At 41.4% G+C, this 144,179-nt stretch overlaps 3 protein-coding genes across 7 annotated transcripts; 2 read left to right on the top strand and 1 right to left on the bottom strand.

Moving 5' to 3' along the window:
• The first annotated feature begins 58,139 nt into the window (after positions 1–58,139).
• On the top strand, positions 58,140–67,825 carry Alkal2 (ALK and LTK ligand 2). Of its 2 annotated transcripts, XM_048439860.2 has the most exons (5): positions 58,140–58,985; positions 60,921–60,974; positions 61,056–61,136; positions 64,011–64,076; positions 67,246–67,825. In XM_048439860.2, exons 1-4 carry the CDS (start codon positions 58,733–58,735, stop codon positions 64,073–64,075), a joined length of 453 nt encoding a protein of 150 aa, XP_048295817.1. In that variant the 5' UTR covers positions 58,140–58,732; the 3' UTR covers position 64,076; positions 67,246–67,825. The 2 variants fall into 2 exon arrangements, with proteins under 2 accessions (XP_048295817.1, XP_048295818.1); XM_048439861.2 differs by lacking the exon at positions 61,056–61,136.
• Positions 67,826–68,837: 1,012 nt separating this feature from the next.
• On the bottom strand, positions 68,838–81,897 carry Acp1 (acid phosphatase 1). 2 transcript variants are annotated; one of them, XM_048439859.3, is made up of 6 exons: positions 81,744–81,897; positions 76,867–76,940; positions 76,668–76,781; positions 71,267–71,328; positions 69,958–70,063; positions 68,838–69,822 (listed from the first exon to the last, which is right to left on the bottom strand). In XM_048439859.3, the coding sequence occupies exons 1-6, from the start codon at positions 81,784–81,786 to the stop codon at positions 69,745–69,747; spliced, it is 477 nt and encodes a 158-aa protein (XP_048295816.2). In that variant the 5' UTR covers positions 81,787–81,897; the 3' UTR covers positions 68,838–69,744. The 2 variants fall into 2 exon arrangements, with proteins under 2 accessions (XP_048295816.2, XP_048295815.2); XM_048439858.3 differs by lacking the exon at positions 76,668–76,781 and adding an exon at positions 76,516–76,629.
• A 190-nt stretch (positions 81,898–82,087) lies between these two features.
• Sh3yl1 (SH3 and SYLF domain containing 1) lies at positions 82,088–120,337 on the top strand. 3 transcript variants are annotated; one of them, XM_048439851.2, is made up of 10 exons: positions 82,088–82,160; positions 91,903–92,013; positions 93,070–93,183; positions 95,153–95,217; positions 103,814–103,926; positions 104,972–105,100; positions 106,740–106,902; positions 107,558–107,633; positions 119,053–119,109; positions 119,987–120,337. In XM_048439851.2, the coding sequence occupies exons 1-10, from the start codon at positions 82,103–82,105 to the stop codon at positions 120,175–120,177; spliced, it is 1,077 nt and encodes a 358-aa protein (XP_048295808.1). In that variant the 5' UTR covers positions 82,088–82,102; the 3' UTR covers positions 120,178–120,337. The 3 variants fall into 3 exon arrangements, with proteins under 3 accessions (XP_048295808.1, XP_048295811.1, XP_048295810.1); XM_048439854.3 differs by lacking the exon at positions 82,088–82,160 and adding an exon at positions 82,241–82,503; XM_048439853.1 differs by lacking the exon at positions 82,088–82,160 and adding an exon at positions 86,911–86,959.
• The last annotated feature ends 23,842 nt before the right edge of the window (positions 120,338–144,179 follow it).

Genomic DNA, 144,179 nt, shown 5'->3' with positions numbered 1-144,179 from the left:
CTCTTGGACTGGCCTCTGAAAGCATGACCAAGTACTTAATTGGTGGATCTCTCTATTTGCTTCCATCAGTTGTTGGATGCAGGTTCTTTTCTGCATCATCAATTAACATAGTCATCAGTCTGATTACAGGTCAAGGTCAGTTCAGGCACCTTCTCCACTATTGCTTAGGTTTTCTGCTGGGGTCATTCTCGTGGATTCCTGGAAATTTCCTTCGTGCCAGGTTTCACAGTTAGCCCCATAATGTCTCTCTCAATCAAAATATCTCTTTCCTTGTTCTCCCTCTCTGTCCTTCCCTCATCAGGAACATCCCATCCTTTCCTATACTTCTCCTCCCTCCCATTTTCCCCTCCTCCTCTTCTCCCCTCTCTTTCCCCCGATGCTCCTAACTTTCTCAGGAGATCTTGTCTATTTTCCCTTCCCTGGGGGATCCCTCTATGTCTCTCTTAGGGTTCTTCTTGTTTCCCAGCTTTTCTGGAATGGAGTACTACAGGCTGGTTATCCATTGCTTTTCATCTAATATCCACTTATGAGTGAGTACACACCATGTTTGTCTTTCTATGTCTGGGTTACCTCACTCAGGAAAGTTTTGTTTAGTGCCATCCATTTGCATGCAAATTTCAAGATGTCATTGTTTTTCACTGCTGAGTAATACTCCATTGTGTAAATGTAACCCATTTTCTTTATCCATTCTTCAGTTGAGTGGCTTCTATGTTGCTTCCAGGTTCTAGCTATCACGGATAATGCTGGTAAGAATATAGTTGTGCAAATGTCCTTGTGGTATGGGTCTGCATCCTTAGCCCCTCAAGGCACAAGAGTGGCTAGGGCCCTCCCCTGAGGCCCTCCAACCAACAGACTTTGCCAACAGAACACTCTAATAGCCATAATGGCCCATCCCAGACCTTCAAGTTGCCGTCAGTTAAACACTGCTCTACAGAATAATGAGGTTGGTAGATGGTTTAGTAAATGATGGCACTTTGTTGTCAAACCTGACAGCTTGAGTTCCATTCTCGGGATCCAGTGATGAATGGAGAAAACTGACTCTCACGAGTTGTTACATGCATGCTGTGGCATGCACATTTCCATACACACAAAAACAAGCACAGGCAATAATCCAGTGCATGGAATCATCAATAAAAAGACTATTTAGTAGTAGATTTATTGAAGAAGATAAAAGATGCATATACTCAAAACTACAAAGCACTGAGGAAAGAAACTAGGGATCACGCAAAAGAGTGGAAGTCCTCATGAACTGGAAGAATTCACACTGTTAAAATTCCCAGAACATTCTAAATATTCTACAGATTAAGAAGATTTCTATCAAAATTCTAGTGTATTGTTTCCAAATGCTGAAGAAGAATTCTTAAGATTTATAGAGAGATATAAATGGCTACAAATAGTCATAAAAACGTTATGAAACAAAATATAGAGCTAGAGACAACACATTGCATGATCTCAAATTCTATTAAAATGTTATACTAATCAAAACATTGCAAAGGCCTAAAATCATATATAGACTAACAGCACAGAATAGAAAGCCCAAACATAAATATAAAATAAACCATTGACAATCAAATAACTTTTACAAGACCACCAAAGCCACATAGTGAGTAAATCTTTTCAATAAACCATGTTGGGGAAAGTGGGTATTCACATGCAAAATAATGTAATTGGATTTTCTCACACATTGTACCGCCCAACAAAAGAAAGAAGGAAAAGAAAAGAAAACACAAATAACTGGTAGCCAAACAGAAATGTTTGAATCTCACACATACATGACAAAGTCCTTCCCTTCAACAGTCAGCAATGGGAATCTTTCAGCTCTGGTATAGCTTTAAGGAATATCACAATACAGTCGTTCATCAACGAACATGGTTTTATTGATTAACGTGAGGCACTGCCAAACAGCTTGGAAGTCCTGCACACGCCTTACTTTTCTAGTTTAAGTCTATAAGAGATCAGTGGCCTGAATCCTATCTTTTCTCCAGAAACTAAATGTGTGAAGGAAAGAAGTCCTGCAAATTAGATCCCTGGAAACTTCAGTAAGGTTCCAAGAGCAGGTAGGATTTGAAATCAAGGCAAAGATGGTAGGAGCTCTGTCCCTTCACCTCTGAAGTCCTCTTTCCATTGTTCCTATAATACAAGTTAGATCCCTAAGGACCTTGATCTGGAACCAAGAGCAGTGGGCTGCTGCTCAAGAAGAAAGGAGCCCAGATGAGCCATGTGCTCCCACAGTCCCCTTCTGTGCCTTGTGGGCTGAAGGTGACCCAGCTGTTACTCTTCCATCCTCCTAAAAACCCCTTTTCCTTGGAGGCATTACAGTAGCTTATTACTTTTGCAATTTACAGACTCGAAACATGCTGGAACAAATCAAATTCAAACACATTTGGGTATAATATGTACATTTTCAAAAAAAAAATCACCCTCAAATCGCCAGAACCTGTGGAGTGTCCTCAAATAGATGTGTTTATTCCTGTGCCTGAGGCATGATTTTTCTTTCTCCATCTCCTGAGCTTAAGTGATAGGCAACACCATGTTGGTTTATGTAGTGTAGTGAATGGATTCCAAGGCTTTGTACCGGACAGTACTCTGCCTGCAGAGATACATCCCCAGCCCATTATAGTTTTTTTTTTCTCAGACATGCACAGCTTTATCTTTAACACCAGAGACCTGTGTTTTGACATTTCTGGCTCAGGATATGAAGAAAGTGTTAGCATCCTAACCACCTGCATGGAAATGACCCAGCCATGGACACAAAAGCACAAGTAAGTTTCAGGGAATCACAAGAGTGCTGTCCTGGTGTACCCCTTGCCCTACCCGGTATGAAGATGAGAGAGGGTTAGATCATTGCTAATCTTATTTCAAAGCCATCCCTGAGTCCAGCACAAGGCCTATAAATCATCTCTAGACCTATGAGATCTTTATAAAGCTGGGCAGAGGATGAGACATCAACAGAGAGCTTGCTCACTAGAGTTGTAACCATCCCCCGCTCTCTGGACCTTTCTATTTGTGGCGTGTCTGTATGATTAACTAACTAAGATTGTAATCTCATTGATCAGGACTCAAATGATGTTTTCTGTAATGTCTAATGTATTGATGGAGCTAACAAATGTCCAATAGCCATTTATATCAGAGTCATGTTCTGAGAACTTGTGCTTGTCTACTGATTAGGGATGCTTTGGCAGTAAGCCAACAGCTACCTGTGGCCTGAGAGAATGTGACCCTCTTTAGGGTAGAGTCACTATCCAGTATGGCAGAGGCACAGTCGTCTCTGGGCTTTGAGCTCTCCGGTCCTTAAAATCCACAATGTGAAAAACACATTGAAATTGAAAGTGCTTAACTTTAAAACCTAGGTTTTCACCCCAAGCCCACCATTTCAGATCCTTGCGTGACTTTGTATTGTGATGTTGGTCCATCTTCCAGATACTATTGTAGCCCAGAAAATCTCCACAGTCACCTCCTGATTTCTATTTCTAGTCAGATATGTATCCCCAACAGTCTGCGGCCCGAGGTCTTCATATGCTTCTATATCACCTTGAAAGCAAGTATGCTTCTGACTTAGGCTGTGAGATTATTGCTAACATACCTATGTTTCCAATTTCATCAATAATTTAGGGAGCTCCTAACTTTAAACAAAGGTATATGACCTCTTTTTGAAAGACTGAGTACTCTGGCCTATCTACTTTTAAAAAACAAACTATCAGCCCTCAGTGTGGGTTGCAGGTAAGGTGGTGGTACAAGATGGCAGAAAGAAATGGCTAGCACTCAGCCATTGTAGAAGCTGAGTTTTTGTCTGCCTCAAGAAAGAAAAATGAAACAAAGTGTATTATTAGGTTAGGCAGATAGGGAATTCATTTGCCAGTCCGCCTTCATGACTAATCCCAAGATTCTAGAACGCCAGCCTCTAAGGTTAATATCTGCTGTCACTCTCATATTACAGGTGTCATTCCCTACACATCAAAGGCAAATTATCATTTAGAAGGCGGGGGTGGTATGTCCTGGAAGACATCAGAACTTGATGTGAAGAATTATATTTCAGCACACACTTCAGCTTCAGATTGCAGGCACCAACTCTCCCAGGAGCTCAGTAAATTTCATTAAATAACTACATCTGCTAAAAGCAAAACAGAAATGTGAGTTATAGACGTACAGGCTAATTTATCAAGATGGAGACCATTACAAAATACTTCAAAGTTTAAAGCAAAACAAGAAAACCTTCTATATTTCCACTCCACTCAGCAAATGGATGCATCTGTCCTTGCCTGTGTTCATCACTGCAAGCTAAACAAGGTCTACATGTGAGATTATCACAAGGATTCTATTTCGACCTAAACTCCACATCCAATAGAGAAGAAATACTTGAATTATCTCTACCTCCCACTCCTGTAACTTATCAATGTTTCCTTTCGTAGTCAAAAATCTTGTATTAAAGCAGTCTATGTATGCCAGATCACAAATTTTCAAAAACAGTAGGGAAACAAACAAAGGACAGGAGAGATGCCTCAGCAGTTAAGAGTGCTGGATTTGTGTAAGAGGATCAGTTCGGGTCCAAGAACCTATGTTGGGCAGCTCACAACCACCTATCACTCTAGCTCCAGGGCTTCTAAGATCTCTTCTGGTTCCCATGTACACATATATACATGTGCCATTACAAACCACACAAACACGTTTTAAAATAATAGGCAGCAAATGTAGAGGAAAGTTACAAATTCCTCATGGTACATTATATTGCAACTTTAAAAAATCATTTTATTTGAGGGAAAACTGCTGGTATTTGTCCCCCTTCATTCCTTTGTGATAAATAATCATTACATAAATCTACAATGTTCATGACTTTTAGTTGCGCATCACACTGTCAGTAAGTTCACTCACTGTGCTGTGCACCATCACTACCGCTCATCCAACTCCAGAACTTTCCAAACCAAAGCACAGTTTTCCTTAAACACCAACCTCATCCCTCCCTTCTGTTCTATGCTCTGTCTCCACTAATCCGAATACTCTAAGTAGCTCATGCGGACTCTTGCCAGGTTCTATCTGAGTTATTATGCTATGTCTTTGAGGATGATGCGTGGTGAATCCTGTGTCATTTCATCTCTATTTAAATGCAAAGCATTAAATTGTGTATGGACAGTGTATTACACTTATCCATTCATCTCTGAAGGATATTATGGTTTCTCTACGTTTGTACAGCTGTAAACAATGAAGCTATAAACGTGGATATAGGTGGACATGTTCAAGTCTGCCTCTATTCCTTTTGTTGTGTGTTTAGAAATATAATCATTGTATTATATAGTGACTGTTTAATTTGCTGAGCGACCTTGCATTTGTTTTGCATTGAAGGTGTAGAATATTACATTTACAACCACTTGGAGACAGGTTCCAATTTCTTCACTTTGATTTAATACTTGTTATTTCTTCCTTGGTTTAACAATAGCATCCTATAGACAGTGTGTGGTGTCTCTCATGTGACTTTGAAATTTCTGCATAATCAGTGATAATAAGCATCTTATCATGTCCATCTTATGTCCTGTGGGAAAATGACTACTCAAGGTCTTTGCAGATTGTCAACTAGACTGTTTGCTTTTTAATTGTTGAAATACATGAATTCCTTATATATTTATAATTGTTTATCAGACACATGACTTATAAGTATTCAATGACCATGATCTGGAAAACAATTTTGGGAGTCTATCCCTAAATGAATAAGTAATAAAAATGAAGCTGGAAAGGGAAACTGAATCAACCCAAAATCTGCTACACAGAAAAGGGAAAAAGAAAACCTACTAAACGGAAGAAAGTATTTTAAGTCCATTCATCTGATAAGTCTTGATATGTAAAATATATGAGGAACTCAACACTTCTAAGCAATTAACTGAGTACAAAACTAGGTGAAGGATCTGAGTAAGAACTTCTCAAACTGAGGTACACAGGTTTCTAGACAGTGTGCAGAAATATACTCCATACCTCCAGCCTGGAAAATGCAAATTAAAGCTACACTGAGATATAAAATCAGACCCACAGAAAGTCATTATATATAAAAGTTAAGAGAAAACCGGCACTGGTAAATAAGTGGATAAAAGGAACCATGAGCTTCACTGGTATAGAGGTCATTTAATACAACCATTATGAAAAACTGAAACCAGTTATTACCATCATACTAGCCATCTCTAGTTGGTATTCACCTAAAAGAAATTAATATACCAAGGACTTATCTTGTGTTCATTGCAGACAGTAGCCAGAGTGTGGGCCCAATGCAAACGTCCATTGGCTGATGATTAAAAAATGCTATTCATGGTAGAATGTACTACCATGAATTACTAAAGAAGGAAGGGATACCTATCATTTTCATCAACATAGATGAGCCTGGAAGCCTTGTTATGTGAAAGGTAAGCACTGTACTCCTCATATATGAAATATTAACCTTAAACCCCAGAAGCAGAGAACAGAACAATGGTTGCCATTATCAGGAGCCAAGTTCAAGGGAGAGATGTTTTCAGAAGAACAAAATTCCAGTTAGAGACGATGAACAAACTCAGATCTATCATTTGACACATACAGTACCTATGCTAATAGCGTGTGCACATATGTAAAACTTGCCAAAGTTGAAGAGATTTTGTGTTTTCATCTCATGTTTATGATGAGTATGTTTAGCAATATGTGTGTGGACAAGCTTTATTTAGCATTCCAGAATACAAACATGAGTTCAAGTATCACATAAAGGCAATTTTATACCTTAATTAAGAAGTTAATGTTAAAAATTTCAGCCAAATACAAAATAATTTTGTGAAAAATGATCCTATAATGTGGAAACAGTAAAAATGGGCTTGTGCGGCTTTTGGCACCTGTGATTCTTTGACCAGAACTTCTAAGGTAGTGTATTTAACATTGTTATGATGTGTATAGTCCATTTTAAGTCAATAGGAGGCTAGCATTGCACTGAAATTAACAGGGCGTTGTGGATGAACCACACATCTCTCTAGCATGAGCTTAGTCCTGACATGGTATTTTGAATTAAAAACTAACATTAAGTTACCCATCTACAACCTCTCTTGTCTACTACATTTTAATATATTTGATAACTGGAATGGTCCAGGGATGAGTACTGGCCAGCTGAGCCAGCACCAGACCTCCCTTCCATCCTCTTCCCTCCGTTCACCCTCTGTCTTCCAACAGAATTTATATAGGGTATATTCATTATCAAAGAAAATGTATTATATTCTTGATTAGTCAGTCAACTTGTCTCCCTCAGCTGGACTCAGCTTAATATTTCCTCGTTAGAGATGCATGCTGGAGACGGGATACTCAGTTTAAAAAAAATAAGCTCCCATTTTCAAAAATATATCTTTATAAAAGAATTTAATTCTGTCTTAAAAGACACATGGGTAATGTGGGATTTTTATGACTTTGGTAAATCGCACCTGACAAAATAATGAGGCTATTAAATCTGTGTCCTCCGAGAGCATGCATGGCGGTGTGGAAGCATGGGAGAACAAGTTTAGCCAAGTTTAACACGCAGCCTCCACAAGCATTTGATCTGACCTCTGACTTCTGAGGTTTAGATTCGTTCACTCTTGTGGATTCTTTGTTCTAAGAACAACTTGCCAAAATTGAGGGATATCTCTTAGGCATTGAGTGGCTCTTGAAGGTCAAGTGTACATGACTCAAAATTTGCATCAGCCAGACTATCTCGGTGACTGAAGGGAATGTCCTAGGCGAAATGTGTTGTTGCTATGTCTGGTCCCTTCCTGCAAAAGGCACAGAATTATTGACAGGAAACTTGTTTGTGGGGGTCTTTTCTCAGCACCCTGGTGGTGTTTAAATGACCACACGACTCTCCTAGACCAAACCAGCTGTATCTCAGTTGCCAATACAAGTAATGCAGCCAGAAGTAGAAAACTACTATCAATTTCTTATGATCGTTAGCTGAAATTTTCCAAGTATGCCTGTTAGATTCCCAATATGTTAACTCTTTGGAAGTTCGGGTATGGAGGCCACGGGAACATTTTGACAGGCAAAGCATTTCTAACATATCTAGGTAGTTACACAACTTTTAGTTCTTTGCCCAGTCCAGCAAGTCAAAATTGTAGTAGTTCAGTATGTGGCCCAAAGTATGTGTATTAAAGTCGACTGTCCAGATGAGAGTGAGATACAAAAGCACAGCTTAAATCTACATAGTCTTTTTTTAAATTATTTATTTATTTATTTATAAGAATTTCCACTTCCTCCCCTCCTCCCAATACCCTCCCGCTCCCCCCACTCCCTCTCCTCCTCCCTCACCAGTCCCAAGAGCAGTCAGGGTTTCCTGCCCTGTGGGAAGTCCAAGTTCCTCTCCCCTCCCTCCAGGTCCAGGAAGGTGAGCATCCAAACAGACCAGGATCCCAAAAAGCCAGTCCATGCAGACAAAACAAGACCCAGTGCCATTGTCAATGGCTTCTCAGTCAGCCCCCATGTCAGTCACATTCAGAGAATCCGGTTTGATCACATGCTCGTTCAATCCCAGTCCAGCTGGCCTTGGTGAGCTCTCATTCGATCAGTCCCCTTGTATCAGTGGGTGAACGCACCTTTCGCAGTCCTGACTTCTTTTTTCATGTTCTCCCTCCTTCTGCTCTTCATTTGGACCTTGGGGGCTCAGTCCAGTGCTCCAATGTGGGTCTCCGTCTCTATCTCCATCCATCGTCGGATGAAGGTTCCCTCTGGTTCTGCCTTCTTTGCTCACGTTCTCCCTCCCTCTGCTTCTCATTTGGACCTAGGGAGTTAAGTCCAGTGTTCCAATATGTGTCTCTGCCTCTATCTCCATCCTTCGCCATATGAAGATTCTGTGGTGACATGCAAAATATTCATCAGTATGGTTATGGGAGAAGGCCAGTTTAGGCACCCTCTCCTCTGCTGCCCAGGGAACAATCTGGGGACCTCTCTTTGGGCCTGGGAACCCCTCCAGAATCAAGTCTCTTGCAAACCCTAAAATGGCTCCCTTAGTTGAGATATAAACTTCCCTGCTCCCATAACCATTCTTCCTCCCTCCCCCCTACCATTCCTCCAAGCCATCCCCAATCCTCCCCCTCTCCCCTCTCCCTAACCATCTCCCCTTATTTCCACCCCCCCAACCCCCCCATGCACCCAAGTTTGCCTGACAATCTTGACTACTTCTAATATAGTCTTTTAAAAATATTTTTTAAATCATAATATAATTACATCATTTTCTCCCTTCCTTTTCCTTTTTTCAAAATTTCCCAAATACCCTCCTTGCTCTCTTTAAAATGTATGGGATAATTTTTCTTAAATACATAGTACAACCTGTTTAATCTACATATATTATTTGTGTATATGCTTTCAGGGCTGACAATTTGGTACTGGATACACAACTGGTGTGATATTTCCATGGGAGTACTATTTTCTCTGGGTCTCACCATTCCTGGGTTTCCTATAGTTCTTTATATAGGGTTAAGTTCTAGTGAACTTTCCCCTTCCATGTTAGCATGTTTATTGGTGCCGTCCTTGTTCAGTTTATATTTAGGCAGCCATGTTGGTCAGACTTTACGGGTGTAGCTTCCAGAATTTTTAGGAGACACAATCTCACAGCAAAATCCTTGTTCCTCTGACATTTGCAATCTTTCTGGTCCCTCTTCCACAATGATCCCTTAGCCTTTGATGCGGGAATTGTACTGTAGATATATCCACTGGGACTGGGCTTCACGGTGCTTTATTTTGATTGATTGAATGATTGACTGATTGTGTGTGCGTGTGCGTGTGCGTGTGCGTGTGTGTGTGTGTGTGTGTGTAATGGTCTTCATCTTTTGCAAAATGGAATTTCCTTGAAGGATGCTAAGAAGACTAGATTTAATGGTCCCAGAAGGAACCAATGCAAACTTCCAAGGGAGGGAAGCCAAGAACTGTCCTGCCCAACTATGATACCTATAACCCACAACAATGACTAGCATGACATGATAACTCCAAGGATGCAGTAGTGGCACCCAAACCTTGGTGATAGATAACCAACAATTCTCTAATCGGACTTACAACCCACTCAGCAAGAGGGAAATCAGGCCTGGTACTGGATACCTAGCCAACTAGTAAAGTTGTAAATCTCAGAGGAAATTCTACAACTGCCGGTTTACTAAAACAGCATATTCACAACTACATTCTAAATATTCGTCCTTACACTCAAAGATACATAGTTTTTCATTCCACAACATACATAGGAAATGTGGGGTAAAAAGGAAAGAGCAGAAGAAGCAACATAGTAAGATGGAAGTAACACAGAGAAGGAAGGAAATTAACCCTTGGTTAACTCTGTCTTAGCTTGCTTTCGATTGCTGAGATAAAATATTGTGACCAAAAGCAACTTGGTAAAGAAAGGATTTATTTAACCTATTGCTTCATAAAGGGAAGTCAGGGCTGGAACTCAAGAGAGGAACCAGGCTCAGGAACTGAAGCAGGAGCTATGGAGAAACACTACTTACTGACTTTCTCAGCCTTTCTTACACAAGTGTCACCTGCCCATGGGTGCACCATTCAGTTAGCCAAGCCCTCCTACATCAGTCATTAATCAAGAAAACGCCCTACAGACTTTTCTACAGGTCATTTTATGGAAGCAGGATTTTCAATTGAGGTTCTACTTTCCAGGTGACTCTCCCTTGTATCACATGGACTAAAACTAACCAAGAAGGGCTACAAAGCCCTGCAGTAGCTTATGAGTTGGAGGCCCACAAAGTAAGGGACATTCAAACATTAAGAAGTTACTTTTTGGTAAGTGTCAGACACTTAAAGAAATAACTGAAATTCAGTGAGATAATGAAGGAAAGTACCTTTACATGACCTTAAATAACTGTATTTAATCAAGATAATTAGTTACTGATTATATATATATATATACAAAAATTACATAGTACCATAAATCAACTTTTATAGATCATTACTTGAAGTAAAAGGAAATTTAAAATTCTCTTAGATTTTTATCTTTTATTGAAAAACATAACATTTAAAAATACATGGGGAAAAGACTTAGTATGGGGAAACTAGGGGGCTTAATCCAAAGTAGGGGTTGTGAAAAGCAATGTGAAATATTATCTCACAGCCCAACATAGAAAAATAAGTGGAGAGATAATATAACACATTTTAAAAAGAAATAAAGGAGGAGGGGTGATATTGAAGGTAAAATGATTAAGCAAGGATGAGGAAGAGAAGACCAGAGAGGTCAAGTTAACCAAAACTAAGGACAGAACCACCAATCTTAAGAAACTCCACTAGTTAGTAAGCTAATTTCAAAATACAACTTAAAAACAAAACACTTTGAACAAAATTACTCTGCATGGATGAACAATGTCACTCCCTGAAGATATGGGTTATTAAAAGAAAATCACAATGTAAGGCATAGCGTATCTCTCTATGAGTTACTGGTTAAGGAGACCCCTAAGGGCTCCAAAACAACACAGGCTGTTACCACTACCCTTGGTTACCCTTGATTACCCTTGGTTACTTAGTTAGGGTCTCTATTGCTGTGACAAAACACTTTGACCAAAAAGCAAGTTGGGGAGGAAAGGGTTTATTTAGCTTACACTTAAGCATTGCTGTTCATCACTGAAGGAACTCAAACATGGCAGGATCTTGGAGGCAGGAGTGATGCAAAGGCCGTGGAAGGGAGCTGCTTTCCGGCTTGATTCCCATGGCTTGCTCAGCCCACCTTCTTCTAGAATTCAGGACCAGCATCCAGAGATGCACTACCCACCATGGACTGGGCCCTCCCCAACTGATCACTAGATGAGAAAGTGCCTTACAGCTGGATGTCATGGAGGCTTTTCCTTAACTAAGGCTCCTTCCTCTGAGGACTCTAACTTGTATCAAGTTGACACACAAAACCAGCCACAGTACAGCTGCCCACTGTGATTACATGGTAAGACCCTATTGTCACACCGTTTACTCTGCCTACAGGACAAAGAAAAAAAACTGATCTCAAATAAAACGTAGCCTCTCTCCTGGCTAGATTTCACAGTGCCCAAAGATACTCTGTAGTCTGCTGAGGAAGAAGAGACATCAGTGGTCAAAATTTCCTAACACTAGACCCTGAATGCTAAAATACCAACCTTTCAGACTAGGCATATCTGCTGGTCTAATGTTGGTACAACTGTTATTGGGTAACTAGTCATAGACTGATTGGATTTGACAGCTCTGCTCCCCATGAGGGAATTTCATATCTGGTATTACAGTCTTTGTCAAAAACTCATGGCTGCAGAGGTCACAGGTCCTTATATAGACTCTGCTTATTATTTTATTAAATGGTCATGCTATAATTACTTTCTAAATATTTATGTTTATACCACAGACCTGCTCTCTAACTTTGTCAGAGAAGGTTTTATTTCAGTGGACAGCAGTCAGTGGAGACTTGCTAACTGATCAAAGTGCTGAGAATTAGAGACTTGAAACTCCACCTGAAACCGGATATCTACATTAATTCCACAACCACTGAGGCTCAGAGAACATTGCCGAAGAGGAGGCAGAAAGAACGTAAGAGCTGAAGGTTGGGAAGGAGTGCTGTGAAATACTGTCTTCTGAATGTAAATGGGTATCAAAATTATGATCTCATTTCAGCTGTGGTTACCTGCTAGCAGAAATTACAACCTAGATGGAGTAGGTCATCTCCAGGCCCTCCCCCCAAAACTGAAGAGCTATTAACAATAGAGTTGCTGGGAAGGGAGAATCGTTCTTTGTTGAAGATATCGCTACTGGTAGATTTCCCATTCTCCAGTGGATAACTCAACCATATATGGACAGCACAAATTGGATTTAGTGGTTTTTAGGGGAAACATGACAACTAGCAGCAAAGGAAAAATTATCTTAATTCTATGACTATTATTAATATGCTCGGTGCATATCAAACCAAGCATAATAAAGTACCATGAAGTAAATATTTAACTAGGAAAAAAAAAACATTTCAAAGCTAAGGTTAATTACAAGTCACTATCAGGAAATAATGACAAAGTAATACTGAGCTCACAGTGAGATTTCCTAACCCTGTATTTATGTGATACAGGGCAAGCACACGGCTGTTTTAAGTTTTAAGGACCCATCAACATGTGCTCATTTTATCATCACAGAATTTCTTGCTAACTGTGAGTGTGGTAAGAAATCTGTATGGAGTTGAAACCTCCCATGAGCAGAAATCTATTTGCTAATGTATGTTTTCCTTGCCATGACTAATTTCCACGCCTGTGAAATGCTCCACTAGCAAACATGGAGTTGATAGCCATCCAAGTCACTCTGGCTTGGCGCCTAGACCCAACCCCTCACCAAAGGAAATTCAGTCTCAGAAGCACAACAACCACCCCACAGTTAAAAATTAACATTTCCGTTCAGCACACCGAACCAAACAGCACATTAAGAGGATTATACACCATAAATAATTAGACACAGCAGAAGATGAGTTGCCCCCAATAATATTGTTGTGGCTTCAAATAAGAAAAACAATTACTGTAATACACACACAGATGAAGCACAGCCCATAAGAGATCATCTCAACAGATATGTAAATAACACTTGACAGCATTCAACATCCATTTATGATGAAGACACTAAACAAACTAGGAATGGAAGGGAGATTCTGTAATATATTACAGGGTAATTAAAACTGCACAGCAGACATCAAACTTAATTGGGAAGCACAAATCTTTTTTCCAACAAAAGACAAGGTGGAAAAAAGTACACTTTCATTCTGCACTGTGCTGGACATCCTAGCAAGAGAAATTAGACAAGAAACAAACACAAGAGGCACCAATCTCTAAATTGGATATGAAGATGAACAGAAAGCTCTGTTTGCAGATCATATAATTCTTTGCACAGACAATTCTGTAGAATGCACACATGTAAACAACTACTAGAAATCATAAATTATGCAAAAGTTATGTTTTCATACCCCTACCATAAAAAACCTGTAAAAATGAAGTAATCCTATGTACAACATCATATATAAAGATAAAGGACTGATAAATTTAACTGAGAACTCAAACCAGTCCAAACAGGACAGATCTGGCCACCACCAGAGCCCAGGTAATGCACCTGCCTTACATGCTGCCAGAGGGAGATTTACATGCTCAGATTGCATGAGACAAAATACAACGAGAAATTGTCTAATTTTAGATTAAAGTTCAATATGTAAATTAGAAGACTTAGAATTACGTCCAGGTGGAACTTCCTGCAGAATGTATCCTTTCAGTGTGTGCCAGTGCAGCAGCCATCACATACTACGTGGTGATCCTTCTGGCAGGACCAGCAAGGCACATGTGCCCTTTGTTCTGAGTGAGCGCACATGGAAGCCTGCTGGCCTGGAGTGCAAAGCTCTGGCACTCGTCAGAGCCAGATGAGGGACACAGATTGTGTATCCCAAGCAACTACATTTTAAAACGTGTACAAAGTTATTTTTAACCTTTTACAGTCCTTTTTGGTTTTCAATGTTCAGAAGCAATATTAAACCTTTGCTATGCAGACTAAGACAGGAACTGCAAACTCTGAATAATAAAACAATGTAGCACCATATTAGAGGAAACAAGAAGACAAGACCTCACAGGAATCACGGGATCGATTACCTGAACAAGAAAAATAGCATCCTAACTCAGAGAAAGAACATGTCTGAAGCAGGGGAGGAACACACTTGAGTTGGAAGAGGATCATACCTTAGTTGAGCACAGTGAGTTAAGAGAGACATATTCCTGGATCATAAGAGGAACACACTGTTGACCAAGTTTTCTGTCCCACCAGGTCCCACAGCCATTTAGTCCCAAATAAACACACAGAGAGCTACATTAATTATAATTGGTCTATTAGCTCAGGCTTCTTGTTAACTCTTATAACTTATATTAGCCCATAATTCTCATCTGTGTTAGCCACGTGGCTTGGTACCTGTTATCAGCAAGGCATTCTCATCTTGCTTCCTCTGCGTCTGGGTGACTACTGCAGACTGAATCTCTTCTCCTCCAAGAATTCTCCTGTTCTAGTCACCCCACCTATACTTCCTGCCTGGCTACTGGCCAGTCAGTGTTTTATTAAAATGCAATTGAGTGACTAATGCAGACTGAATCTTTTCTCTTCCCAGAATTCTCCTGTTCTCGTCATCCCACCTATACTTTCTGCCTGGCTACTGGCCAATCAGTGTTTTATTAAAATGCAATTGACAGGGTGCAGACCATTGTCCCACAGCAGCACACCAGTCAGGGTGTGTTATCCAGGTCTTACCTTGGTGAACGGAGGAGCATATTGAGTCAGAGGAGGCTCATCTTTGAAACAGGGGGCTCACTTGAGTCTGGAGGGACCACAGGAGCAAACAGACTACTCCTTAGAGAATACCATGGACAGATACTTGCCCGTGCTTGGACCTGGTTCCCTAGAGCCATCTGTCACCTGGCTATGACTTCAAATTGTTTTGTGTTCCCTAGCAGGTCTAGGGACAGGACACACTTTGATCTCACCCCAGCGGTGGCATCAGTGTGAAACTCTGCAAGCCTTTCTGGAATAGATTCTGTTGGCTCCCATAGCACCTTTTCTTCTCTTCCCTATAGCATTCAGGAGCATTCTCAGAGGAGATTCGTCCTGAACAAAGTAGATGATGGGGAAAAGATACAAGAAAGCCATGAGGCATCTTTTACTCACGTTCTTTACACACCTGGCTGTGCCCCCTTCCTATGTAATGTTCCCTAGTGCCAAACTACAGTCTCCCTTGATTCTATATTATACTGTCTTCCCTCTGAAGGAAAACTCTCTTCTGGAGCCCCCAACCACGTCCTCCTGAAAGCACTTCCATCTTCCATTGCCTCTTTAGAGACAGCTAAAACAAAATTACTATGGCCTGCACATATGGTAGAGAAGTAGAAAACTTTCCTATGAATGCAGCCCATGAATGCAAAGGCAGAGGGATACTAAGAGTGTCTGACTTGGACAATGACAGCCGACATTATAGAGCCTGCCTTACCTTACTGCAATGGTTTAGAAATTCATATTTGATGGGGTCAGCTGAGGATTTCTTTAACTTAACAAATATCGACCAAACCAGGAATACTGTATTCAAATCTTCTGGAGAAAGCAACAAATACTTTTGTTGCATGAAGGGAATAAGGGAAGTTAGTTTTTGTATCTAATTATGGAATAGATGTTTTTACTTATTTTATGTTGTTGTTTTTGAGATTTTTCTTAAATTAAGGTGAAATTTTCAAGCACTCAAGTGTGCTGACCTTGAAGACATGTTCTGATGTTTTGGTAAAGATAGTCATGAACACATCATACCAGTCTTACTCATTTCCTGAAGCAGCTGTAACAAATTACTTCAGAGTTCACGGCTTACACAGCACAATTACTTTACAGCTATAGCTGCTTGCTGTCCACAGTGGACACACTGGCAAAGTCATGCTAAGGCAAGGCCTTACTCTCTCTAGACGCCCCTGGCCTTGTTACCTCTCTCAGTTTCAGCAGCAGCATCCTGGCTGTGCTAGGCTCTTTGATTAACATCAACCTTTCTTCCCTGCTTTGTGGTTTTGTCTTTCCCTCCTCTCTCTTCACTCCTCCTCTCATCTGGACACTTGTGCCTGCACTTTGAACTCACCCGGATCTTCCGGCACCGACCAGGAACTTCGGTCTCCTCCCCGAATCACAACATAGAGTCCTTCCGGTGCGAGGTCATGGATCTGGGGACTGCAGCAGTGAGGGTGTCTCCACTTGGGTCCAGAGCACTCTTTGCCCTTTATTCAGACACACCTACTACTCTTTTCTCCCTGAACACAGCTGGCCAGTTCTTCAGCTTCACGGAAAGAGGAAAGGCAGCACGTGATCTTTCATGCCTGAGTTCTTTCAACAGATGTTCCTCAGAGTTTTCGATGCCACACGCATGCCAGCAGTCAGAGCCTGTTGCACCATAAACACCCTGCCAATGGGTGTCTCGATTTAGAGCTTGGCAATTATGAGAGAAGTTACTAAAAATGTTTTTAAGTCTTTTAGTAGACAGATGTGTTTATACCACTTGGGTAAACATCAGTGTAGCATCATAATCATATAGCAGGTGTAATTTTACCTTGCTATAAACTGTCAAACAGTTTCTAAAGTCATTAAACCTGTCTTATAATGGGTGAAAGTTCAAGGCTTCTACAACCACCTCAGTATTTGGTGTGATTTTTTTTATTTCAACAAATACTACCATTCTGTGAAGTTAAACCACACTACCCTAAAATCTAATGTTTCTAAGCACCCTTTCACACCTTTGTGGAACACACAGTGTTCATTCAGGGCATGTTTGTATAAACTACTCAATGAGTTATTTATGTAATTTGTATGCAAACCCTTTGTCTGATAAAAGTATTATTAATGTTTTCTACCAGTCTCTAACTAGATTTATGTTTTCTAAATAATGTGCCAAGGTTTAATTTACTAATCTGTTCTTCATAAGGTCGATACCTGGCTTTTCCAAGGAGGCTGGAATATATGCTAGGATTTTCTTCTACAAGTTTGTGGGAATTTACATATGAAGATTAGTTTGCTCCTGTGTACAGGGAGAGGTAGGGGAGACATTGAGTTTTTTCTGTTTATTTTGATAATCTAGCATCAACTAAACATACATTTCTCTCTCCATTTAGTTTCTTTAGATTTTTTTTAATCATAATTCAAGTTACCATAACTAGTTATCCATTCTGAGGCAACAAGAGAATCTTATGTAACACATGCTTCTGTTACTCCAACCTTGGGGTAAGTCATCAAATTAGGCAGGGTGGTCTCTGACTTCATTAATTGTTATAAAGATGTTTTAGTTATTCTGATTTCTTTATATTTCCACCTAAGTTTTATAACTGGCTTAAAAAATTTTATTTTTCAGAGGAAGCTCATTGAGATTTGGGTTGGGGTTATTTTGATGCTAAAACACCAACTTTTGGATACTTGACAATTTTAATTCTTGATAACTTGACCCTCTGTGATTTAAAAAGTAGCACATCTTTCCATTGAGTCAATTCTTCTTTGATTTTACTTACATATTTGAACAATTTTGTGTAAGATGCTCTTGAACATTTTATATTAATTTTTGATTTATTATAATAGAGTTCTTTTCACTTGTTTGATCAACTATGGAGAGTATAATTAACTTTCTGTTTTTTAGCTTATGACCTTGTTACATTCATTTATTATTTTTTGTGTTTATTTTGTCAATTCCTTACCTTTTGCTGTATGGACAATTATAAAATGAGAACAATGACACGTGTTTCTTCTTTTCCTATATATATGCATTTATTACATCAAGTTTTATTACACTGACCAGGAGACCCAGTAGTCACAAATGCCCTGAAGTCACAAAGAGCACATTGTCCTGTTCCTGGTGCCAGATGAAAAGCTCATTAACTCACTATGAACGGAGGTGAAGGTTTCTCACCAGGCACTGCTCAAATCAGGAAGTCCTTCGATATTCTTTCCTTGAACTTGCTGAAGGAATATAAACCACAAGTGAGCTTTACATTTGTTCGGATTTACTGAAACGTTCATGTAACTTTTCTTTTTGAGTCTGCTAGCATGCTGCTTACAGTCTTGTTTTTCATGTTGGACAATCTTGCATTCTTGGAACTTTTCACCCTTGACAATGTCCACTCTCTTTCATTTAGTCTGTTTAGACTTTTGAGACTAACAAGCAATTCTGGCCTACATTTTTTTGAAGGAATGGTTTTGTGTTGCTCTGGTACTAGAGCTGTGTGGACACATAACATCTGGGAAAGTATTTTTTGTTCTGTATATTCAGAAAGAACTTAAGTAAACTTCTGTTGTTCTTATAGTTTTACTATCTTTGCAGCAAGGCACTTTGATAATCTTAAATTATTTTTAGCAGAAAAGTTCAAAATTTTTATCTCCTACTTGATATCATAGCTTTCACATTGCTATGAAAAAATAGCTGACAAAATCACATTAAAAGAGGATTTATTTTGGTTCACAGACCTTGGCTTTGCTGATTCTGCTTGTAGTCAAGTGGACCCACTACTTTAGAAATGAGGTGATACTGCACGTTACAGTGCCTGGCGTGTGAGGCCAAAGAAGGTGTGTAGAGAGGAGGGCGATAGGAGGACAAGCTTTTGCATGTAGAGCAGATGAGCATGTGGAAGAGGAGGGTAGATGTGTGCAAGTTTATCAATGCATAGTAGAGGAAATAAGCTATAGCATGATGCTACACATTTCCCCCAGTTACTCTCCTCTGGAAACGCACCCCCAACACACATACACACACACACACACACACACACACACATACACACACACATACACACTTATGTTTCACTGTGCTTGGATGCATTTCTTAGTCCAGTTAAGTTGACAGTTGTGGTTAGCAATATGTGATTATTCAGTTTCTTTTCTATGAACTCTGGTAAGTTTATCTATCAAGTAATTTCTCCTTTTGCTCTAGCTACCAAATTTACTGGAATAACTTTGTTTACAATGTTCCCTAATGGTCTTTCCCTTCATTTTAAATTTTTTCTTAAGAATTTATAAATTTTATTATTTTCCAAAGAATGTCCTTTTTAATTAGCTTTTCTGCTTGTCATTCTCTTACTTAGTTCTTTGTTATTCTTTATAGTTTATTAAGTTGGGTTTAGTTGAATCTTTTTTTTCTAGATTGTTAGATAGACATATAGAACAATTTTAACTTCCCATCCATTTTTTACTATCAACTTTAAAAGTGGTGTGTTTCTACCTAAACACTAATATTGATATATTTTGAGAGGAATATAAAAAATATTTTAAAATTTTCTAATTTCCTATTTTGACATTTACTCCTTGAATTATTTACAAGTATGCTGCTCAGGTCCAAATATGTGGGAGTTTTATAGGTTTTTTTCTTCTATTACATATTGAAAGCTGTTCTTGGAGGCTGCTTGTTTGTTTCTTGGCTACCAAGACCTGAAATAATTACTGCTTGGTCTGCTAGCTTATGCATATTTCTAGTTAGCTATTACATCTTAAATTAACCCATTTCTATTCATCTGTGTATCACCACATTGTTGTGGCCTACCAGTAAGTTTCTGTCCCATGTCTGGCATCTGTCTCCTGTGGCAGCTAAACGGCTTCTCCTTGACTCCACCTACTCTCTCTCCCTCTCTCTGCTTGGAATTCCCACCTTGCCCTATTCTGATCTGCAATAGACCCAAAGCAAATTCTTTATAAACCAATGGTATTCATAGCATACAGAGGGGAATCCCATTTTATCTTCCCTTTTCTGTCTAAATAAAAAGAAAGGTTTTAACTTCAACATAGTAAAATTACATATAACAAAACAGGAATCAAGTAAGAATTACAGTTACAATATTTGCATCTACTTTGTCTTTTATCATAATTAAGGAAAACTATAGTTATAACTATCTATTCTTCAACTCCATCAAAGACTCCAGAAGGATATAATATTATCTAAGTAAACAGGAAGTGCATTGTAAGCAACTTCCAAGACTCTAGAATCAACAGAAACATCTTGCTGCCTGGAGAGTCACCCAAAGTTATTCTGTATCATTGGAACATCCATCTTCAGTCTATAGGTGCATAGTATCAGGCAAGCTTTTCCATGAAGCAGAAAATTGGGAAGACTGTTTTACCTCTACCAGCAGCTTGTCAGTCAGTTTCTTCTGTGTCCTTCAGAATGTCTGGCACACTCTTTCATGAAGCAGGAACCCTGAAGGACTGTCTCACCTTCTTTAGGCAACTTTGGCAGTTATTTTTCTATGGGTGCTGCATGTCCAGTTTATATGGCATACCATCAAGCAGTCCAGGCAAGAGCAGTTTCTTGCCCAAATGACCAATAAACTCCATAAACAGTCTCTTTGGTGCTTATAATTCTCTTGAAGTAGATTCCTGTTGCCAGGAGCAGATATGTCTCATTGTCGTGAAAAGTCCTTGTAACATGAGGGGGCCTGCTTGTTGGAGTTTATGTCCTGCCCAGTTCCCCACAGCTGGCAAGCCCCCAAGAAAATCACACAGAGAAAGCCATAAGTTATAAAACTGATTGGCCCATTAGCTTGGGCTTTTTGTTAACTCTTATAACTTATATCAACCCATTATTCTTGTGTATGTTAGCCACATCAGGAAGACCTCTCTTAAAGGAGCCATGGCACTCCTACTTGCTACCAGCAAACAGAGACCATCCAGAAAAAAAAATTCTGGATACCAAGAAGTTGTGCTTGACTCTGTTGTTTTGTGTATAGAATTCCTTTCCAGTCTCTCTCAGGTTTTATGTGGATGTAGTCAGTCCCACATTGGTGCACCAATCTGTTGTTGAAGGCTGCTTGTTTGTTTCCCAGCCACCCAGACCCGAAATAATCACACAAAAACTGTATTAATTAAAATGTTGTTTGGCGTATTAGTTTATGCATATTTCTAGCTAGCTCTAACATCTTAAATTAACCCATTTCTATTAATTAACTCTGCATTGCCATGCAGTTGTGGCCTACCAGTAAGGTTCCATCCAGCTTCTGGTGTCTGTTTCCTGTGGCGGCCACATGGTTCCTCCTTGACTCTGCCTACTCTCTCCTCCTCTTTTTTGCTTGGAATTCCCACCTTGCTCTGCTTTGAGCTGCAATAGACCCAAACCAGATTCTTTATAAACCAATGGCATTCACAGAATACACAGGGAAATCCCACATCAGAGAACAGAATGTTAAAAATACCCACAGTAAATATTAGACTTATCTGTTTTCCCCTAAGTTTTCTCTCTTTTTTTTGAGTCTCTACATAAGATTCATTATTATCGGTGATTACATCATCTTCCTAAGATCTAACTATTTTGTTATTTTAAGATTCCCCTCTTTAATCTTCCATGAGGGTTTCTGTCCCTAAATCTACAGTGTCTAGTCAACTGGGATGTATCATTTATATTTATTTCTATGTATATTGTTTCTTTTTTACTCTTTTTGTCTTGGGGTTTTTTTTCTGGGGGGGGGGGGATTGTTTGTTTGGTTTTCGAGACAGTGTTTCTCTGTAGCTTTGGAGCATGTCCTGAAACTAGCACTTCTAGACTAGGCTGACCTTGAACTCACAGAGATTCATCTGCCTCTACCTCCCGAGTGCTGGAATTAAAGGTGTGCACTACCACCGCCCAGCCTTTCAATTTTGTTTCTTTTTTTAGTTCAAGTCACTTAAGGAGACTAGCTAAATCTCACCATTTTACTTGCTCTGATTATCTCTGCTTTGGGGTAAAAATAACTGGCCCATCTCTGCATATTTATATGCAATGCATCATTGCTGTGGTCGCATTTGAAACCTGGAGTCCTAAGGTTGCATTGCTTGTTCAGCTTGGTAAGTGGAACTAATGAAGCTTCATTGGAGTTTGTTGGTTCTTGGCTACCACTTGATTCATAAGGCTAGCATAGATTTCTCTTAACTAGATGCAGCCTTCAACAGCCCTTCATTGGTCCATAAATAAACAAGAGACCAGGTAACCTAGCCCAGACTAGATGTTCCACCTACCCGAACTACAAATTTATGAGTTAAGTAAAATGTTACAGCTTGAATGTGTAATATCCACACTGGATGGTGTGTCGGAACACTTAGTCTGCAGTTAATAGTGCTGCCTTTGGATACTTTAGAATCCCTCAAATTTGGAGCCTGTATGACAGCCATAGGGGTGGAGTTTGAGAATCACAAACTCCTTTTACCCTTCTGGATGTCTGCATCCTGGTGCAAAGAGATGTGAGCACACCTTGCCACAGGCTTTCACTGTCATGTGTTCTCTGCTCCATTTCTCTAAACCATGAGATGAAAGTAAACCTTTGCTCCTGTAAGATTTCTTATAAGGCATTCTGTCACAGTGAGGCAAAGAAAAGTAATCAATGTGCTTGCATGTTTGAAACTAATTGATTCGCTGTATTGTTGGCTGCTGCTAAATTAATTGATTATACCAATATGCCTTCCTCCAATTGTCTCACTTCTAATTTAGTCCAAATGTTTCTTTGACTAAAACTTTCCCCCACGTTATGTATTTACTGATAATCTGCTAAGTCTGACTCTCACTAAATCTTGAAAGTTAAATATGATTTAGATGATTTTGTCTGAGATTGCTGATTTCTCAGGTATCTGCCAGTCTTCAAGAGATGATCTGCCTTCTCAGATCATCCCTCATTGTCCCTTGAGAGTTCTGTTTTCCCTTTGATTATATCTATGTATTTGTTTTAGTATACTATTTTATTATTTGATCATTTCAAATAAATGTATTCATCTCCCACTTCCTTCCCTAATTTCTTCAAGATATGCTTTCTATCTCCTCACCATCTTTTGTTTTGTATCCTCTATTTTTCTTATAAACCACCAAGTACACTTTGTAATGTCCATATACTCATGGTTGTGGGGCCACCCACTGGAGCACTGTAGTCCACCTTCCATGGACTAAACCCTTAAAGAAAATTATCTCTCAGTTTTCCCCCAGCAACCATCAATGGTAGCTCCTCAGTTATGGGTGGGATCATGGGAGCCACTCCTTTTCCAGACTAGAAAGTTTACTGGCTTGATCTTGTGAAAACAATCAAAACTACTGAGATCATGAGTTAATGGTCCTGTCATGATTAGAAGGTACTTTTGTTTGGGTCCTCCCTAACTTTGAACTCTATGGTCTTTCCACCCCCTCTTCCATAATGGTACCCAAGCCTTAATATAGATGTTCCCTTTGTGGATTAGGACTCCACAGCCCCTTAGTTTTTGTACTTAAACTGGTTGTGAATTTGAGTTAACTGCCATCCACTGTACATAGAAACCTTTCTAATGAGATCTGAGAGCTGTACTAATCTACAGATAAGGGAATATTTGGCAAAATGGTGGTAAGAGGTTTACCCCAAGGCCTACCAACTCCTCAGCCATAAATTCTTGATGAAATTTATCATACCAGGCATGTTATTTTTCATGTGGACGAGGTCTTACCACTTGTTGAAAACAGTTGGTCACCTCTTAACATTTGTTTCACTGCTGTTACCATGAGCACATCTTTATGTGTGTATGTGCAAAGTGGGGTTCTTTTATTTTTTTACTGAAGATAGTTTTTTTTTCATAAAATATACACTGATTATGGTTTCCCCTCCTTCAATGCCTCCCATATCCTCCCCACTTTCCTCCCCACCCACCAAATTGACACCTTTCTTTCTCATTGTTATTAGAAAACCAGAGAGCATCTAAAAATACAATAGACAATAAGATAAAATAAAAACAACAAAATCAGAATAGGACAAAACAAACAAACAAAAAAGGAAGTCAAAAGAAAAAGCCCACAAGAAACTCATATAGATGCAGAGAGATGCATGCATTCACACATATAAAAAAATCCCATAAAAAAAACAAAACAAGAAAATCTGGCATAGAAGCCAAAGACTTGTCCTTACCTCATGTGGGTCATAGCTAAATGAGCTCCCTTAACAGCTCATTTACAAATATAAAGTGCCTTCCAATCCTATGAAAGCCCGTGGGGAAGAAGCTTCCTGTTCGGAATTAACTTGAGGGTTCCATGTCCTGTGATGGAAATATGTAATGTTCACAGCAATAGTGTCTTATCAAGTTCTAGTGGACACCCAAGAACAATGGCACTGGTCTATAACTTTTGAGCTTTTCTGAGACAACCCCAATAACAACCCCATGGAAGGAAAATCACCCCTGATACTGGCATTTTTACTTGGTAACTTAAGGATTCTAGGAGGAACATTGTTCCCTGTATAGGACAAATACAATTAAATTCTTCACATATACATATATATTTTTTCATTTGCCCTACCCTCTACTTATCAGCTTTTGACTATTCCCCTTCTTTCAGATACAGAGAGTTTTCCAATATTCTGATAGTCCCTTTGCAAAACAACCAAGATTCTCACCCATGTCTGCCATGTCTGTTATCAAATAAATGTATAAATAGGGTCTAGAATATTACTGTAAAAACTTAATGACACTAAAATAAAAATCCACAGGAATCGATGTGTATTTACAGTTTTCTTCAGGTTGCTCTTAGCAGAGACAGAAAATATCCCAGAAAAAGAATGGGAAGCATTTACAAGTGTTGATTATTAAACTACAAATATCCAAATGTAACAACTTTATGTGCTTTCTCATAAGTACATGTCATCAATATGTTTCACTGATAAAACAAAAACAAAAACTCAAGTTCTCTTTTGTCCCATGCATTTGTGGTCATTGGCAGAGCTCTGTCAGGACTGGACAGAAGGACTGTCCAGGGTGACCACATGTTATTAACACTGGACAGAACTGCTGAATCCTTTTTGTCTATGGAACCAAAGAAGGGCTGCATAAAAGCAATTTTCAGTGTGAGTAGACAGGAAAGGAAATGTGCATTTCCATAAATGTGCACTGGGTTTTTTTTAACCCTAATCATTTTTCTTTTTTTTTTTAAATTGACTTTTATTGAGCTCTACATTTTTCTCTGTTCCCATCCCTGCTTTCCACCTCCTTTTTAATCCCCTCCCAAGGTCCTCATGCTCCCAATTTACACAGGAGATCTTGTCTTTTTCTGCTATCCATGTAGATTAGATCTATGTATGTCTCTCTTAGGGTTCTAAACTCAAGGTTCCTAAGAAGAATCTCTGAAATTTAGAGTATTCTGCACTACACTGGGCTAAGCTTCATCTGTTTTCATTGCCCTCACATTCTCAAAGCACAATGTTTTATTTATGGGAGCTCTATATAAAACTTGCAAAATTAAATAAAAACAAACAGATTCGGTTTGCTTATGAGTCAGGAGAGCTCAGAGATCACAAGTTCTACAAGAGTTCCTGAGCCTTACCTTTAGAAGCAACAGCAGGGAGACATGGCAAGGGCATCACTCTTCTTTCAAGTCACATAAATTTCTACCGGACTTGACAGACAGTTTCAGGTTTAGCAGAAGGCATGTCAGGGAGCTTCAGAATAAGATTTCTGGCATCTAGATTTCGAATCTACCAATCATGTAAGTTTACAAATCCTGGATGTAGGGAAAGAGAGGGTATGTTAGTTCAGGATGCAGTAAGGTCTTGCTCACCAACTTGCTTTTACAAAGAGCTGAGTTTTTATCCAGTCTTGCTCATTGTTGCCACCATAGAAACTTCAGAACTTTCACAAGGTAAACAACCAGAGACAGAGTGAGTTCCCTCTTTATCTTTGTGGATTCACAAGCATCCAAAATGGTGCTGGGGGATGATCTTAGATGCTTCTGGAAGCTCTGGAGTACTGATGCAAGGTTTGACGGGATTCACGGTCCTCTTAGACACTTGGAGCTAGTTTGCACTCATTTTAGAAGCTTGTATGAGGCAACAAGTGCCAAGATGCAAAACCCCTATAAAGCATAAAAATCACACTGGCCAGTATATGTCATTGAGGAAAACCAATGTCAGCTTAAGTCAAAAGGGATTGTAGCAGCAAGCTCCTCCAAGGTGTGTTGATTCTTTTTCCTGAACACCCTGATCTCCCGCCACTTCTTCTTAAAATATGGGGTCTTTCTGTGGGCAAATGTGAACTCTAGGAAATTTGGAGGAGAAAGAGAAATACATTCCCTTCCACACGTATTTCCATAGTCCTGGGAGCAAGCAGTTCACATAGCACTGCCAATTCTAGAGCTACCAAGGCGACACACAACCATTTTACTGTAATGCCGGCATCCAGAAACCAGAGGCCCATGCTCACCCAGCCCTTTCCCCACAGGAACTCCAAAAACCAATCACTAGAGACTTGAAAGACTCCTTCATTCTCTGAAGTTCTGTTGCTCAAAATTCATTCTGGGTTAACAATAATTCTTGTTCATGTCAAATCTGATCCCGAACGTAAAGCAACGTAGGACCGTTTGGGAAGTAAAACCTAAGCATTGCTGTTGTCCCTCAGTTATTATCCATGAAGCACTGAGGACTAATTGGTAAAGAAGAACCTGAGGATTCTGATTGAAGGGCATAGAAGTTCATTTTGAAGGGTTGTTGCTATAAGCTAAAAAAGAAAATTAAACTCCAAGCTAGCCAGCCATGAAGCATAAAGAAGTGGGCATTCAGAATCCAAAGTGGTAAGCTCTGAAAGTCAGGGCATTTTGATCTGCCAAGTTAATAACATTTGAATACTTAATATACTTTCAGTTTTCCCTTATAACAGGTTTTGATCTGAGTGAGGGATATCACGCTCTGAGCTGAGTTGAAAGAAGACTCGGCTCCTGGTTAAAACATGTCATTACTAAGGAACTTCATTCCCTGTTGCCCAGTATGCTAGACAGATGGAGGAGGAATGCAAAGCATGCCCAGGTCTCACAGGCTACTAACTCAGGGCGTGGATCATAGAGCTCAAGTCTCATTTGTGCCATATCCTTCCACTTTATCCACTGTTCACAGAAGGGCAGTCGGGCCTTCTATTAGGATGTAAGAATATTCCTCTATGCTCGTCCAAAGCCTTAGAGATGAGTGTCATGAGAAGAACTTGGCCCAGCAGCTGAGTTTCTTTGTGACTGACTGTAAGTAGGCTAGTAGGATCGGACCGGCCTCCACGTCACATGCACCAAAATAAAAAGCTACAGAGCAAATGGCTTGCTGCTCTGCTGATAGATATTAAGCGGAGATTCTCAATGGCCTTGTGTCGAGCTCCCTTGTGCCCATCCTCAAGTCCAATCTCACCTCCAAGCCCAAGGAAATGTCAGGTACCACACATAGAATGGAGTCAGAGAGACACCATACAGCCCCACTGGAGACAGACGCCTGAACATTAGCCGGTAAGCCACAGACACCTGGTGATACACAGATTAATAGAAATGAGTTAAATTAAAATGTAAGAGTTAGCCAATAAGAAGCTAGAGCTAATGGGTCAAGTATTGATTTTATTGATACAGTTTCTATGTTATTATTTCGGGTCAGGGCTAAGCGGCAGAGAACCAGCAAGCAGCTGCCCTCCTTGTAACAGAATGGAATTCCTGAAATTCTGTATTGTTAAGTTTGAAACCCACAGCACAAATTAATAGAAATAGGTTAGCCAAAGACAAAGAGCAAGCCAATAAGAAGCCAGAGTTAATAAGCCAAGCAGTGATTTAATTATTACAGTTTCTGTGTGGTTATTTCCAGTCAGGGTGGCCTGGAAACAATGGAGTAGCCTCCGCCTACAGTGCCTACTTAACATAGCAAAGCAAACCTGGCCTCCAGGTTCTCTCAGCAGCCCTAAGTCCCTACTATAATAGGGTATGGCGGGCATACCCCACCCTCTAGCCTGAACTCTCCATCCCAGGGCCTGAGCTGCCCTTCCCTATATAATCCAAACATTTTAGATCCCCATCCCTTTGTACCTGGCTACTGAACCTTGTTCCCCTCTCCTCTCTTCTATGTCTTCTCTTCTTCTATCCCCTCCCCCTCTTCCCACATGACCCAGCTCAGTCTGGTCATATCCACTTTGGACTCTCCATCCTCTGGCTGTTCTCTCTCTCTCTCTCTCTCTCTCTCTCTCTCTCTCTCTCTCTCTCTCACACACACACACACACACACACACACACACATGTAGAGGACCGCAACCACATTCGCCATTCCAAGATGGCGCTGACATCCGGTTCCACCACCCGGTGAACAGGATAACGCGCATGTGTTGGTAAATTTCCAACGCTGTAGTCCCTGCCTCTCCCGAGGCGTCATCTGGGATGATGGGCAGCTGACCAATCTGAGAGTGACACGTCTGAGGCGGGGACTGTTTCCTATATAAGGGCTGGGTTCGCCTCGCTCTGGGTCTCCGCCTCGCTCTGGGTCTCCGCCACGTTGGCTTATGCTCTCGCTCTCAAGATGCATTAAAAAGCTGTTCTGCAGAAGGATCCTACGTGCCCTGCGTCGTTCTTGCTGGCGAGACAGTAGCGCGGGACATCTGGTGCCGAATCCCTCGGGACGCTGAGGGACCCTGACAACTGCTCGCACCGCCGGAGACCCCTTGGACACAAGGAGGATTCAGAACTGCAGGTCTGTATACTCAGAGAGATATGGCTTTTCCTGGATTTTTCGGTTTTGAGCTTGACTTGTTTCCGCATTGGGAAGGTTTCGTAGGGGCCTTGCTACCTCTTTTAGTAGTCCTCTTATTTTTCACCAAAGATTGCTTAAAAGATGAATCCTGCCAGGCGGTTGCTGCAACTGAGGAAGTCCAGGATAGCATTTCAGAAACTGAGTACAGTGAGAGGTTAGGTGCGCACACAGTCTCAAATAAGGAAAAAAGACCCCCCAGTGGTTTTAAGAAAATAAGAATGGGGGAGAAGACTGATTTACAAGGTTGAAAGATTTCTGGAACCAACAATAAGAAAAAAGGAAAGGACAGTAGTTTATATCCTCTGCAGGAGCTTGAAGCTCTGCAAATTGAAAGTGACCATGAAAGTGAGCATGAAAGTTCTGGCTCAGGAGAAGAGGTAGAAGAACTAGATATAGAGGAGGAGGCAGAATTAACCAGCGGTAGGGCCATGAGGTCATCCCAAAGGGCCCATCCGCCTCCTTACAAGCTGCGCCCTCGCCCGACTGCCCCTTCGGCGCCTCCTTATGAGGAACACCTTGGGCCAAAGACTTTTTCATTTATCCCTGACAAGGTCAAGAGAAAGCTGCACCTGGCCTTCCCCGTTTACGAAGGGGAAAATGGACGGGTGTATGCGCCTGTGGAGTACAACCAAATAAAAGAATTATTTTATTCTTTTATTTTAAGAGTCAGTTAGAAAATATGGAGTGACCGCTAATTTCACATTAGCCCAATTGGACAGATTAGCCTTGAGTGCCATGACTCCGGCAGACTGGGAGACAGTTGCAAAAGCGTCGCTTGTCAGCATGGGTCAATATTTGGAGTGGAAAGCTCTGTGGCATGAGGCGGTCCAGGAACAGGCCAGAGCTAACGCTCAAGCCTTAACTCCAGAACAACAACAATGGACTTTTGACCTCCTGACCGGGCAAGGGCGCTTCACCGCTGCCCAGACAGACTACCCTTATGACGCCTACCGCCAGATAGCCAATACAGCTATAAGAGCATGGAAAGCTTTGTCTAAAAAGGGAGAAGGAAGCACCCCGCTCACCAAGATTATACAAGGGACTCAGGAGCCTTTTTCAGATTTCGTGGCAAGAATGACTGAGGCAGCAGGATGCATTTTTGGCGATACTGATATGGCCACGCCACTCATTGAGCAGCTCATTTTTGAGCAAGCCACGCAGGAGTGCCATGCCGCCATAGCCCCTAGGAAAAATAAAGGGTTACAGGACTGGCTCAGGGTCTGTAGAGAACTAGGAGGACCCCTGACAAATGCGGGTTTGGCTGCAGCCATCATGCAGTCACAAAAATGCCCTTTTAAAGGGCCAGACAAAAGAGTTTGCTTTAAATGTGGGAAGCCAGGACATTTACAAAAGGATTGTAGGTCATCAGAAAAGGAGAGAGCGCCTCCTACCCTCTGCTCACGCTGTGGCAAAGGTTATCATAGGGCTGAGCTCTGCCGCTCCGTTAGGGATGTCCATGGCAAGATCCTCCCACCATTAGGAAACCCGCAGACTGATCCAAAAAACGGGGTGATGGACCCTCGGTCCCAGGGCCCTCAGAAATATGGGAACAAGTTCATCAGGGCAACGACCAAGGAACCCTCGGAGGCAGAACAAGAATGGACTTGTGTGCCTCCACCGACTTCCTGTTGATGCCCCAAATGGGGGTGCAGCCTGTCCCTGTGCAGCTGCCTGAGCCTCTACCCACTGGAAGCGTGGGCCTGCTTTTAGGGCGTGGCTCGCTTACCCTGCAGGGACTGATTGTCCACCCAGGTCTTGTTGATAGTCAGCACACTGCTGAGATACAAGCCCTGTGCTCTTGTCCTAGTGGAGTTTTTTCCATCAGTAAAGGAGACAGGATAGCTCAGTTACTGTTTCTTCCGGCAGACACCCACCAGAGGCCGGGGAGTAAATTAATGGGGTCAACAGGACAGGATTCGGCCTACCTGGTTGTTAGCCTTCAAGATCGACCCAAACTGCCCCTTTGGGTGAATGGTAAATGCTTCGAAGGCATTTTGGACACTGGCGCAGACAAAAGTATTATCTCATCGCGCTGGTGGCCACAGTCCTGGCCTGTTACTGAGTCGTCTCATGCCCTACAGGGCTTGGGCTATAGTGCAAACCCCACCATTAGCTCCACCAGATTAACCTGGGAAACAGACGAAGGGCAGTCAGGATATTTTACACCATATGTCCTTTCCCTACCAGTCAACTTATAGGGAGGAGATGTAATGCAGGGTATGGGATTGACCTTATCTAATGCATATTCATCTCAGGCCCAAGATATAATGTTAAGAATGGGCCATAGGCCAGGAAAGGGCTTGGGCTGCTCCGAGCAAGGAATACGGGAGTCAGTAAATCCTAAACCTAATATCAATAAACAGGGCCTGGGTTTTTCCTAGGCGCCACTGGGGCAGCACGGCCCATACCATGGAAAACAGAGACCCCAGTATGGGTTCCTCAGTGGCCACTTACCTCTGAAAAACTGGAAGCAGTGAATCAGCTAGTTAATGAGCAATTCGTTTTGGGGCACATAGAACCATCCACCTCTCCGTGGAATACACCCATTTTTGTCATTAAAAAAAATCAGGAAGATGGCACTTGTTGCATGACTTGAGAGCCATTAATGAACAAATGCATCTTTTTGGGCCTGTGCAGCGAGGACTCCCAGTGCCTTCAGCTTTACCCAAAAATTGGAGTCTGGTAATAATAGAAGGATTGTTTTTTTTCTAACCCAATGTCACAATTGTTGCCAGTTTCTCCCTGTCAGACACACTGGCGTAAACCCCAGAGGGATTGCGCCTTTGCAAATATGGCAGATGGATGTGACTCATATCACTGCCTTTGGAAAACTTCAGTATGTGCATGTGTCAATTGACACATGCTCTGGCGTTATTCATGCCACACCACTTACAGGAGAAAAAAACCTCTATGTCATTCAACATTGTCTTGAGGCATGGAGTACTTGGGGCAAGCCCACATCTTTAAAGACGGATAATGGGCCTGCCTATACTTCTCAAAAGTTTAAACAATTTTGTGCACAGATGCAAGTCACACACATTACAGGCCTGCCTTATAACCCCCAAGGGCAAGGTATTGTAGAGCGAGCACATCGCACACTCAAATCTTATCTACTTAAACAAAAAGGGGGAATATTGAAGGAATTACCCCCGACACCAAGAGTAGCCATTGCCATGGCTCTGTTCACTATAAATTTTTTAAATCTGGATGATAATGGCCAGAATGCTGCAACACGACATAGTTCGGATCCGCAGCGGCCCAAGGATTTGGTTATATGGAAAGATGTGTTTTCTAATGAATGGAAAGGCCCGGATCCCATCCTGTTGAGATCCAGGGGAGCTGTTTGTGTGTTCCCGCAGGACCAGGAAAATCCATTCTGGGTGCCAGAAAGACTGACCCGAACAGTGAGGGGTGACCCACAACACGCGGACTCGCCTGAAGATTTGGCTTCTGTTCCTCCTACCATTTTGCGGATGGATGACAACGGTTACAAAGGAGCAGGTTATGAAGGAGCAGCGATGGGGGATACTCTCAGCCTTCCTGAAACCAACACCAGTCAGCCATAGAGTGGCAGTGTTTCCTCGTTTTTTTTATTTTACAGCCAATAAGACTCTGGGGCTCCCCTACCTTCTATTTATAAGCTTAGCCGAAGGATTCCAGTCCTGGGTTGTGTCCTTCATCTCCTACTTTAAGATTGGGTGGGGGTGGGAATGTTTGGAACAGCCCTATGCTGTGGATCAGTGTTTCTCCTCTGGATGGTCTGCTGACTCAAATCCCAAAGTCATAGGGACAAAGTGTGGTTATTGCACAAGCGCTGGCTGCCCTGGAACAGGGGGCCTCTACTGATGTGGTTATCTATGCTGAAGCAGTAAGGTTTATGCCAACCAGCTCCTGCACCCCTAGGACACCTCTGTCCATTGCACAGGGTGGAGTGCTTGGCTTAGCTAGCCCTGAAGGTTGTCGAGCTAAAGAGCATCACACAGAGAATGGCCCTCTCTGAGAGATATGTCGCCCTGCATAAGGGTTTCCTGCCGTATATTCCCTTTCCCAGAAAAATGGCAGAGGACAGGCCGGATAAGTTCCAGGTGTCATGAACCTAGGGGCAGATTCCGTGCAAGCCCATTATAATGTTTCCACTTTGGGAAGTGCGACCTCTATCTTTGCCTTCTGAGGGAATTGCCTTTCTGCAATGAAGTAAAAAAAAAAGGGGGGGGAGATGTAGAGGACCGCAACCACATTCGCCATTCCAAGATGGCGCTGACATCCGGTTCCACTGCCCGGTGAACAGGATAACGCGCATGTGTTGGTAAATTTCCAACGCTGTAATCCCTGCCTCTCCCGAGGCGTCATCTGGGATGATGGGCAGCTGACCAATCTGAGAGTGACACGTCCGAGGCGGGGACTGTTTCCTATATAAGGGCTGGGTTCGCCTCGCTCTGGGTCTCCGCCATGTTGGCTTATGCTCTCGCTCTCAAGATGCATTAAAAAGCTGTTCTGCAGAAGGATCCTACGTGCCCTGCGTCGTTCTTGCTGACGAGACAGTAGCACGGGACACACACACACACACATTTTATATATATATATATATATATATATATATATATATATATATATATATATATCATTCTCCACTACCATACCTAAGAGCAGGTATGTAGATGTCCTTTTCTTTCTATTTTTCACTCATGTGTAAAAATATTGAATGTATCACTTGGATGAGGCTTTTATTTTATTTTAACCTTGCTTAAATAATGTATCCAAATATAAGAAAATATTCTGCCAGAAGCATGCATCCATAACCAATGCTCTAGTCTAAAGTTACGCTTGCAGGCTCTCAGGTGACACAGAACCTATGGTTTTCCCAGGTGTGCAGAATGGAGGAAGCACCGAGTAGATGTGTAAGAAATGAAGGGAATCCTAAGTAAATGTATGTTATTGGCGTGAACATAGTTGTGTCAAGGACCCCAATATCTCAGACCAATGGTGCCTTAGGTCAGGATTAAAGAAATTGCAAAACCTCCCTCTGGTCTGTGTCTGAATGCTGACAAAGGGTACAGAAAACACAAAGCTTCCTCTTCCTCCTGGCTGTCTACAGCCTGAGCCTCTTCCCAGCAGAGACCTCCTATCAAGACCAGCGTTCTCCAACTGCTGTGCTGAGATTCTAGGTTACTGCATAGTTGTTGGTGCCCTCCGTCAGAGCTAAGGAAATTGTGGTGGTTTGAATAAGAATGGACCCCATTGGCTCGTATATTAATATTGGTCATCAGAAAGAGGCGCTACTTAAAGAGATTTAGGAGGTGTGGTCTTGGAGTAGGTTTAGCCTCAATGGGGAAAGTGTCTCACCAGCAATAGACTTGGTGATTTCAAAATCCTAAGCAGCCCCAGTGTCTCACTTTTCTCACTGCCAGCAGCTCGAGATGAAGAGCATTTGTTTGCTTCTGCAGCTCCACGTCTGTCTGTGTGCTGCCATGCTCTCAGTCCTGATGATAATAGACTAACCTCTGAAAGTATAGGCAAGCTACAGTTAAACGCTTTCTTTTATAAAAGTTACCATGGTAATAGTGTCTCTTCACAGCAATAGGACATGTGACTAAGACAGTATCTCACCTGATGCCAGCTTTTCTGTACATGTCTATCCTTTCTTTATTCTCTCCCCTCTAGAGGCACGCTTCCAGGACCAAGCCACACGCAAGGTGTGGCACCAAGGTTGTCAGCTTCCACACAGAGCCTCAGTAGTAAACTGTGGAACACAATAGGCTCTTCAGTCCTGTGATAAGCACCAGAGACACAAGAACACAGGAACCAGAGCCACCATCAATCAGGGGCCCAGAACTCAGCAGCTGTGTCAGACATTAGCCTTGCTGTTGGGAATGGAGAATAACTCTTATCTCTGCTGCGAGACAAGTGTTAATCTACTGACACTTGCATCATAAGAATGAGAGGTTTTGATATTCCCATAGTCTCCTTTTGTATGTTCGTCAAACCCATGTTTGGACAAAAACTCTATTAGTAACATGCAGGACCTCCAACGTGCCTGGTTTTAAAGGCGGAGATGAAAGCAAAGCTATGGAAACTTTTATAATTTAATAAACTTTGAAAAAAAATAAAAAAATAACAGAATTCACAAAAAAATGTAGAGCTCAATAAAAATCAATAAAAAATTTAAAAGAAATACACACTTTGAGAAAAAAAAAGAAAGCAAAGCTATCATTTCGTTTTCTGTTTTGACTTGACCTGTCTTTGGCCTTCCAACACTGACAGATTTCCCAGCACCTCTCCTCTGAGAAGAGTATATCCAGGTAACCAACACTAGGACTTTGTGCCTTTAATGAGCAGATAGCATTCACGATCATGGAAACACTGAACTAAGTTTGCCTGCAACCAAAACATAAACTCCAGTATGGACCATGCCTCATAAAAGCGTCACTAATGTAAGAACATTCGAAGACAGCTGTGCAGCTGGGTGATGCACTCAGGTTAGGAAAAAGACCTCGAGAAAGCAAAGAGACCAGGAACCGAGAAAATGAATTTCTGTTACAATTTCACTTCATGTGGTTCTAAGTGGGAAATGAGAGAACAACTCAAGTTTATGGAAATGAATTGATATTCATATTATCCCGGGGCTGGAAAATCCATTTTTCTTCTTGTCAAAAAATAACAAACTTTTTAGAATGTCCATGACAGAGTTTAAAAAGCATGGGTTTAAAAGGCATGAAACTGGATGGCAATCAAGACTTAACCTTACCAGTGCTTTACCAAAACTGTTGTGTTTGAAAACTGAGAGCTCCAAGGGAGGAGAGGCCAAGTCGTTCTTCAAAGCTTCAGACCACAATCAAAACAGCACAGACAAGTTCATCCTCTGGATGCCTCCAGGGCTTCATCTAGTTCCCTTTCTAGCAGGCGATTCCTTGAAATCCAGATTGAACCCTCCCAAGATGACATCATGGTGAAGTCATCTAGGCCTCAGAAATGGGTTCCTTTTATTCACCAACTTAAAGAATAAAAAGGTAGGGAAAACAAGGTTTCAGTGCTCAGCCAAGTTTTTTAGAAAGCAGAAACACACACACAGAGTCATACAGTAGAGCACACAGACACATACACAGGCACACAGCAGAGCGCGCACACACGCACACACACACAGCAGAGCGCACACACACACACACACACATAGACACACAGCAGAGCGGGCGCGCACACGCGCACGCGCGCTCACACACACACACACAGCAGAGCACACAGACACAGATTCCCCACAAGAGAGGAGAGTGCTTGGGCAACCCAAACTGTCCCGGTGCAGAGGGAGGGGGGGCTCAAACTTGGATGTATAGGGAGGTAACAGTGGGGAGAGTAAGTATGGGAGGAGTTTGGGTACTAGCAGATAATATAATCAAACTACATTGTAAGAAATATTGAATTTAATAAGCAGCTATTGTTTAATTGTTTTAAAGCAAAGAAGGTACAAGTCTATGAATATAAAACTCAAAATTCTCTGATTTACATTGGTTAGAAATTCATACAAGTAATAATATATTAGTAATTGTATGTATTAAAATTTCATATATATTTTTCTTTCTGAGATGTATATATACAAACATACATACATATATGCACAAAAATACATACATACACACACATATACATACATATACACACACACACACACACACACACACACACACAGCTCTCCCATTGCCTTAACCTCTTCTAAGTCAACACGTGCTTGCTGACTTGACTCCAGCAAAATGTCCAAGGTGCCATGCCCCACCTTGCCCAATTCAAGGAGGAACAACCCTTTCTAAAAGTCTCGTTTACTCCTCAGCTCTGCTTCTTCATGTGCATGAGAACTTCAAAGCAAAGTAGGTGTGACTGCCTGGCCTACCTTTGATTAATAGCTCAGTCCCATGCTTGACACCCTTGGGAAACAACTTTGTCAGAGTGTTTGAAGTGTCAAGTCCAATCTAAAGTGAAATCTCACATCTTAACAGGCCTCTCATAATTAGCATGAACAGTATCAGTTGTGCTGGCCAGGAGAGTAAGGGACCGGATTGTGCCAGGTCCCTTGCACCACACAGTGTTGTCTGGGAGGGCCTGGCTGGCCCCCTTCCAGTCTTCCTGCTGGCTGACGGTGCTGTTTACATCTGGGTACTTTTCTTGTCACTTGCTAAGCCACCAGGGGAGAATGAAAAATTCTAGTGCTGTTGGTGCATGAGATATTTGGCCAGGGTCCAGAGAAGTGGCCAGTGGGCTGCTGTGCCACATGATTATGGAATTCTGCCTTTATTTGGGAACCAGAAATGGCACAAGCAAGAAGAGTACAAGATACAAGCACCTCTGATGAGGATTTGTTTGCTTTGTCCTATGTTTGGTGCCAATGAGCAAAAACCGAGTGAGCCTTCAGCTTCCTTGTCCATGCACACATTCAACAGATGTCTTGCATTATAGACATTATGCTGTATGGCACGAAGCTCATCTAATCAGTGTTCATTAAACATGTACATATAAGGGAGCCAGATCCTGGCCAGCCTGTCCTTTCTCTCTGGCCACAGACACTTGACAATTCACACTGAAGCATGGGGAGTGCATATGTACCATGATATTGCACTGAGACTGTGGAGTTCACTTTACAAAGACAAGAAATTATTTTTTAACTTATTTTTTGCTTCTTGAAACAGGACCCCCTTTCCAACACACACACCAGATTATGAAAGTATCTGGTTGCTTCTCTCCTCCGAAAACAATATAAAAAAATTGGGTTTCTTAGCCTTCCCCTCTCCCATTATCACAACCACAACCATGACTTGGATTTCAAATTGATACATTACTAAATGTGAGAGTTTATCTCTATAAGGCAAAGCTGAGAAGTTGTGAGGCAATAGGAAGCATGAATCCTAACGGGTAACAAGCCAAGAACAATTTTCTTCAACAAAGATAGGAAAAGTCTTCTGCCAAAACGACAGCTACATCTCCTGAAATGCATAAGGACTTAGGTGCTAATCATTGTCTCTGACTCAATAACTCTTCCACAGGCAATCTTTCTATTAAACAGACAACATGATGGAGACACTACAAACAGGCCCCTGGGCGCTGGCACAAAGACATAAGGAGGGTTATCATAGAAACAACCTCCAATACCTAGCGTCAGGGCCTACTTAGTTAAATGTCTTCAGCTTTCCTGATGTTGCACCCTTTCTGCAGAAGTGAGATGCCAAGCCAGGACAGGCGAACTTCCACAACCAAAAAGTACACTCTGGAACCCTATTGGCACAGTTACACACACTCTCCAGAGCCCCTGATACAAGAGAGCTGATAGCAAGAGATGGTTTTTATTATATCATAATAAATACATCAATTAAATCAAAACATCAGTGTCTCCTCTCATATGTATTGACAGGTCTGTCTGTACAACAAAGTTATTTAGCTGACAATGAGAAACAGCATTTGCTTAGGTGGATGATGATTCATGATAAATGGCAGAGAATATGCACGAAGCGAGTGTAGCCAAAGGGACCCTTCAGTTTCTTACTGAGGCCAGAAGCTAGGGGTCAAGCTCCTGTCATGGGATAGCCATTACTCAAAGCACAGGGGAAACTATAGTGTTGCAGCTAGCCTATAGAGCATGGCAAACTCTTTAAACCCTATTTCTCCATTCTGCCCAGAGCTCCAGGTCCTACTCCCTTCTTTCCTGATGTGGCTCAGGTGAGCTAATTTATTTTTTATCATTCTGGGATTTAAACGAAATTTTCTCCCTGTCTTTCCAGCTCAACTGGCCCATGACTGGTGGTGCAGGCACAGCCATTAGTTTTGCAGTGCATTCAATATGTAATTTTCCTTTGATGCTCTCAGACCAAAGTGGGTGGTTAAAGCAACCAACTCCTTCCACAGCCCCCATTTCTATCCTATTAATATCCCTTCACCAGTGAGTCAAAAATAACATTACAAGCAGATTCCATAATTTAGATTTTAAACATTAGAAAGTATTCATGCGAGAAACATTTCTGATCCTCCACTGCAAATGTAAACTCTGGGCATGTAGGCTAGTCTTTGGCTGTCATTTGCTGGTGGTGTCAATCAAAGAAGATCTTCCTCCTAGAATCATTTCAATCCGTTAGGCCTTCAAAATAATCTCTTGGATAACCTTGTAGCCCTGTTCGGAAAGCGTTCTATGGAGCCAGTCTTCCATATCACCTAGGTTAGAAGCTTTGATTTGAAGATAATTAAAACTTACTAATTGAAAATATTCCCTACTGACTTGCCTAAAAATTTCACACTCAATTAATTAAACAAAATGAGACCAGTTGAAGAGAGGGAGGAGCAGGAATATGAGCAAAGGGGTCAAGACCATGATGGGGATACTCACAGAAACAGCTGACCTGAGCTAGTGGGAGCTCACTGACTCTAGACTGATAGTGGGGGAACTCATAGAACCAATCCAGGTCCTCTAAATGTGGGTGACAGTTGTGTGACTTGGGCAGTCTTTGGGGACACTGGTAGTGGGACTAGGATTTATCCCTGGTGCTTGAGCTGACTTCTTTGGAGCCCTTTCTTTTTGGAGGGATACTTTGCTCAGCCTAAATACAGAGGGGACGGCCTTGGTCCTGCCTCAAAGTGATGTGTCTGACTTTTCTGATTCTTCATGGGAAGCCTTACCCTCTCTGAGGTGTGGACGGGGATGGGGTAAGGGGAAGGTGGGAGGAGCGGGAGGAAGGGAGGGAGTGGGAACTGGGATAGGCATGTAAAATGAGAAAAGATCATTTTAAAAAATATATTTAAAAATGGTATTGATTCAAACATTCGAAATACTTATTGAATGTCACTATATTTTAATCATCCAGCTAAATGAGGCAGTCTGTCCAAAACAAATCAGACCTATTCTTGTCATTCTGCAAGTCTATAATCTATAAAGAAAACTAACTGAGATTTCGGACTGTGAACTTCTTCCATGCCATTCACAGTCACAGAACCCTGTGATCACACCCACCCACAGGGCTACACATTTACTTGCAGCTTTGAGGACCCGTCATACCCTGGGAGGATCTACACGACGTGTGTGGTGGATCAGCACCCAGGCTCTTCTCAGGCTGTATGAGGCCTTTGTTGTCTTTCCTGATGCTAACCAGATAACTGCGTTATCTAGCCACATTCTGTCCCCCACAGGTCACACTGTATTGCAGAAAAACACAATAAGACTCATGACACAAGGCATTAGATGCCTATACTTTTATAGGTGAAAAAGAAATATACATATATATATATATATATATGTTAAACTTTTCGTCTTTCTCTACTTTTCACTCTAAAAGCATCCTTTTTCATAGAGCCTGTGGGGAAAAAGATGAACTAAATATTAAATGAGAAAACTTAGGATCGAATGCAAAAACAAAGCAACTTCTCATAAATGACACAGGTATCCAGTCCAGAGGAACCCACCCAAGCACTAGATGGAGTCCACTCCACTACAAGTACCAAGATCACAAGAGGCCTGGCTGCTGCAGCAGGTGACTTCCTGGGTACCTGGGCTGCAAAACCTCAATGTGTTTTCAGTTTGAGAGAAAAACCCAGTAGCAGCAGAGGCAGTAGGAGGTTTCTAGGAAGAACCAGATGTAACCTTAAGTACCACCAAGCGGAGGAGGAACCAATAAAGTTAGAGATCCACTGTGCATTTCTTGACATCCCCTGCTGCCTCTGTTAATGCTGGAGGATGGGCCTATTGTGGACCAGCACCCAGGTTCTGGTCAAAGCTGAACCCAGACTCAAACCTACAGAGAAGAGTGTAGAAGTGGGCAATCCCTCAAAGACCCTCTCTACATGGACAGAAATGCGTTGTTTTATTTGACTTTTTATTATTTCTGTTTCCTTTGGTCTCTCCCATAATCAGAACAATTGTTCATTTGTGCTATAATCAAGGCTGCCTTGCTGATAGCAACTTCCCCAGAGTTGACAGATTATGCAAAACCCAACTAGCTGACATGAAGACTCCACCAGGTAAACATAAACTGGAATCCATATTGTTCTCCACAATTCCTATTGCTTTTTCATCTGAATACAACTGCAAATCTTCACCAGCAGAAAGCTTGTATTCTGTTGTCCCCCGGAGCGTCATGTAGCCCTATGTAGAATCCAGATGAGAACTAAGACACACTCATCACCAGGCAGCATAAAACCAGGCCATGAAATAAGACTCTCTTGTGTAAACGCCTTGTCTACGATAGTCTACCTTACACAGCGGTGAGCATAGCTTAAGCGTGTGTTCGCATATATCTCCCATTCTATGTTCCTCCAAAAACTCATTTCGCTTCTTTTTGATCAATTCCTTTTGGTCTTCTGAATTCTTATAATGTCATGCAATCCTAATTCTTTGTGGTCTTGGGATTTACAAACTGAGCCTGCCCTGACTGTCCTCCATCCCATACAGCTTTCTGTCCAGTATTTTGTAGCTGATCTGTATTAAAATGGAGCTATCTAAGGTGAAACTAGACCAACCTGTGCGCTGTTAGGGCTCTGTGAGTTCAGTAAAGTGAGTCACGCTGGAAGATGGGAGAACTAGTTTTAGATACATCATCAAATGTATTCATGACACTGCTTTTTTAATGTTTATTTTATTTTTTAAAAAAGAAAACAAACTATTGTTTTCATTTTTCATCCCAATCCCAGTTCCCTCTCCCTCCCCTCCTCCAACTGCCTCCACCTTCCTCTGCAGCCAAGCCCCCATCCAATCCTTAGAGAGGGTAAAGTTTATTCATTGCTTTGGAGAAGGACCCTCCCTACCATATCTAGGCTGAGCAAGGTATCGTCCAAAGAGAATGAGTTACCAAAAAGCCAGTACAAGAAGTAGGGATAAATTCTGGAGCCACTGCCAGTGGCCCCACAGTCTGTGCCAGCCATACAACTGTCACCCACAGTCAGAGGGTCTAGTTGGGTCCTATGCTGGTACCTTCCCAGTCCAGTTGGAGTTGGTGAGCTCCCATTAGCTCAGGTAAACTGTTTGTACTCATTGTGGTCTTGACCTCTTTGCTCATATTCTCATTCCTGCCACTCTTCAACTGGTCTTGGAAGCTCGTCCCTGTGCTCCACTGCAGGTCTCTGCCTCTGTTTCCATCAACCGCTGGATGAAGGTTCTATAGTGACATTTAAGATATTCATCAATCTGATTACAGGTCAAGGCCAGTTCAGGCACCCTCTCCTCTACTGCTTCAGATCTTAGCTGAGGTCATCCTTGTGGACTCCCGGGAATCTCTTCAGAACCAGGTCTCTTACCAGCCCCATAATGATTCCTTCAATCAAGATATCTCTTTCCTTGCTCCCATCTCTGTACTCCCATCCTCTTGACCATCCCATTCCCTCAAGTTCTTTTCCTCTCTCCCCTTCTCCCCTACTCCTCCCCTTTTCCCCCACCCTCATGCTCCCAATTTTGTCAGGCGTTCTTGTCTATTTTCCCTTTCCAAGTGGATCTATGTATGTTTTTCTTAGGGTTCACTTTGTTACTTAGTTTCTCTAAGTACTCATGGACTATAGGCTCATTATCCTTTGCTTTACAGCTGGTATCCATTTATGAGTGAGTACATACTATGTTCATCACTATGGGTCTGGGTTACCTCACTCAGGTTGTTTTTCTCTAGTTCTATAAATTTGCATGCAAATTTCAAGATGTCATTGTTTTTACATGTGAGTTGTACTCCATTGTGTTAATGTACTACATTGTCTTTATCCATTCTTTGGTTGAGAAACATCTAGGTTGTTTCCTGGCTCTGGCTATTATGAATAATTCTGCTTTGAACATAGTTGAATAAATTGAGCCTATAACATGTTGTAGTATGATTGAGCATCCTGTGGGTATATGACTAAGATTGGTATTGCTGGGTCCTGAGATAGGTTGAAACCCAATTTTGTAAGAAACTATCATACTAATTTCCAGAGTGGTTGTACAAGTTTGCATTTCCACCAGCAATGGATGAGTGTTCCCCTTACTCCACGTCCTCTCTAGCATAAACTATCATTGATGTTTTTGATCTTAGCAATTCTGACTGGTGTAAGATGGCATCTCAGAGCCATTTTTATTTGCATCTCCCTGATTGCTAAGGATGTTGAACATTGCCTGAAGTGTGTTTCAGCCATTTGAAATCTTTTTGTTGATAATTCTCGGTTTAGCTCTGTACCCCACTTTTTAATTGGATTTTTTTGGAATTTTAATGTCGAATTTCTTGACTTCGTTATGTATTTTGGAGATGAGTCCTTTGTCTGATGTGAGGCTGGTGAAGATTTTTCCCGTTTAGTAGGCTGCCTTTTTGTCTTATTGACTTTGTCCTTTGCTTTACAGAAGCTTCTCAATTTCAGGAGGTTCCATTTATTTATTGTTGTTCTCAGTGTCTGTGCTAGTGATGTTATATTTAGGAAGTGGTCCCCTGTGCCCATGCATTAAAGGCTACTTTCCATTTTCTTTTCTATCAGATTCAGTGTGGTCAAATTTATATTGGGGTCTTTAATCTATTTGGACTTGAGTTTTGTGCATGGGGACAGATAAGGATCTATTTTCATTCCTCTACATGTTGACACCCAGTTACGCCAGCATCATTTGTTGAAGATGCTTTCTCTCTTCCATTGTATAATTTTCGCTCCTTTGTCGAAAATCAGGTGTTCATAGGTTTGTGGATTAATATCCGGGTCTTAGGTTCGATTCCATAGGTCAGCATCTCTGTTTTTATGCCAATACCAAGCTGTTATCATTACTATAGCTCTGTAATAGAGCTTGATGTCAGGAATGGTGATGTCTCTGGAAGTTCTTTTATTGTGCAGAATTGTTTTGGCTATCCTGGGTTTTTGTTTTTCCACATGAAATTGATTATTTTTCTTTCAAGGTTTGTGGAAGAATTGTGCTGGGATTTTTATGGGGATTACATTGAGTCTATAAATTGCTTTTGGTGGGATTGCCATTTTTATTATGTTGATCCTAAATATCCAAGAGCATGGAAGATCTTTTCATTTTCTGGTATCTTCTTCAATTTCTTTCTTCGAAGACTTAATGTTCTTGTTGAACAGGTTTTTCACTTGTTGTGTTAGTGTTACCCCAAGATATTTTATGTTATTTGAGACTATTGGGAAGGAGGATGTTTCTCTGGTTTCCTTCTCAGCTTCTTTATCATTTGTTTACTGGAGGGCTACTGATTATTTTGAGTTGATCTCGTTTCCTGCCACATCACTGAAGGTATTTATTAACTGTAATAGTTCCCTGGTAGAATTTTTGTGGTCACTTATGTACACTATCCTATCATCTGTAAATAGCAAACGTTTGACTTCTTCCTTTCCAATTTGAATCCCCTTGATCTCCTTTTGTTGTTGTATCGCTCTAGCCAGAACTTCAAAAACAATGTTGAATAGATATGGAGAGAATTAACAGCCTTGTCTTGTTCCTGATTTTAGTGGAATCGCTTTTAGTTTCTCTCCATCTAATTTGATGGTGGCTGTCAGCTTGATGTATGTTGCTTTTATTATGTTTAGATATGTTCCTTGTATCTCTGATCTCTCCAAGACCTTTATCAAGAATGGGTGTTAGATTTGTTGAGTGCTTTTTCAGTGTCTAGTGAGATCATCATATGGTTTATTTCTTTCAGTTAATTTATGTGGTGGATTACATGGATAGATTTTCATATGTTGAACCAGTCCTGCATCTCTGGGATGAAGCCTTCGTGATCATGGTGAATGATTTTTCTGATGTATTCTTGGATTCAGTATGCCAGTATTTTATTGAGTATTTTTGCATCCATGTTCATGAGTAAGACTGGTCTGTAATTCTTTCTTGGTTGAGTCTTTGTGTGACTTCACTATCAGGGTACTGTAGCCTTATAAAAATAGACAGTGTTCCTTCTGTTTCTGTGTTATGGAACACTTTGAGGAGTATAGGTATTAACTCTTCTTTAAAAGTTCTGGTAGAATTCTGCACTGAAACCATCCAGCCCTGGGCTTGTTTTGGTTGGGAGACTTTTGATGACTTCTTCTATATCCTTGCAGATTCTAGGTCTACTTATATTGTTCACTTTGTCTTGATTTAACTTTGTATGTGGTACCTATCCAGACAATTGTCCATTTCTTTTACATTTTCCAATATTGTGGAGTACATGTTTTTGTAGTATGACCAAATGGGTCTCTGGATTTACTCAGTGTGTGTTATGTTCCCCTTTTCATTTCTGATTTTGTTAATTTGAATGTTCTCGCTTGGCCTTTTGACTAGTATGGATAAGGGTTTCTCTATCTTGTTGGTCTCAGCTTTCCTTCTAGCACTGCTTTCATAGTGTCCCATAAGTTTGGGTATGTTGTGCCTTCATTTTCGATGAATTCTAGGAAGTCTTTAATTTCTTTCTTCCTTGACGCAGTGGTGGTTCATTTGAGCACTGTTCAATTTCCATGAGTTTATAGGCTTTCTGCAATTAGTGTTGTGCTTGAATTCTAACTTTAAACCATGGTAATCTGATAAGACACAGGGGGTTATTTCAACCTCTTTTGTATTTGTTGAGGTTTGCTTTGTTACTGAGTATGTGATCAGTTTTAGGGAAGATTCCATGAGGTGCTGAGAAGAAGTTATATTCTTTTGTGTTTGGGTGGAATGTTCTGTAGATGCATTTATATGTAGATGTAGTCCATTTGAGTCATGACATCTGTTAGTTCTCTTATTTCTCTGTTAAATTTCTGTCTGGTTGACCTGACCATTGGAGAGAGTCGGGTGTTGAAATCTCCTACTATTAGTGTGTCGAGTTTGTTGTGCAATTTAAGCTTTAGTGGTTTTTTTTTTTTTACACATATGTGGGTGCTCTTGTATTTGGGGCATATATGTTCAGGATTGAGACTTCATCTTGATGGATTATTCCTGTGATGAGTAAAAAGTGTCCTTCTCCATCTCGTCTGATTGACTTTAGTTTAAAGTTATTTTGTTAGATATTAAAATAGCTACACCCACTGTTTCTTAGGTCCATTTGATTAGAATTTTTTTTCCCAACTCTTTACTCTGAGGTAGTGTCTGTCTTTGAGGTTGAGGTGTGTTTCTCGTATGCAGCAGAAGGATGGATCCTGCTTTCGTCTTTTTATAGGTGAACTGAGTCCATTGATATTAAGAGATAATAATGACCAGTAATTGTAGTGTTTGTGTGTTTCCCTTCTTTGGGGTTTGCTGGTGTGAGGTTATCTGTTGCCTCTGTTTTCATGGGTGCAGTTAGCTTCCTTGGATTGGAGCTTTCCTTCTAGTACTTTCTGTAGAGCTGAATTTGTGGATAGGTATTGTTTAAATCTGGTTTTCTCATGGAATATCTTGTTTTCTCCATCGATGGTGAATTAAAGCTTTTCTGGGTGTAGTAGTCTGGGCTTGCATCCGTGGTCTCTTAGTGTCTGCAGCACATCTGTCCAGGATTTTCTGGCTTCCATTGAGAAGTCAGGTGTAATTCTGATATGTCTGCTATGTGTTACTTGACCTTTTTCTTATGCAGCTTTTAATATTCTTTTTTTATTCTGTGTGTTTTGCATTTTGAATATTATATGTTGAGGGGACTTTTTTGTCCTATCTATTTGTTGTTCTGTAAATTTCTTGTACCTTCATAGGGCTATCCTTCTTTAGGTTGGGAAAGTTTTTTTCTATGACTTTCTTGAATATAGTTTCTGTGCCTTTGAGCTGGAGTTCTCCTTCTTCTATCCCTATTATTCTTAGGTTTGGTATTTTCATGGTGTCCCAGATTTCCTAGATGTTTTTTGTTAAGAATTTGTTGGATTTAAAGTTTTCTTTGACTGATAAATCTCTTTCCTCTATAGTATCTTCAACCCCAGAGTTACTCTCTTCCATCTCCTATATTCTGTTGGGTATCCTTGCCTCTGTGGTTCTCCTTCATTTACCCAGATTTTTCATATCCAGAATTCCTTCAGTTTGTGTTTTCTTTGTTTCCTCTATTTCAGTCTTCAAGTCTTGAACTGTTTGCTTCACCTTTTTGATTGTTTTTTTTCTATTTTCTTTGAAAGATTTATTGATTTCTTCCATTGTTTTGTTTGTCTTTTCCTCCATTTCTTTAAAGAAAATTTTCATTTCCTCTTTAAAAATCTCCTTCATCCTCATAAAGTTACATTTACAATCATTTTCTTCTGCTTCTTCTGTGTTAGGATGGTCAAGTCTTCCTATTGTAGTACCACTAGGTTTTGGTGTTACCGTGCTGCTTTTTAGGTTGTTGAATGAATTCTTACTTTGGCACTTACCCATCTCTTCTCTCAATTGGTGCCAACAGTGTCTTTGCCTCTTGGTCCAATCCTTAGAGTGGCTGTCTGTGTCTTTGGGAAGTGTTCTTGATCTGCTCTGTACTGTCACTGTCTGTGTCTCAGGGAGCCACTGAGGTCTCTTTAGGCTCGCTCCCCTGGCCTGCTCTCTTGGTCTGTTCTTTTGGTTTACTGCTCTTTTTGTCCACTTTATGCTGTTGCAACCTGTGCTTCAGGGTTCCTCTCTTGGTCCTCTCTGTGTAGTTGCAGCTTGTGTTTCAGACTTCTGAGGTTGCAGTGGCAGGGTTGCGGGTGGGGAGATAGGACAGTTTGGGGCAGAATAGGACTTGTAGCTTTCAGGGTCTGATTGGTGGGGTGGGAGTGCTGGAGCAGCCTACCTATAGGAAGCTTGCCTGCTGCTGGCTGCCTATAGAAGCTAAGGCAGGTGGGGGAGGGGCCTGGGACTTTGCACAGTATAGAGGACCTAGAGAGTGGGATACTGTTGTTTACATTAAGATTTTTAAAAATTAAGACTTCTTATTAATAAGTTAGTAATTATACTTTTGATATCACATGGCTGATAAATTCTTAAGGCTAGCACTTGTGACTTCTAATCCACCTGTAGGAAAATATGTTCTCTCACTGTCTGCATGAGGGTCAGTTCCAGCTGAGAACACAATGCCTTTGGAGACTATTGGCCATCTGAAACAAAATTAGGTAGGAAAGCACTGTAGTCATATTTCCAAAGAACTCAGTCAGCTTGTCACACACAAAGCACTACACCAAGTCAGTTATTACTGCAAGTGATTACACACTTTCCAGCTTACTAATCTGAATGCTCTTTGAAGTCACTGACAGAGGGGATATAACCTTCAAGATGAATCTTGCACGTGCTTATCAATTAAGGGTCAGTCTCCTCCAATGTAGATTTCTAATCTGTCTTAAGTCATCCTGACAAAGAGAATACTGATTCTTAGATAAGTAAGAAATCCTTTGACAGAATAAATAAGTTTTGTTTACTTAAAAAATTTATGAGGTATTTAGAAATTAATGTTTGGCAAACAATAAAGGGTGGAAATGAGGTGAATGCTTGACTTAGCCTATATAATTCAAACTGTTTCTCCTAAGTTAAATCATATTTTTCCCTTAGCTGACATTATCTGCCAAGATGCAAGAGAAATATTGTATCTTATTGTGTTCTCTCTTAAGTATATTTTATTGTTAGCTACAGAGACAACACAATAAATAATTATACATACTGATAGATGGATATAAGGAATGAAATACAATACAATCTGTAAAATGTAAAGATTGAAGTCCCATGGTTATTAAAAGGACCAAACCCTAATATGAATTAGTTTCACTTAACAGAGCCACAAACTGACAGATTATCATTGTAACATCTTTGGGAAAGCAGAGCATCTTACACATCACATAAGACACCTCATAGTTGGTGACCTCACAGTCGATGACATCACAGTTGATGACCTCACAGTTGATGACCTCATGGTTGATGACCTCATAGTTGATGGCCCATTGTATCACTGTATATTTACTCTCATTTAATAGCAGTTACCTTGAAAAACTGGGTCACTTTGAAACAAAACAACCAGGAACTAAGCAATGTGGTTCCTGATCATAAGCATGGTTTTCTAGAGGGAGTGGAGAGATAAGAGGATCAACAATTTAAGGCCAGCTTGGGCCACCTATATCAGAAGGAGGAACCTAGGAAAATGGGGCACCAAGCATAGCAGAAGAGTAAGAACTGGAGACTGAAAAGCAAGATTTCCCTATGAAAGAAGGCAGTTTTCAGAGACTGAGTGGAAGTCCTCCTTCACTCAAACCTTGTATAGGAGACAGAAAACATCCCAGAAACATACAGACAGATGCTATACAAATGTACAATAGACAGCATACACCTTTAAGGCCTGATGCTTCTGTGCTCTCCACTAGTTGTCTCCCACTCTCAGAAGTGCTTTCCGTTCTTAATAAACTCTCTAAAGCCTAGAACTTGGTGCCCTCTGAACTCAGTTCTGCAGTCAGGACTAAGTGTGTCCATCTCTTTTTCAGATACTGACCAAACCCTAAGCACTTTTTTTTATTTTTGAGATTCAGGGTTTCCTCACATTGTTTCTGATTTCTATGCCAAATTTTAAAGCCATGACTTTCTCTTCTTCTCCCTCCTCCTGGAAGATGCCTAAATTTACAGCATGTGTGCCTTTTTTGTTTGTTTATTTTTTGTTTGTTTCTCAAACTCTAATAAAATTGTTGAGCTTCCTTCCTTGCAAGTATGTTTATGAGCTCTTTTATTCGGAAAGCTAGAACTCAAGAAAACCCTGATTTCCTTGGTAACAGGGAGTGAAGAGGGAGAGAGGGAAGAAAGAAAAGAGAGAAGATGGGGAAAAAGAAAAATATTAAATATATTTAAGGAAGCATTTATGTTGTTGACGACATATTTGCAGACTCACATTACACAATACCAATTGGTGGAATCAGCACTGAATTTGGTTCAGGCTATTGGTGTCCTAGACACTCAACCTCCAATGCCCCTGTTCATTTAAGCAAAGCAAAGATAGAAACTCTCCAATTTACCCATTCTCCTCCCCCATCTTTGCTCAATCAGACCGCAAGAGCCTCTTTTTTCTATCCAGTAAGCCTGGAGTCCATCTCAATTACTTACAAAATTAGAAGCACCGTGCTGCAGACTCTGTGGTACCTATCAGAGATTGTTGGATAAGAATCAAGACTTTCCACATCAAGGTGGAGAAAGCACGTATTCTGTCCAACCTTTGAATCTGTGATCCACAGGTTGGCAAGGGTAGTTTTACGGGCTCTCACCTCTGGACACCATGCATATGTGAGTCTATAGCACACATACATTTTATGTGTAACTATAAATCACTTTTGAGTTTTCTGTTGCTTGTCACAAAAGCCATGGCAATATCGTTGATTTCCAACTTTAAGATCATTTATTGCCTAAGCTATAGATTCAGTGGTTTGAACAGAATGCATTAATTTTCAGTCTTAAAAATAAAAATATGAAAATGAGAGGCAGATGGGAGGAGGAAAAAGTGCATATAGCTAATATTGACTCAATTAAATGTAATTGAGGTGTATATAATATGAAATCCTCAATAGGGTATTAGAAAACCAAGGATGTGAGAAATATTACATTTGGCAACAACAGGTAATAGAGTTAGTGAATGGTCAAGGAGCTAAATCTTTACCACACCCAGAACCAATGACCATTTTCTTTTTTCAGAGTAGTCTGACTTATTTTAAATGACCTAAATAAGTCTTCAGCCTTTAATATACCTAAGATCACCTAAGCATCTCACTGAAACCAAGGTTCAGTTCACCAAGGGAATCTAAGCAAGGCTAAGATTTCATTCCTAACCTGCTGATCCTGAGACTCTCATTCTCATCTCCAACATCAGGGGACACCCAAACTTCAAGAGCATTCTGGAGAAATGAGAAGTTTCTAAATACAAAGAAATCTGCAGGCAGGCACGTGTTAGTGGAGCCCTGTTAGAAACCCGCTTATTTGTTCTTTGCAGGATGCTAATACTTTTGAAAAATGCATGTATGAGATACAAAGCATACAGCATAAAACTCTGCTCTTGACCCCAAAGAACTAATAGGACATGATGCCAATTATAAGAATTCTCCCTGTATAACCAAGGAGCTAATTTTTCCCGAAGCCTAGGTTCAGTTGAAGTTTGCTCTTCCTAGAGGAGATTTGGAAAAGCAGAGCCAATGGTACTAAACAGAACATCTCTGTTCTTGTCAGTCAAGAAGAAATCTTAAATCTGAATATCTATGACATTGTATAATAGATGACGTAAAATAAAAACGTGAAATAAAAATAATTCTAAAATATCCATAACTTGTTTTAAAAGTCCATTTCTACAAAGTGACATACAATTTCTATAGATTCCTTTCAAAAAGAAGAGAAGATAGCAACTTTTCTAATTAAATGCTTATTTACTTTAAAAGTGAGTTACCCGTGGGTTCTTTAAATAACAAACATCTTTAGCACATTTAAATCTATGCCAGCTTCAAATTCACCAGTATTCCCAGGGATATGTATAGGTAATTACAGGCATATCCTCAAAGCCAGCTTAGCAAAGCAGCGATGTGTGGAGCTGGCTGTCATCTCAGGGGAATTTCATAGGTTCCAAACAGACTGGTTATTTTGTCTTTCCTCTGTGTCTAAACGTCCCTAAACTTGATAGAGTTGACACTGACATTTAATATAGCAGTTTCTCAACAGCCATATATTCGAAAAGATGAAGGAAATTATAATTGCCCACTCAACATGAGGAACTATTCTTTTACAAATGAACTAATCATATGAGTTTAAATAAATGTCAAACATGAGAAGCGTTTTCACTTCGTACACAGACAAATTACAAAAAAAAACACTGGCTTCGTATAGGTTATAGCTTTACAATGGCTATAAGTTTTTTCATTATTTTCTGTAACTCTCTGAGTTCAACCTGCTAGGGAAAAAAACAGAATTTCTTCATATTAGATGAAAATTATATAAAATTTGTCTTTAGAAATAGTCATCAATACTGAGTAAGAACACAATCATCGGTAGTAAGAGAAGCTGTTAATCATTTTAAGTAGAACCTATAGACTAATTTTAGCAAAATTGGTCCCTTGGAAACTGTTTCATCTTCATGTTTTGATAGGAAATACCTATAAAACTACATCAATCATTATCAAGTATTGCTTCTCTCTAGACTTCATTGTATTGGCCATGTAACAGCCTAAACACTGATACATTTTAGCTATTGTTATTGAAGTTTGTATCTACAATGTCAGCTTCACATTTTCTGAATAATGTCAAGGCACTTACTTTCTGCTTCATGAACCTACTACTATTTTATAATAGAAATGTAGTGTAGAGTCTAATACTGAGATATGAAAGACCAGAAACATGGTTTATTTTCCAGTAATGTTATATCGGTACAAAAATACAGACTTTCCAGGAAATGAAAATCAGTGATAGCTAGTATTGATTGTCAGTTTGACGAGATTTAGAATCATCTAACAAAACACATTCTCAACATACCCATGAGGGAGCTTCTGGATTGGCTTAATTGTTGTAGGAAGGCTCACTCTAATTGTGGGTTGCAACCGTCCATAGAAAGAGCCCTTGAACTAAATAAAGAGGAAACAGCAAGACAAGAACCAGTAACACTTCTCTCGCTGCTCCCTGACTGGGAACGCAATGAGACCAACTGCCTCATGCTCCGGATGACTTCCTTCTCTGCCACGATGATTGATCTACTCAAACTGTGTACAAAAGTAAATCTCTAAATTTGCTTTTGCCAAGACTGTGTTTTATGAGGGTTTTTTTGTTTGTGTGTCGTTGTTTTGTTGTTTTCAACAATGATCAAAGTAACCAATATAGTGTCCCTTTAAAAAAACAAGGACAAAAAATTTTCTAAGTCCAAATGTTTTCCCCTGGGGAAGTAGCCATTGTCCGTTGCCACCCTCCCAAATTCTCCAGGCACAATACAATATTCAGATTTCGGAAAGAATGCCACTGTTATGATTCATTATTACTTCTCTTAATCAATTATTTTCTGATATGTAACTTATAAAATATATATTGATGACTATATCTAAAATAAAAACAATAATATGTTAATGACATTCATCATTTCAACTTGCAGTTTTGCACATTCAATAACTAAGGAATCCAGACTCAATATCAAAGCAGAGACAGTGAAGTCAGTAGATTTATTCTTCTAACTATAGATAATTTAGCTATAAGAATATATACAGATAGATCTTATAACATTAGATAAACTCTTACTCCTCATCAAAGAAGTTTCTTTTTGCAGCAGACAGAGACTTATTACAGAGATCCACAACTGGCCAAAATGCAGAGAACAAGTGCCGGTTACCAAATGGACTTTTACAATCCAACCCCTGCACCTATGGCTCAGGGAAGATTGTGAAAGAGGGGGCGGAAAGACTGTGAGAGCCTAAGAACTGGAAATAACTCTCTGAGATAGTGTCTGCTGGATATGACAGAAATGTTACACTCATAAACTCCCAAAAGAATAATAGCTCTTGTAAAGGACTCCATATCCTGTAACAGGGGAGCAGTGGGACTGTTACATAAGCATGAGAACCTGTATTCAAATGCCCAGAACCTACACTGAAGAGTTGGGCATAGTCACGTATGCCTATACTTCCAGCGTGGTGAGAGGCAAAGACAGGAGGCTCAGTGGGACTTGTTGACTGCCAGCCTGACTCTAGGTTCCGAGAGATCCTGCACCAGAGAGATAGGGGGAAAATTGATAGAGCAAGACATGTGACATTGTCCTTCAGCCTCCGTGCACACAAGTACATGTGCACAAGGGTACGTGCTCCGTGTGCATACAGGGACATGTGCATACACCATACACAAAAGAAAAGGGAAAAAAGCTAAGGGCATGCCAGGAAAACCAAACAGGGCAAAGGAGACTTGAGCACTATGATAGGAAAAACACAGAGTGCAAGGGAGCCCCCACCTGGCTTGCAGAGGTCAGTGAGAGATCAGAGACACGGTTCACGGTTAGACTATGATGCCAGTCAATGAAAAAGCAAGGAGTGGGAAGGAACGAAAGTGTGAAAATAAGTAAATCCTCATGATTAAAATAAATAGAATTCTAAAATGCACATGGTGCACATACACACACACACACACACACACACACAGGCAAAATACTCACATACGTGAAAAATAAATCAGACATATTTTTCAAAGAAAATGCACTAGGCAAGAGAACATGAATTTCTAAACTCTCAGACTGGCTGCAGTTCCGGGCAAAGCTTATTGGTTGCATGGAGGACCACGTTTCTGTCCTTACTACGGATATTTTCACTTCAGCAATGGTGGAGGCAGCTCCTGTAGCAAAAGCCAAGCCCGTAATCTCTGATCTGAGTGTTGTTAGTGTTTACGCCTCTCTGTTGTTTCCAAAGGGTACTGTTTCTAAACTTGGATAGGGCTTGGTAGTGGTTTCCTCCTGGGCTGCTTAAAATTTCAGAGATAGGGCAGGAGTGGTCCTAACAAAATTCCTTTTATTCCTATTGAATTTAATCCTACTGTGGTGAAAGAGCAGCCCTAGGTCTCTATGTTTAAAGGACCCACAGCAGGCCTGGCTCTTCTGAAATTCTACTCATCCCCTTCACTTCCACTCAGGCCCAAATCCAGGATCCAAGGGAGAGAGACAGTCTCCCTGAGAAGGGGAGCCTAAGCGCTAAACCTGATATTCCTCTTAATGGGAGTAGATAAGAAGTATAGGTGGCGTGTATGAGGTTGCTACTATGTATTGCTCTGTCCGAGTAGTTAATTATGAAAAAAAAAAACCCTTTGGGGTTTGAAATCTGGGATTAGGTAGCACTTTTCAGTCTCTGCCTTCCACTGCATCATTGTGTGTGTTATTTTTTAATCAGGGTGTTTTACCTTCTGCAGAATTTAGATGAAATTCTTGCTAGGTTGTTATTGCTTCTGAACCATTTGGCTCAGATATTCCTATAGACCACTTTAACTGTTCAAATGTTCTTTTATACCACAGATGGGTTTTTGATGTTGAAGATTAATGTGCACATACAAATTTATTTCCATTGTTGCCATAGAAAAATGGCAGGTTGAAGAGTCCGAAGGGCAAGATACCGAGGTGTTTCGAGACACTCTCCCTACAGTTTGAGAGTCATCGGTTTAAAGGGAGACAATTTCATCTAAACTTAAATACGTACTTTTCACAGACCACGCAAAGTCATTTGTAAAGTGCTGGAACTTAATTTACATTGTTTGTCATTTTAAAAAATTACTTTCCTGTCCCTTGAAATGGATATAAGTAAAGGCAGATTATATACGACTTTCAGCTCTCCGTTGTTTACTTTCTATCACATATTATAATTTAATCCACAAGTGAATTAGCTCAAATCTAGCAAAAGAAACAATCCTCCCAATAGACATATGAGTTGGTTGAATTTTTTTTGTCAGCTTAACACAACTTAGAGTTATCCAGGAAAGAGACCCTCAATTGAGAAAATACCTCTTTCAGATTACCTGTAGGCAATTCTGCATGCTATTATTTTGATTCATGATTAATATGGAAGGGGCAAGTCCACTGGGGATAGTGTCACTCCTGAGCAGGTGATCCTGAGCTTTATATTTGAAAAAAAAGGCTGGGTAGAATATTCCTTTACACTGTGTGAACATATGTTGCTATGATTGACTTAATAAAGAAGCTGACTGGTCAATAGCTGGGAAGGATAAGGTTAGGCAGAAGAGCCAAACTGAGATTGCTGGGAGAAGAGGGGCAGAATCAGGAGTCTCAAGCAAATGCAGAGAGAAGCAAGATGGGCATGCTGTACTGAGAAAAGGTACCAAGCCATGTAGCAAAGTGTAGATTAAAAATGTGGGTTAACTGAAAATGTAAGAGTTAGCTAGCAATAAGCCTGAACTATTGGCAAAGCATTTAGAATTAATACTGAGTCCCGGTGTCAGCTATTTGGGAACTGGATGGTGGGAGAGAAACTTCTGCCTACAAGGCTGAACAAGTCATAGAGAGCAGGACAGTAAGCAGCACTCCTCTGTGGCCTCTGCTTCACTTCCTGTCTCCTAATTCCTGTCTTGAGTTCCTGACTTAGTTTCCCTCAGTTGACTGTGACTAGGGATATATAAACTAAATAAACTCTTTTTCCACAAGTTGCTTTTAATCATGGTCTTTATGATAGTGATAGAATAGTAAACTAAGACAACCTAGAATACTAGTTTTCTCTTTCTAGTTTATGAAATCCTTGACAGTAGCAGTTGCTCATTTAGTAAAGGAGGAAATTATTTCACTTTAATGACTTTTATCCCCCCTCATAAATGGAACGCTAATAATGACTTTGGGTGCATTACCTCCAGCTTTTTGTGAGAAGTTGGTTTTGTTCAAGGAGTTTTATAATATCACCGAATTATATAGTTTTGGATTAGGGACAACCACTAAGGCTCACTTCATGTAAAAAGAATTGGAGTGACCAAGCAATATTCTAATATCTACCTACAAGGTTCTTGTGAACGTGCATGTAATGTCCTGTGATCAGCTTTGGCTACTGAGAAACTAAAAACACACACAATTCTGGAAAGTGGAGGACTCCACAGAATTCATCCTGAAAATATAGTATGAAAGTTGAGCAAACACTAATAATTCTTAGTGTTTTCATTCTTTCAAGTAAGTGTCTAAAGCTGGAAATGTTCATATTGTATGAATGAATACTTGGAGACATGTTACATAGAACTTTGCAAGGCTGAACAAGCATGTGACTTATCTGAGCTTTGTCTATCATATTTCTTGTCCAAGAAGCAACCAAACACACATTTTCTTTTTTGTTTGTGCATTTAGCTATGCTGTACACTGAGTTAGGCACAATACAGTTGGGTGATAAGAAGGAATCTCACAAGGAACCCATTTGTCTCACTGATAACCAGAAAAAGACAAAACAATAATATTCATCACTAACAAGGCTTGCTGCGCTAGTGGGATTTGAAGGGGGGTGGATTCTGCTCTGTTGTTGTTTTGCTTTATTTTGTCTTTAAAATTGAAGCTTTTGATTCTGTGAAACACTGTTTTAAACAAGTCTAGGTAAGTCTAAAATAGTATGTGATTAAACGAAATATAATCACAATAACCTGGACGCTTTGTAAGTTTCCATTGCCCTGGGATTAGTGGTGCAGAGATCTGCAGATAGCAGAGTACTAGGCAGACACTGACCAGCAGAGGAGGAAAGCTGTTACCAGTGGAACTTTACATCCTTCTGTACACGGAGAGAGGAAAGAAAGAGATGTTTCATTTTAGCTGCTTAAGCTCTGTTGCTCATGAAATTTTACTTTGTCTTGCATATATTTCAATAGGAACCTATGCACTTCAACGATATTGCATGCAGCACAACTAAACACACTGGAAAAAAAATAAACTAAATACCCCATATTGGAAAATCAAAGTGCTTGCTTTTAAAGATAGACACACCACCCAAGGGGCCACAATTTAGGGTCCCCCATAGCTACTCATCCCACTCTATCAGGCACCTGATCTTCTAGAGCAACAGATCCAGTGAGGGGAAGGAGAAGGTGGAGGAAAGAGGAGACAGAATTAGAGCGCCAGGATCCATGCAGAGCAGGAGCTTCGCACACAGTGATCCTTTCCTCACCCCTGGCCAACGCAGGTGAGCGCTTGCAAGGCACTGCATCTTCGCAAGAGCGGGTTAAAGATCAGGGCTTTTAATGCCTGCCTTCTCCCTTTCTGATGTTGTTTTAAGAACACCTTTCCCGATGTGATCGCTGACTTGGAGGACGCCCAGCTCCTGCCCAGAAAGCACCAACGAAATGGGAAACTCTGCAGTTGGTAATACTTATCACAAGAAAAAAAAAAATCAAGCAAGTAAATTGCTGTGCCCTTGCAAATGTGCCTGGCCAAATCCAAAACATCAAACTTTCTTAAAGATGCAGCTTGAGTGGCAAGAGCTCTGGGGCCGACCCGTGGTCCAGCAGTGTCCCTACTCCAAGGACCTTCACAGGCTGCTTGGGTCCCTCCAAGTGCAAGGCGCTCCCAACGTCTTCCTCAGACCCTGAAACCTGTCGGTGTCAGGCAGAGCCCTCCTTGGAAAAGTCCAGACTCTAGATGACACTCAATGTCGAGGCAATCAAGCAGCTCCTTTTAAATAGCCCAAGATCTACATTTAGACAGAAACACATCCCAGTTCCCGGTAAAGGCATTTCTGCTCATCCTGTCACTTGTGACAGGAACGGAGGGAAACAGACTGCGGGAGAGGGAGACAGGAGAGGCAGAGGAAGGACGAGAGAGGGGGAGACCAGACGCGGGTGGAGACATGAGGGAGGGGCGGAGACTGAAGACTGGGCCCAGAGGGGACGGGGGAGGGGATGAGAGAGCGAGAGGCGGAGGGGCCTGACGAATATCCGCGCCCCGGAGCAGCGCTCCGTGGTTCTAATTAAAGCGGCGTTCGGAACCCGGGGGACCCGCCTGACGTCGGCGGTCGCGGGGATAAGAAGCGCCCGAGGACAGCGGGACTCGGAGCAGCAGGGTCGGCGCTGTCCCCGTAGGAGCCGTGCGTCCTGTGTCCCTGCGCTGGACAAGTGGAGCTGGAGCTCCTGAAGTAGTGTCGGAACTGGGGGGACCGAGGAGCGCGGCAGGCGTGGAACCTACGGGGTGGGCTCGGGTGCCCGAGGGCAACGTGGGACCCACTGTGTCGGCGCAGGTGCCCGAGGGCAGTGCAGCACCCACAGCTGGCAGGTGCCCTTGCCTCTCCAGTCCAGGGTGGCCCCCCTGCTCCGCTGCTCCAGACCCGAGCCCGGGCTGCACCTGTGGCCTCCGATCTTGGAGAAGTGTCCAAGCCCCCGCGCGCGGTTCCCGCGGTGAAAGAAAGTTGTGCGGCGGCGCGGTCTCCGCGCGGACTCCGCGTGCGGGAAACTTGGACTCCGGCTGGTGGGGCGGCGGGTCCCAAGACCCGCGACGCAGGCCACCGGGGCCATGCGCGTGTCGGGGCGCCCGCTGCTCCTTGGGCTGTTGCTGCTGAGCATGGTGGGGGACCGGGGACGCGCGCAGCCTCGGGGGCCTGCAGACCGGCAGACACTGCTGAGGTTGCTAGTTGAGCTGGTCCAGGAGCTGAAGAAATTCCACACTGGAGACAACAAGCGGCTGCAGCTCCTTGGCGAGACCGACTTTGCCCTGGGCCGCAGGGAGGCCACGGATTATGGGGCAGACCCAGAGGAGCAGAGAGTGGGTGAGTGTTCCTCAGTGTAGACATGAAGGACTCAGAGTGGGCGAGAGCTCAGCAGTGTAGACCATAATACAAAATAGAGAAAGGGAGGGTTTTGGCATAATAGATTTGAAAGGCAGAAAGTGGTGAGTGACTGGCAGTGTAGATCTACGAGGATAGAGTGTGGAAAAGGGAGCCCTAGCCCTGTGAGTCTGAGGACCAGGTTAGACCACAAGGGACAGAAAGTTAGTGAGATTGAGCTGTGACCATATGGATCAGTGGGGTGGGGAGTGGATGAGTATACAGGCAGTGTAGACTACAAGAAACAGAAAGTGAGTATCTTAGCAGAATAGACCAGAGGGGGCAGAGTCGGTGACTGCTGGGTGCTTTGGTAGAGAGTGATTGAACAAGGTAGAGCTAGGCGACCAGAAGGGGTGAGGTCCTGGCAACGCAGACCTGATAGAGACTGAGCGAAAGAGAGTCTTGGCAGGATGGACCTGAGAAACCAAGAATGCCTGAGAGTCCAGCAGTGTAGACCTGAAGAAAAAAAGAAAGAGGGAAGTCCTGTCGGTGTGGGTCCTGGAAGAAGAGTACTAGCCACAATGTGAACTGAGGAGCAAAGAGTGGGTCTTGGCAGTGTGGATGAAAGGGCAACCTTCCATATCCGAAAGAGACATTGTATTAGTATTTCCTTAAACTAAAAAAAAAAAATTAGTATTCCTTAAATTATTTTTTAAAAAAAAAAAATCTAATTATTTTTTAGAAACAGTTTCAAAGAGGAATCAATTTAATTTTTTTTAACTGAGGGATTTTTTTGTGTTTGTTTTGTTTTTGATTGTTTCTCAAGAAAAAAGAAACTGGCAGAAACAAGAGAGTATGTGTGAGCCTCTAAAATAACAATCCTAATCCACTTCTAAAATGTGCTGGTGCCCAGTTCAGGACGCTCTGCTCTTTACAGGGGAGGGCTCCCAGCCCATCGTTTCCAGCAGAGGGAAAAATGGCCAGAGCTTCCCTGGTGGAGTGCTTCCCAGAGTGGCCCATGGGAACTTCTCAGGGAAGCATGCAAGCTTTTAATGCTTTCATGACACAATTAGGTCAAATATGATGGGGTCACTTCTGTGTAAACTGACTCAAGGAACGAGTCCATGAAGAAAGGCCTTAGGGAGTAGTCTCCACCTCCCTCATGAAGGACTCGGTGTCAGTGTCTCCCTTCAGCTATTAGGAAAGAGGAGAACAGTATTTCTGGTAAAATAAAACGTGACATTACACAATCATAGAGAAGTTATTGGCCTCGTGTGGGTTAGAGACTTAGAAAATGGTTTCAGAGACTGAAAATAAAGCAAAAAGAATAGCCAAACTCGGGGGGTGGGGGGGGACAAACAGGGAACCATCCAGGCGTCAAGGAAAATGAATTGACGTTTAAAAACCTTTCCTTAGGGGCCCTTCTTTGCCTTATAAACCAAGGTGATGTACATTTCCAGATGTTCACACCAGTCTCACTATCAGATAATTGTAAAGAAATTTGACCATTAAAAAATTACCTACAATGTCTAGTGTTCAATAACATAATTTTTGTTTTGTTTTAAAGGTTCAGGTTTGTTTCTAGAATTTTTAAATTCTGCGTAATTTGATTTCAAAGTTCTTTAAACTTGCATACAAGTGATTCATCCATTGGAACCTAACCGAAATCATTTTTTTTTTTGCAATCCTATAGTTTTATGGCCTGTGACTCTTATCATATCCAGAGAGAACAGACTGGTAATATTGGAGCTTTATGAGTAGTTAATACTGCTTGACAAAAATCATGTCATGATCTAGGCATCCACATGGTAGTATGTGCAGCTAGCCAGTGTTCTCCTATAGTGTGGATAATGCAGTTCTCAAAAGCGTCCCCAACTCATTTAGGATCACACTTAGTAGGTGCTTTGTTCGAGTAATACGATTTCTCACCCCTCGTAGAGATTGTTCCTCGGGATCTAAGGATGAAGGACAAGTTCCTGAAACATCTCACAGGTGTGTGCTCCCTTCGCTCCTCTGCCCTCCCTGCTGCTTTGTTGCCCTGAGTCTTCGTGACCTTCTTCCTCTGTGTTCCAGGTCCTCTTTATTTCAGTCCGAAGTGCAGCAAGCACTTTCACAGACTTTACCACAACACGCGAGACTGCACCATCCCTGCATGTAAGTGAGCACCCAGTAGGCAAATGGCGCTCCACTCCTCCTTTGCAGGGCAGCAGCTCTGCCTTTGGACAGGTGCGGGGGCCTGCGTGTCCCTACCTGACTGGATTGGGGCAGGGTGCCTAGACATTGTGGTTTCAGCTCTGCAACAACCAGGACCACTGGAAAGTGTTTACCTCGTGATAGCCCGTCTGAACCCTTCCTTTCATGCACACTCTCATTGTGTTATGAATTCTGGCACAGAGTCCATATTCTAGTTTATTGGCCACCACATAGGCTAGGTGTGAGATGCTCAGGTGTCCGCTGGTGGTCAGAGTGTTGGGGTATAAAACAGTCTGGTTGGCCTGAAATTTTCCTGTCAAACATATTTTGACCATCCCCACTGCTCTGACCAGTGCTGTTTTCTTTCCATTAGTAATAAAACCCTCATCACTCAAGAATTTGATTTGCTATTCCAAAAGCTGCTCTCCTGGCTGTCCTCCTTCAGCTCAGAGACACGGGGCTCATCCATTGGCCCATTTCTTGTATGTCCGTCCTTTCCATTTTCAACATGATTCATCTGTTTATCTGCAGCAGTATATTCTACTTCCCCAAAATGACTCCTTGCACTCTTCATAAAACCATTTTTTTAAAAAAAAATGAGATGACTTTCACAGGGGGAAAACCATCCAGACACAATAGGATCTGCCTGGCTGCTGCTTTGAGAGATGCTAAAGAGAACAACAGCCCAGGCAACAGACTGAAGTAGCCTTCCCTGCTTGACACAGATACCCTGGCTACATGGAGTAGGAATTTCTCTCTGTTTAGGCAGCAGAGCTCTGTATAATGATGCCCGTCTTTTACGGACTGCTTCTGCATGAGGGACACTGCTAGGTAGGTTCATGACATCATATCTGTGGGTCTTGACCCCACAAGGCGGTCTCACTAGCATGTTTCAGACATCGTCAGGCCTGTAGCCCAAGGTGAGCAAGCATACTTCCTGTAGAATTTGATTTTTCATGTAAACATGCCATGTGGACCCCTTGTACCCTTATCTCCCCTGCTTTCTTGTACAATGAAGCTATCTTCTGTTTGAGAATTACTACCTTGTTTCTTGGGGCCACAGAATCTTTTTATTGTTTAAGTGAGAATCTATTTTGTAATAAATGTATCATACAAAACAATTACATGATTCTAGATTCTAAATTTGAACATGCTCTTCTAGCATTCCAACCCATTCACTTAGAGATTAGGAAACAGAATTTAAATTGCTTGTCCTAGAGACATCAGAAGTCCAGGCTCAAGCCTCATGCTCCACTCTGCAAATTCTCTTCAGGCTTCTCCCATGGTGTCGCACTCCACATTGTTGCATCCTTGAGTGATAAGATAGAAAGACTCTGGTCACAGCTTAAGCTGTGTCCCCAGAGGTGGAATGTTGACACATTTGTGCTTTGAGACAATTAGTCACGTCCATCTCTTTTCCCAAAAAGAAAAGGATGATAGCTCTTCTAGGATGCTTTAGGATGTTCAGAAACTCACTGAAATCCTGGGGTGCTAGAGTTGATTGGACTATAGAGCCCAGCCTTTCTGGGTAGCCAGAAGAGCCTGGTGGAGGGAAGGCCAAAGCTCTCTTAGTCTTGATAAACAGGATGTGTTCTGCTTTCCATGTCCGTCACTGGTTGAGGAGTATTGTTTGGGACTTGGACTGAGTGAGATGGGAACACCTGGAGTCTCTGAGCAGATTACAAATGGAAGTATGTACAGTTTGTTAGTTAGCTCACTCCTGAGCTCACAATCCACTCCACCCTGGTACAGAATCCATTCAGGAAAACTATATCCCAAAAACTGTGGAGGAGCAATAAAGCACAAGTCTCGGTGACCAATCATAAGCAGGCTAGGCTGTTTTCTCTCTTTGAGCCAAGAGAATAGAGGTCACACACATTTAGAAGCTGACTTTTGGGGACCGTGAATATTTGTCACTCATTCAGTTCTCCATTGAGGATGAATGTCTCCCCTTTTGAGAAGTTTTGCTACTTCTGAGAAATAAACTTTAGCAAACCATAAATGACTGAAGTTTTTCACAAAATTTTGTCCTGGGGAGACTCTCCTAGCGCTGTGGGATCTGAACCCCCTCTATGGTTTTGACGGCGCAGAATGAACTGTGGGATCACAGGGAGCAACAGTGAACACCAGGCTTTGCTCAAAATACTATCTTTTTTTTTCAGCCTACACTTGAAAACTTGCTTTTAATTTTTTTTCTTCATCTTTTTCTTCATCGCTGATAGAGTCTAGAGTCTCCCCGGGCACTCATCGGTGAGCTATATCCACCTCTATCTCTCATTTTTACTTTTTGGGACATTGTTCTTGTTAAGTTGCTCAAGGTGGCCTCACATTCATTCCATAGCCCAGGCTAGTATTGAACTTCTTATCCTCCTGCCTCTGTTTCTTGCATAGCCTCCTAACTGGATCCAGTCTGCCTTGCTCCTTTTGACCCTCTTTCTCTTTAATATCATGGCAAAAGCCTGTAAGGCTCATCTCAGGTGGAGACTTTGCATGCAATCTGAGAGAGAGTTCACACAAAGGCATGTTAAGAGCCTATCTCACTAGAAGCAACACTAGGGGCATTTCTGTGAAGCTGGCAGCCTCACTGCAGAGGATGCTGTGTCTGTCCTCTCTGTAGCCCTTATCTGATTTCTGTTTGTAAAGCCAATTTCCCTCTGAAGAAAGCAACTTAGAGCTCACTTTCAAGTAACAACCTCTATTGCTTCTAGAGACTTCAGAATATTAAAAAACAAATGGTGGTTAGAACACTTTATATACTTGCAAAAAGTCAGCCTGTGTTTAATTTTAATGTGGTGCGGGGAACTGACAAGAGTCCATGGTTTGTTTTCACTGCAGACTATAAAAGATGTGCCAGGCTACTTACACGGCTGGCTGTCAGTCCCATGTGCATGGAGAGATAAGGTAAGCTCCCAGACAATCGTGGTGTCCACAAAGCAAGTGTCTGAATCCCATGTTGGTCATAACACACACACACACACACACACACACACACACGCACACACTTAGACTCACGCATTCTTTCACTACAGTCACCTTGCTTTGAGCAAGAGACAACCAATTTATCTCAAAACATTGGCCATGAGTAGAAGGCTCCCCCTGCTGGCTATCTACAGTGGACATTGTTACTGGAACTTACATAGCACATAGCTGACGGATTACTACAGTTTAAATCAGACACGTTTCAACCCATTGCTGTTGAATTCCAGGCTGTACTAATTCACTGACATTTATGAACATAGATGACCCTTCAGAATTTATTTAATAAGCAACCTAAGAATGTGGCAGGCTAGAACTGTGGTTCCCTGCTGCCCAGCATTACACCGCATGTCAGCCCATGTCAACACCACATTCAAACACTGAAGCATGCAGGTGGGGCATAGCTCTGGGAGTAAGAGCACTTGCTATTTAAGCATGTGGCCCTGAGTTCAAATCCCTGTAGTCATGTAAGATGTCAGGCATGGCAACAGACACCTGTCACCCCAGTGGCCAGACAAGAGGGTCACCTTAGCACCAGTCTGAGAGGCCCTGACTTAAAGGACTAAGGTAGAGTGTTACATAACAGGACACTCAAAATCCTTCTCTGGCTTCCGTATGCATACATGGGCATGCACGTATGTATATAGCACACACACACACACACACACACACACACACACACACACACACACAAAATGTGTCAAATGTGCATTCTTTTTGCACCTTGGTAACATAATGCAAATTTTAAGTTAGACTATACTATTTGTTGCTATCTACAGTCACATAAATTTTATGTACCTGGTGGAGGCTTGGAGTCTTATCATTATAGCAAAAAAACTAATATAGCTAACATAAATATTTCTATGAGTGCTCACCCCTAATGCCCGGTGGAAGCAATGTAAATGCAGTATCAGGTTGTAACTGTACACTGGCTTTTGGATGCTCTCATCTGTGTTGCTAACAATGTATAGGGCGAAATGGCTCTACCTCCCAACACAGATTCTACAGTACTCATTCTTCCAAGACTGACTGACATAACTTTTATCAGTTCTGTATTTCTGTGTCATAAGTGTATCAGGTATTATTATGTGGGGATTCACACCACAAATAAGATCTACTTCCTGAATGCAAATGGCTGTTTCCAGAAACCATGCCTGCTGTTCAGAAAATACAAATAAGTGGATATTGCATTTTTTTTTTAGTAGCTGTTCTAGTTTGTTTCATAAGAATGAATGAGAACAGCTGCCTTTTATATACAGACATGCTCAGTACAACACAGAGGTAAACCTTGGACCTGGCTGGGTCAGCAGGGCCAGGATACAGCAACCCCAGTGTTGGCAGAAATCCTCACAATCTGGGTTGATATATCAGGACCAAAAACCACTAAAAATAAGAGGCTCTCTACTAACGGTGAAGAAGAACAGTGGGGGCTGCATGGCACACTGACTTTCCTGGACAAGTATGTTTATGTCAGTCAAAGCTCAGAAGTACATGCCTTCTTTCCAACATTTTCAATTTGTTTAACCACTGCATTTACAGCACACAGACATATACACACATATACATTCATACATACATACATATACATTCATACATACATACATGACACACATGTATAGTTGTGCTGGGGTGATAAAAATGCCAGCTCCATTATGTCCTTTGGGAAGTATTTCCATTAACTCAGGAGTATGGAGAGAATGTCCACCTATGCACTGAGAACTTTCTTGCCTTTGGTACCACCTAGCACCCTGAGAGCTCACTGCTCTTGCACAGGATTCACTTTCCCCAAAAAGTCAAACCACCATCAGTACACTGCACTCATGCACCAGCTCTACCTGATCTGTGTCTGCCAGGCATCAGCAGCACATCTGTGACTGCCCCAATACAGTAGATTACAGAAAACAGCCAGGAAAGGGCAAGGCATGTAATAGACATGGCATGGGGCAGCCACAGTAATCACACACTGCCCTCCGCTACATGGGTTGCATTATCCAGCAGGAACTTGACAAGGTATTGCAACACAGTACATGGTAGGAAGATCTATGGTCACAAACATTCGCACCAAAGGTCACCTGCTTCAACAGTCACTTGTCCAAAATGAATAAGGTTGTTTGGCCAAAATGTGGGGGTGTGGAAAGCAGTTTAGAAAACCACTATCTCTACCAACTACTAGTTTAAAAGTTTTATTAAGATTAAACTCTTTTAAGTCAGAAGGTTTTAAACTGATAGCAAACCTGTGTCTAGTGGTCACCAGTATAAACGTAGGTAGGTGTTCCTTACTTAGCAGACCCTCAGGCTGGAACAAACATCATGTCTCACAACAGAGAAAATTGTGAGCACACCGGTTCACTGAAGTGGCCACACCAGCCTTCTGCTGTGTCCAGTTCCCGTCTTCTTTCTTCAAGACGATCAGACTAGATTCCTGTCCCTGCCCTTGCCAAAAGACTTAGGGACAGGTTTTACAAGTCCTAGAAGACAAGCAATGCTCAAATTCATGAGGTTTCCTTGGGAAACTCAGTAACTGACCTCAGACCACAGAAAGCATATTCTAAGTCACACATATTCCTATTGTTGAATCTACAGGTCAGTTAAATAAAAAGCCTGAACGCTGGGATATTTTTGAAAGTATAGACTTATGTACTAATCACCTAAGTACCTAGTTTAACCTGAATATGGCCTAGTAACCTTGATGCTACCTTTCCTTTAGAACTCAAACAGGCATTTTAGCAAGGGGTACTACAAAGGGCTCTGATGGAATAGTGGTTTTACTGTGTAAACAAAGGAGTGTCAGGCAAACAAACTCCATCCCGGAAGTGACACACACTGCAAATCTGTTGACTGAAAGTCCAAGGAACTCTATCATACACGTAAGATTTCTTCACAGATCTGCATGATGGCTTTCATCCCTTAGGCAGCAAACACACAGTAACTACAGAATTACGTTGTTGCCCAGGTGGGAGCGGCGGAAGGACCTAGACTCTGAATACAGAGAAACGCAGATTTGTTTATGAATGGGTTCTATTGCTGGACTCACTGGTCCTCTGGGGTTGGCAGTAAGGAGTGGCTGTGTGAAATCACATGTAATTCTTTTCAGCTGCAGAGGAGCAACCCCGGGAACCTTGAAAAGTGCCTTGGAAACCAACAGAGAACAGAACATCTTCATGCCCATTTCCTGTGGACAGAGATTTATTTTTGCATTCTTCCATAATTCCTTTGCATTTTCTATGTTGCTGACAGTTTACAAATATACATTCAGCAAATCAGTGTATCTGTCAGTGAGATTTGCCACTCTTAGACTGTAAGAACAGAGAAACTCCACATTTGATGTTCATGCTATAAAAGGAGGTATTTCCATTTAAAGACTAGGTGGAACCTCAAGTATTTCTTTAGAAACATAGGCAGAACATTAAACTGTATTTTCATAGCGTATACAGTATTATTTGACATTTTGTATTACTTCTACAATTAAACTCCCAAACTATAGTTTGGAACTGCATGAAAATTTTAATGAAAACCAAAAAAACCTCACTTGTTTTGAAGAGCGGCGTATCAGTCTGTGGATAAGCCCAGGCCAGTCCCATTTGTCCTCTGTAAAAGTACATTCCAGGTATTGTACAATATGTAAATACTGTGAATAGGTACAAGGAAATAAACCCAGTGTTTGGTATAATGAACAGTCTTCAGAGTGACTCTTCTGTAACAACGCTATTGTTCAATATGTATACACACATACATATATACACATACATATGTATGTATGCAGAGGTGCCACCAAGTACTAAATGACAGACTCCTGATTACTTGGTCTCACTTAGTCATCAATGAGTACCCCAAGTACATTCAGATTCATGACTTCCTACATGATTGTAAGAGAATGTCAAACTAAGAACCCTAAGAACAGTTCCAGATTTTAATGGCTATATTTTAAATAAAATGAATTGGACTGAATTTAGAAAGGTAAGTTTCTCTGCTCATGAGCTCTTATAAACACACGGTGCTGTGTGGGACAGGCACAGAACCAAGTCGCCACAAGAGTACCACATTCCAAGGATCCGCATCCATAAAAATTCAAGAAAACAATAGGATTTTACAACACGAAAGAGAAAAGTAAGACCCTGAAACAACTATCAAACTAGGATGACCCGATTTTGACTTCATCTATTTCCCTATTGGGGTCGACTACTTTGCCGTTTGCCTTCCTAGTTTTTAACTTCATGAAAACTATGACCAGAACCCCACAGGAGCCAGGAAAAGCCAACTGGCGAAGTGTCTGTCTCTGTGAGGACATCATGGCCTCTGTGTGAGACAAGGGTGTTGGGATAGTTGCTGTCCTCTAGAGGGTCAACTGTTTCCTCTTCCTCCTTTGAGAGGATAGGGTGTGGCCCAGCAGATGTCCAGGTCTGTGTCCTTTCAAATAATGGGACACATTTTCTCACTAGAAATTCTCCAGGATTGGAGGTGACCAGAGGTAAACCAGCTACATCAGGCTACGCCAGGCAGTTAGCACCTACTCAGTTAGGATGCCAGAAGGCCCACAGACAAGGATAGTTCCTGGAAATCTCTTAATTGGGCATACATCACCAAGTGTCACAGCAATGTGCTTATATTTTCCATTACTTTACTTTCTAATACTGAAAATAAGTACCTGAACTTAACATCAGACCAAATAAAAAGGCACATGGAGGCAACGTTTTAAATATACTTTCTTCATTTGTCAATAAAAAAAGCAGGCAGACACCAGATCTCTATTTCAGGTGTATTTGTTAACTTCCCAGTTTAACTCACATTCTTTTCTGATACACAGTCATGAATCTGAGGTCACTGTCCTGCAATGCACCAGAATGACTTATGCTTGCCGGTCACTCTTTACAACGCTGATGAAGGGACACTACAGACATATGCCACTCTTGAAGCACACACCCCCTTTGCATTAAGAGGCAAAGTGGCTCAAACAGGAACCACAAAACACTGGACAAAAACCAAGTAAGAGTAACGCTGCTAATTTCCTACATCGGTTGCTCCCACTGTCACTGCACAGCCCAGGCTGGCCTGCTGGGACTGCAGGCCTGTATCACCACATCCAGATTCTCTTCTCTCTCAAATATTAAACGCCTTCAGTGTGTCTGAGTTTAAGTCTTCCAGGGTTAAGTGGAAGGCTGATATGGATGGAGTTATTGTCACAAGAGTCTAGGATAGAGAGGTATAAGGCAAGCAAATGGCACCCCTGGGTGCTGGCCATGCACACACTTTAGTAAGACCAGAACTACCCAGGCTGGCTGGGCTCAGAGGCTGACCCGGACCTTGTAGGTCATTCTTACTTTATTAGGTTCTAGTTTGTTCCGTATTTCCTTCTAATTAGGACAAGGTGAAAGGAAAGGTTCAATTAGTCTAAGAATACTTAGCCACACCCCACACTGTCTTACTCAAATATTTTTACGCTTCTGAACATACACCTAATTTCGACCTACAAATGTTTTAAAGATAAACAGTAAAGTCAGCTAAAGAGACCGGTGGGGCACGGGGCTAAGGACTGGCACCACCCTTGGGCACAGCTCTGGTGAGTGAGCTGCTCAGTGGTGGCGGGCAGGACCACCTAGTGAGTCTTCTCCAGGAAAGCCTTGCAGCACCTGAGGCATTGCTGGTACACCACTTCGAAGTCAGAGTCATTGCCCTGCAAGGACAGAAAAAGAATAACCAACAATGGTTTATGATAACACTGTCCTCAGAAGACCCAAACCTGTCATTTAATACTACAGAATACATCCTGCCCATCTGAACAGTGGCCCCAAACCTGAAATGTACTTACATAATAGGGATCTTCAATAATGAGTTGTTTCTGTGGATCATAGCTCCCAAGTAGCTCAATTTTAGCTTTGCAGTTTTTAACTTGATTACTTTTTCTATTCAAATCTCTGTAAAATCGAAACATGAACTTAGATTTCTGATCTATGGTTTTAAGTTAAACAGGGACATCTGCTCGGGTTTATGAAATATCCTATCAAAATACATCAGTGCAACCTGATGAGAAATGAAACCGAGCACTCTGCAGGCCTGTGCGCTCCTGCGGCTGGACGCCAGGGCACTGACTCTCAGTCCCAAACGGGCATCTTTAAGATCTTTAAGTCACACAATTATTAGCTTTTCTTTTGGTTTTGAAATGTATTTTGATACAATAAAATGATACCATTTCAGACACATAAAATGCCAGAAAAGAACTTAAAAAAAAAAAAAAAAAACCAAACATGTATACCGCATCCCAAGACAAAGGGACAGCATGCAGTATAAACCATGTTCAGGTGAAATGAAGACAGGAGCAAGTAGGGCTGAGTGCGAGGCAGGTGAGTGAGCCAGGGGCAGCTGTGGCTGGAACAAACAGTTCAGTGGAAAGCATGGTGGCCATGGGGGGGCAGCTATGGTTGTAGGCCCTTCTATACCCACCCACACTTGTCCTGTGGTCCTCTTCTGGATAATAAAGGGAATTTACTGGACTTCTTTTGGGTAATAAAGGGAATTCACTAATGAGGGGTGTGGCCTGCAGGCCACATCAGCATTACAGAGCAGCCACTGCTACTTACCACCTTAGCCCATCAGTGTTAATTAACCAAAATTACAAACCCAGTGAAGTCCGTCTTCTCGTATTTACTCCAGGGCGCTACACTCACAGGAAATTAGATACTCCTCATCTGTTACAGCAGCTAACAGAATCAGCGCAAATCAATGCACCACCTCTACCTCTAGCCCCAAGCCAGCTGGCCTCCATGCTCATTCATTGCAGTAGCTGGATTTTCTCTTTATCTGTAAGCAGATCTCTGAGACAAATACACCTCACCCTCTGATATTCCTGCCTTTCTGGAAAATTCTGTGAATTGCAATCAACCTTGTACATTAAAAACTGCAAGACAACAGAAAGTCAATTTGTACAACTTGCTGGGCCTATGACAAGAAGGGAAAGGAGACAGAAATACTGTTTAACATATGATCACCTTGTAAGATGGGTGTGGTGGCACTCACCTTTAATCCCAGGCTGCAGGAGACAGAGGTGGCTATGAGTCCCAAAACAGACAGAGCTACACAGAGAAACCCTGTCTCAAAAAACCAAATATATGAAAGATTACCTCAGATTGCTTTCATCCATACATAGTATATAATCGAATGTGGCAAAGTCTTCTCTTGTAATCTACAATTAAGAAGCCAAAACACAGTGATTACATACATACAAAACAGTAATTGGAAAAAAGGCCCACGTAATTACATGTTAACTCATGAACTAAATTACATGTTCAGCCATTAACTAAAATTTTAACAATTAAGCAATTTAGGATATTTTTAAGCTAAAATATAATCATTGTATTTCCAAATCTATATTGCAAATTAATTTTGTAGAAGGTTCTTTGAAATAATTAGAAAATATGAGGTGTTGACTGGTCCCTCAGTAAAGAAACGTAATTCTGTGGACACACGGAAGCGACGTTCCGCAATGGCCTCCCCTGTTCTGTCTGTAACACATTCCAGACTCTGGTGGAGCCATCCGCCCATGAAGGACAATAAAGAGTCTCCAGAACACCAAGACAGAACTGGTTTTCAAGGGTAGCAGCTCCACCAGGGACAAGAATCCAAGACTTAACATGGAAGGGATTCCTCTAGGACTTCATCAGATGTACTTTTTTTCTGACACCATAGCGTTTAAGACATTTAAGTTCCCTTAAATGTAGTTGAAGAAATCTATCTTGTAGATTTTGACTACCTGGAAAGCACCTGGGCAAAAGGAACAGTGACTATAGCCAAACAATAATAAAATGGTCACTTGCTTGTTACTCTATTAAAAATGAAAAATTTTAGCTTTTAGTATACACTTCTATTAACTTTTAGCATGGCATTAAATAATAACAAAGGGCTGTATTATTTTAATATCCCGGAGATTACAACTTATTTCAAAGATATTAAGCAAATACTATTAAATAAAATGTTTTTTCAAGTTATGAGAAATAACTTGAAATAATTTTGAACTTACTGCAATTAATTTGTCCTTTAAAAACTGGTTAACACTTAATGATTTATGGTGTGAAACCGCACTAGATGTTTGGATTTTAAAATAACGAAGGAAGAAGAGCAGCTAGGACTTCATCTCACGAAGATTGCACAGTAAAACATTTCCGCATACACTCACACAGGATGTGGCATGTGACATCAATCCCACTACCAAACCAAATTAGAAAACCCACACAGAATAAGATTCTTCCTCAAGGTCATATGCATGTTCCTAAGAAGACCTGGCTCACTACAGCAGTGTGGCAGGATCACACCACAGATGACACATCACCTCCAGGTGAGTTCCCATGCATGGACCTTACCTGCTGGTCCCAGAGAGCGCTGACTGGACTCTGGACCCTACCCAGAGCTCTCCCAAGGGCTTTTTAACTCTCAAGTCATTAGTTCAAGAGTTCTTTAACTCTCAAGGCATTCAAGTCCATATCCAAACAGCCCATTTACAGGGGTTTTATCATTGTTAAAAGTAAAAGAAAATTATTTTCACAAACAACCCATTTATAGGGGTTTTATTATTGTTAAAAGTAAAACAAAATTTTTTTCTTAGTTAAAAAATACAAATCCAGGACTAGAGAGATAGCTGGGTGGTGAATAGCACTTGTTGCTATTGCAGGGGACCCAGGTTCAGTTCCCAGCAACCACAGGGTGTCTCACCACTGTGTCCTTCAAATTTCAATGCCTCTGACACCCTCCTCTAGCCTCTGCAAGCACTACACAAATGGGGTACACAAACTTTCAGGCAAAACACCCAGAAAACACATAAAACAAAAATAAGTATTTTTAAAAACATTAAAAGCTAGAACTATGGGCTTTTTTCTTAAGGTTTGCTTTCAATTTGTCTGTGTGTGTGTGTGTCTGTCTGTCTATCTATCTGTCTGTCTGTCTATGTAAAGGTAAGCACCTGTGTATGGGTGCTAATAGAAACTAGAAGGTATCAGCTCCCTGTCTGTCTGTCTGTCTATGTAAAGGTAAGCACCTGTGTATGGGTGCTAATAGAAACTAGAAGGTATCAGCTCCCCAGAGCTAGAGTTATGATCTGCCTAGCATGGGTGCTGAGGAAGACATCGCCCTAGCCCACAGGCGTCTTAGTTTTCAGTCCAGGGACTGCACTCTCAGGCAGACTCTCTCATCAGCTTCTGCACTGGGTTCTACTAGGTTACACCACCCAAGGTAAAGTTATGTGCAGTTGAGGAGTGTTTCCAAAGGACCTGTGGACCACGGTGAATATTGCTGTTGGATACAAAAGCACAACTAAGAAAGCATGCACAACAACCAGGGCGGAGATGTCAGTAACGTCAAATGCCCAGAAGATGCTGTGAGAGTAGAGACTCAGGCAAAAAAGCCATGGTGGAAAAGCAGGGCCCCAACTGCCTAGTTGTTAGTCTGGAAAAATGAAGAAGAAACTGGGGACAGCCTCAGAAGAGCAGGGCCAGAAAAGGAGAGCTAGTGGAGGCTGCCCCTTGTGACCTGACCAAGTTCTCCACTACCAGGGCAGAAAGCTCAGCAGGCCAATGAGAAGTTGTGCGGACTCAGTAAAGAAAAGACCAACATTCAATGCTCCGAGCTGTCCCTACCCCAAAGGGGTGCTGTCCACACCATACTTCAGGCCCAGCAGAAGGAGCAGGGTACCAGTTACCATAAGCTTCCAATCCAACTGAGTCACTTGTCTCCCTGTATCCTGACAACACAGTGGTAAAAATGTCACCAGTCAAAGGCACTAGGATTGTTTACACACCACCTGCAAGGGTACCACAGCCGAGAGCAGAAAACAACCTGCCAGGCCCACTACAGGCCTGTGATTTCAGCTGCTTGTGGCTGGGGAAGCAGGAAGATCGTGATTAAGGGCAGCCCTGACTACATAGTGAGACCATCAAACTAAAAACTCAACAATGCTGGTGATACAGCTCAGTGGGAGACCATTTGCATACAGGCATGTCCTAGCCTGTACGTACCTAAGGTATTCAATTCTCAATACTCCAAAAACAGTAAAAAGAGAGCAGGCTCAGAAATGGACCTTCTTTAAAATATTGACGGTATGTTCACTTGTCAGCTTTCGCACTGCACAGCACGGAGTCCATCAAGGCCCTGGCAAGGATGGGGAGGAGCACATGAGGCCTGACCCCTAGCTGAGGAGGTCATTTTTCTTAAGTGGTGCAGTCAATGGTAAGCTACTCACTGTCTAGTAAATAACCCCATACCACGGGCACAAAGACAACCGTAATTAAACTCAGTGGGATGAACACACACACACAGGAGGGAGGAATGTTGGGAAGGAAGAATTCAAAGACGTGAGAAGGAGATAACAGGAAAATAGAGAAGTGAACAGGGGCAAATACATTATGTGCAGATGAAATTATCAAAGAACAAATTATAAAATAATAGTAACAGGATGATGTCCAAAAACTGTAAGAGGCTAAGTTTCACCAGAAAAGATAAGTAAAACTTGAAACAGCTACTAATAAAATGATAGACACCAATAACTCCATAAATACTCTTATGGATTTTGTTAACAAAATGACAGACACCAATAACTTCATAAATATTCTTATGGATTTTGGTAATAGCAAAATGCTTAAAGCAAAAAAACTGGTTAGCAGGGATTCTCATAACCTGAACAGAGTGACAGGATAGAAACCAGAGAAAAGAACATAAAGAGTTTATGTGTAATGTACATAAAAGTTGTCTCTTAGAAAAAAAGGAAAATATGGTAAAATAACAGACTGCCATTTCCCAAAATTGATTTAAAAAAAATCAAGTCACAATTCAAAAAAAGCATACTTTGGTCTCCACCACAGCAAAGATGCTTAACTGTAGACCAGAAGAAAAACAAGCAGCCAGAAAGAAGATGGGTAATTTTAAACCAAAGAAACAGCAAAAACAATTGATCAGATCAATTTTTCTAAAGGAGAGATACTGTCAATTTTTTATAAACTTGTAAAGATAAGAAAGCGTTCCCAGCGTATTTGATGAGGTGCAGACACTAGGTACAGACCCACCAGACCCCTGCACTCACACTCATCCATCTGCAGCGGTGCAGACACTAGGTACAGACCCACCAGACCCCTGCACTCACGCTCGTCCATCTGCAGCAGTGCAGAACACTAGGTACACACCCACCAGACCCCTGCACTCACACTCACTCCATCTGCAGCGGCGCTGCCCATGGCAGTCCCACAAAGAAGCTCCACAAGCCCAGCAGAAGGAGGGCAGGCAGAACAAGAAAGAGCCTAACACTGACCAGGACACACTGCTGTTGTTACACTCAGCAGCAGCACAGAGAAGATACTATAAAGGCATGGACTCCACCTCTGTGCCAGGGATATAGTGCAATCCCTGCACTGGGGAAGCTGAATCGGGACTCCCTGAAGTGAGGCTAGAATGGGTACAGAGTATCACCCTGAGGCAACAAAAGGAAAAGCAAACGAATCACTTCCTATTCGGTTAATAAGCAGAAGGAGACTTTGGGAGTGACCTCTGTATGAGAGGAAAGAAGCGGTCACGTGACCCCATGCCATATTCAGTCCATGGACAAGCTAATGAAAGTAATGCTTGAACAAGGGCAGTTCTCCACAGCTTACCACACAACCCAAGACGTTACAACTGAGCTAAAAAGACCTAGTATCCTAACAGCAGGCCATCTGGTAACTCTAAGCTGGCAGTTTGGGAAACTAAAGCTTTAAGAACTGTACTAGAACAGTCATTTATTTACATAAAGTGCAGCAATCAGTAAAAAACCTATAAACATAAGTAAAAACCATGATATTGACCTACAAATATTCTTTACTAACATTTTGGAACTAAAAATCGAAAACAATGGTTGAGAACTTTTTCTTTAAAATGAAGTGAAAAGAAAAACACAAAAAGATTCCACGGAAATCCTACTATAAGTAGGATAATTAATAAAACTGCCCTCGAGGGAGCATCTGCCTTTACCAGAGTTCTCCTATATTTGTAAGGTACTTCAAAGCAGAAAAGGTGTGTGTGTGTGTGTGTGTGTGTGTGTGTGTGTGTGTACATACAGTGTAACTGCTGTACCAATAAACTGGTACCATAAGCAGAAAGGGTCTCTAGTGAAGTTTGCACAAGGTAACAGAATGAAGACCACAACTCAGGTCTGGCTCAAGGTCAAGGTTACCTCACTGTACTTTCTGCCATTTATTTGTACTTTAACAAGTTACCCAAGGTCATCGGAACCTTTCAGAACTACACAGGTAGCAAGTTAGTTCAGCCCAACCAAATATATCCAGAAACACATAGGGTGGTCAGTCTCTCAAGTTATGGATTCTACTTAGTAGAAGTTAAACAAGATCTTTTCTACCTGTCTTGCCTTATGGGCTGTGCTAATGCCATGATTTCTTAGGCAGCTGACAGCTCTTGGGTCTGGGGGCCGGCCCACGTTCCAGTCGGAAACAGCGCTGCTGTCAATGGCCCACTGTAACACAAAACATACGTCAAGTTCCAGTACGGTACCTGCCGTGCAGTGTGATTCATGGGGATGCCATGTTTTCTCATGCAGTTCTGCCCACGATAGTCAGGGGGGTTCCCCACTTCATAGGTGGATGTAGCCGCACTGTCTATCCTCCACTGCAGGAGAGAAAAAGGATGCTCTGGCGCCTGGCCGCCCAGAAGGGTCCAGCCTGGACGCCGTACACTACTGGATAGTACTCACATTAGCTGAAACATTCTCATCAGTTACCAATTTCCTGAAAACTGCTTCTGCAATGGGTGACCGGCAAATGTTACCTTAAAAAAGAGGGAGAAGACATACAGGGGTTGTTAGTTGTGGCAGAAAGACAGATATCAATACCGGGCCTACAGAACGGGTGAACTACTCCCAACGTGGATGCCCAGTAGCTGCATTTAAGGTTGGGAAAGGGTACAGCATTCCCTGGTAGAAAGGTTGATCAAACTATGTAGTACTATGTAGCACTATGGTAGGCCCGAAGACAGAGAGCTGTTAGTTCTGTGAGTTCAGAAAAGCTCAGGATGGAAGGCAGAGACACTCAGTGAAATTCCATGAAAAAGCCAATAGGAAATAGTCTAAGGCAAGTGAGTTTCCTACATTCCCTCACCCTCCCTTTCATCAGCCCAGACCACTCTAGTAAGGCAGGCTTATAAGAGGAAAACATGAAGACTTAATTAATTTTATTTGACATGGAAATCTTCAAATTGAAGGACAAGAGTCTGAAAGAACTGACCCACTTCCCATCTGTTAAAGTTAGTGTGCATAACTGTATGACGAAGTCTGAGAAGGACGGAGAGTTGTGACTGGCCAGAGCCTCTCTTCCTGATGAGACACATGCAGGGCGACCTGCAGGAGCCCAGCGAGGTTTGTCTGCATCTCACTCTTTCCTCACAGTCCTGTTTGGGAAAGTTTTCCTTTCTACATTCTAATTGTTTGATTTTTTTTCTGTGTATGTGTGGGTGCACAGGCAAGTGTGCAGGTGCATACAGATGATGGGGGTTGTCAGGTGTTCCCCAGAAGTTGTCCACTTCATTTTCTAAGACACGGTTTCTTTATTTCATTTATTTATTTAATTAACTTTTCCCCCTCATTTAGTTTAGTTTCCCATCCCTCCTCTCCTTCTGCTCCTCCACCTCCCTTCCCATCCACTCCTCCTTCCTGAGACAGGGTTTCTTACTGGTTTAGAGCAACCTTACCGCTACCTCAGTCCAAAAATGGTGATCCTGCCCCTAGGAATCCTCAGAACTCCTCTTCTATTCCTCTCTAGTGCTGGGATTAAAGGTAAGTACTACAACCACCTGGTTACCATGGAGACTAGCGTGACTACTGGGATTAAAGGTGTGTGTCACCACTGCCTGGTCTGTATGGCTGATCAATGTGGCTATCTTACTCTCTGTTCTCCAGGCAAACTTTATTTATTAAAATACAAATGAAATATACTTTTTATAGCCAATAGTGATGGACAACTGTCATTACTTTGAAACTTTAGCACTAACTGATGTGTACTATCTCAGCATGTAGAGATAAAATGCAAGATGTCTCTACCTCTGTATAAAAAATATGTCATTAACTGTGAAGTAACAGTTTTGTTTTACTACAATGCAAAAATCTGAGCCATTTCATCATTTTAGTATATTCACTCATACTTCCACCCCGATGCTGTTATTAAAAATAAGATATGTAAGTATAGATGAAAAGTATCCTACTTCTACAGAGACTACAAATCATACACCCTACAAGATCAATAAAGGCAACTCCCAACGCTAATAACTTGCCTGTAGCTTCCCAATTTGTGTTATTAAAATTAATGCTATTAAAAGATACACAGTTGAGATGTTGCGTGGCACACACAAGATCCTATGTTAGACCTCTGACCCTATCAAAAATGAATAAACAAAAATATACATATATACATTAAAAGCCAGTACGCTGGGTATAAGAAAAACACAAAGTCTCAGATTTTACCTTTTACAAGTTCTGGAACTTAAACATTTCCTTAGGTCTTTTACCAACCACAGTGGCTGGAGCTGAGCCCTTGTGGTTTTGTCCAACCTTGACCAGTTTAAGAGAGCAAAAGCTCCTACCGTAATCTTGATAAAGCAAGAAGCCCTTCTTTACCAGTAGCCCCAGCCCTGACAAACTCCTGATGATTCTGTACATGTTCACCTCATCTTCAAGGGGCCCAAAGAAAGGTTCTGAAGGAATGAAACGTTTGCACCTCAAACGCAGCAGTTTTCGCTGCGCTCCAGTCGTGGGCTCTGGGAACAATGTGTTTGGACCACCCTCAAATTTTCCTGGACTAGCAAATCCCACCTGACTAGCACACATCTGACTAAGGGCATCCCTGCTTCACCCAGGATCTCCTGCAGTCTTATCTCCACACTGCAGATGAACAAACTATGGCCCTCCCCATGTCTGCTCTGAACCTCCCATGGTTTATCTCACTCCGAGGAACCCCACAGTCTCCCATAAACTGCACTCCAAATAGGGGCCCAGAAATGACAGTTCATGGCCTACCGTTTTCGCAAATAGTCCACACAGTTAACAAAGTTTTTAGTTTTAAATCATTTTAAAAAATACAAATGCAGAAAATCTTGTGCTATGTGAAAATTGTATCAGGTCCCAGGGCTGGCATCCATGAACAAGATCTACTGAACATAACCAAGCTTGATTGCTCATGGTCCATCTACGGCTATACGACTGTTCACCACACAGTTTAAGATCCACTCTGGCTCCTTACAGAGCATGCAGACACCTGACCTAGAGACCTCACTTCTCTCCATGTATTTAGAAGGATGTAAGTTTGGTCCCCACGGGCAAAAAAATCTTGGCTGAGAAAGGCTGCCTGGCCTCCAAACCCAAGTACCACGATTCCGCTGGCTGTCGCTCTCACCTGAAAACCACATGTTCTGTCTGCTGGGCCAGAACAGACAGGCCTCCTGGCCACCTTCAGGTCTCTGCTCACTGGCCACTGTCAAGTGATGACAAATTATACCCTGTTCCCACTCTGTTTCTGCATTTACTGAACACTTCCCACCAACTGAACAAAGGCCTTGATGACCATAGTTGACAGAATACGGGCTTCAGAAAGGCTGAGGCTTCATCTGTGATGTGAGGCTGTGGTGTGCACCACTGGATACATGTGCAGTGACAAAAACAAAATGCTGAACTATACTGAAGACAAACATATGCAAGCATGTACTTCCCTTTAAAAGTAATGTGTGTGCAACATGCCAAGATGGTTAACCACAATAAACAGAAACAGAGCAATGGGATACTAATAGATACTGGAAAAAAAACCAATATTTAACAAATGTGTTGTATCCACCAGCCTTCAATAAAAACTTTAATGCACAGTATCAACAAGAAATAAGGCCAAACTTTACTTTTTCCTGTTCAAAGAAATTACCTAGTACAGATACCTTGCAAATACCACACACTACACTGTACTAAAAATGGAAAAATAAGCTATTATCCACAAGAAAGATAACTCCTACTAGGAACTCAACAGGCTGTCAAATAAAAATGAAATATGTAGGGTAAGATATCTCTACAGGAGGTAAAAGGAAGTGACTAGTGGTCTAAGAAAAAGAAGACAGGAGTCTTTGATTTTTGACTTTATAAAACACAGAGGCTTTCCAAGCAAAACCACACCCTCGAGGCACAGGAACCAGCTTCAGAGCAGGTCAGCAACAGTTTTGTAAAGGTAGTCCCCACAGGGGGGTGACAAAGACAGAGGTAGACAGGAAAAGTCTTGGCCTACTTCTATCTTGAAGACGAGGCATGCTACTCTGTAGGAAAAGCAAAGGGCCAAAGACCTCAATAACTGGACTGTTGGCAAAGTAGGCCTTTTCCCTCAGGGTGGAGGTCATGAGGTAAGAACTCTGAAAAAAGAATTAATCATATATTATGTAAAGAAAAATCAGCGTGGAAATTCTGAGAATGAAAATTCTGAGTTGGAAGGTATTTGAAAGATTATTTAAAAAAAACCACACACACTTTATTTTTCATGCAGTAGAAGTGAGTGATTGCCCCAGGGATTGGATACCAAGGTTTCTGAGAGATCTAAAGAACAGACGGACCACCGGCTGAGAAGCAAAGCAACTGCGACCCAAAGATGACACTAAGTAAACCTGCTTGGGACACTCCTGTCAGAATGTTCTTCCTGCAGTCTAGGCTCACCTTCAATGAAGGGGAACCCAAAACTTCGGGCATCAACATAGCAGGGGCCAGCTTAGAAAGTCACTCTAGAGATATGAAGCACCCGGAGCAGTTGGCAGGTGAGAGGGTTTGGAGAAGTTAGGTGACAAGTCAGGTGACAGAGAAGAGCGTGAGGGAAGGGCAGGGATGACGATTTATCTTCACCAATCTTCATAGCTACCTCGACTGATGAGAGAGCACAACTCTCAGTAGGTCATAACCACAGTATGATGGAACTACAGGGGAGCGATGGAAAGTAATGTGGGGCCCAGCAGAAGAAAGTACATCCCTGAGTGCATGCTCTCGGGGCCACAGTCCGGCCTCCTTTCTCCCTCCACATACTGTCCACGTGGAGTAGTCTCTAACTGAGGCTCTGCCCACCTGGCGACCACACTGCTTTGCCTCACGGCAAGCCCGGAATCAAACGGAGGCAAAACAGACCTGGTCTCCCTTAAATTGCTTTCGTTAGATATTTTATCACCGAGATAAGAAAAGTAACTTACAGAGCAAGGGACCGGAGACACAGACTTCAGGGAGGAGGAGCCAAGTGAGAGGGGCCACAGGCTTGGAAGAGACAGGATCAGGATCAAGGTTTGTTGAGGAAGGGCATCTGGGAGGGTAACATGGACTTGGAAAGGGTAGGAAGGACAGCAGAGGCATAATATGGGGCAAAACTGCACCGATCTGAGGTTCGGAGGAGCACTGCAAGGTGGGGGATGGGTATGGAAAAAAATCAGGCAAATGAATGTGCTCTTAGGCGCGGGCCCAGCCACAGCCTCCGGCCTCTGCTTCCCTCCACCCAGAGTGATCACTCAGAACTTGACACCAGGCAGCATTTCAGGGTCCCAAAGAAGAAAACTGTCAGGTCGGCGCGCCCTTACCGAGACACACGAACAACACCGACTTGGACCCAACCTCTGCCATCTTCCCGTGCAGACCCCGGCGCCCAGAGACGGCGTAAGGACGTGGCGCATGCGCACCGCGAGGGTTCTGCTGGTAAACCTGCGCAGTCCGCGCCCGTCGTCTTCGCGCCTCCGGAGGCGGGGCCAGGAAGGCTGGGCACGGCTTGTGGGCGTGGCCTGTGGGCGGGGTTGATGGGCGGGGGCTGGCCCCAGGGTCCGAAGTTGCAAGTGGGCTGGGTTGTGGTCCCACGCCTAGGGACAGAGGGCGGAGTGAACGCAGAGAAGGTCACGGTGGCACGGTGTTGTGCAGGGCGGATTAGGACGTGCCAGGGCGACCAATGAGCTCTGGAAGTGTGGCTTGCGGACCCTCCCTGGGCGGCGCTCCTCTGCTCGGAGGTACCGCCCTTCCGGCAAGGGACCCCTCCCTCCCGCCCCCGCCGTTGGACCACCGACCCAAGGCGGAGCCGCTGCACAAGCGACGTGTTCTCCGGATTAAAAAGAGGGGGTGGTTTAGAAGGTGCCAGAGGAATGAGGCAGGTGGACGCGATTTGGCTATGTTCTCAGCAAGGTTCTAGGACTGGGATCGCTTTGGCAGCAGCAGGGCGTACACCTATTCACTCACCTGGGTCAGGTGCGTGCCCATTGGGCGGGTCCTGCGGGAAAGGCTGGCCAAGGAGAACCCTTCCTCTTCCTGGGCTGCTGTGAGGAGCTCCGGCGTCGTGCGGAGCGGCGGGCATCAGTGAGTACGGGTCTGAGCGGCTGGGGCAAGTCGGTACTGTGGTCACTCTTCCTCTTGCAAAGGGCGTTGTGAAAGACAATGAAGCAGACTAGTCCCTGGGTTGTCTGTGCGCACGCATCAAGTTCACACTCAACGGATCCTTTGGCACATCCTCGGAACTCAAGATTAGTTCCCACACTCTCGGTCGTGAAGGTTTTGGTTGACTGTGAATGAACCACAGTTGTTGTCAGCCCCTTACCGAACAACGCCTCCTGCATTTCCAGTTTTGAAGCCTAATTTTTATCTTGTTATTTCTCTGATAGCTGATATTTTACCACCTTCTGCTTTCAAGTTGTTTTGAGAAATGGCATCCTGTGTACGTGACACAGAAGGGGAGAGCTGCACCTTTGATGCAGAGCCGAGATTTGTAGGGCTTTTGTGAGAACAGGGTCTCTGGGAAGGGATATTCCCTTAGGCAAGGGTCTCCCACGGGTTTGGGGCTTCCAGGGGAAGAGGAGTCAGGTCTTTCCCACAGGGCCACTAGTTCTGCAACGCCCTGGTAAGGGGGGTGGGGTGGACAGTGTCCCGGTGCTGTGCCTGTATGCTCCTTTTTAGAGCTCCGAGCAGTTATCTCAATTGTGAAATGTGCCATCTTCACTTCAATAAATGCTACCAGTGCCCCGCTAAAGCAAAGCAGGGAAGAAAAACTTGAGAAACCACCTTCATCCGCAGGAATGCCCTGCCCTGCTCTGTGTTTATCAAGCGAACAGGTTCTGTGGCTCAGGTACTTTCATGAGATGTGAGGAAATGTTTGGATTACTGAGTCAGTAAAGCTGCACACAGAGTTTAGAGACTAACAGGGCTGGTTTTAAGGTGTTGTTTTCTTCTACTCTGCGGCCTGTTATTGAAATGCCATAGTAGCATCTGGTGGTTTGTAAATTGCTATGTTGGAGGTTCAAGTCGAGTAAGTAGTAACTTCCATCATGTCTATGGCATCTTAATTAAGGAGAAATTGTTACTGGGTCTCTATGATCAGTTTCTGTGAAATGAGTCAATACTACTCTTCGACTCTTTTGACTTTACAAAAAGTTTTTAAAAAAAACTTCGGTACATTTATTCTTTTTATTTTTATTCTCAGGAGATTTCCTCCTATTAAAAAATAAGTATATAGTGTTTCCAAACACAAAACTGATAGTAGTTAAACGTAAAATTTGCCTACTGTGAGTACTGAGAGCCGCAGGTCCTCGTCTGTTCTCTGATTTGCAAATGGTGGTGTGAAGTGATAGGATTCTTTACCATTTAAGGTCTAAAACAAATTAATTTTTTTCCATTTTTTTACAAATGACAGACAAGCATGTATCTATGATCCTGTCCTAAGTCAATAACTCCCTGAATTTCTCTGGGCAGCAGGTAGAAGGCAAAGATTCTCTGTCCATTGCTCGCAGCTCTTTATCCCCGTCCACAGCCAGGTGCGAGAGGGGGAAGAGCAGCAGAGTTCACATGGATAATTTGATTGTAAAATTTACTGAAGGAGATTCATGGTCTGACCAGGAACAGAGGTTCTGAATTACTGATTTGACAAGCTTGGTGTCAAGACAAAATAGGCAGTTAAAACTCAAGCCTCGGAAAGATTGCATTGGTCTAGAAACAAAGGCGGGAGATGGCGACATCAGCGTTTTAAAGCTGTGCTCTGCACGAAAGGCAGCCCTTCAGCGTCGCTTGAGATACCTGACTTGTTTTTACGACGGTTTCATCAACTGTTCTAAATACTATATAAGCCTAGTTGTGCTCTTATTCCTGTGATTTCTTATCTGATTCTTATTAACCTTGCAAATTAAAATTTTAAGACATGGCTTAATACAGAATGAAAACTTAGAAAGCCACTTCCAGATATTTTTTTCCTATATAGACTGTTTTTATATTCTGTTGATGTTTGTTAGTATTTGTTTGAAAACGTTGATGTTTTTTGAGAGTTGGTTGTTGGTGCTATTAATTTATGATCTCATGCTCTAATAGGAAAAGAAGGAGTGGGCCTTTGATCTCCACGTTTTGGGTCTTGGCCCTGGTTCTAGTTTAGAAGGAGTGATTAGCTTCGTTACTCCAGTGGAAATTTATTCAGAGTAAGATGTGAATGACATGTTTTGGCTGCTAGCCTGAGTTATTAATAAATTGTCAGTATGTAAAATGATTTCCAGATCGAAAGTTCACTGAAGCTATAACGTTTACAAAGCAAAATTTTCTTCCCAACTTTTATAAACTCTTTTTAATATATTAATAGTTTGACATTTGAAAATTTAGAAATATTCAAATATTTTGGTTGCTTCTGAAATAAATTTACTTTCTTGGCTTGAAATCCCATATTCACTTTTCTCTTCAGAAAAGAAAACCTTATAGTTTGCTTGACTTTATAATTGAGCGGCTTTTATGGGTATTCAGATCCTGACTGCGATGTGAAGTTGAGGAGATCTTGCGGTCGGTTAGCAGAACCATTGGTAGGAAGTCCATGTCCATGCTCTATTGCCATTACAGCAAAACGGAACCGTGAGAGGCTCAAGATTAAAAGCTGAGTACAGGAACTAGGATCTCTATCCTAACTTTCAGTTCACAGGTGTTCTTTCTGACAGGAATTTACTGCCTGTAACTGATCAGGCAATATGATCTTACAGAAAGTTTCACAGAATCCCTAGTACTTTTGTAATTCAGCTGACTTGCAGAAGCCCTCCCCTGGAACCAGATATATCCTAAAGCAACCCACCCTGATAGAAGGCATCTTAGGGGAGGAAAAAAAATCTTCTGGTTTCCAATTCCATGCCTCAGTCAGTTGTAGCAGAGAAGTCATAGTGGTTGGAGCAGTTGGTTACATCGTATCTGTAGTCAAGAGCAGACTGAAACAAAAGCTTGGAATCTTGCTTTCCTGTTCTCCCGTAGCTTTCTCCTCTCTTGCTGTTCAGGAGCCCCTGCTTGGGGAACCCATAATGGCTTAGTCAAGACTCTTACCCACAGACGTGCCCACAGGCCAACCTGATCTAGATAATTCCTCTTTAAGACTGTCTTCCCAAGGTGTCAAGTTGAAAGTTAAAACTAACTAGCGCGTTAACCAATGTATTTGAAGCGTAGCTAGGGGTACACAGAGCTTAGTAGGTTCAAGGCAGAAGTCAGTCCAAAGCAAGTCTCTAATGTGCAGATCTATGTACGTTGGGAACTGACAGCAAGGAGGCTTGATTGGAATTCCCATAGAAGTGAATGTGCTAAGCTGAAGCCCTGGGGACAGTTAGATTTTCACCCGCCTTTCCTATGTGTGTTCACCAAATGGTCAGATGATAAGCAGATGGATTCTGCTGTATCATGGGTTGTTGTGGGAATTCATTCAACAACAGCCTTTGGGGGTACCGGACTTAGGGGAGGGGTCTTGTCTTCAGTCCACTGAGACTGGAGACCTCTGTGGCCACCAAAGACTAAATTCATTCTCAAGGTGTCTGAGTTTCAATGACTCCGCATGAACTCACGCCCACACCCAGACAGACAGGACAATGGGCGTTACTGGTATTAGATGCCTCAGCTTTTATGTTATCCAGATGAGGGTGTTGAATCCTTAATTGGTCTGATGCATTCTTAAGGCCAGGAACCTGCTTTTTCTGTTCTGCTTTATCTGTTTCAGCCATGTGTTCCCAATCTACGCCAGTCAGCTCATAGACGGTACTTCTTACTTTGCACGGATAGTTTATCAGTCTGTCTTGTTGTTGGTTCTGGGAAGTTAATGGTATCTACATGTTCAGATGTGTTACTGAAGTGTCCTGGCTCATGCATTCAAAATGGAATTAAACACTGCTTCAGAAGGAAGTCAGCCACGACATGGCAGAGCCTGAAGCCACCGAGCCACCCAACATAAAGGAACTTAGAGCACGGTATAACCTTCCGTTCATAAATTGCCACAGTCAAGGTGTCTAGCATTCATCAAGCTACTAGAAGTGACTGAACAGGAAAATGTAACCTGGAGCCTGGAGAAGGCAGTCAAGGTAGACTGGAAATGACCGTGACAGCCTGGAAACGACAGTGATGATGCAGATGCAGACAGGGATGTCCCGTGTGCTCAAGGACTCAAAAGATGGCATGAATGTCACCAGGAAAGACATGGCGAGAAGAGAAGCAAGCAGAATAGTTGAAGCTGGTGGCATAGCATTTTGAGGAAAGAGTTCACTGTTCCTTGAAGGGCATATCTGAAAGAAAAATAAGACTGTGAACTTGAGGGACTATCAGCCAAATGCAGGAAGAGACAAAGGGTGGTATGGGCTGAGAGAAAAGGACCAAACCCTCAGTGACACATTGGGGAAAAAAATCAGATAAACAAATAGATCTGAAATTGGAGAAGCAAAAATAGAGGAGGAAATTTTCAGTGTATTATAGGAAATGATACCCGTGGTTTAAGATGATGCCACTGAGAAAATGGTCAGATGGATGATTTTGATAAATATTCAAGGTATGTATGTGTATATATGCACAAATACATATTTATATTTGGGTGTTAGATATTCATTATATGTTAGGATAATTTACAAAACAAGACAATGCACATTTTTAAATGGGCAGTATGTTTTTTAACAGAACCATAACAAATAGGAATAAGCACTCTGACCAGGGTATCAGGTAGGCTAACTGCGAATCTTCTCCTTTCCCTCTGCTCCTCTAAATACAATCTCCCAGTCTCATCCCCAACTCTGTAGCAAAATACCTGCTGCAACCTCCCTTCCCCACTGTCCCCATCTCCAGTGGCTCACACAAATCTTCCCCTCCAAACATCCTCCCCCATCCCTCATCCATTGCTTTGTCCCAGCCCCCAACCTCAAAAGTCCTTCTCTGGGAACCTGCAGGCCACTGTGACCAGGGAAGCAAGCCAGCTAAACAATAGATCTTCAAGCTAACAACAGATCTTCACCGCTCCCTCCATTCCTCCAAGGCCAATCCCCAGTCTCATCCTCAGCCCTATACCAGACTGGCTGCTGTCGCTTCTCCTCCCTCTGCCCCCATTCCCAGATGACTAAACAGATCCTGGTGGAACACCCTGCTTTCTGCCTTCCTGTTGACCCCCTCAGCCACTCACCCAGCCCATCCCCATTCCTAAGTGTCAGCTCTCAATACTCAGAAACAGTTTATCTAGAACCCCAGTGGCCACACCTATTAGGACCCCAGAAAAATCTCATAGCAGGCAGCACTGCCACTATACTGTCTGCTAAGAAACAGAGAGGTAACAGAAACCAAGGAACAAAGCCCCCACCCAACAAAGAAGAGGACAAATATCAGCACCTTGAATTACAGTCTTCCCAATCCCAGATACTTATTTGCCCCTGTAAAAACACAATAATGGCCAAAGAATATGTCTCCACTAGAGATTAGGAACCCTACCATGCCAGGCCCTGAATATTCCAACATAGCTGAAACGCAACCTTTGTGAATATGATAGAGATCCTTAAAGATGAAATGAATAAATCCCTTAACAAAATTTATGAAAACAAACAGTGGAAGGAGATGAATAAAACTGTTTAAGGCCTGGATGATGTAGGATACTCCTCTGTATGCTATGAATATGTTTTGTTACCACTGTTAATATAGAAGCTGATTTGACCAATAGTCAGGCAGAAGAGAGCCAGGCGGGAAATCCAAGCAGAGATAAAAGGAGAAGGAAGGCGGAATGGGAAAATACCAGCAGCCCCCTGGAGAAGTGAGATGTGAGGTAACAAGCCACAAACCTTGTGGAAAAATATGAAATAATAGAAATGGATTAATTTAAGTTGTAAAAGGAATTAATAATAAGTCTGAGCTAATAGGCCAAACAATTTGTGATTAACATTAAGCCTCAGAGTGGCTCTTCAGGAATTAGCAGGCAGAAGAGAAACCTCCAGTTACACCTGAAAGTGGAACTAGAATCAATAAAGAAAACCTAAAACTACATAACCCAAGAGATGGAAGAGAGAATCTCAGACACTGAAGACATGGTAGAAGAAATGGATACATTGGTGAAAGGAAATGCTAAATCTAAAAAAATTTTTGAAACAAAACATTCAGAAAATCTGAGCCATTATGAAATAATTAATAGGAATGTGGGAAGGAGAAGGAACCCAGCTCAAAGACCCAGAAAATATTCTAAACAAAATCATAGAAGAAAATATTCCTAACCTAAAGAAGGAATGCCTATAAAGATACAAGAAGCTTACAGAGCACCATATAGTCTGGACCAGTAAAGAAAGCCCCCTCAGCACATAATAATCAAAACATTAAATGTGCAGAATAAAGAAAGAATATTAAAAGCTACAAAAAAGGAAAAGGAGTAATATATTAATATTAATTATTATTAATTAATTAATAATTAAAATTAAAAGGTAAATATAGTATATTAACTACTATAACCAGAAAACTTTGGAGAAAATAAGATATTCCATGATGAAGCCAAACTTAAGCAATATTTATCTACAAATCCAGCCCTACATAAATGCTAGAAGGGAAACTCAAACCTAAGTAGGTTAACTATACCCAAGAAAATACAGGAAATAAAGAATCTCAGAACAGTAAAAACAAAAAAGGAGGCATGCACACACACACACACACACACACACACACACAAATAAGCAAACAAACAAACAGGAATCAATAATATGATCTTTGATATCTTTCAATATCAATGGTCTTACTTCCCCTATAAGAAGACTTGGACTAACAAAATGGGCAGTAAAGCAGGATCCATTCTTCTTCTGCAGCCAAGAAACACATCTTAACAAGGATAGACATCACCTCAGGGTAAAAGGATGGAAAAGTTATTCCAAGCAAATGGACCTAGGAAGCAAGCTAATAAAGGCATTTTAATATCTGGAAAAATAGACTTCAAACCTAATCAAAAGAGATGGGAAATGACACTACATACTCATCAAAGGAAAGATCCATCAAGATACCATTTCAATTCTTAACTTCAATGTCCAAACACACTTTTGTAAAAGAAGTGCTAGTTCAGCTTTAATCCCACATTGGCCCTCACACACTGATCATGGTTTGGTAGTTTGAATGTAATTGGCCCCCCAAAGCAATAAAGCATTTCTGCACAACAGACCAGCATGGGACTATATATAGCAGTCTAGTTTGGATTAGCTCCAAACTGGAAACAACAAAACTGTTTCAGAAAATATGGAGGACTAAATTATGTTCTCACATACAAGAATACAGCCTGGCTGGAGACAAAAAGATGAATCTCTGATCTCTGCCCAACATATATGATTCCCACTTATTTTATGGTGTATCAAATAAGGTAGTTAGGAAAGGTTGGACTCTTTTGACTGTCACTTATGTGAAATTCAAATACGGACAAAACTTATATAGAGAAATCCGTTTAATGCTACAGATGGGCAAACGAGGAGGGTTTAAAGGAGATGGGACTATTGTCCGAACTTCATCAACAAGACAGGTAAATTTGAGAAGCAATATTTAAATACTCTGAAATGCAACTGGGTAAAAAATACAGAATGCCACACATATGTTGAGATGGAAAAGGAGTACAACACACAGGATATACACTTCATTTTGATTTTATAAACTGAGGATGTACCTCTCTACCCAAAAGTACCATTGACGGTTTGTGGGATGGAGTTTCCCATAACTTTATTCTTGCTGATGCTCCTGTGTTGGGCCACAAAAAATCAAATTGTTAGCATTCCAAGGAAAACAAGGAAGATTCTGCCATGGCTCTAGTTCAGTTCCCACTTTTAAAATAAATTACATATTTCAAACACACCAGCTGCCAGAGTGAATCCATACTGTTTAATTAGACAACTCTATGCTTTGCTAAATGAAAGTCTTTCCCTTGTATTACTTGGTCATTCCTTCTGTTTTTAGTGTGCTTCCATCACCAGGTGAAATGGTGGTAGGACATCCTCAAGGTTTCCCATCTGAAATACGTGATGACCACAGACAATCAGATGAGGACCACAGCTGATGGGCTCACCTGGACTTTGTCCATGCTTAGGTTTGCTCATCCAGAGACAAGAGAATGGTCCCCTCTAGCACCAATTCTAATCGGTACTAATAATAAAAACCCAGAGTCAGATATGGGGTTAATGCTAATGTTAATGCCCCTCAGAGGGGCAGAGCATCAGTCACTAGAGCATTTTTTACCTCTATTGCTCAGACTGAAGGGGCGATCCTGTCCTCAGACCACATCTCCAGACTCCGTCTGTCTCCACCAAACCTCAGACCACCCTGAGCTCTTGCCTTTTCCCTCCTATATTCCTCTCTCTGCCCAGCCATATTCCTTCCTGTCTCCATGTCCCTACTGCTGGAATTAAAGGCGTGGGACTCCCAAGTACTGCAGTTTAAGGTGTGTGCCACCACTGCCTGGCCTCTAATGGCCTACCTCTGCACTCTGATGTTCAGGAAAGCTTTATTTGCTGAAACACAAACAATATCACTACAGTCTACCTTCTCCAACATGCTGTGGAGTTCGAGAGTTGCATGCATCCTTTTATGACAAAAACACATTTATACTGGGAATATAAAATGTTGTATAAGAGCAGGAATCCATTGCTGGACATACTAACTCAATTTCGTTGTTTTACTTGTGCCGGCTAACCATCTCCAAAATTTCTGACGAGAAAAGCCAAACTGTATCAAATTTTATTTCTATTAAAGACAATCGTGAAGTATATCTTTTGTTCATCCTCAAATTCAAATTTTTATTAACTCCAAGGCAATGTAATTATGAGGAGAAGATACTTAGTGAGGAGAAAAGGCTAGTCAGCTTTCATCTGGGATCCCAAGATCTGATATTTCCATAATTGGTGAGAGTTTGAGTGTTTAGTGTAGCATGAGGGGCCGGCTTGTTGGGCCCAGTACCCCACAGCCGGCAAACCCCAAAGAAAATCACAGACGGGACTCCATAAGATTATAAACTGATTGGCCCATTAGGTCAGGCTACTTATTAGTTCTTATAACTTATGTTACCCCATTATCCTTATCTACGTTAGCCACACGGCTCAGTACCTTTCTCAGCTGGGCAGCTTACAACTTTCCTCTCTGGTGGTCTGGGCAGAACTGGCTGAGGGAGCTTCCTGCTTTCCAGAATACTCCCAGGCTCTTTTCTCCACCCCTACTTCCTGTCTGGCTTTCCCGCCTATACTGCCTGCCTGGCCAATCGGCGTTTTATTAAAATATGATTGACAGAATACAGATAATTCTCCCATACCAGTTTAGTGTTAGCATCTGCAAGGTTTCACAATTTAAGGAAACAGAGATGAGCTAATCAATAAATGAGGCCTCAAAGTCATTCTCTTTGGTAACTTTTGACTTTAAATACTTAATGGTATGGGAGAAGAATGAAGCCGAAATACATTCGAAAACTTAGATTTTTTCCCCTACTGCAGTATTATTTTTTTTATCTTTCAGTGAATAACCCTATACCTTCTAATCTGAAATCAGAAGCAAAGAAGGCTGCCAAGATATTAAGAGAATTCACAGAAATAACTTCCAGAAATGGGCCTGATAAGATTATTCCTGGTAGGTAAATTTCTAAATATGCTTGTTTTCCACATTGCTTAGCATTTCTCCACAGCTGTCCTATGGAAACAAGCAGACATTTAGACCACCCTCGTCTCAGACCTCAGGGACAGCACTGTGCAGACGCTCTTCCAGTAGGCAGACAAAGTGCCAATTAAGAGAAAAATCCTCCCTCACTTTGCTTTGAGGTACCAGCCTAAACCCTTGAGTCTCTGCTCCATTCAGTTTTTTAAAATTCAATTTTGGGGGAATGTACAAACAAATTTTAAAAACTACTAGCTAACCTCTCAGGTAAATTTTTATGATTTAAGCTTTTTAAAGCACTTCATGATTTTTTTTTTCGCAAATAGGGAAATTGTATTTACAAGTAACAATATCATGTGTGTAAGCAAAAGGCACCAAAGAGAATTTGGTCTGTAATTCTGATGAATTCCGTAAGTGGCATCCTGTTCTCCTAAATGATGCTGTTATTTTTTGTCCAAAGCCATCATCAACAATAGCGTTAACTCTGAAATGGTACCTAGCCAGTGCTGAGGGTGTGGCTTTAACTCCGGTGTCCACACATATGCTCATATCGCTCACCAAACTCAGAGCTCCCCTTGCGACTAAGCAGAGTGAATATCGGTGATGCTGTGCCTTTAGTGAATGCAGTTATAGCTCTCATTGTAAGTGAACTCTTAAATGGGAATAAACTGGTATTGTAAGGAGAATTAGGGTTTCAGTATAAAGTAGCAGTTCAAACAGATCATGCATTTAAAAGGAAAATCTTTCAAAACGACGAATCAATTTTGTTGTCAAATCCAAAATTTCTTATTAATAATGAATTCAACCAGGCGGTGGTGGTGCATGCCTTTAATCCCACAGAGGCAGGTGGATCTCTGTGAGTTCAAGGCCAGCCTGGTCTACAAGAGCTAGCTCCAGGACAGGCTCCAAAGCCACAGAGAAACCCTGTCTCGAACAACCGAAAAAAAAAATAATGAATTCAGCTATATAGCTCTAATATCAAAGCTCAGTCGCAAGCGGCCTCTCAGTCATTATTATTCTGTTTGTGTGCAGCCCACGTGATTGCAAAAGCTAAAGGACTTGCAGTGTTGTCTGTGATTAAAGCTGGATTTCTGGTGACAGCCAGGGGAGGCAGTGGGATTGTCCTGGCGCGTCTTCCAGATGGAAGTAAGTTGGTACTTGTGGAGACCTTAAATCTTCTGTGTTCTCTTCATCTGTTGTGGATGCTCTCATGGAGAACATGACCTGCGAATCCACCATATGCTTCTTCTTGAAATGTGTAGTGCATGTCAGGAAGCAAGCAGGAAAGCTAGCCTATGGTTATTACTCGGTGGTACTCAAGGTATATCTGACTGTTACATTACATTTTGTAGGCTTCCCTTGGAACACTACCTTGAACATACTATGCACATTTCTCTTGTTGAATATGAGTTCTTACTCCTCAATTTTGTGGGAAAGCCAGTTTCTTCTGTTTATGAAAGTAATCTGTAAACTTCTTTGCTTCTCTGGAAGACTTACCCCCCTCCTCCTAGCAGAACCATGTTATAACATTTCTTTCTAGGCTAAAAGCTGTTGTTTGATTTGTCAGAGACAAATCTGAAATGCATTTGCTAAGAATCCTAAAATCCAATGCTTTTAGTATATATATGCTTAGTTACATGTCAGAACCAACTAAGGTGCCTTTTCAACTCGACCTGTGTTATTACTCATGTAAGGGAACACATTGTTCCGTCAGTAACTGTTTTAACAGCAATCATTTATACTTTGAGGTAGTAAGCACAGGTATTGGTAAACAGATCCCTGGGCTGGAGGCATTGTTTCTGCAGGGACAGTGGGGTTCTCCTCCAACAGCCGTAGCTATTTTTGTAACTCAGGGTGGCCTTGGGTACTAGGGTTCATCATAACTCCAGTGCTGTGGCCACCAGCCACTTTTCTTTTGCTGGCTCTTTAATAAAAGGCCTTAACACTCCAGTTAGTTTGTTTTTTTTAATTGTCACATTTTAAAATAATAAAAATCCTAAATATTTAAAAATTGGAAAATATGTAGCTCCTTTTTTTTTTTTTTGACATATTGCCCAAATGCACAAGGGTAGACGCCTCAGCAGGGACACCAAACACAGATTCGGCACCTTCCCAGAGGGTCCCTGTTAGAGGAGGACTAGTCTCCACAGCACGGCTCTGCAGATTTGTCTGCTATCCATTGACAAGACAGCTTTGTCACTAATAAGTGAGGGTCTGCCTCTACCAACCTCGCCACCCCTGCTCCTAACTGCACTCCATTTTTCTATTATTTTCAAAAGCGAAGTTTCGTTGCCCTGTTCTTCCAGAACAGCTGCTATACACCTGCTGAGACTAGCCGAAAGGCTGCCCAAATAAGGCAGGCAAGTTCCTGATCCCAGAGAACAGGTCTGGAAGGTAGGCATTTCTTAGCATAGGAGTGAAAAGCAGCTTTGGGAGTTTCAGGTACTGGATCCTATCATCAAAACTCTTCAAACACTGGCAGGTTAATTCTAGACGCATCCATGATTAATGCTTGTCTAGGATGAGCTCCCTAGCAAAGGAAGGTCAGCACGAACAAAGTATCATTTATAAACACTCTCAATACCAATCTAAAAATTGCTTTCCTAGATTTGTTTCTATACAGGAAAAGTAAGTGCACATCAATCCTAAAATTCCAAGTCGAATTACTGTGCTTAGTTTACAGTTATAAAGGAAACTTCTTGTGCACAGAGGAACCGAAACCGGTTGTCACGGCCACGCAGTAGAGTTGTGTTACCCATCTCTGGTAGTTATTGAAACAAACTCTTGACTCTTGATCACTTCTGTCTATGATGCAATTGTGACTCAAACCTTGGCAGTTAAGTTCTAAAAATATTGATAGTAGGAATTATCAGTATTGTATTTGTTAAGTGGATAATAGGATCACAATTTAGTTTAATATGAGTTATTAGGGAAAGCATGGGACACATGAATTTGTGAGTATGACAATCTTGGTTAATACTTAATATCTTTTAAAAAAAACCTTTAAATTTTAAAAGATTTTAAAATACAAGATGTATGAGCCTTTCGAGAAAATATTATTTTTTTTCATATGACAGATGTTTTATGTTACAATGTTTTTCTCTGTTTTTGTCAGAATGGTCTGCACCTTCAGCCATTGGGATTGCTGGCCTTGGTGGAGGATTTGAAATAGGAATAGAGGTAAGTGGGCTGTCAACACCATTGCTACGATCCCCAAAGACTGCCCAAACTCAATATGATGTAACTAAGGCTTCTTTATGCCCTTACTTTGCTTCTTACACCTGTGGAAGGTTGCTTCCCCCTCCCTCTCCGCTCCTCTTCTCTCTTTCCCTCCCATTCTATGAACTTGGCTGGCTTTGGTCTTCTCTATAAATTGTTGTATATATTCAAGTCAACATAAACACAAAGCCTTTGAATTCTGCTTTTCTGGGTTTTATCTGCACCATGTACAGCGCTTTGGAACCTTGGAGGCATTTTCCCAGCAGCTGCAGCCCCCAGTGCCACCTTCTGGTAATTTCCTATCTGTAGATTAGCTAGCTACCTACACTTCCAGTTCTGATGTCACCACCCCTCTTCCTTTAGCCCCACACCTATTTCCACAATCGCCTTTATCTCTTTCCAGAACTTCCAATGTTCTTTTTACAATCTTTATATTCCCTATGCCCTCTAACACTACAACCCCATGGGAGCCTGCTTTGAGCATTAGGTCAAGTGCCATTTGTTTTGAAAATACTGAGAAATTAAGTAATAACAAATAGCTTACATTTCAAAAGACTAAAGATCAAAAAGGAGAGTTGCAAGATCATTCTTTGGAAATTGAGGATTTTTTTTCCATTTTAATAGCCTTATAAAGGAAATATAATGAAACATAAAGATACTCAACAAACATCTTATTAAATGCTGTACTTTATTTTTTCAAAAGCAACATGGGTTAGTGGTTGGACTGCACTGTGGGAGAGGATGGTGCTGGCTCAAATTCTGGTTAGTGCACCGTCTTGCTGTGATATCGGAGGCCACTTTTGCTCTGGATCCTGCTTTCGTCATCTACAGCATAGAGATGAAACTGGCCTTCCCTGGAGCTTATGTTGATGATCAGAGAGACTGATGTATGCATAAAAAGCTCTTGGAATGGCACACACTATAATTTTCTCTTTTAAAGTTTTTGCCATTTACAAAGTTTGAATCATGAAGCTTATATCCATGGTTCCATAAAATTACTACTGGAATTTATCTCATTAGCATGCAGGAAAGGTAATCATTAATTTTTGAAATGTGGTTTTGAATTATTATCTGGTTGCTGATTTCATCTTACGTACCATTTTTATTATTTCAAAATAGTTTTGAAACAGAGGCCCTAAACTGGAGACACTAAATAATTAGCAGTTCCCCAGGAATTCCATGCTGGGGAGGGAAAGTCTAATTCCTGTTGCTGTGAGTGGGGAGCCCTGGGATTAGCTTTGTTAAGAGGACAATTGAAGTCCAGGGTAAAGGCTATGGCCAATTGAACTGAGATTCAGACTCCATACCAATCGGCTAGCAGGCTTAAGTGCAAGATTCCCCATGTATTTAAATCAGTACAGGGATAAGTACAGTTTCCTCATATGTGAGTTTGGAGATGCTGGCTGTAAAGGATTTGCTCTTTTCTTCTCCATTGCTTCTCCAGATTCCCCTCTACAATATATTCAGACCTTCTGTGACTTGGCTTCAAGCTTTGATGGATGTGTCCCCATCTTTATTCATATAATCTCTTTTCAGAGATATATCCCCAAATCTATATCTTTTGTCATTGTTTTTGGTGTTGTCTCACTGATCCTGAGAAAGAGTAGTTACATCTATCTCAGTAAGAACTTTAGAGACATCAATGACCTTGAATGAGTAAGCATTATTTGTAAAAAGCCTGAGTGAAGTGAAATTATTCAGTGAGCTTTAGATTGCAATTGATTTAGATGACAAGTCATATTTTCTTCTGAGTCCTGAAAGTGTCCAGCCATCTTAACCTTTACATGTAAATCCCCTTGATAAAACAATAAAAATATTTAAACGCTAGGTGACATAACAATATCACACAAATTGTTCATTTGTTGTAAGAAATTTCCCCGGGGGCAGAGCATGTTAACTGAGAGGTATCTATTTCCAGTAGAGCCTTCACCTAGTAGGTAGAGCAGCTTCCCCCTAGCTGCACAGGTAGACATGCCCCTAACCTGTCCCTTATGCTTGGTTTTCTAAGACGTATACCTTAGTTCCTCTGGAAAACCTTGAGGCCTTATGCAGTTAAGGCCTAATTGCATACAGCTGGTTGGGAGGAACGCTGGCTACTAGGGTGAAGGCCCAATGACTGTTTGTCTCCTCCTTTCCTGAAGGAATATGAACATTTTAACAAGCCTAGCTGTGATTATTTTAAGCAGGCAGTTGGTTGTTCAGCTAGGAAGACATTGCACAGTATCATTTTAGTAAAAGAAGATTCAGGGGCCTGGAGAGATAGCTCAGTGGTTAAGAGCACTTGGCTACTCATTCAGAGGACCTGGGTTCAATTCCCAGTACCCACCTGCTAACTCAGCGCTGTGTATAACTCCAAGACCTGACACCCTTGTACTTACATGCAGGCAAAAAACACCAGTGCACGTGAAATGAATAAATTTAATAAGAAAAGAAGATTGAATCTAAATTATGCTTAAGAGTAATGTAATAAATTAATATTGCCTGTGCACATACAGATAAACCTTTAGGCTTTGTAAGTTTCCAAGTAAACCTTAGAGAAAATATAAGATAGTTTTTATGATTTCTACAGCATGTGGGATAAATTGATGTTTATAGCACCCAAGAGAATTTTGCTGACTGCGATGCTGGAGGTTTTTTTTTTGGAAAGATTTTAGACAGAGTTCCTTTTGTCCTTTCCATGTATAAGCATCCCATTATTATAGGCACCTGTATGACTTGAGATCAATAATGGTAACCTTGATCTGCAAGCGGTTTATTTCTTAGCTGTTCTTAAGCATACAGTGCCTTTTTCTTGGGCTGTTCTGTTCTCTTCCCTGTCACAGAGTCAAAGGGCCAACCTGACCCAGAACAGAATCTTTGCAGGAAACTTTGAGACAAACATGTTTGGGTCTGAAGTGGGTGTACCAAAACCTGTCTCCAGAAACAGCTTTTCAGTGAGCTAAGCAGATGAATTTTTTTCACTATTATCTGTACCCAAAAGACATTTAATCTCTATAAAATGAAACCCAGTTACATATGTATCTGTAGTCAGTTTGTGTTTGTCTGCAAATGGGGGCAAACAGTGTGAAACTTTAATAAGTATTCCCCATCTTACAAAAACATAAAGTTACATGATAATATACTGATTCTATGAGGCTTGGAGATTTTGGCTCAAACCTCTAATAAATATATATATATATATATATATATATATATATATATATATATATTCCCTTTGACCCTTTTAGAACTTACAGTAGCCATTAAAACATTAAACACAAAACCACGAAACCGAGGCATCCAAAGGAATTTAGGAAATGATGTCATCAAGTTGTTCTTTTTCCTTGATTTGATGTGTACTTATAATTGATAAGATTATCCAGGTTTGGTGGGGTAATAACAAAGGTAGGCCACAGGGTTAGGACAGAGAAGTCCCAAGTAGGTAAAAAAGCTTATCTCAGAAGAAGCAAGCTTGGAAATGCCTAGAAAGAGCCAGGGGGTGGGGCGGGACCAAACAATACATTCATCAACACATTTATTCAGTGATCACAGCATTCCTTCCTGGTTTTCCTAATAGGTAATCTGTTCCAAGAAGTACAGTTTTAAAAGTCAGTATGTAAGGAGATAATGCCATGATTTGTGTTCAGTACATTTAACATTTTCTTTGTAGGAAAATGACAGCAAAGTGCAGAGCACTAAAAATGCCTTCAGCCCATCTTAGAATAGTCTGACTGACAGAGCTTGCAATAAGCTACTGAATTTTTGTCATTGGAATTTGATAGTGGTAGGGGCACCGGCCAACTCAGTCTTTTACGGAGGGAATATTACTGAGCCTTTATTGTCAGAGCTCAGAGTTTAGTCTTCAAACACCTAAGGATAGAGCTTCTGAGTGAAGACTGGAAGATGTTGTGAGACAGTCCCTATATCTTGTAACATGAAGGGGCCTGCTTGTCGGGGTTTATGTCCTACCCAGTTCCCCACAGCCAGCAAGTCCCAAAGAAAATCACACAGAGATCTCCGTAAGTTATAAAACTGGTTGGCCCATTAGCTCAGGCTACTTATTAGCTCTTGTAGCTTATATTAACCCATTATTCTTATCTATGTTAGCAACATGACTCGGTACCTTTCTCAGCGGGGCAGCTCACATCTTGCTTCTTTGGTGGTCTGTGCAAGACTGTGGACGGCGGGGGGTGGGGGGGGGTCCTGCTTCCCAGAATACTCCTGCTCTCATTGCCCTGCCTCTACTTCCTGTCTGGTTGACCCACCTATACTTCCTGCCTATCCAATCATTGTTTATTTAAAACATGATTGACAGAATACAGATAATTCTCCCGCACCACTCTCTGATTTGTGTAGTGAGAATATCCATGCCTCAGAATTAGGTGTGAGAAATGTATGAATTCCTGAAATAACAAGACCAGAGGGAAGTTACGTAGCTTCCAGACAGAGCCAAGGGGTAGGGGTGGTGGGTGAGGGAGAATGGAAAGAAAGAACAATGTGTCTTCTGTGAGGTGTGAATATGGAGTGCTGTGTGACAACATTTTCTGGGAAGATGCAATACACATCTACTCGCTCCAAATAGGGAACCCACAGCAGACCAAAACACAGACAACACCAAAGTCCACCTTGGTGAACCAGTGAGTTTTATTGCGGTTATTTCCAGTAACATGGGTGAGGGTTATTACAGGAGCAGAAATGACTCAGAGACAGGTGCGTCATCAAAGTCCACCCCAGCATGGGTGCCAGCTCACAAAGCTGCGAACCTGCAGCGCGCTGCAGCCTATAGACAGTGCAGCAGGCTGGAGGGTGCCCTGTGCAGGTGCCTCAGTTGGTCTAAACTTCCTCAAGGCAGGTCTTTTGGTTTTAGGGTTTTTTTTTCTAGGTAGCTGATCTCAAGAGTCTTCTTTGCAGCAACAATCCCACCAGTTGAGAAGAAGACCACTACCACAGCTTTTGAGCCAAATTTGAAGCAGGGTTTATTAAATACTGGCCAGGAAAGTAGATGCTGGCCAGGTTCATACCTAAGATTCCCAGAGAGTGACCCTAAATTGCATTTAAGTAGAGGTTTATAGAGGTAAAACCCACAAGGCTACGTACTTCCCACCTCTGTCTTCTTGTCTGTGTTCCTTCCACTTACATAAAATCAAGCACATCGCGTGCAGTTTAGAGAGCCAACCTTGTTTACTGATGTGAAAATACATGGCTTGTATTACATAAACAACCCCCAGCATTCCGGGAAGTTATCTGTTTTCGGGCAAGTGGGACTTACAGGTTAGAAGCCTTTTTTGTTTTCTAGATCTCTTAAGCATAGTAATTAAAACATAAAACATAACTTTAGCCCTCACAGCAGCTTTTCTCCTCCAAGAGTCTTCTCTGCCACTCATCTTCCATCTGTTTGAGGCAGACTTTAAGCTTTTGTTGCTTACTCTTTCAGGGAGGAGCCTAGTAAATCTAGTCAGTTTCAGGGACTTCCTGGAGCTACTTTGAGTTTTTTACCTTCCTGCTTAAGGAGCTTCCAGTAGGAAGGAATGTTTCAGTGTTACACAACAGGAGCCAAAGGAGGAGTACCCCAGGCTTCTTACCAGTGCTCACAGTTGGGACTGATGGCTAGCTGCCAGTTGTCAAGCGTTACCCCGAGCCAAACTTGAGATCATGGGAAGACTTCCTTAGCAACCCAGGGAACTGACACAGACCCCACAACAGTAGCTTAGAGAAACGACACCTTAGAGCATATCCCTTAAATTTTACTGTTGGAACTGTCATTTTTTTAGCTCTTATGTTTAAGGACTTATTTAATTGAAAATTTTGTGTCTTTTAAATTAAATTCTTATATAAAACATCCAAACTTTTATCAGATTCTCCAGTACTATCTTATACTATCTCAGTGTTGCTCTGCTGCTCAGCCTTCCTCAGGAAGACTTTCCTGCTTTTGTTTTCAGCTATAGACATATGTGCCCTTGACTGTTGACTGTTTCACTAGTGGCATCACAGAAAGGACGCAGGATCAGCCTACTCTTACTTCAGAGACACCAAATACCAAGCAGATGTAAATTAGAAGAAGACTGACTTTTTCCTAAGTAGACTCTCAGAGCTGCTTTGCCTTTCTTAACTGTCCTGAGCTGTTCTAAGTGTGAGGTAAAAAGTCCACACTTGCTTCCAGGTTTGAAAAGCCACCAAAACTCCCCAGTCCCTGACCTTGAAAACCCACCAATTCCTGGCCTTGAAAACCCACCAATCCCATTGTGGAAATCTCTACTCTGGAAAATGCCTCCTCCAAGAAACCCTGTATAAGCCTACCTCCTGCTCAGTCCCCTGCTGCTTCTTTCTGGATCAGAGGCAGCCACTCTCTTGTGTCTTTCCCAGGAAGTCTCTTGTGTGAGGCTTGTTGTATGGTGTGACTTTGTGATATTTCTTGGCTCCATACTGCCAAGATGCCTTTTTCTCAGAACTTCAACACTTCTCTTGGGGAAACCTTTTCCTTCAGAGATAGAACACTTACACTAGACAGTATGCAGCAATTAATATATCATTTCTGGAAAGAAATATACATTTTCTGAGTGTGAAAGTACCAAACAATGGAAGGTTGTTCTCTCCAGGTGCCTGTGATACACAGTTATGGTTATATAATCACTTTAGGAAGTGCTTAAATTTGCACAAGAAATGAGGTATAATGGACAGGCCTGTAATCCTAGCATTCAGGAGACCAAGGCAGGAAGATTGTAAATCAAGGCCAGCATTGGCTGCAGAGTGAGACTCTGTAGCAAGCAAACAAACAACAATAAAGAAATGATAAACCATCCTGCCATTTAACACTGCCATTCTCAGAAGTTGTCCATATGTCAAAGAAGAGTGGTTGGTGCAAGTGATGGCACAGAAAAACTACCAACTGGACCACTCCATGGGGATCAAACTGCCAAGACCCTATCTGGGGTAGGGGGTCAGAGAGATGAGAAAAATGCTGGAAAAGCAAGCATATTTTGTATGGCAATCAGCAGGTTGATACAGGCTGTCTGGGTAGACTAGGTGCTCTTGACCAATGTCGTTGATCTTTGGGGGAAGATTAAGGGAAGTTCTTCGAGGGTTAAGGGTAGGCTTTAGGAGGTCTTCTTTTCTGGTAAACAGAAACCCCACCTTTAGGCTTTCACCATTCTCTTTACCTGGACAAAGTCCTTCTGTTTAGGACAGTGCTACTTTTATTGAGGGTCGGGGAGGGGGATTTTGGTCCTAATAATTGTCAAGAGTTGAGAAGACGTCTGCGTGTATCAGGAACCTCTTTATATCATGAATATTTCTGATGTTAAGATTTTTCTGTACATCGAATGAAACATTGATTGGAAACCATTTCTAAAAATGTAAAGAACTATACAAGTCAAGGTATCTTATAGGATCTACTTGGCCCTGGTGTTTCACTGTTTTGTGGCCATATAGGCCTTCCAAATAATTTCTTTTCTTCAGATAGTGGAGGATGGCTATGTGACGCGCCACCATTACAGAGAAGAACATAGGCTTGCACGTCTATCAGTATCATTTAGTGGAGTTCATACCCAAAGAGTTCCCATTTTGACCCAGTTTCTTAGCACTTGCCATATGTCTTCAGTTTTACAGATACAGATGATGTGGGTATCTGATCCTCCTGACAGTTAGGTGAGGTAGGTTCTGTGCTAAGACTTCAGGGTAGCAAATCAAATCAGTATGCCACTTAATATATTACCCTAAGGGGGGGGGGAACTGGGAGTCAGCACTGTGGTCTCCAATAAGGCCTCTCACTTTATGGGTGATGCCCGTTTTCTTGTCTAACTATGGCCATTGTGAATTAGAAAAAACAAACTCTATATTGTATTGACCTAACCAGTCACTTGAACCTTATTCTCGTTCCTATTCTTATTTAGAGAAGAAATAAGTCACTTCCTTAGACATTACTAATGGAAGTCAGCTGGCATCATCCAAACACCCACCATGCAGTGTCGGGGTGGTTAAGTGTGCAGTCACTCATGGAGTTAGGATAGAAATCATCTCAGAATGAAGCTTGGCATGAAGTCCCCGCTCTGCATCCAACGAGAGTAGATTTTTGTAGAAGTTAATTTTGAGATCAAAGCACATTCTGTCTTCACCTTCTTGATCTCTTCTGGTTATCAGTGTGACAGTTTGCAGGTAGAGCAACTAATGTCTCAGATGCATTGCCTGCTGTCAGGAGGGCTGAATGGCACATGGGGTGTTGCCATCATTACCTGAACAAGACTGGCTTCTGGCCTTATCTGCTCAAAGTAATGGTATCCCTTCATATCTGGTTTTCCATCTACATTGAAAGTTTACATTACAAATGGAATAGCTGAGTTTAAATCAACGCCTACTTTATGCAATATTTAGGTCTGGCTAAATTTTATTAGTGGGGGGAGCTGCTGTTTGCTTGCTGAGATAGTAGACTTGCTGGCAGCCTGGAATTTGATGCACAGACCAGAATGGCCTTGGACACACGGAGATAGACCTGCCTGTGCCTCCCAAGTGCTAGGATTAAAGGTGGACACCACTACCTCAGGCAGCCCCGCTGTTTATAAATGAGAGAGTTTCTACCTTTCAGGTGTCGGATTTGGTGATAATTCTGAATTACGACCGAGCAGTAGAAGCCTTTGCAAAGGGTGGAAACCTGACTCTCGGAGGGAACTTTACTGTGGCAGTCGGGCCCCTGGGCAGGTGAGTAAATAGATCCCAAACTCTAAAGACTTAAAAAGACACAGTTTGGGGCATATTGAGAAGGAATTTGAATAAAAATGAACAAGCAGGATTTCTACAATTGCCAGATGATGAAAGGTCTCTCAAACAAGACATTTACAAAAATAAAGGAGAGAAAGGAAACAGTGAGTGGAATAAACTCTGAGCCCAGAACACACAAGAAGAAATCAAGTTTTTCACAAGTACGGGCCGTGCTTTCCCATTGAATTGACATAAATCTTACTGTAGTTTTGATGAAGCTAAGTGTAGGCAAATTTTGTTAACTGATAAAGGGCGTCAGTGTTCTGAAATAAAAAAATAAAAGGTTTTTCTCAAACTGAATTATTAGGATGTGAAACGGTTGAATTCCTATTGAGCAGTGTTTATAACACGGTAACATTGTTTTCCTTCTCTGTTAATGGAACACTGTTCTTGGGTTAGTAATCAGGCTAGGGATTTAGAAGTCTATGGAAGTTACACAGTAAACCATCTGACAATGTTCTACGGAAGAAGAATCATTACTCTCAGCACTCTTGGGATGCATTTCTCTGGTTGAGAGGGCTAGCTCCCAAATGCCTCTCTCCAGTGCAATCCCACCAGGCCATCAGCCCTTGTACAGCCGTTCCGTGTGATACGTTCTTCCACAACTGCCTCTCTTCAAGCCACCTGAAAGCTGTAGACAAAGAAAACCATGGCCTAAGAACACAGACCCTGTGGCTGAGTGATGAACAGTCATCCTGGTCCATGGCCTAAGAACACAGACCCTGTGGCCGAGTGTGATGAGCAGTCATCCTCGTCCATGGCCTGAGAACACAGACCTTGTGACCGAGTAATGAACAGTCATCCTGGTCCATGGCCTAAGAACATAGACCCTGTGGCCGAGTGTGATGAGCAGTCACCCTGGTCCATGGCCTGAGAACACAGACCTTGTGGCCGAGCGATGAGCAGTCATCCTGGTCCATGGCCTGAGAACACAGACCCTGTGGCCGAGTGATGAACAGTCATCCTGGTCTGCCCTCTTTTGTAGGAACCTGGAAGGAAATGTGTCCCTGAGGAGCTCTGCAGCTGTCTTCACTTACTGCAAATCCCGGGGCCTCTTTGCTGGCATCTCCCTAGAAGGAAGTTGTTTGATTGAAAGGAAAGAGACCAATCGGAAGTAAGTTCATGCAGAGTGACTTCGACTTTTTTTTTTTTTAAAGTGTGTGATGAGAAGATAAGACTTCAAAATTTGTCATGGTTTAGGAGTTTATGAGTACACTTATATAATCACTTAAATGCAGCAAGGTCTATATTTAAAACTTTTAACATGAAATTCGTATGTCTTGGGACTGGGGAGGTGGCACAGCAGTTAAAGCACTTGTTGCTCTTACCGAGGACCTAGGTTTGGTTTCCAGCACCCACATGGTGGTTCATAATCACCAACCATAATTCCAGTTCCAAGAAATAAATCCCTTCTTCTTACCTTTGAGGGCACCAGGTGGTCATGTGGTACACATAGATACACAGGCAAATACATAAAATATAATAAAGCAGGCCAAAAAGTAGTATATGCTTGTGAAAATAAAACAGAGTGAAAAAACAAGCAAAACATGGTACATTTTTATTACCAATAATTTCAACTACCCGCTCTTCCTCCTTAGTGTTCTTTTGCCAAATAAGATTGCAGTCATGACATGTATCAATTGTAGATATGTGGTTTTTGGGTTTTTTGTTTGTTTGTTTGGTTTTTTGCAAAGGAGGGGGGCCTTGGCATTCTAATAAGCACAGCCATAAATGGATGGCCGGGAACATTGAAATAGGTAACAGTATGACATTAGCATGCCTCATAGTGAGCACAGCAGATGGTCTGTGGGTCGGTTAGGAGTGCCTCGCTGTGAAGGAGTTCCTATCACCAGACTGTGGGTCGGTTAGGAGTGCCTCGCTGCGAAGGAGTTCCTATCACCAGACTGTGGGTTTGTCTTCTTCCATAACAAAGACCAATTTTGATTCAAAACCCAGTTTGATTTTTAAACTATTTGTTGCTGTCTCGGAGCTTCATTAATCTCGCGTCTGAATAGTTTTTCCTCCAGTGGGTCTGAGAAATCACACCAGCAATACCAGAATCACAAGCCCAAGGGCTTGGTGACCCACAGGGCCCTACCAGTAGGAGTGAATTTTCACACCAGTTTTTTCAAGAGTATAATATCATGCTGCTATCCTACATATAAACCAGAGCTAGTCTGAATGAGGGAAATGAAGGCTCACAAAAGTCTTTACCTTATAGATGCAAGAGTGATGTGTCCATCCACTTTCATGAACTTGAGAATGCTTTTAGAAACTCGTAATCATAGGTGTTTGGCAGTCTTCTCCCTAGAGCTCAGCTAAGTCCTAGGTAAACTACAACACATAATCCCTTAAAGAACTGCAAGTCTTTAAAACTCGCAAGACAGATGTTTGATTTTGATAAAAGCAAGGATTTTAATGAAATCATAAAGCCATGTATAGTAATTATTTTGTAGCAAAGCATAAAGATAAATCTTATGAAAATATGTGTACTTTATATGTTTATGTGTTTCCTTATAAATGTGTGTGTGTTTGTTGACATGCTTTTTATGAAGAAAAGTACATATCAATATTTATGTTCGTTGATTTAGAAAGTGAACTTGGTGTGTATCTAAGGATTAGACACGGGGTAAGTCTTGTGTTATCTGATGGATTTCATAAGAGTAATTACCCATATATGTGAATGTCCTATGTTTACCTCCAGTGCACATCTGTATATGTTACAGACATGTTCTTAATTTTGTGTTTACTAGATTTTACTGTCAGGACATTCGAGCTTATGACATTTTGTTTGGAGATGTGCCACAGCCTGCTCAAGCCGAAGATCTTTATGAAATTCTCAATTCCTTTACTGAGAAGTACGAAAATGAAGGGCAACGTATCAATCTGAGGAAGGCAGCACGGGAGCAGAAGAAGGTGCTGTCGAAAGGCTTCCTGTTTGTCTCCGTGGGCTTAAGGCGCTTCAGTCTTAGGACCCACGATCTCTGCTATCAAGCTCCCATTGATATACTGAGCTTCCTTTATGATTTCTTTATGTAAAGTCCTTGAAAATGCCCTAAAGTTTTGACATTGTACATATTTTAAGAATAGTTTGTCTTCTATAATCATATGTCTCTTAAGATGAAGTCTGGTAACGTTAGAGAACCAATAGCAGCTGAACCTCTCTTCCCTCGGTCTCCACTTGAGCCCTGTTGTGCCGAGTGAAATTAAAGTATAGAGTTGAAGTTATCACCGCCTTTCTCTGCTGACTGTTCCCGTGACCACATCACTGGACTTCCAGCCCCTGCAGAGCACACATAGATGTCCAAAGAGGAGGGGCCTTAAGTGCAGTCGTGTATTAGACCACGCACGATTGTCAGAGGGGAGAGGTCTCAAGTGCAAGTACAAACTGGATGAACCCACAGCAGAGTCTCACGTTCAGTCCTGTCCATACACATGAGTTTCTGGGAACCTGGATAATAAACGGAGAGAATGAAACCTGCTCAGTAAACAGGCTAGAAGCAAAATCATCCGTCCTCGTAAGTAAAAGCAGATTTTTAAAACTTTGTGTATTTATTCTTGTGTCTTCCAGGCTAAAGAATTACCTCCAAAACCATCATCGAGACCACAGCGATCCCTAGCTCCCGTCCAGTCAAATGGCTCCCAGAGTAAGCACTTTACTGCAGCTTAAATATAACAGTAGTTAAGCAATCTTTAAATATTAAGAAAACAGGTACTATTGTTATATTTCAATGTCAAATAGAAGAACTGTGAGCATTTAAGAGAAAAATCAATGTTCAGCTTTTTCTAAGCCGTCACATAGAGCTTCATATATGAGTTTCTGCTGTTGCAATTTGTGATGACTTCTCTCATTCATAGGATATTGTCTTAAATCTACAATGAAATTTATATTCAAACTTTTAAATTATATACAGTTGAGAACTAACTTAGCAGTTAATAGCACTTGGTGCTCTTGTAAAGGACCCTCATCTCCAGTCCTGGGACCCACGTGGCGGTTCAGAACCATCTGTAGCTCTAGTTCTGTGGGATGGGGCACCCTCTTCAGGTGTCTGCAGACAATGCCCATGTGTGGTTCACATACACACAGACCAGCCATTCATATAGATAAAATAAAGATAAAAGAATCTTTAAATGTCCAATTTATTTTGCTGTATATTCCTAGGAGTACAGGGTCTCCATGAAGTGTTTTTAAGCTAGGTGAAATTAGATTTTATAAGCGCCCAGGTTTCTTCTTGTCATATCCATTTTAATTTAAAAAATCTTTTAAGGCTTTCATATACGAGCACTGTCTTTACGTCATCTCTACCCCTTCTCATCTCTCTCATTCCTCCTGTGTTTTCCCAACTCCTTTTCAAATTTATAACCTCTTCCTTTTTATTTTTTCATTTGTATATATACAGACATGCACATGCATATATATGTGCTGTGTCTATGTGCAGTGTTTACATCCCTTCTATTATTTCCGTTGTCTGTCTCTAGAATCACTCCCTCCTTTCTTCCATGATGTTCTCTGCACCTTGTTGGCAGGGGTGGCATAGTAGATACATCGACTAAGACCGAGTACCCAACAGTCAGTTGTTGTCTGCATTTTGACCAGTAGTGACTATCTCTGTAATGGTCTCCATCTGCTGTACAAAGAAGCCTTGATGACTAACAAGAGCTATACTTATCTATGGACATAAAGAGAAGTGTTTAGACGGGTTTAGGAAAATGGCAGTAGTAGGGTCTTCTGTAAGGTCTATGACATCATTAGTTATGGGTCGTTGGCTCAATTTCCAGTGCCAGGCATGAATTCCCTGCTACTTAGCAAGGCTTGAATCCAGTTTGATGGCTGTCCATTGCCACCTGCTGTACAGCTCTGCCGCTGCACCGCAGGGAATAGCTTACCAGGGTGGCCCTTGTTTGAGTCCATAGACTTTACAGACAGGTAGGACTTACTGCTTTTCTCCCTTGACAGCTTGCCTAGAAGTTTCCAATATTCCTCAGGTATTCCTCAGGGAAGAAGTTGCCAGGTTGATTCCAGCTCAGTTCCACCGAGCCCTGTGTCCAAAGTGGTGTTTTCAGCAGTAGGATCTTACCTTGAAGTTCTGGGAGACAGCAAATGCAAAATAGCCTGTAATGTAATGTTATTGGAGACTCTTGGGCTCCCCTAACCAACAAATGGAAGAAATGATTCCCATACCTAGCATTGGGGTGTTATTAGCAAGTCTATAGATGGCTCTTGGAGGGATCATTTTCACCCCAAGTGACATAACTTTATTTAAACTACAAATATGTACATTTCATGTGTGTGTTTGTATGTAAACATGAGAGTATATGTTTCCCTATGGCTTTTTCAAGCATCCTTAGTGTTAAGTAACCTTCCTCCTCTCCTCTCTGCGTTGCCTTCTTTCCCCAAGCCCATTTTTCCATGCCCCCCTCACAGTGCCCTTGTCCTGCTGTCTCCCTCTGCAGCGCTCTTTCCCCTGTGTCCCGCCGTCCCCTTTTACTTTCATGGTCTAAGGACGGGTCTCTCCAGGTTACGTGCTGACATCCTAAAAGTCACAAGTAAGGGAAACCATGTGGTGATCGTCTTTCTGAGTGTGGGTTGCCTCATTCAGTGCCATATTTTCTTATTTCATCTATTTCCTTGCAAATTTCGTAGTTTCACTTCTTTTCTGGACATATGCCAAAGAGTAATGTCGCTGGGTCCTGGTAGCTCTGCTTTTAGCTTCTGAGACATCTCCACACTGATTTCCATAGTGGCTATATCAGTTTGTAATTCTGCCACCAGTGAACAAGGGTTCTCCCTTTCCACGCCTTCTCTAACCTTTGGTTTCAGTTATTTAAATTTCTTGATCTTGGCCATTCTGTCAAGAGTAAGATGAAATATGAAAATAGTTTTATTTGCATTTTCTAATTATTAAGAATATTGAGTCAGGCAGTGGTGGCACACACCTTTAATCTCAGCACCTGGAAGGCAAAAGCAGATGGATCTCTGTGAGTTCAAGGCCAGCCTGGTCTACAGACCAAGTTCCAGGACAGGCTCCAAAATTACACAGAAACCCCATCTCAAAACAAAAAACAACAACAACAAAAAAAAGAGTGTTAAACACTTCAAGATATTTCTTGACCATTTGGCCATTATTTTTCTTCTTTTGACGACTTTTTGTTCTGATCCTTGGCCCACTTTTTAATTGGGTGGTTTGTTACCTTTATTCTCTGGTTTTTTTTTTTTTTGTATGTGTGTGTTCTTTATGTATTCTGGGTATTAACCGTCCAGTCTCTCCACTCTTTAGGCTTTCTCATGATTGTTTCCTTTGCCGTACAGATCTGCTTCTGTTTCATGAGGTCCTATTTGTCCATCGATGACCTTAGTTTCTGGATAAATGTAGTCAAGAAACCCTTTTTACACATTTATCTTGTAGGTTCTGCCTGCGTTTTCTTCTGTCAGTTTTAGCGTTTCAAGGTTCACATTGAAGTCTCTGATGCGTTTAAAGTTGATTTTGATGCAGTATCATAGACACTAGTCAAATTGCATTTTTTTCTGCATGTAGGCATCCAGTGTTTATAGGAGAAGCTGTCATTTTTCCAGTGTGTATTTTTTGGCATGTTTGTCAAATGCTAGATAATCATAACTATGTATGCACAAATTCTACTTAGTCCGTTGACTTGCATGTTGTTTTTTGCCCTGATACCATACTGTTTTTATTACTTTATCTCTATAATATAGCTTGAAATCCAGTATGGTTATACCTCTGTTCTTTTTTGTCAAGATTACTTTGGCTATCCAGGGTCTTTTGTGGCTCCATATGAACTTTAGGACTTTTTTTCTATTTCTATGAAGAATGTATTTTGATTGCATTGAATCTCTAAATTGCTGCTAGTAGGATGGTCATTATTTTATCAGTATTAATCCTGCCAGTGTGTGAGTGCAATGGTTTTTCCAGCTCCTAATGTGTTCATCTATTTCTTTATTGAGATTTAAAGTTTTCATTGTAGGAGGTCTTTTACCTTCTTGATTAAGTTTATTCCTAGATATTTTAATTATTTTCATCTTATCTTTTTTGTATTGGTGTCTTGTCTGCATGTTTATGTGTGTATCACATGTGTGCAGTACACATAGAGGCCAGAAGAGGGTGTTAGATCCCTGGGATGGGCGTTAATAGGCAGTTGTGAGCTGTCATGTGCAGACTGGGAACCAAATTCAAGTTCTCCAGATAGCAGGCAGTTTTCTAACCACTGAGTCATCTTTCAATAATCTTTTTTCTTTTCTTCCTTCTTTTTTGGTGTGTGTGTGTGTGTGTGTGTGTGTGTGTGTGTGTGTGTGTGTGTGTGTGTGTGTGTTAGGGCTATTGTTAATAGGATTGTTTAAATGATCTTCTCAGGATGTTTGTTACTGGCATCTAAAAAGGAAACTGATTTTGTTAGTTGATTTTGTATTTGACAGTTTGTGGAAAGTGTTTTTTCTAGAAGTTTTCTGCTGGAATTTTGGTGCTCTCTTAATGTAAAATATCAAATCACCTATAAATAGGAATAATTTGACTTATTTTTTTCTATTTAAATCACTTTGCTTTCCTTCTCTTGTCTTATTGCTCTAGCTAGGTTCCGATTGCTATATTGAAAAGAAGTGGGGATAGTGGACAGACCTGTCTCATTCCTAATTTTAATGAGGTTGCTTCAAGGTTTTCTTCATTTGGATGATGTTGGCTATGGGTTTGCCATATAACCTTGTTTAGGTTCAGGTATGTACCCTCTTGATCTACTATTTTTTTGAATCTAGATCCTCTCATTTCCTGTGAAAATTAAAGCAGAACCTCTTTCCCAAAGTAACATATCTTTTGACTTAAATTTTGACATCAAGATATTTTTAAAATATATAGATTGGTTTAATATAGTAAGGTCTCTCAGCAGGCGAAAATTTTAAAGACAACACAATAATATACATAATCCAGACTCTTTGTGTATTTCTCGTCTTTTTATGGCTCATATTTTTTACTCTATTTCTTATTTAAGAACATTCTCTATTCTTTTTCTTTTCTCTCCCAAGTCTATGTATATTTTTAAACACAGTGAAGCCCATTTAGAGGCTTTTTGTTTTTTGTTTTTTTGTGAATCTCTCTTTATGACCACATGAGTCTTTAAACTGCTAAGCCCCATTCTTTGTTTTGTGAAAGCTTAGCTTCGTGGCAGCAGTATCAGTGGGAGCCATCTCAACTCTGGTGAGTTTCTGAGTCCATGCCACTGGAGAGTAGCATGCCATCCACTGCTCATAAACTTCATTCAAGTTTGTAACATGCCCTCTTAAAAGACCCTCATGATTTTTGCTACCATGGACTCATGGTACCATGAGTGCTACCAACACTGAGTCAAGAAGGTGTCTCTTAAAGGAGCCATGCCTCTGCTTGCTACCAGCAAACAGAGCTCATCCAAGAAAATTCTGCTGCTAACAAGCTTTGCTTGATTCCATTCTGTGTGTCTAAAATCCTTTTTATTTTTTAAAGCTTTCTCAGGTTCTTTGTGAAAATTCTTGTCCCACATTGGGCTTAATATATAAACAGAGGCTTTCTGTCCTGACCACACACTCCCAAATAATTGACACAAAGGCTTAATATTATTTATAAATGCTCATCAGATAGCTCAGGCTTATTACTAACTAGCTCTTATATTTTCAGTTAGCCCATATTCCTTATTTATGCTCTGCCATGTGGCGGTACCATTATTGGCATGGCATGTTCATCTCCTGCTCCTTCTGTGTATGACTGGCCACTCTTCTGATTCTACCCTTCTCCTTCCCATCATCTTTAGCTTCGTTGCTCCATCTATACTTTCTGCTTTGCTACTGGCCAATCTGCATTTAATTAAGCCAAATTTGAGTGACAAATCTTTACAGTGTTAAAAGAGGATTATTTCATAGCAATTTCTTGTTATCTATTGTGTTTGGGTTTGGTTTATTCTTCTCCAAATTCTTGAGTTGTATCATTAGATCATCTATTTGTATTTTTTCTGATACTTTAATGTAGGTGTGTAGAGCTATAAATTTTCCTCTTAGGGCTGCTTTTTTTATTGTTTATTGTCTTAAATTTTTAATTAAGATATAATCACATAATTACCCCCTCTTCATTTCCTCCTTGCCCCCACTCTGTTCAAGTTTATGAGTCCTTATTCTTTTATCATTATTTTTATATATGCAAATGAATATGGAAATGCAACCTGCTGAGTTTGACTTAGGCTGCTTATGTCCGTGGAAGACTAATTCTCCTTTTGCACCCACTAATTGTCTATAACTCTTTTGATGGAGGTGGAGCCCTGTGTCATTTTCCCCATCTACATTGGCATTTCTACTGGTGTTATCATTTTTTTGCTATTTTTTTTAAACAGCCATATTTTTGAGATTTTGTGGGTATGGCTTCCCTATCATATCTAGAAGGCCATCTTGCAGCAGATATCTTGGTGTCCTGGCTCTTACAATCTTTCCACCTCTTAGGGGTAGGAGATGTATTGTAAATATGTCATTAAGTGCTAAGCATACCACAGTTCCGTTTTCTCTGCATTTGGACAAATTATGGATTTCTATTGTGGTCTTCTACAGTGAAAAGAAGCTTCTGTGATGAAAGTTGAGAACTACACATGTCTGTGGGCATAAGGATAAGTATTTAGAATGCAGTTAGGGATTATACTCATTTAATAAAGTGACAGTAGTAGGTTCTCCCCAGAGGTCTATATCCTCACAAGCCACTAGGTTTACAATGGCAGCTATTAATTCCTTCTTATTGAGTAGATCTCAAGTCCAACTAGACAGCCGTTGTTACCACCAAGACATTTATCTTACCACACTGATCAGTGTTGAAGTTCATAGGCTTGGAACTGCTTTTAATGTGTTCTGGAGGCATTTTTGGTGTTGTGTTTTCATTTTTATTTAGTTCCAGGATTTTTAAATTTTCTTTCTTATTTTTGTCTTTGACTGCATTTATCATTAAGTAATGTACAGTTTAATTTGCATGAGTTTGTGTATTTATTGAATGTTTCTTTGCTGTTATTTTTTAAGGTTTATTGTCTAGTGGTCACGTAGGATACAGGATGTTATTTTAATTTTTTTTTAATTTAGGATTTGTTTTATGTCCCAGTAACTTCTACTTTAAAGAAGCCTTCATGCATGGCTAAACAGAAAGTATATTCTTTGGTGTTTAGATTGAATATCCTGTACATCTCTGTTAAGTTCATTTGATATTTGGTGATATTAGCTCTGATGATTCTCTGCTTATTGTTTGTCCAGATGGCCTGTTTGGTTTTGTTTGGTTTTTTGAGAAAATTTGGTATTGCTATCACCTACTATTAATGAGTTGGAGTTAATCTGTGTTTTTAATTACACCATTTACTCCTTATAAAACTGGATATGCCAGAATTTCAGTGTGTGTGTGTGTGTGTGTGTGTGTGTGTATTTACTTCTTTATTTTAAGATGGCAATGTCTTCTGAGTTAATTATGTCCAGATTAAAATGAAGTATCCTTTTTCTCTTCTAATTAATTTATTTAGAGTCTATTCTGTCAGAGATTAAGATAGTGACTCCCTTCTTGCTTTCTGACCCCATTTGCTTGGCATTGTGTCTTCAATCTTTTCTCTTTAAGGCAGTATCTATCTTTGAAGGTAAGATAAGTTTATTATACACAGACCAATGGGTTTTCTCTCTTAATCTATTCACTAATTTGTATCTTTGGTTGGGAAGTTGAGGCCATTAGTGTGTAAAGTTACTGTTGAAAAGTGTGTGTTTGTTGCTTTCATGTTATTGTTTCTGCTTTTCCCTGTTTTGTACTTAGCCCTGTTTTGTATCTCAGGATTTTAGCTTCATTTTTTTTTCTTTCTCTAGTGTCCTGGCTATATTTATTCTTCTCTTCAGTCCAAGATATTGCTTCCCATTTTTATATTCTCTGTCGAGATGGTTTGGTGGACTTTAATTCTTTTAGTCTGTTTATATCATGGAATGATTTTCTTTCTCTTTTGAAGTGTGGTAGATAGTTTTGCAGGATATAGTAGTCTAGGTTGGGATTCACAGTTTTTTAGCCAGGTTCTGGCTTTTAAAATCTTAAAGTTTGAAAAATCAACTGTTATTCTAGCAGGGTTTCCTGTATATGTGACATATGGTTTGTCTCTTGCAGCTTTCAGTACCTTTTTTGTTCTGCATACTTAGTGTTTAGCTAGAATACACTGTGGGACATTTTTTTTTTCTGGCCCCGTCTATGCTTTCTATTTGTAGAGATGTTATTTCATGTCATTCAGTAAAATTTTTAGTTTGTCTTCTCATTTAGATTTCTTTCCTGATACAGTAGAATCATGGTTTCCATTTCTATTTCAGAGTTGAGGAAACCTTAGTTGATATATGTTTACCTAATATATGATAATCTGCCCAAAGTTACTTCTAGTCAGTTTCTTCAAGTAGGTTCTCCTGGGATACCAATATCACCTTCCTTTTCTATGAACTCCACGGTGTGCCTGTGTCCTCAGAGTGCATGAGGCTGCAGGAGTCTATGAAGAGAAGTGGTTTATGAGACACAGATTCCAGGCCTCTAGTTCATGGAGGAATTCCTCAGAACCAGCCCAGCTGAGAGCATGGAAATATTGTTTAAAGGTTGAAAGTGGGTGCTGTACAGTCCCTCTACTAGGAAAGGCTGATTGATTTTCTTTCTTTCTTTTTTATTTTTTTTAATTTTTTTTTAAATTAAAACTTTCCACCTCCTCCCATTTCCCTCCCTCTCCTCCTTCCCCCTCCCCCTCCCTCTCCAGTCCAAAGAGCAATCAGTGTTCCCTGCCCTGTGGGAAGTCCAAGGTCCTCCCCTCTCCATCCAGCTCTAGGAAGGTGAGCATCCAAACAGACTAGGCTCTCACAAAGCCAGTACATGCAGTAGAATCAAAACCCAGTGCCATTGTCCTTGGCTTCACAGTCAGCCCTCATTGTCAGCCACATTCAGAGAGTCCAGTTTGACCACATGCTCCATTAGTCCCAGTCCAGCTGGCCTTGGTGAGCTCCCATTAGATCAGCCCTGCCATCTCAGTGGGTGGGCACACCCCTCGCGGTCCTGACTTCCTTGCTCATGTTCTCCTCCTTTGGACCTGGGGAGCTAAGTCCAGTGCTCCAATGTGAAGCACTGTCTTCTATCTCCTGTATATCCTGTCTCTATCTCCATGCATCGCCAGATGAAGGTTCTATGGTGATATGCAAGATATTCATCAGTGTGGCTATAGGATAGGGCCAGTTCAGGCGCCCTCTCCTCAGCTGCCCAAGGAACAAACTAGGGACATCTTCTTGGACACCTGGGAACCCCTCTAGAGTCAAGTCTCTTGCCAACCCTAAAATGGCTCCCTTAATTATGATGTCTACTTCCCTGCTCCCATATCCGCCCTTCCTCCATCCCAACCATCACATTCCCCCAAGCTCTCCTCATCCTCCCCTTCTTACTTCTCTCTCCCCATCTCCTCTTACCCCCACCCCACGCCCACCCCCAATCTCCCAATTTTTGCCTGGCAATCTTGTCTACTTCCAATATCCAGGAGGATAACCATATGTTTTTCTTTGGGTTCACCTTCTTACTTAGCTTCTCTAGGATCATGAATTATAGGCTCAATGTCCTTTAATTATGGCTAGAATCCACCTATGAGTGAGTACATACCATACTCATCTTTTTGGGTCTGGGTTACCTCACTCAGAATAGTGTTTTCTATTTCCATCCATTTGCATGCAAAATTCAAGATGTCATTGTTTTTTACTGCTGAGTAAAACTCTAATGTGTATATATTCCACACTTTCTTTATTCATTTTTCCATTGAGGGGCATCTAGGTTGTTTCCAGGTTCTGGCTATTACAAATAATGCTGCTATGAACATAGTTGAACAAATGCTTTTGTAGTATGATAGGGCATCTCTTGAGTATATTCCTAAGAGTAGTATTGCTGGATTCTGGCGTAGGTTGATCCCGAATTTCCTGAGAAACCGCTACACTGATTTCCAAAGTTGTTGCACAAGTTTGCATTCCCACCAGCAATGGAAGAGAATTCCCCTTACTCCACATCCTCTTCAGCAAAGGCTATCATTGGTGTTTTTGATTTTAGCCACTCTGACAGGTGTAAGACGGTATCTCAAAGTTGTTTTGATTTGCATTTCCCTGATCACTAAGGAGGTTGAGCATGACCTTAAGTGTCTTTTGGCCATTTGAGCTTCTTCTGTTGAGAATTCTCTGTTCAGTTCAGTGCCCCATTTTTTAATTGGGTTAGTTAGCATTTTAAAGTCTAGTTTCTTGAGTTCTTTATATAATTTGGAGATGGAAAATCAGAGAAACATCACTTTTCACAATAGCCACAAATAGCATAAAGTATCTTGGGGTAACTCTAACCAAGGACATGAAAGAACTATTTGACAAGAACTTTAAATCTTCGAAGAAAGAAATTGAAGAGGATACCAGAAAATGGAGGGATCTCCCATGCTCTTGGATTGGGAGGATCAACATAGTAAAAATGGAAATTCTACCAAAAGCAATCTATAGATTCAATGCAATCCCCATCAAAATCCCAACAAAATTCTTCACAGACCTTGAGAGAACAATAATCAACTTTATATGGAAAAACAAAAAACCCAGGATAGCCAAAACAATCCTATACAATAAAAGTACTTACGGAAGCATTACCATTCCTGACTTCAAACTCTATTACAGAGCTATAGTAATGAAAACAGCTTGGTATTGGCACAAAAAACAGAGATGTTGACCAATGGAATTGAATCGAAGACCCAGATATTAATCCACAAACCTATGAATACCTGATTTTCGACAAAGGGGCTAAAAACTATACAATGGAAGAAAGAAAGCATCTTTAACAAATGGTGCTGGCATAACTGGATGTCAACCATCCAGAATGAAAATAAATCCATATCTATCACCATGCACAAAACTCAAGTCCAAATAGATTAAAAACCTCAATATTAATCCAACCACACTGAACCTGACAGAAGAGAAAGTGGGAAGTAGTCTACAACACATGGGCACAGGAGACCACTTGGTGTGGGAGATTTGTCTGTATTCTTTCAATCATTTTAATAAAACGCTGATTGGCCAGGCAGGCAGTATAGGCGGGAAAGCCAGACAGGAAGTAGGGGTGGAGCAAAGAGACTGGGAGTATTCTGGAAGCAGAGCTCCCTCAGCATTCCTGCGCAGACCACCGAAGAGGCAGCATGTAACTTGCCCAGCTGAGAAAGGTACGGAGCCATTTTGGCTAACATAGATAAGAATAATGGGTTAATATAAGTTATAAGAGTTAACAAGAAGCCTGACCTAATCAGCCAATCAGTTTATAACCTTATGGAGCCCTGTGTGTGATTTTCTTTGGGGTTTGCCGGCTGTAGGGTACCGGGCAGGACAGAAACCCCAACAAGCCGGCCCCTCATGTTACAACCACTTCCTACGTAGAACCTTTGTAGCACTGACAATAAGAGCAACAATGAATAAGTGGGACCTCCTAAAACTGAGAAGCTTCTGTAAAGCAAAGGACACTGTCATTAACACAAAAAGGCAACCTACTGATTGGGAGAAGATCTTTACCAACCCCGCAACAGACAACGGTCTGATTGATTTTCTTTAATCCACCATAGTGAGATTCAGATCACTGTGGTTTATAGTCTGTAATTCAAAAGGAGAAATATGATTATTTAATTTAAATAATTGGTATTATAATGTGTTGTAAGCATATGACTGTTTAAATCCATCCTGCTCTTCAGATATCTAGCAGAAGCTGTAGAGTGGCTCATCTAAGTGATGTCCGAAACTATCTTAAGGGTTAAACAAGAAAGAATGTTTGGAGATCCTCTGTGGGGCTGCAACATTTCTTGTTAAAGTATTTTATGGTTGCTTCTGGAAGAGATGTGTATGGGGCAATACCAGGCCCTTCAGCTACTTTGCCTTTGTAGGGGTGTTTAGGCATCCCTCAGCTTACAGTCTGGCCCAATTGTTTAAACCTTTAACAAGGTCAGGATTTGATGGCTTTGTGTGTTTTATATACTGTAATAAGCTTTTAAATCTTCCCCTATTTATTTTTATTTTAACAGGCAATGGAAATGAATATAAACTATATCCTGAGCTTTCTAGCTATCGTGAGAAAACTGGTAAGTGAAACTGTATTGCTTCAAAATGATTTGTAGCCACCCTACAATCACAAAATTTCCAGTTAATTTGATGGGTTATGGAAATTTCTAGGAAAGTGTTCAAGACTCTAAATTGTAGATATTCTTTAGTGACAAATCACATGCCTTTGTTCTCTGGAAGGCCTTGAGAGACCAGTGGAGACTGTGGGAGCCAGCATTGCCATTTGCAACCCATGGTTTTCTAGTAAAAATATTTCTCAACTTGTTTTTCTTAAATACTCCTTGGAATTTTTTCTTGAAAGGATTATGCACTTAAAGAAAAAGTGAAAATGAGCATACATTGAGGTCAAAGATTAAACAGTCATTAATTTAGTGTCCTAACCTTTTGCCACTAAGGCCATCATATAATGTGTTACTGAATTTATAAACTATTGAGAAATTGGCCATCTTGTGTGAGGATAAGTAATATTGTCAAAAAAGCAGATAATCAAAATGTTAAATATTATCATATACATGAAATTATTTTCAGTGTCTATTTTGGTGAATCTGGGTCTTTTAGCTTTTCCTGGCTCATGCTTCCTGCTGTGATCCCGTGACCGTGGTTCTGTTCTAAGTTGGTGCACACAAACAAAGCACTCGTGGAAGCCAGCAGACAGTTTACAGTAGTCAGTTCTTTTCCTATTGTGTTAATTCTTGGGATCTATCTCTGTTTTCCATCTTTGAAAGCAGAAGATTCTAAGTTTGTTAGGTGAATCTCACGGAGATTCTGCAGTGTGGGTTCTGACACCCGTTAGAAAACCCAAAATTAAACCCTGACTGCTCAGTTTCTATTTTTGCAACCTATACTTCAGCTGCTTTCCTAACATATTTACAGCCCAACATCATTTTCTTGTTCTAGGCAATTTGAATCAGCCAATAGAGGTGACAGCACTCTACTCTTTCGAGGGGCAACAGCCAGGGGATTTGAATTTTCAAGCTGGAGACAGAATCACAGTTATATCAAAGACTGACTCACATTTTGACTGGTGGGAAGGAAAACTTCGAGGCCAAACTGGAATTTTTCCAGCCAACTATGTAACTATGAATTAAAGTTCATGCAATTTTGTTATTTGATAATTGCTCAGAAATATTTCTACACGGACAGGATTCATTTATTTGCATTAATCTGTTGAAACACTTCTTTGCTCTGCCAATGTTTTCTCCAGTTATAGAAGGTTTTTCTCTACATATAAATAAATGGTTAAATTAACTTGTCGCTAAACTCTTTGTATTAATTTAATCACATAAACCATTCTACAGTTGTCATCAAAGATTTTTATGGTCATATCTTTCATACTCATCACAGCCCACTTACCCTTGAGTAATATAACTCCTCACTACCATGGTTTTAGTGCAAACCAAGCATGGCTTGGGAGCACTGCTCACCTTTATATGAATATGGGTCAACCTCTGGGCATCTAGGTAGAGTAGAGGTTTGTTCTTTTCACTTAACAAGGTTTTAGTAATTAAACAAGCTTGTGCAGTTAAAGCATAGGAGGCTCCCATGGAGTAGAGAGGCCTCAGAGCCTCAGGAAGAAAGTCTGTATCTGTCTACCACCTTGCCAATGTTTTGCTATCCATTGTCTCCCAAGACAAACCATAGAAACTTGGCTTTCTGTGCCCCACGAAATATCTTAGAAACTAGAACTTCTTTTTCTCCAAGCAAATCTTCATGCTTAGAAATAATAACCATCCCTCAGTCCTCTGTTTTTCCATCTTGGAACTAACTATAAAGAAATTCTCTAATGTGGTTTGCCTACTAAATCATAAGACTCGCACTAGGCACAGGCGAGGAATGTCATCAGGTGGTGGCCTTTTGCCAGCTGCAGTTATGCACTGCTGACCATTCTTCATGGAACCTAAGTATAAATCAGTCTGGAGACTCCCATAAAAGATGTCCAGTAAAATGATAATCAAATATATTTCCTTTACTCCTCCCCTGTTAACCTGTCTTTAGAGGATGAGTATCATCATGGATCACTTCCTTTTCTCCTCTGAAGTGAGCAAGATCAAATCATCTTACATAACACTGGAAGCATGTGTCCTGTAAAAGGACTTAGCTATTTTGGTTAACTTGTAAGCCTCATGACTGATCTTAAACAATGTACCCAACCTCTATGCCTCAGTTTCCTTACTTTTTATGATTTACATAAAATACTTAGAACAGTGTTGATCGTGTAAAGAAATCATTAAACCTTAGCAACTAATGTTGTATTTCTTTCTATGACAAAGAACCCTGCCTTTTCTCCTTTCCATTTGGAATGCCCATATAACCAAGACACACTACATGCAAAGAAGCCTTGTTTCACATTTCCTGTGTGTTCAGATGCTGAGGTGGCTCCCTGGCACAGCCACAGCACAATGTTCAGGATGCCTCCTAACGCTGATTCTCTCAGCCCTGTCCTCCTCCTAGAGTTCATCCTCTGAGTGCCTTCTTTTCTGACACCTGTCCAACCCTCTCAGGGCGCAGAGTGCCAGACCACTGTCCCATCTGCTAAGCCCTGTCTGGGAAACCCAGATCCCAAAAGGTTTGTGTTGTCTGGGGAGTGGTCTCTCAAAGCTACAGGGGTGTTTGTACTCTCTCTAACAGGTCAAGTGAACATATGGACAGATAAACCTGAGGGCTGATCCACAGGTATTTTCAGACCACCTATTTTGTCGAAGAAAAACTGAATGAAGGTAACCTAATAAAGAGAAAGAACAATGAAGTCCGAAGTCAAAGCTAAGGAGCTGCAGTGTGCTTAGACGCTGATAATGCTATAAAGAATGTTATTGTTAGCACATAGAAGCAGGTGTAGCTCCCTCAAAGGTGGCTTGGGAGGCCCATCCGTGGAGCATGTGACCTAAAGACTCAAGGAGTGAGAGAACTCTAAAGGATTCAGATGTCTTGTACAATGTGGTGACTGACTGTACTTGATGATGACATGTCCTGTTCTTGAAAATTACTAAGGCAGTCAATTTTAAGTGTTTTCACCCCATGATGTATACTGTAAGTAGATTTAATTACTCCACAATGTTTATATCATCCAAAACATTTTCTCATACATGATATTAAGACATCAATTTTACTTTTCAACTAAAATAGATATTTAGAAAGAACTTTTAGGTAAAATTAGAATATACTGGATATATGAAAAGATTTTATAAGCCGAAGAAAGAAGGAGTATTTTAGCTAGAGAGATCGTGAAGGCAGAAGGAAGGATTGTTGCACCTAGGTTTGCAGAGACCCATGGAGGAGGATTTCATTTTGTATATCTGTATTTTCGTAACGGGAACACCCTCGTCCTAGAACTGTAGATGGGCGATGAGAAACAAAGGCTGTGAACATGATCCAGATAGATGTTTTAGAGGTTTGTATGTTAACAGAATGGTTTGCAGGATAAACGGCCATCAATAAGTTAGCTGTGATCATAAACAGTTGAAAGTAGGAAATGAAGCAGTCAGCCTTCATTGCCAGCCACATTGAGAGGGTCCAGTTTGATCACATGCTCCATCACTCCCGGTCCAGCTGGCCTTGGTGAGCTCCCATTAGATCAGTCCCACTGTCTCAGTGGGTGGATGCACCCCTCGTGGTCCTGACTTTCTTGCTTATGTTCTCCCTCCTTCTCCTCATTTGGACCTTGGGAGCTCAGTCCAGTGCTCCAATGTGGATCTCTGTCTCTATCTCCATCCATCTATAATTCGGGATCCTAGAGAAGCTAAATAAGAAGGTGAACCCAAAGAAAATCATATTGTTATCCTCCTGGATATTGGAAGTAGACAAGATTGCCAGGCAAAAGTTGGGTGCACGGGGGTGGGGATGGGGTGGATGTAAGGGGAGATGGGTAGAGAGAAGGGAGAAGGGGAGGATTTGGGAGAGCTTGGAGGAATGGGATGGGTGGGATGGAGGAAGGGCGGATATGGGAGTAGGGGAGTTGTGGGTTTGTAATGACGTGGAAAGATCTGAAGTCAGTACTAGAATCTGGAAACATTTCCGATGTAGTTTGTGATTAAAAACAGGGAGATTTGTTGAGGCTACACCTGTGCTCAATGTTTGTCAGAAATAGAAAGGAACAAAAGAAAAAGTACATATGTAGGAAAAAGGTGTCCACTTGGCTCAGAGTTCTAATGCACGAGGCCATGACATGGGGGACTCAGCAGTTCCCTGAGTCACCATGGGCAACCCAAGCAGAGCCCCAGGGGCAATCGCCTGAGTTAGCACTGGCAGAGGCTCTGAGGCAGGTACAGAGTCTGGGGCCACTTTCCATGCTTACACTCATAGGAAGGAATGAAAAGATTCTTAAGCTAAATCCTGCTGGCAGAATCAGCGAGTGGAACTATGCAATTGTTAGAGCTTTTGCTATAATCTCATGAACACTTGTTTGATTTTTATGCTTGGTTCTTGAAAAGTTTGAAGGAGCTCTAATTGGCCTATAACTTTAGGAATTGTGTCGACTATTCATTTTAGTGACAAAGGGTATTCATTCCCCAACTGTATGCCACAAAAAAATTAAAATAGCTTATGTTATGTTTCAAAACTGTTGACTTTAAATTATACAGTCTTCTGCTAAGGATTAGCTAATGAATGCCAACCAGACAGACTTCCCCAAGCTTAGATCAGTAGCTCTGGGAGCTCCCTTAGGAACCTGGTTACTAAATGAGCTCAGTGAAGTTGGTCCAGTTATTGGCTCAGTAATAAACATACCAAAGCATATCTGTTGAATTTGGGGGTTAATTAATAGTTTGCCAAGATATTCTATATTACTGAAATGAAAAAAGTCAGAGAGTGAAACAGTAGAAATAGGTCATTTAATTACACTTTAAAAATATATACTTAAAAGGAAACCATACATCCAACTGATAACAGGGCTGCATCTGCCCAGTCTGTACAGGAGACATCAGCTGTAAATGTACATTTTTTTTAATAAGAAAAGTTCTTTACACTTAGAAATATGCTTAATGAGCCCTAGTGAACAAATATAGATCTGTTCTTACTTCTGTGATCCTGGGAGAGGGAAAGAGGAGACAAAGCCACTGTCCAGGGAGCACCAACTTCACTGGCTACATAGATAGCCAAGGGTGATGGGCAGTGTGATACCCATTGCCTTCCTGATAAGGGCGTACTTGCTGGCAAAGGCCAGGGCACCAGAGAATCACAGCAGCTGACTGTAGCTCTGTCAACCCACAGAACATGAATCTATCATACTAAGGGGACACATAGGTCCTTTATTAGGTCTGCGGGTCCCAAGTTGTTGCTGTCTAGAAGGGTGTTGGAGCTCCATAGAAATGGTTATAGCCTTGTCCTCTAAGGTGCTGCCCCTTCTCCCAACAGGCACAAATGGAAACAAAGGCGAGACTTAGGACCCAGGGTTCAGCTCCTATGGCCACCTGTGTGTCATCAATTACATGTCCTACAGACATTTCTCTTGGTCTGGACACCTGTGTGTCATCAAGTACACATCCTACAGACATTTCTCTTGGTCTGTGCAGAACCAGCCCTGCTTTTCAGTGCAGGGCATAAACACCTCCTGGTGGTCTCATGTAAGAGTGTCAGGCAGGACAGCTGTTACTGAAATGAAACCTGATCTACAAGACTGGAATTCTGGAGTCTTTGGGTTTCTAAGAGAAAGGCCCTGGCTTCAGACCCTAAAGCCTAGTAGTCTGGAAAACGTCTTAGCGTTTCCTTCAGAAGAGGTCATAATTTTAGATGTAGTGCTCAAAAAGGCATACAGAAAGTAGAATTGTTGGTAAAAATAAGAACAAGATGAAAGGTGAAGACCCTGTGTTCTGATTAATTTTGTTTTGCAGTGTGTTTTGCTTTGGTTTTTGACCACTTAATACAAGCTAGCCGTTTGAGAAGAGGAAACCTCAACTGAGAAATTGCCCCCCTCCAGGCTGACCAGTAGGCAAGACTCTGGAGATATTTTCTTCATTAATGACTGATGTGGGAGGCTCCACCCTACCACTGTGCGTTGTGTTACCACTGGGCAGGTGGTCTTAGATGGTGTAAGAAAGCAGGCTGAGCCAGTAATGGGGAGCGAACCAGTAAGTGGCATTCTTCCATGGTTTCTGCTTTGAGTTCCTGTCCCTACTTCCCTTCATAATATAAGCTGGAAATTAAAATAAACCTTTTTCTCCCCAAAGCTGTTTCCAGTCACTGTGGGTTTTTTTATAGTTTTTTATTGAGCTATACATTTTCCCCATTCCCTACCTTTCTCTCCTCTCTCCTTCTACCTTCCCCACTGCCCCCCAAACTCCCAGTTTACTCAAGTGAGCTTGTTTTTTTTCTTCTTGCTTGGCAAATCCAGGTATGTCTCTCTTAGGGTCCTTTTTTCCTGCCGTGTTGTACTCCATTGTATAAATGTACCACATTTTCCTTATCTATTCTTCGATCAAAGGGCATTTAGGTTGTTTCCAGGTTCTGGCTATGACAAACAATGCTGCTATGAACATAGTTGAGCACATGTCCTTGTGGAGCAATTGAGCATCCTTTGGATATATACCCGAAAGTGGTATTGTTAGTTCTTGAGGAAGGTTGTTTCCTAATTTTCTGAGAAATCGCCACACTGACATCCTAAGGGGCTGTACCAGTTTGCATTCCCACCAGCAATGCAGGAGTGTTCCATTGTCCCCATATCCTCTCCAGCATAAGTTGTCATCAGTGTTTTTAATCTTGGCCATTCTTACAGGTGTAAGATGGAATTTCAGAGTTGTTTTGATTTGCATTTCTCTGATGACTAAGGATGTTGAACATTTCCTTAAGTGTCTTTCAGTCATTTTAGATTTCTCTGTTTCTTCAAATTTTTTGTTTTTCTTTTTCTCCACTTCTTTAAGAGAATTTTTCATTTCTTTTTAAGGGCTTCAATCATCTTCATATAGTTATTTTTAAGATCATTTTCTTCCACTTCATCTGCATTGGAATGTTTAGGTCTTGCTGTTGTCAAACCACTAGTTTCTGGTGGTGCCATGTTGCTCTTTATTTTGCTGAGTGTATTCTTGCCCTGTTGTCTGCCCATCTCTTCCTCCAATAGGAACAGGTGGAGCCTGTGTTTCAGAGGGGTCACATTTCCTCCAGCTGATGTAGTTGGAAGATGTGGCTCCATCCAACACTCCTCTCAGTGTAAGCAGGGCAGAGCCTCCAGTGATCATTCCTCCTGGTGCCTTTGGTCCCAAGGCTCAGATGGTTGTTCCTCCAGGTGCAGACATGGATGAGGATGAGGCGCCAATGGTCAGATAATTTCTGGAGGGCACTGTTATCATGACCCACTGTGCTGCTGAGGCATCTGCTGTTGGCCTGCCAAATTAACTCTTCCTCAAACACCTTCTTTGGGTAAATGTGTGCTCAGATTTGACCCATTTTGTGGTTGAATTGCTTGTCATGTTACTGAGTTAGGAGAAGTCTTCTTATGTCCTACTTTGGATATAATCTGTAGATGTTTTCCTTTAGTCTATACTATTCTCTTGGCTCACATCCAACTTAAATAAACTGTTTTTCACTGTAAAATTCAGTGTTATTGTTGTTTTTAAAGATATTCACAGAGGTCCAGTCATGGCATTGTGTCTTATCACAACAATAGAAAAGAAATCAAAATATCCTGTGTGGTGGTTTGAAAGATAATGACCTCCTAAATGGGTGGCACCGTTAGGAGGTGTGGCCTTGTAAAAGTAGGTGTGGCCTTGTTGGAGGAAGTGTGTCATTGTGGGTGCATGTTCTGATGGCTCTTTTGCTCAAACTTACCCCTGTGTGACACTGGAATCACTTCCTTTTTGCCTGCAAGCCAAGATGTAAGACACTCAGCTACTTCTCCAACACCATATCTGCCAGCACACCACCATGTCATACCATAAAGATAATGGACTAAACCTCTGAAAACGTAAGCCACCCTAATTTAATGTTTTTCATTTTTAAGTGTTGCTTCGGTCATAATTTCTCTTCACAGTAACAGAAATCCTAAGACACCCTGTGAGCATTATTTTCTAACCAAGGTTCTCATGCCAAATGCCACATTTGAACAACATTAGGTTTGTAGCACAGCGATAAAGGGGAAGCCTGCTGTTTAACTTACAGGCTCATTTTTCAGGGAGTCCTCGGGAGGTGCTGCCTGTTTTTGATCCTGTGATCTTTGTACCACTGAGTTATTACTCATAACCTTCCCAGACACACTCTTGATAGAAGATCCTTCTGAAATGATGAAAATTCTACTACATGTCATGCATTCCCCTGATATAGCAAGTTCCCGTCCTCCTTTCTTCCATCCATCCTCCAAATTACCTTTCTTACTTACTTCCTTCTATACTTAATTTTTTTTCATGCTTTCAGTTGAGTTGAACAGGGGTAATTTAAGTTGAAATAACTTGCAAAAGGATTATTATAAAAATGTTATAAACCATAAAAAAGAAAAGTGTGTTTAAAATTGATCATCTCTAAATGGGACACTCATAGGTGAATGCTATAATACTTAGGATCAAAATTTGGTGTGTCCCTTAATCTCATGTCAGACTTAGGTCTGAAAAAATTCTGTATAAGTAAACACATGATAAATATGAAAGATGTTTAAAGACAGAAAGTAAACTGACCATCTCAGAATGAGAAAACAATGAAAATATCCTATTGTAACATGGAAGAGACACCCATTACTGTTACAAGTAAACAAGTTAACAAGTAAACAATAGAATGCATGGGGGCTCCTTCTGAGAGAGGGCTAAAGTTGTTTAGAATAAAAATAATTAATCAAATAAAGCACTATTAGACCACCAAGACATCACAACAGTAAATAAGCATTGTAGGTAAAATTCTCTAGGTGTTCAAAAGAGTAATTGAAAATGGGTTAATACACAGATTTAAGAAATTCCCCATGGAGATGCCAAGAGCAGGGATAGTCTTCTTCCAGGGAGCAGCCCCTAATTGGCTATCCAGTACCAAGGAATCATCCCTGAAAAACATGTACATGCAAGCAACACTGAATGGTTTTATCAGATTGTATTTGTATATTTATATGTACCTATATAACAAAGACAAGGAGACCAGGAATTTGAGGAGTTTGCCCATGGGAGGAGTTGGAGGAAAGAAAGAGAATGGATAGATATGATATGATTGTGTTTTAATTTTTAAAAAGAATCTCATAAGCAAAAATAGCCTGTCTTAATGCTGTTCTATTGCTGTGAAGAGAGACAATATGATCAAGGCACGCCTTATAAAAGCAAGCATTTAACTGAGAACTTGCTTACAATTTCAGAGGATTAGATTATCATCATAGCAGGGAGCATAACAGAGCTGTTGAAGCTGGAGCTGAGAGCTTTATACCCTGACTTCAGGCAGAGAGAGAGAGAAAGAGACGGAGGGAGGGAGGGAGGGAGAGAGAGAGAGAGAGAGAGAGAGAGACAGAGACAGAGACAGAGAGAGAGACAGAGACAGAGAGAGATTGACGATTGACTCTGGGCCTGGTATAGACTTTTGAAACCTCAAAACCCACCCCTAGTGACATTCCTTCTCCTATAAGCCCATACCTACCCCATCATGTTCGTACCCCCTAATTCTTCTCAAACTGTCCCACTACCTGGGGACCAGGCATTCAAACACATGAGCCTATGGGGACACTCTAATTCAAATTCCCACAGATCCTTATGCTTACCTGGCTGGCTATCAGAGTCAACAATTTGACATTGACAAGCAGTCAAAATTACCTTACAAGCATCCTATCAGAGCCATGGACCAGTAATACCCTGGTACGTTTCTAGCCACGACTCTTCCATGGTACCCTCTGGAGACTTCTGACCAATGCTATTCTCAGATATCTGACCATTGCCTTTCAAAGGTACTGACCAGTGCTCTTTTAAGCTACCCATAACACCCTCCAAGGCAGCTAAGTATATCCTTCCAAGTTTCCCAGCTGGTATCCTCCCCAGGATTCCTACTCATACTCCTTGAAGGCCCCTTCTTGTGCCTTCTCAAGATGCTCAGCCAGTGCCATTCAAAGGTATCCAACCTGAGCTTTGGCAGGCCCTGGGTTTCATGGCGATGCTAGGTTAATCTTTAATCGATTAGGGCACTGCCCAGTGTGGTGTTTGACTCTTCCACATGTTTCTATATGTTTGTTTATATTATTATACAACAATGTTCCAAATACCACAGTATGAAACCAGACTGTCTTCAGCATAAATTCTACTGGGACCAACAAACTCAACAGAGGGTAGAGAGGAAGGAGGGAGGGAGACTTTCAGGAGATTTGCTGCACTCTTGGAGGGATCTTTGTAATTTTCATACTTGTGTGCTTCAATGTTGAATGTTTCTCCCTGGAAAGCTTCCACACTTCGACACAACCTGTAAATAAAAAGAAATCCATCTTAAGTGACCCTTTTCCCTGAGTGGACAAAGTCATAATGCACACACACTACTTCATGACCTGAAATTTCTGCCAGCCTAGATTCCAAATTTCACCTGTGTCATGTTTTGAATATGAAATGCCCCCCATAGGCTTTTTCATTTGAACACTTGGCCCCCAGCTGGTGGCACTATTTGTAAACATTATGGATCTCTGAGGAGGTGGAGAATAAGCCATCTTCTTCCCTTTACTGCCTGTTGCCAAATAAAGCGAATAGCTAAGGCTCTACCCAAAAGCAAAGCCAACACTATCTATTTCACTGTAACTATCTAGAGTGTAAATCCCAGATGTCTACATCATGTGACACAGAGCACCCTACAGGACTCTTTGTCTAGAGCCTGACAACTCAGTGATCTCTGGACACCTTTTGGTTCTCATGTTAGTCTCTGACCATAAGCTTTGCCCTTTAGAGCTGCTCTGCTGTAGACCCATGTCTAATGAATAGTATAGCTTTTGTTGCTAGTCCTGACTGTGTGTCTCACCACCACTACCACCGGCAGCTACTACAGCAATATAAGGCAAGCAGTATCCTTATATTCTCAGGGCTTGACCTGCTAACTGAGAGGTTATAAGTACATCAGTGGCATTTTACTGAATGCATGCCAAGTTGGCAAATGGAAGTTTTATAAGGCCTGTGCTAAAGTGCTATATCCATATATTTAGTGATACCACTAGAGTTTAATTCAAGATTAGGTTCCACGACTATCTGCGAAGATAGATATGTAGATACTCCACTATCTATGCATTCGCAATCCATCACAAATGTTGGTTGAGGAGCTACTGTTAAATGTCATTTAAGCCTCTGTAAACACTGCAGAGGATTAAAAAGGCCAGCATCGTGTTCTTGTGCTGGTGTAGGACGTTCTTCTTTTCATGTGTTGCTTTCATTGGTTAATGAATAAAGAAACTGCTTTGGGCCTGATAGGGAAGAGCTTATGTAGGTGGAGAAGACAGAACTGAATGCTGGAAAGAAGGGCAGAAAGAGAGAAGCCATGGATCTGCCTGAGACGAACACTGGTTAGAATCTCCGGTAAGCCACTGCCACGTGACAATACACAGATTAATGGAGATGGGTTAAACTAATATGTAAGAGTTAGACAATAAGAAGTTAGAGCTAATGGTCAAGCAGTGTTTTAATTAATACAGTTTCTGTGTGGTTATTTCGGGTGTAAGCTAGCCAGGCAGCCAGGACAAATAAGCAGCCTCTCCTTGCAACATTGTGCAGATTTACTGAGGAGCCGAGTAGAACCGTATCTGATAGTGTTAGTGTGAAGCAAGCCACCCACATTCCTGAGTTTAGGAAGGTGATGTGAGATGAAGCATTTGGTATTGGTATTCTGCGATGACTTACTAAGGAATACGACTGAACGTCATCTGATTTCTGTCAGTCTTCAGTGCTCCGTCAAGTCTCTCTGTTGTACGTTTCTGCCCATCTCTGAGGCATTCAGTGTACCTCTATCATGCTCAAGCTTTTAGAAATACAATCTCTCATCCTTTCTATCTTCTCAAGAATATGATATTTTAGTGATAAAAGGTTACCAAGTACGCCTTGCTCCCCTGGAGGTGCCATGCTACTCACTAAATGAGTCCACACTGTTCAACCCAGGGGAAGCAAGTCTCTAACTTGCATTCATGCAGAGAAATTGAGAGCCAAATTAGTGCATCAGAATGACAGAAATGGATCTAGGTGTCTGTCTGAGAGGATCTAGGTGTCTTTCTGTCTGAGCTCAGAAAGGATTGCTTGACTAAAACCACAAATCTGTCCCCAGTGCTTTCTGCCTTTCCCCTAGTTATTCTAAAATGATTGTATCATCTGCCTCCCCCATAACGAGCACAACTGGAGACAAATATTACCCTCAGCAGACCCCGGGTATTCTACCGTGACTCATTCTTCCAAGAAAGCAGAGTTCATTGAATTTATTTTCTTAATTACATGTGTTACCTGAAAGCGACACAGAATGTGGGAAAGAATAAGCTCAAAGTGGATTTTACCCTGTGGGAATACAGAGCTTGGGGTGAATTCAGGAGCACTGATTCATGGAGCTGGTCTGTGAGCATCAAGAGTTTGTGACCACAGCAGAAGTTCAAGACTCAGGATAATATGAATAATTTTAATATGTCTAATTACTATCAAAGTATATAAAATAGAAATATCAGCAACTATTGCCCACAAGGGTGACAGCATGAACCCCCTTAACAACACAGAATTTCTGTCCCCCATCAAGGTACAATAGTCTTCACTAAACATGTTAGCTTGTTTGGTAGTGTTTCAAAACTCTGAAATATGACAGAAACCATGACTGTCATAGTGGAACAAGAACCCTACTTATGACAAATGTTTAGAAAAACTCATAGTACACCACATGAACTCTGTTACAGCCTGAGAGAACTGTGTGAAGCTGTGTGCATAGAGACCACTCTATTACAGCCTGAGAGAACTGTGTGCCCAGACACCAGCAGAGAAAGTACTTGTGACATGGTTGGCATAGTACTGGTTTGGACAGCAAGACTTTTCGTTATGTGAAATTCTATATCATGCTTTATTTTATTGATACTGATATCATGTGTGGTTAGGCCTTGTCAACTTGACACAGACTGAAATAACTTGGGATAAAGGACCCTCAGTTAAGAAATTTTCTCAGTCAGATGGGCATGTGGACAAGTCTGTTGGGCATTTTCAAAATTAATCTTTGATGTGGGAGGGGCCCAGACTACTTGGACTGTGTTATCCTTTGGCAGGTAGTCTGAGGTGTTTAAGAGAGTAAGCTGAGTCAGGCAGGTTGGTGTACTCTTTCAGTTCCAGACCTTGGGAGTCAAGGGCAGGTGGATCGCTAGTTTGAGGCTAGCCTGTTCTACAAAGCAAGTTCCAGGACAGTTAGGGCTACACCGAGGAACTTTGGTTTAAAAAAAAAAAAGACAAGAAAAAATAACAAGCCAAGTGAGCCATGGAAAGCAATGCAGTGTGCAACGTTTCTCTGCAGTTTCTGCTCCAGTTCTTGCCTCCGGGTTCTTGGAAATGTACTGTAAATGTAAGATTAAATAAATTCTTTTCACCCATATCTGTTTTAGTATATTTTATCACAACTACAGCACAGCAAATAAGCATAAGCATTTTTCTAATGTGTAAAAGTAGGTATGAGCGGTGTTTTCGTCGGCTCTGCTTTATTCACTATCTTTCCCAAAGTAACAGAGATCTCTCTCCAGTGCCTCCAAGGAGGTTATAATTATGGTGAAGAGCTTGAAAGGCAGCATAAAGAGAAAATACTGGAAGGCTGTACCTAAGAGCCTTGTTCAATGAGAGTACACTACAGTATGTTTCAATGTGGCGTCCACTGTAGAAATATACACGTCTTTTTAAAAAGTCTATAACTATGAGATGTCTTTTACTTATCAAATGTAAATATGGATATTAAAAAAATTGGTCCTTTCTACCTTGAAGTCGGCACTGACTGACCAACCTGTTCAAGGCCTTCTAGGTAGTGTGTTTGTAAGGTTGACATGCGTTTTCAATTTTTAATAGTACTCAAGGGGATTCTTTAATATATACATTTGCAGCTATTTAGTTGAGGAGGACATATCACATCTACACATATAGTCACAAATCATTAGACACCAGGAACATAAACATAGAAATCCTTACACTTTTGTCTGCCAGGAGAGACATGGTACCTTCTCTGGACGCCACACCTATTGTCTCACCAAAGCACAGAGACCCTATTCATGGAGGAGAAGTACTCTGGACAAGCAGATGCCACATAAAAGAGAAGGTGACAGATGTACCCTGGGAACCAAATTGAAACTCAACAAAGTTATGGCTCAAAACCCCATAAAAATTAAAATTTGTATACTAAGTGAATTTTGTGCTGTTTAGAAACTAGTTAGGGAGCTAGAGATACGTGAGTAGATGAAGTGCTTGCTGGGAAGGCTTGAAGGTCAGAGTTTTGAAACCCAGAACCCACATAAAAATTGAGCAGTATGGTCTGTTTATAATCTCAGTACTCAGAAGACAGAGACATGAAGCTCCTGAACAAGCTGGCTAAGTAGACAAGCTGACTTGGGCAAATTCTAGGTTCAGCTAGAGACCTTGTCTTGATGTGTAGGATGAAGAATAATCAAGTAAGACACCTGGCATAAACTTCAGACCTCTATGCACATATATACATATGTGTACAAAAAATATGGGTATATATGTATATACACATACGTGAGAACACATACGTATATTCACACCACATGCACACATATTTACACACACAATATGTGTGTGCATGAGTGTGTGTGTGCATGAGTGTGTGTGTGCATGCGTGTGTGTGTGCATGTGTGGGTGTCTGTTTGTCAGCAAGCAGGCAAGCAAGGTATGTTAGCCATTAGCAGAACTGAACTTGTCCTATCTCTCAACTCTGGAAGTCACAAACCCCTCCTATCTCTGCTACAAGAAACCACTTCCTCACGTGGTTCCTAAGGCTCATGAATGTCCTGTCACACCAATGACTAGACACTCCCATGCTCATCCTTGGACTGTGAGTCTCTGACCTGCTTTGACTCCATTAACTCAGCTTATGAAGCTGTTAGGTTATCTCTTCCTTTCTCTCCTCCAAACCCTTCAGTTTGGCTCCCTACAGCCTTGGAATGGGGACTCCACTGAACTTCTGAGAGTGTCCCCACTGAGGCCCCTAAGATAACTCATTATCTTTCTACCAGCCAGTTGGCCTCCCACCCATGGACAACTTACTTGTGTTTTATACCCAGCCATTACAGGTACCAGAAGTACAACTTCCTACCTGATCTTAAGATACTAGATATCCGTAATGTCCCTCTACTTACCAAAAGAAATCTTTCCCAAAAAAGTCTTCCCTTATGGTTTCTGGACAAGGAGCTGGCCAAAAATCACAGGACTGTCCTTAACAACAGCTGTGACCAGGGGCTGCTTCATCTGGGATACATTCACCACGGCCTATGGCAGCTTTGTTGTGCAGAATGCGCTGAGATGTCAGAAACAGGACTGGGCTACACTTAGCCCCAACAATTAGAAATGGGGAGGTGGTTTAAAAAAGAAAGGAAATAAAAACATTTTAAAGTTTGTTAATTATATAAGTAGAAAGATATAGTGATCTCTTAGTGTGAATGAGGAAGGCATTTTACTATCTGAGGGCGCTGTCTCTTTCTTGTGGCCTTGGTGTTCCTGGCAGGAAATGAAATGGCTTTCGTAAATCTATTCCCTCAGAAGGATTTATGCATGTGTAGTGTAGGTGTGTGGTATGTGCATACGTGTATGGTATGTACCCACCTGTGTACATGTGGAGGCTAGGGAAGAACACCGACAGTTACATCACTATATATTCCCTCAAAGTGGGGCCTCTCACTGAAGCTGGAGCTGGGCTGACTGCTAGCAAACCCCAGATACCTGAGTCCCACCAGCGCTGGGGTAAAAGTCTTCTTGTGTAGACATACACAGCTTTTTACATGGAAGATGGGGACTTGAATTCAGGTTCTCACACTTATCCAACAAGCATCCTTAAGTGCTAGACCATCTACCCTGTCCAGAAGAGGATGGTGACAATATCAGAGATGAATGCAGGCCTCTTCAGACTATCCTTCTCTATGAATTCTGGGTAAACAGACTAGAAAATCACTCCTAGAGACTCCCTAAACCCAAGATCTCTGTGGCTAGCCAACGCTTAGTCAGTAATGTTAGGTGTGCAAAGGCGGAAGCAGATGCAAACCGTCCTTGGGAACGATTTTGGAGATGGGTTTGGATGGAGTACTCTCTTGTTGACCAAAAGCCGATTTCAAGCTTTACGATGTTTCTGGTGGGAACATGAAGCTCCGAGGGACTCCTGAGCTGAGAGGGCAGGAGGACAGGTGAGGAAGGCTGACCCTGGGAAAAGACCAGGCTGAGTGCTGTGGAAATTCCCTGTCACAAAGGACTGAACAGGAGAAGTGATCACGGAATGCTTGGCCTCAACTATGGGAGCTTCTTCTGGTGCTATGCTGAGATGTTCTCATTCTGCCATATTTGTCCCAAGACCCTGGTCAATAGCCCAGGAAATCAGGTTTGGAAAATATACACACACATAATTGATAGCCTTAATGCAGAGAAGACGAAAGACCCGGGTCCTGGCCTGGGTTGTCCAATGAGTTGAACAGAAGGGTTGTGGAAGAACGGAGTGTAATAAAATAAGAGTTGGTGAACACCCTTGTGTCTGGTATCATGCAAGGGGAGAGATCTCTAGAAGATGCTGTAGAGAGTCATCCGTCCTGACAACAGCCCTCTGAGTAAGAGGGAAGTGGAGGGACCAGTTGTAAGAACACTAGGGAGAGTCCCCTCAGGAGGATGTCCAGCATCACATGCCACCACCAGGCAGCTCTCGTGCTGTGGAAGTGAATTTTGTGAGGCAGCCAGGTGCCATGGCTTAGGAAAATCTGTGCCATGGACCCATGGAAATGTACCGCAAGAAAGTAACCTGAGGAGAAAAGCAATAAAAGCTGTTCGTTTCAGTAACAATAAAAATAAGTCAAAAATCTAATAATAAATATGAGTCTGTCATGTATAGTCACACTTTATTTTGTCGTGTAATAGAGAATAAAATGCTAATTATATGACATACACTAAAATGCATGCAATAGAAGTGCAATAAATGTCTTGGTATATTTTTCTAAATATTGATTAAATAAGGGAAAACTACTTATACACATATATACATATATATAAATGCAGAATAAAGAGATATGTGAGAAATATACAGAAATGTTTTCACAAGACACAGAATGTTAGTAAAATAAATAAAATTATTCAGAGTCATTTCAACATTAATATCATTACTTCAGAGTATCTTTAAAGTTCTATACAATATCTGTACATTCAGCATAGGTATTACACAGAGTGGAAACACAGGTTATGGATGCTGTTCACACCTTTACCATGTACCTCTCGATAGGACCTGGATTCTCCTTCCAGCTCCTCCTGTTGTTAGCTATGTCCTTACCAGTGAGTAACTTGCAGATATTGTACCATGACTGGAACAGATTTTGGCATGTTCTGTCCATAAACCCTTCCTTCTCCCCCCCCACGCCAATGCAGCCTATGCAAACATCCACAGGGACAGTCAATAGAAATAATTTCTATTTTGCTTTCTGTAACAGAGGCTATCAGCTAGAAAAAAAGTATCTTCTAGATTTCCTATTTTTTTTTTCAAATCAACTTTCCCCTTCAGCTCATGGGTATTATTGGTTATGGGGAAAATGTCAGTACGCACAAGAGAAGGGCCAAGAGCATGTAAAATTAGAAGGTTTAAAAAATCTAAAATAAACATCTCTCTTTCTCTGCGTTCCCCCAAAGCTAGAAAACATTAGAAGTCAGATGTTCTGGGAAGAGAAATAAAGTCTCTAAGAGGAATTTATAGTTCATGAATAACATGGTATATTTATAGTTGTCCCAAGCCTGGGAAGGTGAGAAGAGCTGAAGAAGTGACCGGGAGCCTTGAGCGCCAGTCAACTCATTGTGGATCCCCACTTTTCACAGAGGTCTGTGGAATCTGGACACCAGGCAGAAAGCCCTGGGAGGCATAGGGGCTTTAGCACAGCTCTCAATATAGTGGAGAACAAGATACACACAGGGGCCATACAGGGCACACTGGTTCAAAAAGTTACACATAAGCAGATTTCAGTTAACAGGGTTCATGCCCACACCCCAGAAAGGGAATTTTTATATCTACCTTCCCAGGAATCAAGCAAAGAAAAAACTTAAATTTTACTAGAGCACAGGATGAACTCACTGAATCAACAGCCATGATGATGACTGACAATTAAAAAAATGTTTCCCAAGTCTCCTCCTACTCTACAGATGATGTCTTCAGCTGCTTGGTAAAAATGGAAAAGGGCCGAGAGTGCTTAAATAGCTAGAGACCTTGGTGTAGTCCAGTGGGAAAGCCCACATCTGGGATTTTGAGAGTTAAATTGCCAACACAAAGATGGCAACCAGGAACCACACTAGGTCTCTGACTTAGCAAATACCTAGTTTCCATTGCAGAATATGAGATACAGAACACACCAAAATTGCTAGATGTATTCAGTAAAACAAGTTTGTTCATTGCTTTAGTCTTCTGTGATTTCGTGTTTGTGTTGAAGTCAAGCAGGTCCCTTGATGGGCACTACCCAGCGAGAGATGATGGCAGTGCATTTCCCAACTCCGCACTTCAGGCCTATTCCAACATGCTACATATGGTCACATTTAATCAAGAAAAATGTTACTTTGTTTTCATACCTTTCTTGGTTTATGTATATTTAGCCATCTCAATTTTACCAGCTTTAACCATTCCCCTTTACATTTGTCCTTCTCTTTGTCCTTATAACCAAGATGTAAATTTAAATGCTTGCTCATAGAGCCGGGGGGTTGTGGGGCACACTTTTAATCCCAGCAATCGGGAGGCAGAGGCAGGCAGATCTCTGTGAGTTCGAGGCCAACTTGGTGTACAAGAGCTAGTTCCAGGACAGGTTCCAAAGCTACAGAGAACCCCTGTCTTGGAGAAAAAGTACAAACTCAGAGAACTCACCCTTCCTACCAGTTGTTTAAAGCTTTCATTCTCCGTCTCTAGACATCTTTATGTGTGCACATACTATTTCTTCTGAGCCATTAGCACATCTATTGAGAGCACAGGTCACCTCTTCCCTTGGCACCAAGTGGACAGCCTTAAAAAAAAAAAAAAAGAACCCGGAGAATAGTATGCATTTTTTTTCCAAATGGGACAGAAAGTTACCCTGAGACTTACTGAGTTGGAACAAAGTCTCTGACTTTGGGAACTCACGTAGAGCTCAGCTAGGTGCTTCAACCTCAAGACAAAACTGCCATTGAACTCTTTGCAGGGCTGTTTTCTGAAGACGCTGTCAAGGCTCCATAGCATGACTGGAGGCAGGACTCAGCATCTGTAGACTGACAATCTTAAGGGCTCCTCTGTGGGCAATAAGACAGTTGCATCTATTAAATGAGCAGGCAGGAACAGGCACAGGCAGTTTGTGACAGCCTCTCTTGCTATATTACATTTACCACAAGTAAGTCCAAGTGCACCGTCCTCTCTAGAAAGATCTTTCAGGAGTGGGAGCTCTTCAGCACCTCAGAGGTGCACCACACGCCACCCTATTTCCTCTAAATAATTAGAAAGTAACTAAGTAACCATTTACGGCCTATGGTGGTTTGAAAGGAAAAGGCCCCCAAAGGGAGTGACGCTATTAAGAGGTGTGGCCTAGTTGGAATACGTGCGATCTTATTGGAGGAAGTGTGCCACTGTGGGGATGAACTTGGAGGTCCCAAATAAGTTCAAATCACAGGCAGTATCTCAGACCACTTTCTGTACCTGCAAGTCAAGATGTAGAACTCTCAGCCACTTTTCTGGCATCATATCTGTCTGCGTGCTACCTTGCTTTCCACCATAGGGATAATGGACTAAACCTCCGAACTGTACGCAAGTCACCCTGATTAAATGTTTCCCTTTTTAAGAGTTGCAGTGGTCTTGGTGTCTCTTCACAGCAATAGAAACTCTAAGACATGACATAGGACGTCCTCTCAAAATTGATGATGTGACTCTCTCATTATAAGAGACAAAACAGATAACAATTTTGAATTTGTATAAGAGGCTTGTTTATAAAGAAAATACATTTTATGACAAACAAAATTTTGTATGCGTATATATTACAGATCAAGCTAGTGAACTTTCACTAAACATTAAAAATCTTTAATTAAAAATTTTGGTATATAGTTCTCATATAACCAAATCTAGCAAAAATCTATAAAATCTAAACACAGTATTAAGAGTGTAGTGGTGACACAGAGATTTGTAGGGCTGGCCTTCCGGGTGGTCACACCTGCAGGCAAGTTACTCATTCCTGTTTTCTCAACTCCAAAATCAGAAATTTTGAAGTAGTATCAACTGTGGCACCGGGTGAGATCTGCTTGCTTAGTGTGAGGTGTTGATAAAGTCAAGGTCATGATACTGGGATTTCTACAGCTTTCAGGTGCTGATTGGTGTGTCTCTCATCTGTCCTTGGAACCTTCTTGCTCTCCTAGCTTCAGGCCATGCAGAAAGGGCTTGGGTCATTTCCCCTCCAAAGAGAGACATAGATAGCTGAGGATACAAGATATTATATTTACAGCCATATGTTTCTAGCCAGATCACAGTTCTTGTAGCTAGGACATGGTGCACCATAGTGGAAAGCATGGAACCTACAAAAATAGGAGCTTTACCCTAGTCTCTGGCCCAGAGCCTAGCCTCTTGAGGCGTCAAGATTGGCCACGAGAAAGAAGAATTAACATATTTGGGAGATAGAAGAAACCACCAAGAAAAGTCCTACAGCCAACCAGAATTAGACAAGATGGTTTGTAAGACAACCCCAGGCTGCCTCTCTGCAGGAGGTAACTACTGTTTGAACAGAAGACTGACAGGAATGGAGGAGGGAGTGAGGACTTCATGGATGTTTACATGAAGCTGCATGAAGAGGGCGAAGGTGATTTGTGTCTCTTTGATGTTTTCAAAAGAGGATGTCTGGTATTAGGCTTCTCCAGTGGCAGTAAACACTTATTAAGAGGAGTTATGCCTCAGTCACATTTTCTGGCTTTCAGTGACCTTAATCCCCATATGCGTGTTTATTTGTTGTGGAAATCAGAATACATGAGCGCTTCTCTCGGGCACCTGCCCTATCTGTGCACATCATGCCCACGTTTTCTGTCATACGACTGTTCTTTCATTTCCTGGGAGCTGGGTACAAACAAACAAACAAGAAACCATTTGAACATGTATCTAAAGTGTCCTTTCATCCTCAGAAGATTGAGTAGAGTCAATGTAGAGACGCACATGGTGAGTCTCAGATGACAAGGAAAGATGTCAGAGCCCATGACCCCCCATGTTCCACATTCCTCCAGCCAGCAGACTGCCTCTTTGTCCATCACTTGTGTGTATGAATGAGTGTGCAACAAAGTGCATATGTGAATGTGTGGCTGTGTACACGCACATGTGCCCATGTGTGCATTCGGGTGAAAAATTACACATTTAGTCCCCAGAAATAAATGAGAAAAGAAAAACTCGTTCCTACCTCTCTTCATGTGAGTATAAATAAATTTCAGTCTCTTAGCTGGACCTTAGTATAGATTTCTAGGTTGCTGCTTCCAAGACTGGGTTTGATTGCTCACACGTAGATTTCAAGTTTATCCTTCTTGGAATCGGTGTCACAGGCATTCCCTTGGTCAGCTTGAGAGTCTCTTCACGTGATGCTCTGTAATTCCATTAGTTCACACAGTTGCTAACCCCATGGCATGTGGCTTTCTATTTAACTTGTCCCTTCTTTCATTTGTTTATATGTCATCTTTTGTTCTGCTCTTGTCCCATTACTTCTGTCTTGAGTCTCCCCCAAAGCTCCATCTCCAGATTCTCTTAGGCAATGGAGATTGTGTTTTGTAAATGTCAAACTTCAGCAAAATGTTTTATCTTCCACGAGTATGTTCCCGTAAAAATGTTCCACTCCTTGTTTCTTCTTTGGTTGTTCACCAGGTTTTGAATCAACTCTGTTCTATTTTCACTAAAATAAAAGGTTAAACATGCAAATCACTGATATTTGAATATGTGACTATCTGATAGTTAATCCTAATGATTAAGAACATATCAAGGAGCTGTATTTGTGAATTTGAAACACCAGGCAGAACTACTGAGTAACAATATAAGGTTTACTTGTTTCTCATGTGAATAGTGTGTTAGATTTGATGTTTAATTGTATCTGCTTCTCTGTATTGGTCTTTCACTTGGTAGCAGCTCTCTTCCAAGCTTGTCATTCTTGCGGCTAGTTGAGTGATCTAATGAGGAGAGCAAATGTGATGCTCATAGTAAGGGTCCCCTAGTGGTCTTGCTTTGAAAGTCAGTTTCTTGGATACTAATTAGTTATAGCTTGTTCTGGAACATTTCATTTATCCACTGGCAAGCTCTGACTATGAATCTCCTATTGGCTCATCTAATAAGTGGGGCACGATATGGGGTAGGCAAGATAGGGCACGAGGATGGAAAATCCAAGAGCTGATTTTGATGTATTCCTCGGTTTCCGATACCTGTCCCGAAGTTTCTGAATGGCAAGTCAAGTCCTACGGGCACAATCTTGTGCTGCATCTTTGTAGGATGTGGGAAGTCCCTTGATGCTGGCTGAATACCAAGTCACCTTCCACTCCTGCCAGTCATTTACCTGCTAACAACCATGAACTAGAAAGGCTGTTGGGAAAGGAAAGACATAGCCTGAGTGAGACTTTGGTCTTTTCTCTTTGACTTAGAAAATTTTGGGTTTCTTTTTGTTGTGGTGGTGGTTTGTTTGTTTTTTTTAACTAAAAATAGAGTCACAAGCTTAAGAATTTAGAAATAAATAGTCTTCCGAAATTTTGGAATCATTTGTGCTCACAATACTATTGTCATTATCATAATAATCATCATTTTTATTTCACAGTTCTTGGAATGGAGCTAAGACCTTGAACATGCTAAGGAAACACTAATGATTCGGCCAAAGCAGTCCCATCTAAGCACGTTAAGGCATCAAAACCCTGGGTTTTCTGCAGTGATTCCTGGGTTTCAGCTTGTCCCAAACACGTTGTGCTGTTTTGATGTTATTTTTCACACTAGAAAAGTATAGAACATGTTTTATTATAGTTTATCTGAAAAGCTCACAAGATCCCACATACCTTGTTAGTCCCATGTTTTCCCAACATTCTCCCGGCACCCTCTGGTGGCAGAATCCCAAGCTGCTTTTTAGGCGAGCTTGTACGCAGACTCAAGACAGAAAATTAATAAATTTGCCATGCTGCACACCTCTGAGGTTATTGAGAGAGGAGGTTACAAAATTATTTGAGACAATTTCAGTATAGACGTTACACATATATATGGCTGTGGTCTTTTTCCACTCTTGAATATATTATTGGGGTCCTTAATATAATGAGCTCACTCACCTCTAAAAAGGCATTGGCTTGGTAAGCTTTTGTTTAACTGTGTGTATAATCATTATCTGTACCATGATGTTAATAGATAAGAATGTCATATTGACTTCTTTCTGTAGGCATATTTGGATCTGAAAAAGTCCTGAAGGTCACAGAAGTTCCTCTCACATTTAATGCAGAGTACTGGAGGTGGCTATGTCTCTCTTTCTTTCTCTATTTAAAATATTTTATTAATTCTTTCATTCATTGTATTTTGATTTTATTCTATATACATTTAAGATGGCTAATTTTATGTCAACTTGATGTAAGTCATGCCTCCATACTATGTGCTGTAGGCAAGCCTGTAGAGCACTTTTTTTTTTTATCAGTGATTGTTAGGGAAGGCACAGCCTATGGTGGGTAGTGGTCCTGGTTCTATACAAAAGCAAGCTGAGCAAGTTATAAGAAGCAAGACAGTAAGGAGCACCCCTTCATAGACTACCCATCAGCTCCTCCCTCCAGGTTCCTGACTACTTTGTATTCCTGTCCTAACTTCCTCCAGTGATGAACAGTGATATGAAAGGGTTAGCCAAATCCATCCTTCCCTCCCCAAATTGTTTTTGGTTATGGTGCTTTGTCATAGCAATTGTAACCCTACTTAGGACAGCATCCTTAATATGGCATACCTACAAAATATTTTCTCACAGTCTGTATCTTGTTTAATTCTCTTAGTACTGCCTTTTGAAAAACAGTTAATAGTTTTAAAGAACTACAATCTTACCCCCACCCCCATGAGTAACGTTTCTGATGTTACAGCTGAACAACCATCTCACACCAAGGTCATCCAGTCTCTTCTACATGACACAGTCAAAATTTGATGGTATATTTTATGCTTTGTAAGTATCTGAAAATTGCTTAAGGAGACCCAGGAATGCTGCAATCAGATCTTATGCTGTGGGATAATGCTTTTGTACACTGTAAAGATTTGTCACTCATATTGGTTTAATAAAATGCTGATTGGCCAGTAGCCAGGCAGAAAGTATAGGCAAGGAAACCAGACTAAGAGAATTCTGGGAAGAGGAGAGGCAGAAATACAGTCACCAAGCCAGACACAAAGGAAGCTCCATGAGAATGCCTTACTGCAAAAAGGTACCAAGTTGCATGGTTAAGCATAGAAAAGAATTATGGGTTAATTTAAGTTGTAAGAGCTAGTTAATCATAAGCCTGAGCTAATAGACCAAGCAGTTTATAATTAATAAACTCTCTGTGTATTTTTTTGAGACTGAACTGTTGCAGGACCTGATGGGGGCAGAAACTTCTGTCTTCTTGTGTAATTTTAGCTTGTTAAGTTTATGCTAGCGTATCACAAAATGTTAAAGTTGAAAATCATTCCATCATTTGGTCTCTGAACTGCAAACTAAATTTTCATTCTGAGATTTTGAAGTGTTGGTCTCCAGAAGGGTTTCTGGTCCTGAGACCATTAGGAAACGTCCCTTGAGATCTATACCTTATGATCTTGACATCAGCAGGGAGAGAATGTAGGACTGTTACATGAATTATACACTATAAAACATGGAACATACTTAATAACATGTAACCAAAACTTTCTGAGGTCTTGCTGGAGATCACCAAGCTAAGCTTTTTGTCTGCTGCACAGCCCACTGAGCACAGCTCAAGTCTCTAGAGCAGCTCCTCTTGTTCCTGCACTTGAAGATGATCCCCTCCAACATGAACCCATGGATTTGGTCCTTTACTAC

This window comes from Myodes glareolus, chromosome 6 (genome assembly GCF_982192425.1).
Source record: "Myodes glareolus chromosome 6, mMyoGla1.1, whole genome shotgun sequence".
In the NCBI taxonomy this organism is placed as follows: Eukaryota; Metazoa; Chordata; class Mammalia; order Rodentia; family Cricetidae; genus Myodes; species Myodes glareolus.
The sequence above is the reverse complement of the archived record's forward strand: the minus strand, read 5'-3'. Positions and strand labels throughout refer to the sequence as shown.

Excerpts from the sequence above, each read along its gene's own strand:
- Alkal2 (XM_048439860.2), top strand. The coding sequence starts at position 58,733 with ATGCGCGTGTCGGGGCGCCCGCTGCTCCTTGGGCTGTTGCTGCTGAGC. Across the intron at positions 60,975-61,055 it reads GTTCCTGAAACATCTCACAG|GTCCTCTTTATTTCAGTCCG; the intron begins GTGTGTGCTCCC and ends TCTGTGTTCCAG. Across the intron at positions 61,137-64,010 it reads AGACTGCACCATCCCTGCAT|ACTATAAAAGATGTGCCAGG; the intron begins GTAAGTGAGCAC and ends TTTTCACTGCAG.
- Acp1 (XM_048439859.3), bottom strand. The coding sequence starts at position 81,786 with ATGGCAGAGGTTGGGTCCAAGTCGGTGTTGTTCGTGTGTCTCG. Across the intron at positions 76,782-76,866 it reads ATGAGAATGTTTCAGCTAAT|TGGAGGATAGACAGTGCGGC; the intron begins GTGAGTACTATC and ends TCTCTCCTGCAG. Across the intron at positions 70,064-71,266 it reads ATGGATGAAAGCAATCTGAG|AGATTTGAATAGAAAAAGTA; the intron begins GTAATCTTTCAT and ends TCGATTTTACAG.
- Sh3yl1 (XM_048439851.2), top strand. The coding sequence starts at position 82,103 with ATGAGCTCTGGAAGTGTGGCTTGCGGACCCTCCCTGGGCGGCGCTCCT. Across the intron at positions 82,161-91,902 it reads CGGCGCTCCTCTGCTCGGAG|TGAATAACCCTATACCTTCT; the intron begins GTACCGCCCTTC and ends TTTATCTTTCAG. Across the intron at positions 103,927-104,971 it reads GCAGTCGGGCCCCTGGGCAG|GAACCTGGAAGGAAATGTGT; the intron begins GTGAGTAAATAG and ends CCTCTTTTGTAG.